General features: G+C 40.2%; 8 protein-coding genes, 2 long non-coding RNA genes and 1 pseudogene across 17 annotated transcripts in view; 2 read left to right on the top strand and 9 right to left on the bottom strand.

Moving 5' to 3' along the window:
- suclg1 (succinate-CoA ligase GDP/ADP-forming subunit alph) overlaps nt 1-1,066 on the bottom strand; it is a 19,710-nt gene extending 18,644 nt beyond the window's left edge. The window contains exon 1 of the mRNA XM_068322486.1: nt 923-1,066. Coding sequence (XP_068178587.1) covers nt 923-956 — 34 coding nt within the window. The 5' untranslated portion in view covers nt 957-1,066. The remainder of the gene's footprint in view (nt 1-922) is intronic.
- A 1,196-nt stretch (nt 1,067-2,262) lies between these two features.
- On the top strand, nt 2,263-6,943 carry cisd2 (CDGSH iron sulfur domain 2). The gene is made up of 3 exons (XM_068321012.1): nt 2,263-2,452; nt 5,526-5,740; nt 5,924-6,943. Exons 1-3 carry the CDS (start codon nt 2,350-2,352, stop codon nt 6,011-6,013), a joined length of 408 nt encoding a protein of 135 aa, XP_068177113.1. The 5' UTR covers nt 2,263-2,349; the 3' UTR covers nt 6,014-6,943.
- Nucleotides 6,944-7,288: 345 nt separating this feature from the next.
- si:dkey-162b23.4 (sodium/hydrogen exchanger 9B2) lies at nt 7,289-18,480 on the bottom strand. 3 transcript variants are annotated; one of them, XM_068321004.1, is made up of 13 exons: nt 18,341-18,480; nt 16,995-17,256; nt 16,129-16,330; nt 15,250-15,420; nt 13,060-13,202; nt 12,148-12,275; nt 11,294-11,469; nt 10,913-11,019; nt 10,249-10,398; nt 9,889-9,997; nt 8,913-9,049; nt 8,611-8,833; nt 7,289-8,323 (listed from the first exon to the last, which is right to left on the bottom strand). In XM_068321004.1, exons 2-13 carry the CDS (start codon nt 17,127-17,129, stop codon nt 8,262-8,264), a joined length of 1,743 nt encoding a protein of 580 aa, XP_068177105.1. In that variant the 5' UTR covers nt 17,130-17,256; nt 18,341-18,480; the 3' UTR covers nt 7,289-8,261. The 3 variants fall into 3 exon arrangements, with proteins under 3 accessions (XP_068177105.1, XP_068177107.1, XP_068177106.1); XM_068321006.1 differs by having other exon boundaries at nt 8,650-8,833; XM_068321005.1 differs by having other exon boundaries at nt 16,995-17,273; nt 18,341-18,477.
- LOC137599830 (uncharacterized) lies at nt 17,452-23,555 on the top strand. Its single transcript, XR_011036882.1, has 3 exons — nt 17,452-17,727; nt 18,373-18,506; nt 23,322-23,555. It is a non-coding gene; the product is annotated as an uncharacterized lncRNA (long non-coding RNA).
- On the bottom strand, nt 18,516-24,129 carry bdh2 (3-hydroxybutyrate dehydrogenase, type 2). 5 transcript variants are annotated; one of them, XM_068321010.1, is made up of 11 exons: nt 24,062-24,093; nt 23,873-23,982; nt 22,834-22,921; nt 21,896-21,974; nt 21,276-21,372; nt 20,669-20,777; nt 20,249-20,309; nt 19,993-20,106; nt 19,591-19,649; nt 19,361-19,453; nt 18,516-19,277 (listed from the first exon to the last, which is right to left on the bottom strand). In XM_068321010.1, exons 3-11 carry the CDS (start codon nt 22,903-22,905, stop codon nt 19,224-19,226), a joined length of 738 nt encoding a protein of 245 aa, XP_068177111.1. In that variant the 5' UTR covers nt 22,906-22,921; nt 23,873-23,982; nt 24,062-24,093; the 3' UTR covers nt 18,516-19,223. The 5 variants fall into 5 exon arrangements, with proteins under 5 accessions (XP_068177111.1, XP_068177112.1, XP_068177108.1 ...); XM_068321011.1 differs by having other exon boundaries at nt 22,834-22,924; nt 24,062-24,091; XM_068321007.1 differs by lacking the exon at nt 23,873-23,982 and having other exon boundaries at nt 24,062-24,129.
- Nucleotides 24,130-26,189: 2,060 nt separating this feature from the next.
- LOC137599909 (dehydrogenase/reductase SDR family member 6-like) lies at nt 26,190-30,536 on the bottom strand (annotated as a pseudogene).
- Nucleotides 30,537-74,075: 43,539 nt separating this feature from the next.
- Nucleotides 74,076-102,724, bottom strand: LOC137600741 (neuromedin-K receptor-like). Its single transcript, XM_068322514.1, has 5 exons — nt 102,107-102,724; nt 98,478-98,666; nt 97,472-97,622; nt 77,484-77,680; nt 74,076-76,781 (listed from the first exon to the last, which is right to left on the bottom strand). The coding sequence occupies exons 1-5, from the start codon at nt 102,472-102,474 to the stop codon at nt 76,448-76,450; spliced, it is 1,239 nt and encodes a 412-aa protein (XP_068178615.1). The 5' UTR covers nt 102,475-102,724; the 3' UTR covers nt 74,076-76,447.
- A 9,172-nt stretch (nt 102,725-111,896) lies between these two features.
- cnga1a (cyclic nucleotide gated channel subunit alpha 1a) lies at nt 111,897-119,875 on the bottom strand. Of its 2 annotated transcripts, XM_068321866.1 has the most exons (8): nt 119,753-119,875; nt 119,357-119,470; nt 118,813-118,875; nt 118,534-118,665; nt 118,336-118,440; nt 117,950-118,056; nt 116,330-116,940; nt 111,897-116,237 (listed from the first exon to the last, which is right to left on the bottom strand). In XM_068321866.1, exons 2-8 carry the CDS (start codon nt 119,443-119,445, stop codon nt 115,224-115,226), a joined length of 2,121 nt encoding a protein of 706 aa, XP_068177967.1. In that variant the 5' UTR covers nt 119,446-119,470; nt 119,753-119,875; the 3' UTR covers nt 111,897-115,223. The 2 variants fall into 2 exon arrangements, with proteins under 2 accessions (XP_068177967.1, XP_068177968.1); XM_068321867.1 differs by lacking the exon at nt 119,357-119,470 and having other exon boundaries at nt 119,753-119,854.
- Nucleotides 119,876-120,877: 1,002 nt separating this feature from the next.
- Nucleotides 120,878-123,032, bottom strand: enam (enamelin). Its single transcript, XM_068322504.1, has 7 exons — nt 122,992-123,032; nt 122,738-122,802; nt 122,600-122,623; nt 122,369-122,431; nt 122,215-122,256; nt 121,950-122,033; nt 120,878-121,403 (listed from the first exon to the last, which is right to left on the bottom strand). The coding sequence occupies exons 2-7, from the start codon at nt 122,792-122,794 to the stop codon at nt 121,044-121,046; spliced, it is 630 nt and encodes a 209-aa protein (XP_068178605.1). The 5' UTR covers nt 122,795-122,802; nt 122,992-123,032; the 3' UTR covers nt 120,878-121,043.
- A 6,637-nt stretch (nt 123,033-129,669) lies between these two features.
- Nucleotides 129,670-132,879, bottom strand: scpp5 (secretory calcium-binding phosphoprotein 5). The gene is made up of 11 exons (XM_068322441.1): nt 132,823-132,879; nt 131,413-131,481; nt 131,236-131,295; nt 131,068-131,139; nt 130,910-130,951; nt 130,739-130,807; nt 130,582-130,611; nt 130,419-130,466; nt 130,284-130,334; nt 130,126-130,209; nt 129,670-130,034 (listed from the first exon to the last, which is right to left on the bottom strand). The coding sequence occupies exons 2-11, from the start codon at nt 131,464-131,466 to the stop codon at nt 130,017-130,019; spliced, it is 528 nt and encodes a 175-aa protein (XP_068178542.1). The 5' UTR covers nt 131,467-131,481; nt 132,823-132,879; the 3' UTR covers nt 129,670-130,016.
- A 9,600-nt stretch (nt 132,880-142,479) lies between these two features.
- The window catches only part of LOC137600669 (uncharacterized), a 1,702-nt gene continuing 2 nt past the window's right edge, over nt 142,480-144,179 (bottom strand). The window contains exons 1-3 of the long non-coding RNA XR_011036966.1: nt 143,970-144,179; nt 143,770-143,853; nt 142,480-143,655 (exon numbers count right to left, since the gene is read on the bottom strand). The exon at nt 143,970-144,179 is cut by the window's right edge and continues 2 nt beyond it. This is a non-coding gene — a long non-coding RNA (uncharacterized lncRNA). The remainder of the gene's footprint in view (nt 143,656-143,769; nt 143,854-143,969) is intronic.

Below are 144,179 nucleotides of genomic sequence, written 5' to 3'. Positions count from 1 at the left end.
TGGCTTGAGTATAAAATTATGTAAAAACTACTTCACAATAAAAGACCCAACACTTGCAGATTAATTTTTAAAAAGACACAGTGTCTTCATTAGCAAATGAATGAAGACCCTAACCCTCATGAAGCAGAAGAACACTGAGACCTACACCTTCAACTTGAGGCAACTCTTCAGTGTATCAGTCTTCCTCAAGTTAAATACCTTCGTTTATTCAAATAGAAATTCCATCTAACAAATGAGAACTGGTTCAATTCTGCAATAGAAAGATATAAACAAAGGCTAACTTCAGACTTGCCAAGCAGTAGTGTTTTGACCAAATAGCATGTTGTAAGGCTACTGACTGCTTTCTCACTTCTTTGAACTTTGGTCTTTTTATAAATTACTCAAGTCTAAGGCAGAATAGCAGTGGCAATGGTACAAAGTTCAGTTGCTTGAGACCGATGTTTTGACAAACCGACAACTTCTGAACTATTAGATCGCAACTTTGACCATGCCAATCACAGTCTGGTCGAATCGAACTGTGACTTCAGATTTCTATCATGCCCCGGACTGCAGGATACTGACTGAACACTTGGCCAGAATAAAACATGAGCTTTTCCATTATAACAACTTTAAGCGAGCTAAAAAGGCGCTAGAAAGGAATGTGGTACATTAATATTTGATGGGTAACCGGTAGAGGATGAAGCTGACACAGTACTTCTGTTGAACGTGACGCACAACGCTGACTAGCTGTCATTGAGTTACAATAAAACAAACTGGTGCAAAGCTAAAGAAGCTAACGAGTTCAAAAGCTAACTGTCAGTTTAAAAAAGCTGATTTGCCAACCAGGCTACTGTTGAGTTACTACACCACATAGAGAAAAAGGCCATGCCTCGTTTCAGAGACTATACTGTCACATTAGATAAGTATTTACTAAAATACTTACAAAGCAGCCTAGCAAACAATCTGCTATGAGACATCGTCGGTCATTCGCCAATGACACTAAAACCAGAGGACGTGCCTCACGTATTATAGTTGACTACAAATATCCTCATGAAATATACAGCCTAAATCAAAATGAGCTTCAAAAACTTAATAGATTCGTATTGAAAATTCTTATATCTGAATTTGTCTGTAGCAGATTAAGTATTTTTCCCGCGATAGTATAATATAAAGGAAAGATACAGAACTGGAATTATTTCAGGCGAAATAGTTGAACGCTTCTACTCGCATTGACCTCTGGGTAGTGTAGTTTTATATAGAATGCAAGCCAAGTCTTTTCGACACTGGAGGGCGCATCAACAACAAGGACAGGCATTTCAGCAATTATCACTTCGATGGTGCTTAACTAATAATAGACTTACAAAGTGAAAATGAACCTTTGACACAGCATATAGCTACAAAAAAACACACAAGTAGATAAACAAATAAGGTAAATAATAACGAAAAGTCCGATGAATTGTTTCATGAAATGTGCAGTACTGTAAACGACACCCCATACTTTTTAAAATCTATTAGCAAGAATAACGATGTAAGACTATTCATAAAGTCATGGTGATTGCATCAAAAATAATTTATTGATAGCATATAGGAACATAAACTAAAATATATTTGACTTCCTTGATTGGAGGAGCACTTGTCCTTAAGAATTAGGTAGGTTCATTGTAATTCTTCCTGCATCTATCTACATGGTGAATTGATCACAGCGATGTGAGTTGCTATTTTTCTTTCATGGTGCCCTGCGATGGGCTGGCATCTTGTCCATGATGTATACATCAGGTAAACTCCCTACACAAAGTTTATTTATAGACATAAAAACAAAATTTAAGTAGGGAGTAAATGTATTCTAATTTACTAGTAAATAAATATTACAAAAATTAAGATTTTATTCAAATGTTTCGGTGATTGTGCGAGGAAACAAATTAAACCTCAGAATGTAATGTTCAGCCGTTCACCTGTATTTTGGTAATTTCATACATGTTTCAAAGAAGTAGTGTGCTGAATTCTGAAAACTGAATCACCAAAGACACATGGGCCCTTAACCATTGCTAATGTAATGTTTTTTAACACGTCTGTAAATTCATGAATGAACGAGGAGCACTTGAAGTATCCAGAGGTCGACGGATTCACTCTGAACATAAGTCGTCCAATAAGGAGCCACCAACTCTGCCGACGCTGATTGGTCATGCGTCCTCCAGTCACGGGTCATTGCTACGTAGATTCACAAACATATTAACGCATTTCCCTAAGTGGTTTCCCTAGTTTTACGTGGATAGTCTACGTACCGGTTTTAAGCTGCGCTCAAAAATGAACGCAGTGACATGAGAGCGCCACAGGAACTACCGCAAAACTTGCTACCCTTAATAATTCAACATGGTTTTAGAAAGTATTTCACGAATAATAAAAGTTCAGCTTCCAGCGTACCTTAAGAAGCTTCCTCTGCCTGAAACGATCGGCGGATTTGCAAGATTAACAGGTAATGAACCACAGCTGTGTTGCTATTCTGACTGTCCTGTGAAGCGGGCATCAGAAAACATCGGGGACACTTTTAGTGCGTACCTTAAGCTCTTTACATTTAGCTAGTTTGCAAACGAAGACGCATTATTGATGGCAGTGTTCGACGGGAGGGCTCAAATACAACTATCGTCTTAGTGTGTGTTACTGTTCTCGGCTTCATCAGCTCAGAAATACACTTGGGCTGTAGCCTTAGCCATGAAGTGCCCTATTAAGTACAGTGTCCTCTCCTGTGTAAGTTTTTATCATGTTCATTAGAAGTGGACGTGTGAGGCTCTGAGTGCTGCTTACACAAAATGCAAGCAGATCAATCAAGTGATGTTCATACTGTTGTCAGAATAATATTAGAGGGAATGGACAGTGTCAAATCACACGTTATTTCAAGGTCAGTGTTCCAAAACCATTTCAGGTCTAGGTTATTTTTAGATCCTGAATTGCAAAGTTTAGAAGTTGTTTTTTGTTTCCCCCCAAACAAAAAAACAAGAAATATGTTATTTTTAGATCCTGAATTGCAAAGTTTAGAAGTTGTTTTTTGTTTCCCCCCAAACAAAAAAACAAGAAATATGGAACAGTCTAGTGTGGACTTTCTTGCTTTTGCTGGCGTTTTGTGTTTGAGTATGACATATGGGCTTTGGGAAATTATAGATTTTTGTTTGTGATTTGCCAGTCTAATTGCCACATTAATGAATGATGACGGATATTTGTAGTTGATCTCCTAAATTTAAGATTTGAATAAATACAAGCAGCAGATTCCAGCCACTGACTCGGTAGAAGACACAGCAGAGCCAGACTGAGGAAGCACATGTTACAACACCTGAAACACTTGAAGGGTGTCACTCGTTCTTTTTTCATAGACACAAGTTGCTCATATACACTAATTGTCTTTTCAAGCTCATGTGAAGTCCAGCTCCAAAGCAGAATGTACCGCAACAGCAAGCAGTAAGACTCATACCTACCCCAGACTGGCAAGCCATGGCCAAAACCAAACTCGTACCCACGTGAAGATACAGTTGGTTCTGAATTTTTGTTTTGGATCTACATCAAATTGCACTCATAGATATACTGTAAACCATCTCGACATTTAAGTGGTACTGTTCAAACTATTTTTACTTTTGACTGCAAATGCTGCACAGTTTCCTGCAGGATAAATAACATTAGACTACAGTTTTAGAAAGTATCGTATGTGCCCTAAAAATAGACCCAAAAAGTAGAAAAGCTGAGCTAGTCCTGCATTGCTGAAATGTTTTTATGACAATTGACGGGCCTGAATCATCAGAAGATTTTAGTGACAGCTGATTTGTACTACTTTCTGTCAGTTATGTCACTCACTGAAGATTAGAAGATGAAAGGTTTGTTAAACACGTCTACGAGTGAAATATAATTCTATAAGGAGATTAGGAGTTACTATTGTGCCATTAGGCACCAAAGTTCTTCATTGAAATTATTTTAATTAGCATAATTATTACATCAGTGAGACTTATATTCTTGATCTTTTATAATGAATTCAGTGGCATTAAGAAACTTACTACACAGCGTATACTTAATAGCACTAGCACAATTACATAACTGTTGTTAATCTTCGTTGTCCTTCACTTGTCTCTTCTTTTCCTGTATGAAAAGCAGGATGGGTTTTTCCCAACGAGCTTTACTTGGATCTCAAAGGCATTCCCTTTCATGGTTGATCATGTGAGATCATACTTCTCAGAGATAAGGTAGAAATGTAAATGGGAGACGTCAGACTCCTCCGACTGGTACAGCAGGTTCAGTGGTCTGACCTGGAGTCAGTAAGAAATTAGAACTTAGTCAGTCAGAGTAGCAGAGTAAAAACAGCAGAAGAACTATTGAAGTACAAAATAGCAACTAACCATCCATACACTGCGTCCACAAGAAGCACTTTCATATATGTACAATAATACATCACATATTATGCACTTTGAAGTATCTGTTGATGCGATTAAGCAGTTTACTGCTTAATCAATCAACCAACTTAATAAAAGTTGGTTGATTGATGATTTATATATACCTGTATACCGGAACACATTTTAATATACCTCCATATTCCTTTATTACATTCCGCTTCAAAGTGGTGATGTATTGTAATTGTCAGTGTTGGTGGGGGCGGCAGTGGCTCAGTGGTAGAGCGGGCGGTAGAGCAGGTCGTCCAGTGTTTCAAGATCGGTGGTTCGATTCCCGCTCCCACCCAAGAAAACACCCGGAGTGTGAACTAACAGTGGGAGGTGTCAGCTCACCTCCGGAGCACTGCCAAGGCACCCTTGAGCAAGGTGTCGTCCCCCTTACAAGAAGGAAGAAGAAGGAGCTGCCTGTCACTCTGCCTCCCATTGTACATATTGCATGCCTGCAGGCCCCTTGTGTATGTGTGTGGTTGTTTCAGGGGCTTGTACACACATATATGCATGACTCAATATACTAACAAAACTAACACCATGAGTGAAAAAATAATTTCCTACGGGATCAATAAAATACATTTCTTTCTTTGTTTTTTTCTTTCTTTTTCTTTCATTCGTCCATTCGTTTGTATGTCCATCAAATCGCAACCGTTGGAGATAGAAAGATGAAACAAAAAACATATTACTCAAGCGGAAAGGGGATGAAAATGAGATGATGACCTTGTGGAAACTAAATCAAGGTCAAATTTCAACTTTTGTACACTCTAAACTATGATCTGAGATATTTCCTATTGTGAGAAATTTTTGCACATATCTCAGGAACCGGATAAGATAGAAAGACAAAAAAAAAAATAGAATTCACCAGTTACATGTTGGATCATGAGTCTTTTAACAAAATTTTGAATTTGGGCGTGTCGTGGGATGTTGCAGTCTCTGACTGCCTAGTTGAAAGTTGGAATTGCAAATTCCCAAGAGGAGCTAGTGTTAATTTTGTTTAGTATCAGTTACGTCTCCAATGTAAAATGTCACAGAGCTTCCAGCTGTAAACACAAAACCTCATTCCTTCATGGGCCAATGGTATATAAATCTTGAACATGTAAGTGTAATAACTATGTTATGTCTCTGTAGTGTCCGAGTGGCTCCGGTTGTTGCCTCTCCTGGGTATCCTGGCGTTGCTGGGCTATCTTACCATTCGGCCATTTCTACCGAAGAAGAAAAAGCAAAAAGACAGCCTGATCAACCTGAAGATCCAGAAGGAGAACCCTAAAGTAGTCAATGAGATAGACATTGAGGACCTGAACAGTGCAAATGTTTGTTACTGTCGCTGTTGGCGCTCCAAAACTGTAAGTTAATTGTTTCATTTAAGACCTTGTCTGTATGCATGGCAATATCACAGCTCACTTGGATGGGGGTTTTTTTAGTTATTAATGAAGTAAATGTAGTTATTCTATTTAATGTGTGAATGTATAGAAGTGTATGTTTCTGTGTTTCACTGAGGGCTAATATTAAGATGTTTCCTGTTTTAGTTTCCTGTTTGTGACAAGTCACACTTAAAGCACAATGAGCTAACCGGAGACAACGTGGGACCGCTCATACTCAAAAAGAAGATACTGTAATCAACCAGGGATGGGAGTTTCCTTTCCCATCACCATCTTGTAGTTTTTGTTAAGTTTGTAGTTAGTATGTTTTTGTACTTTTTATTTTCTTCACCTTATTTCATGTTATTGTTGGTCAAAAGCTTTGACTCAATTTGAAGTGGTCCTAAAACACCTAAAAACAAAAGATCCAGTCTGGTTTGTGTCAAATTTTAGGTTGTGTGGTTAAAAAGTTGATTTTTTTTTTTAATGGCCAATTCTTCATCTGTCTCTTTTAATGGTTAACGATAACAGCATTTAAAAACTGTAAATAGAATTACAGTTAATCATTGGGACCACTTTGACGGGAAAACTTGAAATGTACTTGCAGTGACTTTATAATAACTTTAATATCACCCGATAAGGGAAACAAATGGTTTTTAAAATTCAATCCTAAATCTGTGTTCACAATTGTTTAGCTCCAACATCCAGCTGCTGCTATTCTTTATCCTATTCCACGTTTTCAGTTTGCCACTTGTTGACCACAAGGACGTGAAATTTTTTCTCAAATGTTGGTGTGTGTGGATGGTACCCTTATTCTTCAGGTGTCTTTTCCTCCATAACCTTGCAACTTTTGAGATTTCCAACTTATGTCAAGTCCTGTTTTGATAAACCTTTTAGAAAAATGTCAAACGCAGTAATATATGGTTTAGACTCACACCCCTGTTGAGATTTCAAAATGTAACTTCAGTAGAATGTATTTGCTTGAATCTCTGAACCTGGATCTCTGTATCATAACACCAGCTGTGTATGACTTCCTACTGATGAGTGTCCTTTACAGTTGTTTTCTACATAAATGACCTTTTGCTGTCAGATCTGTTACTTCTGTGATTATTGAGTCTTGTTCAGAAATGTCTAGAATTTATTCAATCTGTGTGTAAAATAAAGTCATGTTCACAATGTGTGGCTTAAGTTTTGTGAATGTATGTTCTTTCACTGACTGAGGAACAGAAAACATTGCCTTCAAGTAGTCTTTTTTTTTTCCCCAAGTAAATTCTGCATTCAGAATTATATTTGAGTGCATTTAGGCGTTCTGATCAGCACATTTTCCCTTGTTCATGCAGTTTTTCATCTGATAACTCGTAAATATCTCAAATTACTCCTCTTGGACTACATTCCCATCCCTACAGCCAGTGTTTCTCTGGCTGAGACAAAAATGGTACGAAATACAAAACATAATGGGATAGTCAGTAAAAAAAATTGTTTTAACTGTCTTTGTATAACTACATGAAAGAGCCAGACCATTATTATGTTGTACAGTTTATTATTCAAAGAATGGTAGAAAACTAATGTTCAATCATAACACAACATAAATAGCGACAAAAAAACTCTAGAATCATTTAAAAGTAAAACCAATAAAATCCCAAACATCTTCAGTTATTTTGCATACCTCTGCATTTAAAAAAAACAAAACATGAAAAATGTTTTCCTCAAACTAAAGTTTGAGCTAACATTTTTATTTGGGTATGGAAACAATTATTGAAAGAGTTCGTAGTGGAACCAGTGGTTGATCAGAATTATAGCAGCACTTTGGATCATTTGGATGTTTTTCCTGAGACTTAATAACTACCAAAACCTTTGTTTTCACCAGGACAATACAGCTAACAGTTATAATGCAGAAATACACCCACTGTGGTACAATTATTTTACTTAGTGCAGCACACCTAAAGCCAAAAACTGTATCAACTGTGCAATCTAATGTGAAAAATTAGAAACAAGTTGTGTAGACCTTCAACTGACCTGCTTATCATAAAATACAGCACTCAATATGTACTTAAATATAGTTATAAAAATGGACATATAATAAATTCTGAATATGACAAGCAGCAACAATATCCAACTTCACAAAAATGTATAATACATTCATATCTTTTACTATTGCTAATTAAATATTAAACTCTAGGATCAGAAACAAACCACATCTGACAGGACAGATGCTGAGGTGAGGTCATTTGTTTGGAGCCTGAGGCCAGGAAACCCCTTGAGGTTATAAATACAGAGTGAGTCATGTGTCCCTGCAGTTCGGCTAGTAGAATGACCAAACGTCTAAGGTGTGAAGCAACATTTCTTACAATGACCTCCCTCAAATGATTAACAGAACTGAGGAGGAAGAAGCCTCTCGAATGACAGGTGAAATGTCTTAAACAAACTTTCTACAAGTCCAGTGGATTTATTTAAACTATTTTGGATAACCATGACCTTGACAAACCTTCATAGACATCAATGAGTGTCAGAGTGTGCTCTCGTAGGTGACAGGTGTTTCGTTGTCATCTTCATTTGCTGCTGCTGTTCCTACAGAAGGGAAGACAGATGAAGGAAAAAAATATTACCTGATATTCAGGTTCTCAATGAAAATATGAAAATAATGTGATTAACAATCACTATTTCACCACTGAATGTAAAAATACAGTTCATACTAAACAGAAGCTCACTGAAGCTATGAAACAAATCATTGCTGAGTCAACACATTTAACACATGGGTGAAGCAGACAGCATCTTTAAGGGAAAGGATACTCACTAGTCCAACTACTACAACAGTGGACGGGGTTGGTGAGGTCAGATTGAATGACTTTACATACCCAAGAAAAATGCTGATAAAGTGGGTTTGACTCGCTCACCGCTGGCGGAACTCTTTGGCTTTTGGAGCAGGTAAGGTCCAGTGAGGCCTATAACAAGCGCTCCTACAGGAGCTGTGAGAAGGATGGACAGCACAGCCACAGTCAGCACGTCCATGCCGTGCTTCTGCAGTGTTTTGTCATCCTTCGTCCTGGCCATATCTAGAGCTGTGGAGCCTATAGCTGCCTGATGAAGACGAGGATGTTAGTGTTCCCTCTATACTCCTCCACAGATGACATTCATGTTTGCAGATCAAAACTCATACCTGTACTGTAGCTTTGGGCATCCACGCTAACGCTATGAAGATCTTTTCCTTCATGCTGAAGCCCGCACATAACACACAGACAAATGTGAACAGGACTCGGACCAGCAGGGCAATGAGCAGAGTGGCTATACCTAGACCTTAACACAAAACATACATGAGCAACACTTTGATGGGACTTTGATTTAAAGTTACTTTATCCTAGTGTGTCCTTCAAACAACCGTGATGATGCACATAATTATATCTTTATATGTCTTCTTCCATATTCAAGAATGGGTGGTATCAAAAATACGATTTATGTGACTTTTCATTAAATTTTCACATTGTAACAAAAAAATTATGTATCCTTGAAGGTAGCTAGTCATAATTTTTATCCAATATATTTCATGGAGGACATCCAATATATTTCAGTCTGGACATTTTTCATATTCAGTGTGCTGGAAGGAAGTGCTTCATTGGGACGGTAGAACAATTTTAAATGCTGGTCATAAAAAAGCATTAATGCAGTTTTTCCTGACATTTTGTCCAGAAACACATTTAAACTAAAATAGGATGTAGCCCTCTGGAGAAAGGGATACAAGATGTATGAAGATATTATTAATTCCCATCATGAAAGCCCCTTTCTTTCAAAAACTGTTTTTTTTAATGGGCCACCAAAAACCAAAATGATGAATTTTTACATTTGACTCAGCAAAAAGAAGAAGAAGTCTCAGCAAAAACAACATCAAATGTCCTTAATTGTGTTTCATAATTAAATACCAAGGAACCCCTATGGAAGTAGAGTCAATTCACAGACTCAGGTTTATAGAATTCCTGCACACAGAGAAATAACACTCTAAAGGTGATATACTGTATATAATATTATATTTTGGCATTACCAAAATATGTACATTAACATAGTTGCATTTGAATCTGTCTTCATGATAACAGCTACCTCTGTATTGTATTATTGTGCGTGCTTGTGTATGGTTGTCGCACCAACTGTGTGTCCGTCCAACTCGGAGACTCGAATCTCTGCTCCAATTAGTCCGAAGAGCAGAGGCTGAAACACATCCCATGCCCACCCCACCACCTCCTCCACACGCGCCTGGAGACAAACACAGAAAGGTTTATCCTTCTCAGGCAGCTGTGTGGACACAATTACTAATGTAGTGATGAAGATCCTCTACATCCTTTTAGGATTAAATACAAAGTGTTTCACCTCTAAAACCACAAGGCCTGCAGAGCTCCCAGAAGCCTCTTGGAGGCCCAGAAGCAGTATATAACGCAAGTTTACCTTAACAATGATAGAGAATTTTGGATAAATGATACCCAGATATGGTATGTGTGTGATATTACCTTTTCCTTCCCCCAGCCGAGGCCAGCCAGAAATGCAAGCACCAGAGTGCAGAGGCCTCCAGAGCCAGGAAACCCCGCCACACCGCTGCCAAACACGGCAAAGACTGACAGACCCAGAACCAAGAAGGATCGCTTCATTACTATGTGTTTCTGGGTGAAACAGACAAGTTAATAGTTAAAGATAAAACATAAATAACTTGTAACATAAATACAAAGTGTTCCTTATACTGTAAGACTCACTGGATAGTTATCTGCTAATAAAGAAATAAACATCAGATAATTACTCAATTCCAGCCAAGGGTTTGGACATTTCTCTTTCAGGTGAATGGGAAGGTGTGTCTTCTGACTGATATTGTTAAATTTTGTGATTAATCACAAAACTATTTTACATACACTGATTCATAGGGAAGGATTTCTTGACAATGGACATCTTGATTCTGAATACCTACAAAGAGACCGTTATGGAGTTGGGATTGCAGCATATCTGTTACATAAATAAATTCTAGACCCTGTTGTTGTCCAAAATCTGAATCGCTAATCATTCTTAATCAGACGTGAACTTCTGCGACTTTTCTTTATCAGTATCTGTTAGCGTTTGCCAAAGTATGTTGAATACAGACTTGTGTTGGACAATATCATGAAAATTATGTAAAAGCATGCCCACCTGGTCAACACTGGGAAAGTACTGGATGAGGAAGCCAAGTAGAATCCCAGCAACCAACCCACCTGCCACCTCCATAACACCTCTCATCAGGTTGAACCAGGTGGAGCCTAGAAGGACCACCAAAGAAAATACAAAATTCATAGAATACAGTTCACCACACAGAATGTCCCATGTCAATTAATGAGAGTAAATGGGAAAATAGGGATGCAAATACCGTTAACTATAACACTACACAGACTGTATATTGCTATGCAATGAAATCATCACACATGTAAAAGCAATAACACCCTTAAACCCTCTGCTGAGTTTTTTCTTATGGTCATAATCCCCCTGGAGATTAATGTGTTAATTAATATTTTCCATAATGTGTCCACAGCTCACCTGTGGCGAAGGCCATGCCCAAGCATGTGGTGAATCCTGTGATGGCAAGAATGTCATCAAAGCTGCCTGCGGCCATCAGCAAGGTGGGGATTCCCTGCTCTGCACCGTAACCATCCTTCTGCAGAAGCAGCATGGAGGGAACCACCACTGCTGGAGATACGGCACCCAGCACAAAGCTACAATATGGACAATGGGCATCATTTCATTTCTGTATCCCAACGGGGAGGTAACACAAAAAGACATGTATCATTCTTTATATGCATTTGGAGCAATGCAAAAGCTTGACATATGTGATACAATAGCTGAATTTTTATGCAGTAATTTTGATTCTCTAATAATATTAATTTAATTTTGTTGAAAATACAACTCATTTTTTAAAAGTGATAAAATTCCAATATGTTTTATATTAACACAGTCGCTCTCCACATGTTAATCAGTAACACGTTCAACCAAGGAAGACTTCCATGTGAGGAGCCTGTGATCTCAAGCTTCTTTTCATCTACTTGAGTGCTGACAAATATAAATATATGTATATATATATTTAGAGAAATATAAAAAGCACACACTGTAGACTGTTGAACCAGCAAACTGTTGATATACTGTATGATAAATCTGCCCTACTACACGTCTTACTACACAACAGACTGCTCTTGGAAAACAATGTGTTTTCTTTTCTATGCTTTATGTGAACAGACTGGTCAACAGAAAAAAATAGATCAGAATTACAAATTTAATTTAATGAAATTTAATGAAAAAACTAAACCTATGAAAGTTGCAATCAGTCCGTGTTACATGGCCAGTTAATTATTACTCTCAGTCTCAATATAATGTATTTTATTAAATTATTTATTTACCCGAGGATGAAGCCCCAAACCCAAGGCAAGCCCATGAGGAAGTGAGAGATCAGGGCCGCAGTGCAAGCCTCTATGATGCAGGGCCCAGTTGCCACACGTATACACACTGATTTGAGTTTCTTCAAAGCCTGAAAACACAAACACAACCCAACAAATTGAAGTGATTAATTTAGAAAGAAAATTAAAAAGTCCAGGGACATTTTGTAATAAATAGAAAATGATTGAAAACTGCCTGAAAAGTGATCTTGTCATTTAGAAAGTTGGTCCCCAATCCACAGGCCGTGAAACAGTACTACACCATGGATCAATTGGTACTGGGTTACACAGATAGAATACATTATTATATAATTTCCATTTTATTTATTATCTGATTCTGAACAACGTCTTTTGGAAAAGTCTTGGCGCCATATCTGTTTATGAGTCACACTTGACACATGACTACCTTCTTAAAGGGGCTGCTTCAGCCATTAACACAGCATACATTACCACTTAAGTGAAACTCTCAAGCTGACAAAAACGAACAAAATCAAACATATTTGGAAAGCTTATTTGCGCAGGTTAAAAGGGAGGGATCATCCCCCCTCTCTGGTTTTTACATCTCTATCCTTGCTGAATGAATTTTATCCTTGTGGGTACAGAGGCTAAACCAAGCTTTAAGCCACTGAGGTTGAACTGGTCAGAATTTAGGACTTTTTGATTACTTAGTGATTGTTTATTTTTTTAATAATTACCCCACCCCACTCTGTTTTTGTCAAATTGCACCCACTTTATAAATAATACAGTCATTACTAGAAATAAATTTGAAATTATTTTCTTGACTGATGGTCCGATAACATGACCACGTATGACCAATATGATCATATTTTTCTGTACACATATAAAACAGATACAGTTGCAGAGACTGTGGCTTACCGTGGGATCCAAACCAAGACCCGCTCTGGCCAGAATGATAGCCAGAGCGATGTTCCTCAGGGATGCAGACCATCTGAAATCGATGTACACCCCATCTGTTACAACTGGAATGTTTCTCAGCAGGAAGCCCATCAGAAGCATACCTGCCACACAGCAGGAATTGAAGGAGTATAAAGATGATCTGTTGTGATTGCAGTTCACACACATACAGAAGAAAAATGAGTATCGCCTGTTGTTTTCTGAACTCAGTGGTGCTTGTGTTGAGAAACTGAGACTCCCAGTCGGACCATAACGAGCCTTGTATGTTGATAATTCTTATTTCAGTTTCCATGAGATCCTACTCACTGCCAAAATTTTGACAGAAAGAAAGTTCAAGATCCATGTCACTTGAACTTCACTCTCCCTTCTGATATTGACTGTATGTAAGGAGTGGCTCCAGCTTTATCTAGTTTGGGGTGCAGCTTAAGAGAAGTCCATTTCAAGACTGATAAAAGCAAAATATCACACTAATAGCATATATACCATGTCTATCTGAAAATATCTTTTGATCAATGTTGCAATTCATTGCAGGCTACACCATCATCATCTTCCATTGTTGACTTCCATTCTTCTATCAATGACAAAGGTGTACTGTTTCATTCACATTCCTGTCTTATGAGTTAACACGTTTAAACGCACATGTCTTGAAGATGTATAATAATCAAGCTGACAGAGAACAATATGGATGCTGAAAACACTTACAAAGTATTCCTGTCACAATATTAACATTTGGTTGTCACATGAAAGTGTTTGAAAACACCCGAGTTTAGATTTAGATGATTTTAGGTGGTTTTACTGCAAAGCTGGAAACTTTCAGTTCCAAGACTCACTGCAGTCAATCACAGACTCTCCCATCAATGTGTTTAGTATTTGTATTACATAATAATAATAATAATAATAATAATAATAATAATAATAATAATAATAATAATAATAATAATTCACACTTTATTGATCCCCAGAGGGGAAATTCTCTTTTCACTCTCAGTACATGCATATTTGTGTTAGTTTTTAGCACATCACACAGTGTTGTGAATAAGGCCCCTGAAACACAGCACACTAGGGGCCTGTAATCATGCAGTTAGTCCAGGGGAGGAAGAGTGACGGGTCGCGCACGGAGGTCGCGCACCCAATGAGCAGCTTGTGGTGGGGATGGTGCCTTGCTCAAGGGCGCCTCGGCAGTGGCTGGGAGGTGAGCTGACACCTCCCACTGTCAGCTCACACTCCAAGGGATGTCATGGCGGGAGCGGGAATTGATCCACCAATGGCCGGGCGATCCATCTTCAAGACATCTGCTCTACCGCTGAGCCACTGCCGCCCCATAATAATACTAATAATACTATACTATTACATGCCATGTAATAGTATTACATGCCATGTGTGAACAAAGTTAGAGAACCTTGTGATACTCATTGCAGGCCAATTATCCATTTGGCAAATATCTGTAGGTACAGTAGTTCTATATTGTCATTCTATACTGTTCCAGAATAACAGGCCATACTCAAACAGGTATAAAAACGTCAGGCAACTGAAGCAAACAGTTACCTGACATTTCAATACATGTTCATAAGCAAAGCAGGCTAGCATCAGCAGGTTAGTTGATGTTAGCCTGCTTGGCTTACACTTGAGCAGCAGATTTCAAGGAAAGTGAAAACATCCAAGACTGCCAGCTCCTGAACTCTTCAAAGCCATTAGTGATATACAGTACAATATTCTGAATCATGGAACTGACCAACCTGCTACAACTGTTGTTTTCATCAGTGTTGCCGTGCCCTAATTTTTATGACTTCTAATGTATTTTAACATAATTGTTTTGTTTCAATTTGTGTTGTAAGGTTGAGTGTCAGAAAAATTACTAACAAATAACATACATTAGTATTATTAGTAGTAGTAGTACGGTAGTAGTAGTACAGTACTAGTAGTACGGTAGTAGTAGTATAACATATTTTGGCAAGACACTATTGCAAAATGTTATGCAATTAGTGTAACTCTTCTGAACAAAGATATGATTTGTCAAATAAAGTGCTCTAATGTTGACTATGGAAGACGTTGTACCATGTTACTAAATATCCCACAAGTAGACGATTTTACTCGACTAAATAGGAAATAAAGGCAGTGCATAAAGCACAACTGTTAAATACTGAGCCTTACCAAGGAGCGGTGGAAATGGTGGTAGCCTGGGCAGACGAATGAAAGACATCAATTTTCCACCAATCAGTGCACAGAGGAAGAGGATTGTGACACCAAACAAGTTGCCCCCTGGGAGACATTCATCCTCAGTGATCGACCACACCACTCCAAATAGCACAGCTGCCAGGAGGACTGGAGAAGAAAACAAACATTTCAAACACTACATCATTAGGTCACTGACAACAACATTGTGATTGATCCTATAGTTTATAGTCATTGCAAATGAGCCGGGAGGTGAAAGTATTAGTTCCATTAATTTCTCACCAATGCAAAGGCACTTATGGTTTTTCCCCTCTATTTTGGCGCAGATGAGTGACACAATTTTATATGGTTGAATTTTATACTTTTTGTACACAGTATTACTTGTCTTACCTGACAAGATTTGTGATATTGTCAGTTTCTATATATTTATGTGCTAGAAGCACATGACCACCAGATGTGATTAGTTTCGATTTTGAGTATGCTACTACAGCTTTGACATATACACTGATGTGTATGATTTTCTGATTGGTAGGGATTCGGATGTGGTGTATGTATGATGTATAAGACGTCTAATTTTTTGTGTGTTATTATAGCTGCCAGTACTTGTTTTGTGTTCAAACTGTCAACTTCTCAAATGTGCTATAAGAAGCTCATTTTTGATTGATCGGCTATCACTGCTAATGCATTGACCATTCATATAAGTATTAGTGTGCATTTATAGACACATGCATTATTTCTGTATGACGCTGCAATTGCTAATAGGCCAAGATACACAAGTTACACGTGTCATCTCCAATTTTTCTACAGTCTTGTGTGTGAAAAAGTGACTGACAACATGCAGCACATTTCATTGCCTACCTTTGGTAATGAGAGAGGCCAGAAGTCCTCTTGGTGGACATGGGCAAAACTTGTGGAGCAAAGGGCAGCAGACAATGGGTGGGTCCGTGTTGGTGCCAGCATCTGCTACAGGGTTTCGAGGAATAAAGTAGGTGGTCTCCTCTGTGACATTTGGAGTGGAGCAGCGCCGTACCACCACCTGGATCTGGTTGACATTTAGGTGCTAGAGAAAGAGGATCACAATGTGCTTAAGGAGATGTCAGACACAGCATTTGTCCGTAACTGAAAGATGTAGCTGAGTAACCCACATAAATGACAAAATAACAACAGATCTCAGGCATCACACTCAAAAAGATTGAATACACTGCCCACATAGTGATTAGAAAGTAGATGTTCCAGTCGTCTCTTCAACTAGCAAATCTCGGAGAGACAGAAGTGCTTGTGCCCTATCAGTGGTGTTGACACAGGTACGTCATACCAGCAGATAACAGGGAGTTATGAATTTGCCCTGTACGCTAAGAATTATGACTCTGAGAACACAAATGTCACATTGCTTTGGTGGGTATAGTGGCAAGCGTTTGATTTACTTTAAATATTAATCTCAAATTACAAAGGTGAAGAGTATATTTCATAAGGTTGGAAAATGACATATATAAACAATAATAAAGACAAAGCCATAAGTTAAGGCACAGGGAAAGGAGCAGAAACACATAACAGGAACCACCTCATTAATAGGTAAGTCTGACTTATTGAACATGAAGAAAATACAGTGGTTGTATTATTTCAAAATTTGCTACGATTTTAGAGATTTTTCACTTTCGTCAAGACAGTAAAATCTCAATACTACAAGGACAGACCGAGGGATTCTGATTGGTAAGATACCATACCTCCACGTGGTTTGGTGCAGGTAAAGTAATTCTGTCCAGTAACGGGCTGGGTACTGGACTGGGTACTGGACTGGGTGCTGGACTAGGCGCAGGACTGGGCTCCGGGGTAACGACTTTGGGCTGAGAGTCCTCCATGGCTACAGGGTTTCTGGTCCAATCACTTCTCTATCACAGCACATGAAGCTGGGGGGCGGGGCCACCCATGGAGGGCTGTTCCTCCCTTCACTTCTCCTTCTGAACGCTCAGCTCTGACCACAGGCCACTATCCACACAACGACACTTTATCAGAAGGACAGTAAACATATTTACTTAATGACATGTGTGGACATTGGCGTGAAATTGAATATTTAATCTAACAGAAAAGTGTTTTGTGTAGCATATACTCTACTGGGCTCGGCCAAGAGGTATAAGACAAGTTACCGGTATTCGAACCACGTGACTTATGTCCACAAGCTCTGACGACAGATGCTAGTTGCAGCGTGCTGCCAGCTCAGTACATGATGTCCTAGTGGCGGACTGCTTCGAATTAATTGAGTTGTAACTTACTGCAACGGATAAGTAACACACATTGTGACTCATATTTGATAGTGTTAGTCTAAGGCACAGTAGCGCTGGCTGGTAATTCACCTTCTGCTAACGCGACTACAATGTTTTGAAACTTGAAGGGAACAGACGCTGGTTAATCCAAACCCGGACAGACCTCACTAATCAATGCTTACAGCTCCACCATATGGTACATGTTGCTCGAGTTAGCTCAATTAGCCAATGCTATTGTGGATGCTTGTGTAAGTAGGTTATAGTTAACTAGCAAATGCAAACAGCAACCATGTCCAATTGGTATTAGCTTGTCGGCAAAGCAAATATTTGAGGCTGGGTGACTTCCGATTTTGTTCGATTTCAGTTCTTATAAGACTACTGCTACTCGGAACCACAGCTAAAGCTAGCAAAGAACTGGATTCACGTCTTAAAGTACAGTTATAACAATTGACATATCTCATGTTAACCAAATTCGTAACCTATCGTTGAATTATGAACTGCTTTCAATTAGTAGTAGGCTGATAATCGTGTTAAAAGATGAATTACTCCAACCTAACTGAATACAACCAGTGAATTAAAAACTGCAATAACTAGGTTGACACTAGAGCATCAGGTCTAAATGATCCGTCATTTACGGATTCAATCAATGACAGAATATATAAAACGCAATTTGGAGTCTTTTTTTATTGAAATACTTGAGTCAGTATGTTTACCTGACTTCTCCCTCTTGAAACTTGTCGGTGTACTCTGCTCGGTAACACATGTCTTTGTCAATATTGATTAATAGCGCAATATATAGAACATCTTACCTCGTATCTGACACATTGTCGTCGCTCGGAAGGAACGGGCAGTCCTGTGGCAGAGCGACCAGCTTGGAAATGGGAATCAGGCGGATTAGTGATGGCAAAAAGGACTACAAAACGTACCGCGGATACAAGTGGCTAATGGTGGGAAGTTGGATGAGTATTCTCAAAGGTACAATGCTTAAGATTTCTCAGTAGATCTTTATTTTTTACGTCCAGAATTTGATAAAATGTATTTTAATCGCATTAATGATGACATTTAAGGCATTTTTTATTTATTACATACTGTATTATATGACCAATCTAGCACCACAGATCTATACAGCCCATTCATTAAAATGATAATACAATAAACATATTGATACATTGGCATTACATACATTGTTTCAGAGATTTGTGGAAGCTGGAAAATAGTAGGAAAGAAAAAAACTTCAACCCCACTGCTGATTTTATTTGACAAAATGTGCCATTTAAAAGCAGTTTGCAATAATCAAATTGCATATGTTAAAATTGTTAAGTTTTACACATTCAACACAAATTTCTACTTTTTAGATTACTACGGTCACAGATTTGTTCAACATACTCTAGAAGTACAAAGCCAAAAACTACAAAAAGGAAAAACCTATTCCAGCACACAATAAAGCATCAAAGCCGTGATATGCAGTGTGGCATCACATTTGCAGCAGGTCACTGTATGAGAGCCTTTCTCCAATATGTGCAGGAGATGATTTTCATTGAGGGGTTAGACCTTTTAAGATTGCAGTACACTGTATATATGGGGGGGGGGCACATGTAGACATATCTCATATAGAGCAACTCCAGGGCTTTGACTTTCTGTTGCTTTGTTTGAGACAGTCATTGCAAACAGCTTTAGATCGCTGTAGTTTTCTTAGAGACGCCATCCTCCATCGATGATTTGCTCTGTACCGGTCACATAGGCCGACTGCGTAGTGAGCAAGAATCAGATCACTATTTCCTAAATATAGAATATTTGAAGTTTACTGTGGGGTACCTGCAAGCACTCACCTCATCTGAGGCCAGGTATACGCAGAGAAGTGCCACCTCCTCAGCTGAGCACATCCTGCCAGTTTTCTGTCTCGCCATGAAATCCTTAAAAGCCTTGGGGAAAAAAAAAAAGTTATAATTGTTGCAACTTTTTCTTTGAAATGAAGATTAGATGTACTAATGTAATAATGTATACGAGCAAGTTTGTCACACTATGAATGAAGAAAATTTCAGAGCAGAAGCAACCATACCTGTTCCGGGTCAGGTTGGGCCGCAATCCTGTCCCTAAGTGACGGGGTATCAACAGTTCCTGTTAAAGATATATAGAACCTTAAAATTCTTCAGCAACATTTCAAAACAGAAAAGTACATTGCCTTTGAGTGAATGAATTTTGACTGAATAGGTGTGATTGTATTCGTGTACTCTGTACAAATAAAACTGCTGAGTTTGCAGAGTAGTTGTTTAGAGTGGATTAGGATGGATAAATTCAGCACTTGTTCATGACCTCAAACATGAAAAGCCCTTCAGTCCTTCTAAATATTAGATTTTTTTTTCAAAGGATGTCCAATATTTTGTAGACTGCTGAAATGCTACCAACTCTGAGGAGCAGTTTAAGAATAAGAGGGACACAGTTTTATTTTGCAGGGTCTTACCAGGACAGACACAATTACAGCGAATGCCTTTCTCAATGAAATCAGCCGCTATAGATTTTGTGAGTCCAATCACTGCAGCCTTGGATGTACTGTAGACACATCGGTTTACCACACCTTTGGGCACACATTGTACACACAAAGCAGTTAGATAAGAAGATTACAATGAACATACTTGAGGAACTTCACATCCTTTAATTAAGTATAATATTGGTTTGACAGTTGTGTACATATCACAGATCTGTGAAATAACATTTACCTTTTATATTTGATGCAACAGACGCCATGTTAATGATGTTTCCTGACTTTTTTGCCAACATCTAGAATGAAATGATCAATTAAGATAACATATAAATTGAACATCATTAGTAAAAAGGTTAAGAGTAACATTGTACGTTGTACTGAAGTTTGTAAAACAAATAAAAGGCAAATGTGATGGACTCGAGTCAGATTCCTAGTTGATACAGTTTGGCTAGTTTAGGGCTAAAGCTGGATTAGTCATTGGGCAGTCACCTCCCCATCATGTCAGAGGCTCAGAGTAATACAGATAATCCCAGTGGACAAAGGATGAGAGGAAAATAAAGGCATATGTTTCTCAATTTACTGCAGCACCTTTGTACTGTAATTCCCTTGACAACATGAGGAGTGTTAAGGATTTGGTTCAGTGGACGAAGGTCACCTTAGGTAGGAAGGCCTTGCACATCAGGTACATACTTCGGACATTCAAGGTCATAGTGAAATCCCAGTCCGCCTCTTCGCAGTCTAAAATGGAACCATGATGTACAAATCTGCCAAAAGTAGTTTGAATATAAACTTTGTAAGTGACAGAAGAAATCCGATGCTGTTAGTTGGAATTTATAGCTTAAAGGTTTAGTATGGCAATCACAATCAAAACAGTGTCAGACCAAGTCAATACAACAGCTAGTTGGAAGTCTCCCCTAAACTTGTGAGGCTTTTTTTTAATGTTGTATCAATTTAGAGAAATTGACTATAAGGAGATGTCTCTACATTTTGGAAACGTAGCTAGAAGATGTATAAACATGCTTAATGTGAAACAGTATTTACTACCAAAAAGAACTGCTATACATATATATTAATATATATTAACATACAGTTGTTCCATAGCAGTTGAAGAATTATTTGTTTTATGCATATTTACTGTCCAACAATGACCCATGAAACACAGACTGAAAGAAACCAGTGTTCATTATGAAGTCAAAAATGAACATGTAAATAATGATGTGTAGCTCAGGGAATGCAGCAAAGCAAAGAAGAAAAAAAGATACCCAGCAACATTGAACAGCACATCCACATGCTCGTGTTCTTTGGCCAGGCTTTCGACTTGGTCCTTGTCAGTCACATCCACGACCTTAGTCCTGATCCCTGTTGATGAAGAGAGCAGAACAGGGTTTGTTTTGTAAGAAAATTCACAAACATTTGTAGCGACATAGCTCAAATCTATAAAACAATTTCAAAAACTCATTATAATTGAACATGACATTGCAGTTCTTATGACGTACACATTACATGTTCTGTAATTAGATATAAGTGGAGGACTACTAATAGTCTCCTTTATTATTTTAATCTAGACCAGATGGTGAAATTTTCTTAACTAAACATGCTTTTAAAATTGTTTTTAAATATTTTTTTTTCTAATATATAAGCTACCCTGTACACATTTTAAAACAGCCAATACAAAGCTTAGAAATCAGCTAAAAACAACTACAATTAAAACGCAGTGGAGGAATGAATGAATGAATCAATGAAAATAAACAAAAGACCGTGTCGTTGGATTTAGTAGTGACTAAATTGAAAGACTTCTATGTGAAAGATTCTGAGTCTGTCACCTGCGTCTCATTGGTTCCCCAGCAGATGGCAGCCTTTGACCAGTAAAATTTAATCTTACCATCAATGCCGTCCAGCTCTTTCAGCTTCTCTCCATTTATGTCTGTTGCTGTGACTTTAGCTCCCTCCTTCGCAAATGCCTATGTGTGAAATACACATGAGTCAGTTCGAGGCAGCTTTAAATTGATTACAGGTGCTATGGTAAAATACCAGCAGATATCAACTTCCTTGAACGGACAGCATTTCATCTTTGTTACATATGGTGTGGATTATGGAAACTCTGTTCAACACTGAGACAGTTACAACCAATATTGCATGTTTCACTGCCAACACCAAGATCTCATTAACAGACATCTGTAGACCCAGAATGTCATTTTGAAACCCTAATCCCTCAACCCTGAGCTTTAATTTCTTCGACCTTTCATCAGATCATAGCTAATGGAGCAACTGCATCATTAGAACATCGCCAGAGGATTGGCCCGAACCTCATTTTTCAGCACTTCAATATTCACTATTACAATCAGAAGTTACTTATCAACATGGATACAGAGAAACAGTGTGCGTAAAGTGAAAAAAGGCTGTTCCTATAACGCAATGAATTGTTTGTATTTTATTACATCTTCCGTAGTATTGAGCTGATTCTGTGTGTGTGTGTGTGTGTGTGTGTGTGTGTGTGTGTGTGTGTGTGTGTGTGTGTGTGTGTGTGTGTGTTTATATGTATGTGTGTGTGTCTGTCTATGTAAAAGTGGGATAAGTAAACCGTATTCATGCAGGCAATGAGTGTTTCTGTAGCACAGACACTGTTTTTGGAGAATTGGAGAATATGAATCATGGAATGACTGACAAATTAAAGTCGTAGGTGTGGACTTTCAAAAACTGGTTGAAATTGTCACGCAGTGAAAATACACGATGCCATGAGTATGAACTCCACAGACTGCTAAATAAACAATGTTCCTTTGTGATTTAATAGCAAATGAATCAGTTAGAAATTTTCATTACTAGTGCTGCAGCCCGTCCAATCCCCTGTGCGGCGGCTGACAACACAATCACTTTCCCGTTGAGGCGGCCCATAATGCACCTTTCACTGCTGCTGTGATCAAAACAAACACATAAAAAAGACACAAGATTACAAAAAATTGCATTTTTGGGTAATTGTTTGTAAAAATAAAAATGAAGGCAACAAAGAAAATACTAAAGGATAAAGTCAGTGATTGCAAAGTTGGTAAACTCTTTTTATTCAGTTTGATTTTAAAGCTTCTAACAACTCTACAAATATTTTTGTTTTCTAATACAGAAACTTGAACAAATATAGCCATGTTTATAGTTGTTACTTCTGCTGTTTTGAATGTTACTTAGGATGGTTTCAATGGAAACATGTCAAAGTACTCTGAAGACCAGTCATTTTGTCCAAAGCCTACTGAACAAACAGTTCCTTCTAAATTTGTTTTTAACTAATATTATTAAATTAAATAATATTAACTTGACAGGAGCCTATCCCAGTTGGCTATGGGCAGGGTAAACCCCAGACGTGTCGCCAGTGCATCAAGGGGCCACACATTGACAAAAAAGTTTTGGCAGAATGGAGAACTACAGTACTTTTTGCAATATAATATATAATGCACAAATTTTTATATTGTATTTCCTTTTGTTTATTGGTGTTTAGTGTTTTTGAGTGTTTAGTGTTTTTGAAGTTTCATCTAATGAAAAATTGTAAAATGTTCTGAATGTGATTGAAGTTTTTTTTTTGCAAAAAATCTTCTTTTGAAGCACTTTAGTGCTTTCATCTATGTAAAAATGTAAAATGTTTGAATGTGATTAAAGTGTTTTTGCAAAAATAAAAATAAAAAATCTCGTATACTCTTGTACACAAGAAGTTAAGACTAAGCAGATCGATGTAGTCCTAACAGTCTGTCGTCAAAATGGAATTCATTATCTCGAAAACAATTAGAACCGATTCATTTAAAAAATGCATTACACTAAGCGGCAACAGTTGTCTTCCGAATTTATTGCTGTCCTGCACGAGTTTGTATCAACTTGCCTGTCTGAAACCGAAAATGTCCACGGCTGTCCTTCTTCACACTGCTATACGCTTCGTGAGCCACTACTTGTACACTTAAACTTTCTTCAGGCGACAAATTAAGACGAGTTCTGCAGGAAAAGTTGCTTCTGTGGTATTTACACGTTGGAATTTTTCATGAAATTTGCAAATATAACTTTAGAAACTCACCGTTCCGAGGCTAAAAGAAACGTACTTTGTCACGTATGCGTATCCCGAAGACTATTGGCTCCCAACCAGGAAGTTAGCGTGACATAACTTCGTCATGTGACACATTTGGCCGCACTGTTGCATGCAGTGCAGAGTTCACTTTGCAAAATATCCGGCGCGTGTGGTGAACTAAATGCAGTACTGTATACATACATGTATATATATATAAAATTTATTTATTTATTTTTTATACTGTTTTTATATTTTAATTCAATTTTATACTGTTTAGATTTTATTTTATACTGTTTATATTTTAATACTGTAATATTTTTAAATTTTATACTGTTTATATTTTTAGTTATAGTTTAGTATATAAGTCCTGTTAGTGCTGCATGTGCCTGTCTGTTAGTGTAATGTATGTCTTGTGGTATGTCCTGTGATGTCAGTGTTTCCTTTTCTCCTGGTGTTTATCCAGTATTATTTGTTAAGTAATGCCTGAGCAGTGGATATATGCAATTTCCTCCGGGATTAATAAAGTATCTATCTATCTATCTATCTATCTATCTATCTATCTATCTATCTATACATTATGGTGTACTATAATGATATTTTTCCCAGCATAAGACAATGGTTTAAGTCACGTGTTATTTTCCAATCGTTTCCTCATCTCTTATGTCTCATTCTGCAAACAACTATTTTCCCATTGCGGTTACACTGATCCTTATGACCTGGATGAAGTTATTGTGTTACCACGAAGGGTTAAAGGTTGGTAGAATATTTATAGAGTCAAGGCTCAAAAAGAACAGCTGGCTTGAGCTGCAAATTATTCTCCCTTTATGACAGGATTTTTAACTCTTAGGGGGGCTATTGCTCTAACTGAGAACAGAGTACGAGTGGTAAGATATTTGAAGTTATACATTCATTTCCCAATTTTACAGAAAACAGAAACTCAAATTGCAATAGAACAAACAAGACTTCTGAATTCCATGCTCCAAGGCAAAATGATCCTTTCTCTGGTTCTTAAAGTTCGACTGAGATACACAATCAAAAATGTACTTTTATATCTGTATACCGTTTGCCTTTAAAAAACGATGCCAATAAGTTTTCACAGATGTTAATTGGAAGTGTGAAAATGATAAATATTACAAAATATGGATTCTGTTCAGAGATACCATCATTAATTTTGTCTATAGAGTATGATTTTTCCATAGGCTTAGCCTGAGCAGCTATTCTGGAATGAGGTAAAAGGGGAGCAAAGGCCTATTATTTTCTTTATCACTGGTAAACTGTCGAGGAGCTTGTACACATTGACTCTGCAATTGGTTTCCCTTGAATATTTCTCCTGCATACTTTCATCTGTTGGAGGTCCATCTTCATTTTTTCCAGTCTAGGCGCTTCATTAACTGCATTTTGACTTTGGACTGGTTTTCCAGAGACCTGTTTTCTGACTAATATATCCAAACACATGTCGCAGGTCTCTCAAAAATCTCATGCATTTCTTCAAAGTAAATTATAGTGACTGGTCTCAAATTACCACCTCCACAGTTATACAAACATCCGACTGAGCCAACTAGAAGGTGAAGTGGGCCCCTGATAAAAACTTGTTGATGCCGGTCTAATTTGAGAGCAATCATCAAGTGCAAACTTCCACCGACACTATTGTTGCTAAAATCTGAACAATAGGAAAACAGCCCTCAGGCCACATCAAAACAAAATGGAATAATTTTTATCAGCAGACAGCTGATAGGAGACATGAACACTGAAAAATGTGCACAATACATGCACTTCATTTTGCATCATCAAGAAATTGTCGATTGCTGCATCGTACCATTGCACTCGGGGTATAGTAAACGATGTGGTATATGTCGCACTGACAGGGTTGTTTACTTGGATCTGCCTCATGTGAAATTACACAGCCCCACATCGTCCCCTTACCATGAGAATGTATTCTTAGCCTTTTGGAATTGTGTGCCATTGTCAGTGGTAATTTGATATTGGCAAAATTAAAAGGCCTTTTAAGATTGCAGTAGTCTGTACATGTGAGGGAAAAAAACGCATGTAGACATGTCTCATAAAGCACTCCTCCAGGCGTTTGACTTTAACTGTTTGACACAGTCATTGTAAACAGATGTGGCTCACTGTAGTTTTTTCAGAGACACCATCGTCCATCGATGATTTGCTTTATCCCAGTCACAAAGGCTGACTGTTAAGTGAGCAAGAAAAATCAGATCACTATTTTGTAAGTATTTAATATTAGCAGTTTACACTGGGGTACTTGCAAGCACTTATCTAAAGCCAGGCATACGCAGAGAGCCGCCACCTCCTCAGCTGTGCACATCTTTCCAGTGTTCTGTCTCACCATGAAATCCTTAAAAGCCTTAGGAAAAAAAAGAACAATTATAATTGTTGCAACTTTTTATTTGAAAGAAAAAAAAAAGATGCACTGATGTAATAATTATATCCCGCTTCAAAGCTGTGATGTATTGTAATTGTCAGTGTCCGTGTGTATGTCCGTCCGTTTGTCTGTTCATTAGTATGTCCACTATACTAATGAAATTTTACCTTGACCTAGTTTTCTCAAGGTCATCATCTCATGTTCATCCCCTTTGCTGCCCGAGTAATGTGCTTTTTGTTTCATCTTTCTATCTGCAACTGTTGCAAAGATATTTGGTGGACTAACGGACGGACAAATGGACAAACACACGAACGCTGATAATCACAATACATCACTGCTTCGAAGCGGGATGTAATAAGAGGGACACAGTTTTGTGTTGCAGGGTCTTACCAGGACAGACACAATTACAGCGAATGCCTTTCTCAATGAAATCAGCCGCTTTAGATTTTGTGAGTCCAATCACGGCAGCCTTGGATGTACTGTGCTGTAGACACGCAGGTCTACCATACCTTTGGACACACGTCGCACACACAAAGCAGTTATCTCAGATAAGAGGATTACAATGAACATGAACATACTTCAGAAAATTCACATCCCTTTAATTACATATAATATTGGTTTGAAAATTGTGTATATTCAAAGATCTATGAAATAGTATTTACCTTTTATATGTGATGCAACTGATGCCATGTTAATGTTTCCTGACTCTTCCTGCCAACATCTAGAATGAAATGATCAATTAAGATAGCATATAAATAGAACATAAATAGTAAAAATGTGAAGAGTAACAGGCAGCACGGTGGGGCATTGGGTATGGCTGTTGTGGCATGGCAAGACGGTTCCGGGTTCGCGTCCCACTCTGTGCAGAGTTTGCATGTTCTCCCTGTGTCTGCATGGGTTCTCTCCGGGTTCCTTGGCTTCCTCCCACCTCCAAAAACATGTGCTTCAGGTTATTTGGCCAGCTTCAAAGTGTCCATAGGTATGAGTGTGTGCATGCGTGTTTGTCTGTCTCTGTGTGGCTCCCCAGTGCACTGGCATTTCCCCCACAACGTGCCAAAGCCAGCTGGGATACACTCCAGCTCCCCTTGACCTACGGCAGACAAAGCGGAAGAAGATGAATGAATGAATAGTAACATTTTACTGCATTCTTAAGGTTTACCTTTTTTACAACAAATAAAAGGAAAATGTGATGGACTCGAGTCAGATTCCTAGTTGATACAATTTGGTTAGTTTAGGGCTAAAGCTGGATTAGTCATTGGGCAGTCACCTCCCCATCATGTCAGAGGCTCAGAGTAATACAGATAATCCCAGTGGACAAAGGATGAGAGCATAAGAGAGCACAAAAGCATATGTTGCTCAATTTACTGTAGCACCTTTGTAAATCTCTTGACAACAGGAGAATTGTTAAGGATTTGGTTCAGTTGACAAAGGTCACCTTAGGCAGGAAGGCCTTGCACATCAGGTTCTGTACATAGTCCGGACATTCAAGTTCATATTGAAAGAATAAAAAAAGATACCCGGCGACATTGAACATCACATCCACATGTTCTTTGGCCAGGCTTTCAACTTGGTCCTTCTTAGTCACATCCATGACTTTAGTCCTGAGCCCCGTTGATGAAAACAAAAAAAACAGGGTTCGTTTTGTAGGAAAATTCACAATTATTTGGAAGGATATAGCAAAGATCTATAAAACAATTTCAGAAAACTGTCATTGTTGTTTAACATGAAATTGCATTAAATACATGTTTTGCAGTTAGAGGTAAGTGGAGAACAGCTAATAGTCTCCTTTTAATTTCAGTCTAAACCAGATGGTGAATTTTTTTTTACTCAACCTGCTTTTTTAAATTTATTACTATGTTTCTGTAATACATAGGTTACATGGTACACATTTTAAAACTACCAAAGCAAAGCTTAGAAAAGCAATAGAGGAATGAATGAATGGAGTACACTAAAATAAACAAAAGAACGTGTCATTGTGGCGCAGTGGGTAGCGCTGTCACCACACAGCAAGGCGGTTCCGGGTTTGTGTCTCGCTCTCTGTGCAGTTTGCATGCTCTCCCCGTGTCTGTGTGGGTTTCCTCGGGTTCTCCAGTTTCCCCCCACCTCCAAAAAAATGTGCTTCAGGTTATTGGCCGTCCCAAATTGCCTATAGGTATGATTGTGTGCGTGGACGTTGGCTCCGTGGCAGACTGGCATCGCGCCCGGAGTTTCCTCTGCCTCACGCCCTAAGCCAGCTGGGATAGGCTCCAGCTCCCCACCACCCGCGACAGCGGATGAAGCGGTTGTGACAATGAATGAATGATGAATGAATGAAAGACTTCTTATGTGAAAGGTTCTGATAGATGTCACCTGTTTCTTATTGGTTTCCCAGCAGATGGCAGCCTTTGACCAATAAAAGTTAATCTTACCATCAATCCCGTCAGCTTGTCCCTATTTATGTCTGTAGCTGTATTTTAGCTCCCTTCTTCACAAATGCCTATGTGTGAAAAACGTGAGTCAGTTCCAAGCCACTTTACATTGCTTTCAGGTGTTATGGTAAAATACCTGCAGCAATCAATCTCCTTGAACAGAGAGTATTTCATCATTGTTACATATGGTATGGATTATGGACTCTTTGAAACACTGAGACAGTTACAACCAATATTGTTTCCCTGCCAACACCAAGATCTCATTAACAGACATCTGTAGACCCAGAATGTCATTTTGAAACCCTAATCCCTCAACCCTGAGCTTAAAATCTTTTCCACCTTTCATCAGATCATAGCTAATGGAGCGACTACATCATTAACTGCAGAGAAGACGATATTAGCAATATACACCATTTAAATTATAAATGGAAAATGCAATTCTTTTTACAAAATGTGATCTGAATTTAATGATCTGAGAAGCTAGTTTCTGTTGTTGAATTCCTTCACTCTACACTAGCACCCTGTCACACAAGACACGGTTACACACTTAGAGGCACCACTTGAAGGGAATAGATATGACAATGACTCCATCTACAGAAGGAGCTGTGTGAGATTTTCAAGGGTTTTTGCTATCTGTTTGGCAAGAACATCACCAGAGGATTGGCCCGAACCTCTTTTTGCAGCACCTCAATATTCAGTATTACAGCCAGCAGTTACTTATCCACATGAATGCAGAGAGAGAGAGAAATCTTGCATGCAAAGTGAAATGCAATGAATTGTTTGTTTTTTATGTGTGTTTGTGTGTGTGTGTGTGTGTGTGTGTGTGTGTGTGTGTGCGTGCGTGTGTGCGTGCGTGTGTGCGTGCGTGTGTGTGTGTCTATGTAAAATTGGAATAAGTAAACCGTATTCATGCAGGCAGTGTGTATTTCTGTAGCACAGACACTGGCCAGTAATTTTCAAAGAGAGAAAGAGAGACGACTGACCAAAGGCGCTGTCACAAAATACAACAGTGTGTGGAAGCTTTTAAGAGTCACACAGAAAAAGAAGTCAAACCATCTAGAATTTTATCTATGAGACAGATTTAACAAAATATTTTAGTTGTCAAAGCTCGGAAGATGACGTGTTTACAATAGCATGTTAACTGACAAATACTGTAAGACCAATGGGGACGCATCGACGCAACATTCTGCATAGACAGAAAGAGAGTTCCTCATTTGTCAAAACTTTGTATGACAGAGGTCAGCCATCATTATAAGGCTTTAGGTAAGATAAAAATGCAGTCTAGAATACAATGAAGAGGCAAAGCAGCTGTTACTCTAGAGCAGGAGTGTCAAACTCCTTTTCACCGATGGCCACGTCAGCATAATTGCTGTCCTCAAAGGGCCAGATGTAACTCATAAATGTAACTAAATGTAACTCAATGTAATGTAAAATAAATGTAACTACTCCTTAATATGTGTAACTTCCATCCATCTATCCATCTTCTTCCGCTTATCCGGGGGTCAGGTCGCGGGGGCAGCAGCTTAAGCAGGGAAGCCCAGACTTTCCTCTCCAGCTCCTCCGGGAGAATCCCAAGGCGTTCCCAGGCCAGCCAGGAGACATAGTCTCTCCAACGTGTCCTGCGTCGTCCCCGGGGCCTCCTCCCGGTAGGACGTGCCCGGAACACCTCACCAGGGAGGCGTCCAGTAGGCATCCTAACCAGATGCCCGAGCCACCTCATCTGGCTCCACTCGATGCGGAGGAGCAGCGGCTCGACTATGAGTAACTTGAATAACTTAATCAAGTTACAAACAGTACAGTTGCACAGACAAAATATGTTTGCTTGTTGCTCTGTTTGAACAGGTTATGAAACCAACAGTACTCCATCAATCAAGGATCAAACTATCCAAGTGAATAAATAAAAATAACTATAAGTTAGGACATTAACTTTGTTTAAAATGTTTAAGTCATTGTTAAAATGGATTAATTACCACATTGTGGGAAATGTAGTTTTTGGTCAAAGCACACTTTTGACCTATTTATTTTTAGACACTCTGGTCTTTTATGCTCTCGCAGGCCACATAAAATGATGTGGCGGCCCACATTTGGACCCCGGGCCTTGTGTTTGACACACGGGCTCTATAGTGAGATTCCTGTGTTGAAGCATTTTGTTTTCTTTGTTTATTTAAATTTCAGACTGTAAATTCCAATCAGCCTGTCATTTTTGTCTGGAACATATCTTGTAAACTTGCTCAAATATTGGGTATCGTTGTGGGGCAGAGCAGTTTGTATTTCCTGAGGAGGCTGGCCTCCTTCAACATCTACCCTGAGCTCCTTCTCATGTTCTATCAGTCCGTTGTTTCCAGCGTGCTGTTGTACAGCATTGTGTATTGGGATGGTGGGGTCAGGAAAAGAGACATGATCCGTTGGTTATGGGCAGGGTAAACCCGAGACGTGTCGCCAGTGCATAGAGGGGCCACACATAGACAACGTAAAGTTGCGGCAGAAAGGAGAACTACGGTACTTGACATTTTGTGTACTCTTGTAATAGTCTGCACCTAAACTAGTTGGACCTCTTCTGGGTCATAGAAGTTACAGACTAACCAGATCGATGTAGTCCCAACAGTCTGTCGTCAAAATCGAATCCATTATCTTGAAAATAATTAGCACCAATGCATTGCACTTAGCTGCTACAGTTGATTTCCGTATTCATTGCTGTCCTGCACAACTTTGTATCTACCTGCCTGTCTGAAACTGAAAATATCCATGACTTGTATTCTTCACGTTACTATACGCTTCGTGAGTCACTCCTGTACATTTAAACTTTCTTCAGGCTACTAACGAAGACGAGTTCAACAACAAAATTTGCTATTGTGGTAGTTACTGTCACGGTTCGGCGTGACAGTGCTGGTGTGTGGCAGGGAGATGGGTCAGGCTTGTGGGTGGAGCCACCGGCTCCACACCTGATACTTATCCACACACCAGTAACTGAGTTTCACACCTGAATTGGTGTAATCATCATGAGGCTTTTTAAGCCAGGTTGGAAGAGAACTCGGTGTTGGTTTGTTTTTCAAGTTTGGTTTGTCCTGATGTTCTGATTCTTGCCTGTCTGGAGAATTTTTGAGTTTTGGATTAAATCATGGATAAAACCTCTGCCTATGGTGTTCTGCATTTGGGTCCACACCCTGACCCTCTTGACAGTTACACGTTGGAATTTTTTATAAAATTTGCAAATACAGTAAAACTGTAGAAACTCACCACTCCGGACTTACAAACACAAACATATCACTTATGTGTAGTGCAATGACTATTGGTTCTCAACAAGGAAGTGGTCAATTTTTCAAAGTGCATCCCACTTTGCAAAATATGGGGTGCGTGTGGGGAATTAAATACAGTATATACTACATTGGTATTTGTTCCCAGTGTAAGACAATGTATTCAGTCATGTGTTAATTTCCAGCCGCATCATCTCATCTCTTATGTCTCTTTTTCTGCAACAAGCTATTTCCCATTGCGGTTACACTGATCTTTATGATCTGGGTTATTGTGTTACCTTGTACGGTTAATGGTTGATAGAATATTTTAGAGTCAATGTTGAAAGGGTCCTATGATAAAAAAAAAATTTTTTTCAGGTCTCTCCGTATACATAGTGGTCTCCCCTAACTCTACCAAATCCTCAAATCTGGAAAACAAACACTTCCTAAATTGGATTGATAAAATAAAAAATGCAAAATATACTGCCAAAAAGGTTCATGTCATAACAGCCTCGAACCTGACATCATCTCCGCCATGATTGAGTAATTGACCTATTATGAGTCACCTCGAGGTGGAGTTTGTTCAGGCTACAGTTTCGGTGTGTGGTAATGACCTGGCGCAGAACTACACTGAAAGTTCCTCACAAGCTGTTGAAGTCAGCTAGCATTTGGCTAACTAGTTAGCTCCGATTCAGTCATTGAAAATGGAAGAAATAAATTAAATGGTTATTTGTTGTTAAATGGTTATGGGGCGGCAGTGGCTCAGCGGTAGAGCGGACATCTTGGGACCAGACAGCACCCAGCCATCGGCGGTTCGATTCCCACTCCAGCCAGACATCTTCGGAGTGTGAGCTGACAGTGGGAGGCGTCAGCTCCCCCCTCCCCCACAAGCTGCTCATTGGGGTGCACCCAGGAGTCGCGACCCGTCCTTCCACCTCTCTTGTACTGAGTGTCATTAACTGCATGCTTACAGGCCCCTAGTGTGTGTTGTGTTCAGGGGCCTGTATACGATGTTTGCATGTGTACTCTGACTAACACACACACACATATATATATATATATATATATATATATATATATATATATATATATATATATATATATATATATATATATATATATATACTGTATACACAAGTACAAAAAAAACTGGAGTGGAAAACATAATTTCCCCATTGTGTGGACGAATAAAGTGGATTTAATCTTTAATCTTAATCTTCTCCAGTGATGTGTATTGTAAAGTTATTTTCCATTTAATGTCACCAATTTTAGATTATTTTCCTTCAAAATTGCCGAATTTTCACATTTACCACTGAAATACTGAGAAGAGACCTGTGGTGAACCAGCAGTCAACTGAGCCAGACCATGGATTACTCAATGAATCGCCTAACTGTGCTGGCACGCTAAACGGTGAGACCATAATGCTATCTCTCTATACGTTACTATTAAAATGTTAAAACACATTTGCTATATGAACTAAATTTCAATAGTTTAGCTAATGTATATTATGTACAGTGTTTTTTGTCAACTACTGTATGTGCGTGATCCTGAAACCGCTGGGAAAAGTTACGAAGTGAGGCACGCAGTTCTTCTGCCTCATGGTAGAGTTTGTTGGTAATCCCAAGGATTTTTCTTGGGATTCCTCGGCCGCAGAATAAGTGACAGCAAGCTACAGTCTATAGTCAGCAAGTCAAAGGCAGCCATTCATTTTTTCCGCTCGCCGTGCCTTACTATGAAAATGGAGGATTACTTATTCATTCATTTTCTTCCACCGCTTTATCCACTGTCACGGGGAGCTGGAGCCTATCTCAGCTGTCTTAGGGCGTGAGGCAGGGCAAGCTCTGTGCGCTATGCCAGTGCACCGCAAAGCCACACACAAAGATAAACAACCATGCATGTTCACACTCAAACACTACAGGCAATTGGAAATGGCCAATTAACCTGAAGCACATGTTTTGTAGGTCGAAGGAAGCTGGAGAACCCGGAAAGAACCCACGCAGACACGGGGAGAACATGCAAACTCCACACCAAGCAGGACTCGAACCCGGAACCGCCATGCTGTACGGCAACAGCCAAACCCACTGCGCCACCGTTTCGCCCTAGCATGACATATCTCAACTCAAAATGCAATGCTTTTGTTCAGAAGGAGCTGCGCATGGACTTCATTTATAAGTAAACATCTCCCCACCAACATATTTGAATAAGCTCACTTGAAAAACTCTCGTGCTGTCACACTGTCACCAACTCCACCCACTACCTGTCAATCAAGCGCCCAACCAATCACGGCGCCCAACCAATCACAGCACATCTGCCAGAAGGAACCATGTGAACATTATTTTACTTACTTACACCTACTACCCCTTCTGGGACATAGGCCGCCAACAAGCGATCTCCAGGCATCTCTGTCTTATGCTGTTCTCTCCAGCTGATTCCAGGTCATCTTCATGGTCTTAATGTCTGCCTCTAGGTCTCTGCGCCAGGTGTTTCTTGGGCGGCCCCTTTTGCGCTTCCCCTGTGGGTTCCATCTTAATGCTTGTCTTATGATGCTGTTTTCTGGTTTCCTTAGGCCTATCCATCGCCATCTTCGTTGTATTATCTCTTCTTCCACGGGCAGCTGGTTTGTTCTGTGCCAGAGTTCTACATTAGTGATGGTATCTGGCCATCGGACATGGAGGATCCTCCGCAGGCAGCTGTTAATGAAGACTTGCACTTTCTTGATGGTGGCCACTGTAGTTCTCCAGGTCACTGCTCTGTATAAGAGGACCGCCTTCACGTTGCTGTTGAAGAACCTGACTTTGGTTTTAGGAGTCAGGTCTTTGGAATTCCAGATGTTGCGTAACTGAATGAATGCTGCACGGGCTTTCTGAATACGTGCTGTAGCATCAGCATCTGTGCCGCCCTGCGTGTCGATCACACTGCCTAGGTAAGTAAAGGCCTCGACTTCCTCCAGTGCGTCGCCATCCAGTGTGATTGTGTTGGTGTTGGCTATGTTGGTCTTGACGATCTTTGTCTTGTCTTTGTGGATGTTGAGTCCTACTTGTGCCGATATGGCTGCCACGCTGTTGGTCTTGTCCTGCATCTCTTGTTGGGTGTGCAACAGTAGTGCCAGATTGTCTGCATAATGCAGGTCGTCCAGTTGGGTCCAAGGTGTCCACTGAATTCAGAACCTTCTCTGTGCCGTGGAGGTCTTCATTATCCAGTCAATGTCTAGGAGGAAGAGAAAGGGAGAGAGCAGGCAACCTTGCCTGACCCCGGTCCTCATTTGGAAGGCTTCTGTGAGCTGTCCTCCATGGACCACCTTGCATGTCAGTCCCTCATATGAGTTCCTGATGATGGAAACAATCTTGGCCGGCACCCCATTATGTCGGAGAAGCTTCCAGAGGGACTCTCAGTCTAGGCCATCGAAGACTTTCTCATAGTCCACAAAATTAATGTATAGGGGTGAGTTCCACTCTGTTGACTTCTCCACGATGATGCACAGTGTTGCGATTTGGTCTATGCAGGAGCGGTCCCTGTGGAACCCAGCTTGCTCATCGCGGAGTTGTGCATTCGTGAGGTCCTTCATTCGGTTTAAGATAACTCTATTAAAAACCTTCCCTGTCACTGATAGTAGTGTAATCCCTCTATAATTTGCGCAGTTGCTGAGGTTGACTTTCTTTGGCATCTTTATTAGATAGCCCTCTTTCCAATCTCCTGGTACTTGTTGTTCTTCCCATATCTTCTTGAAGGGGGGATGTAACATCAGCACTGTTTCTGACTTCAGTGCCTCCACAGGGATGTTGTCTGGTCCTGCGGACTTTCCGTTTCTCAGCTGCTTGATGGCCTTCTTAATTTCTTCCATGGTTGGTGCATTGCAGGCTATGGGTAGGTCTGTGTCTGCTTGTACGATGTCTGGTGGGTTCTGTGGGACTGGCCGGTTGAGGAGTTCTTCAAAATACTCCCTCCATCTGCGCTTCTGTTGGTCGTCTCCTGTTATCTGTGTTCCCTCTTTGTCCTTCACCGGTCTTTCTGGTTTGCTGTACTTCCCTGCTAGCTTTTTAGTAATGCTGTACAATTCTCTCATATTTCCCTCTGTTGCTGCTTGTTCTGCCTCCATTGCTAGTTCATCCATATACTTTCATTTGTCTGCTCTGATGCTCTTCTTTACTAACGTGTTTACTTCTACATACCATTCTTGTGCCTTGGCTTTCTCTGTTCTTGTTCAGCTGTTGTTCACCGCTGCCTTCTTCTCCTTCCTCTCCTGAATCTTTTGCAGACTGTCCACTGAGATCCATTCCTTGTGCTGCTGTTTCTTGGGGACAAGCACTTCCTTGCATGTTGATGTTATTGCCACTTTTATCTCCTTCCATGTGCTCTCCAGGGTGCCCTCATCTTCTTCCAGCATCTCCTGTAGAACGTGGAACTTGTTCTGGAGTGTTAGTTTGAATTCTTCCAGCTTACTGGGGTCTCTCAGGGACGCTGTGTTGTACCCTTGTTGTGTTATGTGTGCTGGCATCCAGTTCTTCCTCAGCATCAGCTTCAAGCTTGCTAAACAAGGTGGTGGTCTGATGCCACATCTGCTCCTCTCTTAACTCTTACATCCTGCATGGATCTCCTGAATTTCTTGTTAATACAGATGTGGTCAATCTGGTTCTCAGTGATGTGGTCTGGTGATATCCAAGTGGCCTTGTGGATGTTCTTATGGGGGAAGACACTACCACCAATGACCAAGTTGTTCATAGTGCACAGGTCTGCCAGCCTCTCTCCATTTTCATTCATGGCCCTTATCCCATGACTTCCCATGATACCCTCATATCCTTTCATATCTTGGCATTGAGGTCTCCCATTAGGACCATCAGGTCTCTCTCTGGTTGTTTTTCTATAATGTATTGCAGCCTGTTGTAGAACTGGTCTTTATCTGCTTCCTCGCTGTCATTGGTAGGGGAGTAGCACTGTATAATGTTCATATTAACCCTCTTGTTCTTGGTGCGGAAGGATGCTGTGATTATCCTGGGTCCATAGGCCTCCCATCCTATGCGTGCTTTCTGTGCTGCTTTAGATAGATTCAATGCTACCCCTTGAGTGTGGGGGGTGTTGTCCTCTTCATGACCGGAGTACAAGAGCATCTCTCCTGTGGACAGTCGTTTCTCTCCAGCCTGCGTCCACCTTGTCTCGCTTATTCCGAGCAGCATGAGGTTGTTGCTTCTCATCGCTGCTGCTGCTTGGAAGGTCTTCCCTGTCTCATACATAGTCCTCACATTCCATGTACCGATGTGAGCGGCCCTGGTTGAAAGAAGGGTGGTCGGCCTTGTCGCTCCCAGAAGCATCTGGCTTTCACCACATGGCGTCATAGATCTTCTTATTGAAGACCCCTCTCTTCCCTGGGCCATGGTGTTGATGATGTCTTTTTGATCTCTCATTGGCGTTTCTGTAACAGGAAATGTTTTACGGGGTGGGGTTGTTAGCCCCACGCCCAACCCCCAACCTGGAGAGCCAGGTGCTACTTTTCGTCCGGCCTCTACTCAAGAAACCTGCCCGGCATGGTTAAACCTGATGAGGGTATGAGCTCCCTCCGGTATAGCCTTCTGAGTCATTGAGGCACTCAAGCTTCTCCACCACGCCAAGGTAGCAGCACTCGGAGAAGAGTATGGCGTAAGGTATCTGCTATGTTAGGAGGAGAAATAACTACACATGGACTTCCCAGTTAACATAATTTTAGTGTCATATCTGTTTTTCATGTTTTTGAGCAGAGTCCAAACAGCAGGAACGACACAGAAAACGGCAACAAATTCTGATTGAAACTCTGACTGAAAGACAGGAAAGGATCGCGTCACAAAAAGAGAAGTACTATTTAGCCCGAGCCAATGAATGCCAAGCACAAAATTAAAATTACCAAGAACAAGAAAGGTAGGGTATACAAAAGTATGCTACACATTCACCTTTGGTTGATAAAGTCTATCATCCAAAGGTGTCTGTCATTAGTTATCCCATTCCCAGTCATTATTTACCAAATATCTTGTCCATAGAATGTTTGGTTTGAAGTCTGATATTATCGTTTTATCATGGAATTTCCACGGGTTCCCGCTAGTAACATATAAACAAAAATGTAGGTAACAACTTTTTTTTTATATACTTATCATGATCCCCGAAGGGAAATTAAGACAGCACACTCAGTATCTTTGTTAGTCAAAAACGCATGCATATATATATATATATCAAAATCATCAACACATCAAAAATCCAAGAGTACATCAGGAAGATGGCCCCAACAGATGAACTGCTCAGTGAATGCCTTAGACAGCAGAAACCTGGGGAGGAAGAGGAGGAGGAGGAGACGACATGGTGGGACAAGCCCCAACACGGCATGTACCACCGTCAGATAGAGGAAGTGGCTGATATCAAGAAGACCTACCAATGGCTGAATAAAGCTGGACTGACAGACAGCACAGAGGCACTGATCATGGCAGCACAAGAACAGGCCCTAAGTACAAGGGCAATAGAGGCCAATTTCTACCACAGTAGATCTGACCCAAGGTGCAGGCTATGTAAAGAAGCCCCAAAGTCAGTCCAGCATGTGGTAGCTGGGTGTAAAATGCCCGCCAGCTCAGCATACATGGAAAGGCACAACCAAGTAGCTGTGATAGTGTACAGGAACATCTGTACCCAGTATGGACTAGAAGTACCCAAATCCCAATGGGACATACCACCAAAGGTGGTTGAGAATGACAAGGCTAAGATCCTGTGGGACTTCAGCTTCCAGACCGACAAACAGCTGCTGGCTAACAAACCGGACATAGTGGTGGTGGACAAAGAACAGAAGAGAGCAGTGGTGATAGATGTGGAGATTCCAGCTGACGCCAACATCAGGAAGAAGGAACATGAAAAGATTGAGAAATATCAAGGGTTGAAAGAACAGCTGGAACAGATGTGGAAGGTCAAGGTTAATGTGGTCCCCGTGGTAGTAGGAGCACTTGGGGCAATGACCCCCAAACTGGAAGAGTGGCTCCAGCAGATTCCTGGAACAACATCTGAAGCCTCAGTCCAGAAGAGCTAGTCCTAGGAACAGCTAAGATACTGCGCAGAACCCTCAGACTCCCAGGCCTCTGGTAGAGGACCCGAGCTTGAGGATGACACACAGATACCACCCCACAAGGGTGAGAGGGACATTTTTTTACATATATATGTGTGAGTGTGTGTTAGTGTGTACAGGCCCCTGGAATGCACCAAACACACACATGCCTGTAAGCATGCAACTGGAGGTAGAGTGGTGGGCAGCTCCTTCTTGGTGCGCCCCAAATGAGCAACTTGTGAGGAGGACGGAGCCTTGCTCAAAGGCGCCTTGGCAGTGCTCCAGACTTGTACTGACACCTCCATCTTTCAGCTCACACTTCGGGTGTTTTTTGGGCGGAAGCAGGAATCGAACCGCCGATCTTAGTACATTGGACAGCCCGCTCTACCGCCCGCTCTACCACTGAGCCACAGCCGACCTAACATCACTTTTTTTTTAATCAAATGTGTTTATTTGTGTGTTACAGCTTGTATATGTAGCCCCCTTTTGCTGTCCCTAGCAAATACTATGGGTGACTAACCTGAGTTTGTTGTTTCCGATCCTGCTGTTGACGAGCTTCAGGTGGTAACTTGTATTTCTATTTATTGTACCATTCCCTATTGGCTCTGAGAAAGTACTATTCACTATTCCTTTCAGTAAATGACACGCAATCACATTTAACGATGTACGTGTATTCGTCAACACACAGAACACAGGGCATTATCCCAATACTCAACAAGTAATATATAACAAAAACAATCCAACAAGTACTGAAATAAAACTTACTCTAAGCCGGCAATAATAACTAAATGTCCAAATACCCAGTCCACGTGCGTTGCAGGCCTGGTGCTTGTAGTTTTTCCGTATATGGATCCCGTCCGGCGGCTGCTCCTGGGCTCGTAGCACTGCACGAGCGAACTCCCAGTCCATCAGAATGGATGCTCCTCGGCGGAGAATTGGTCCACACCTGCTCCTTCTGCGGCAACGAAAACTGGCGACCCCACACGCTGTCACTCCCTTGCCAACCTGCTCCAAACTTAGGACCAGGCTCGTGGAAACGTGCGCTAAACACCACCACACTCCGTTATTAATCCGTCCGGTTCTCTCTTAATCTTCGCCGTCTCTCCTCGCTTCTCTCCTCCACTTCTCCCCATGTGCTTGCAATCTTCCGGGCACCTGACTCTTTTCCCGTGCCCCATTGGTTCATGAAACCCACAGCACCTTTGCAGGTTAGTCCCTCTCTGTGTGTCCTTTTTCATAGGTCTGTGAGTAAACAAATTCCCTCCCAGTATCCCCAGCAATACAAAGAATACACCACACATTTCATCAAACAAGTCAACATAATAATTCAACATAATAGTGAGTTTTCCTCCAACAAGAACATTTTAATAATGCTTTACCCAGTGAATTTTATCTGTGAAATGATATTAATACTTAATTTTATAAATATTTATTAACTATTTATTAACAATGTATTTATTAACGATTTGCTAATAATAATCTTAGCCCTACTAAACGCAGGGCTACATATATGTAAATAATTCTGCTATGACACTTAAACATAGCCCACTCACGTTTGCTAATTAAATGATGAATAAGCTACACTGTAGGTACATATGTTTGTAAATCTGATTATGATGAAGTCAGTGCCTCACCAGCCATGACCCTCACCACACATCACTAGTCTAGTCAACTCTGTAGTTTGGTTTTGGTTTTGGTTAGTGCAGAAAATCCCGCTTCAAAAAGATAGGAGGTTGGAGATGGAAGCAATGTTTTCTCACATCATTCTGCTTTGACTTCAATCCAGAACACTGGCACGGTTGTGTAATTTAGGGCTAACGGCTGGTAACCTGTCACATGGCCGAGACCTGTCAAGAGCCACAGATGCATGCTTTCGTCTGTGCGTCATTCCGCTCAGAAGTCACTTTTCAAAATAAAACATGTTTAGACTGATAATCAATTTAAAAAAAGAATGTTCTTTGTGGTACCTAATGGCCTGAGGCCCAGGTCGTGAAACGGTACCTAATGGCCTACGACCAAGTGGTTGGGGACCGCTGGCTTAATGCTCAACTGAGATGCACAATCAAAACTGTACTTTTATATCTGAATATCTTTATGTCGATAATTTTTCACTGATGTTAATTAGAAGTTTGAAAACGCTACTCTTCCTTTTTTAAGCAATTCCTAATTCCTCTGTAGAAACTCAATAGATATGACCCTATTTGACACATTAGTTTCAGTCCACCATAATATTAAACATTAGAAAATATGCATTCTGTTCAAATTTTTTTATAGAGTATGATTTTCCATAGGCTTGCCTTGAGCAGCTCTTCTGGAATGAGATCAAAGGGGAGCAAAGGCCCATTATTTTCTTTATCACTGATAACCTGTCGAGGAGCTTGTACACATTTACTCTGCAATCGGTTTCTCCTGAATATTTCTCCTGCATATTTTCATCTGAAGCAGATCCATCTTCATTTTTTCATTCTAGGCACTCCATTCACTTCATTTTGACTTTGGACAGGTTTTTCCAGAGACCTGTTTTCTGATATATATATCCATCTCCCAGGTCTTTCAAAAATCTCATGAATTTCTTCAAAGTAAATTATAGTGATTATAATAGTGAGATTACCACTGCCACAGTTATACAAACATCCAACTGAGCCAACTAGAAGGTGAAGTGGGCCCCTGATAAAAACTTATGATGCTGGTCTAACTTGAGAGTATTCATAAAGTGCAAACTTCCGCCGACACTATTGCTGCTAAAATCTGAACAATAGGAAAACAGCCCTCAGGCCACATCAAAACAAAATGGAATATTTTTTTATCAGCAGACTGCTGATAGAAGAAATGAACACTGAAAAATGTGCAGAATACATGCACTTAATTTTGCATCATCGTCATCGATTGCTGTATTGTACCATTATACTGAAGGAAATTTTAATTTCATTGTTCAGGTCTTTTCAAGGGAATAGCATTTAAATCCTTTCATCATCTTCTCACCCTTAGGTTTGTTCTCCAGGGTTGTTGTTCTGGTTTATTGCTTAGGTTTACTGCATAGGAAATACTGATAACATTCCAAGACCTTTGGCCTTTATGGGTAGATGAACATTTGGTGAACCCCTTCCACAGGATTTACCCACACACACACACACACTCACACTCACTCTGTTCTTTTCTTTAACTGTAAATGAGGTCTGCTCACAGGATAAAGTCAACACTTGCTAAATAACCTCAGTTTCCCAGCCTTTGCAGATGTAGTTTATGGACCTTGAGGTTATCATGCATTCACCATTTGTCTCTTTCACTGTCCCTTCACCATTTCTTTCTCAGACTGTCCCTTTTGAATTTAATTGCATCCCTGTAAAAGACTCATGTGACATCATGCCTGTCTTCAACAGAATAAATACCTCTGTTTTGAGATAAGAATTTGTCCTTCTCGTACCGCATTCACCATCGTTCTGTAGTATTGGAGAATGACCCAGAGCTCTGTAAGTAAAGTACCATGAACTTCACAACCATCGTCTCAAGAGTCATCTGTATACCCTGATCATCTAATGAACGCGCTGCGGAGCTAGTAGGTCGGACTCCGCTTCAATACCCAGGGTATACCGGTAGTACACAATGTGGTGTATCAATGATGCAGTTGTTCACTGTTGTTCAAAATTAAGTAGCCCTACATTGTCCCCTGACCATGAGAATGTACTCCTAGCATTTTGGAATTGTGTGTCATTGTCAGTGGTAATTTGATATTGGCAAAATTAAAAATTGAAATGGCCCATTCCAAGATCCACCACAACATATTACGGTAACTCTTTCTTGATGTTGGACCCAACCCCCAAAAAATCCCATCAAAATCTCATCCCAAGGTCAAAGGTAACAAGGATATCATTTGAAAGGTGTGAGGTCTCAGCTGACTTACAATGACAGGTATGAAATGCTTATTTAAAGTGTTCAGTTATGTGAATTTTGCTTGAGAAGAGTTGCAAATTATGTTTATATTTTATATTAATACTGTCACTGTCAAATATTTTAAATTTTGTGGCTCTAAACAAATGTAACTTTGAAATACAAAAGCTGTAGAACCTTTAACTTCTGGAACTGTACCATATGATAGGGACTATAAGAAGGGATGGTTTGGTGTCTGGAGTGATTTTGAATGTTTTACGCATTTCCCATAGAATGCAAAACTTAATGAATCGAGTTCCTTGCAAGAATCAATGTGTTTTTGTAAGAAGTAACTTGCGATGAACCTTTAATGGATTGATTGCATTGAAGGGCAGGAGAATTCTATAGTCTACATAAAAACAACTACCCAGATGTTTTACAAGTTTTACATTCATTTGAGTATGTTCTATAATGGCTCTTGTACATTGACTAAGGTGGCTGACTAGAGTCTTTGAACTAGAGTTTCTGCCTCAAGAGTGATCTTTGTGCATCAAGTTGCTGTGCCAACTACCCAAGCTGCGAAAATCAAAATGTCTGCAATCCAGGATTTTCTTTTTCAAAAAGGTGAAAGAGTGGAACATTTCTGACCAAATACCCTCAATTTAGAAAGTCTGATAGTGGCTTAAACAGTAGTAAATTATTCAAAATGACAAGTCCACAACAAAGCGTTGTGTGTATCAAGTCCCCAGCACCACATACAAGCTCAGGTGTCTCCAAACGTTTTTTCTGTAATTGCCATATAACTTTTCCTTTCTCTCATGGGGGGCCAGGGTCAGTTTGTAACAGAAAAACTGTGATGATCACAGGGGTGCCTAAATGTGAAGATTTATTGTCTTCCAGAAAGCCACACATAACCAAATATAAATAACCCTTCCCAGGATCTTAACAGAAAAAATTCATGAAATAACACTATTTATGAAATAGATAAAAACCAGGGTGCTTTTTCGGGTACTGTTCAGGGGGCCGTGCCAAATGTGAAGACGGGCACATCCAGCCCGTGGGCTGTAGTTTGGGGACCACTATACAAGATGATCAGTTTGGGAAGGGCTACATGACTCCCCAGTAATGTTAACACTCAATAATGATTTAAACCTGATGCAATTCATTCATACATCTTCAATACCCGCTTCTTCTACTGTCGTGTGTCAAGGAGTTGCTGGAGCCTATCCCTGCGGACTTAGGGCATAAGGCAGGATAAACTCGAGGCATGACGCCAGTGCACTACAGCCTGGTAGAATTATATCTTTGAACTAAACCCCAGCGCCATTGGTCAGATATCTAGTCAAGACAGTTTTGTCTGATGGTATGTAGTCCAATAATAAAAATTTAAAAGTGATGAATTTTTGATCTAATTTTTTTTTAAAAAGTTTCTCTGGAAATACAAAAATTGATCAAGATCAATGATAATGTTAGAACCAGATCCATGGTGTGATTAAAGCTATGGGTGGGTTCTTTTACTTTCTGGTAGAAGTCAAATAATGAGATGAATGCAATACTAATACAGTCATCATTGACAGCTACATGAATGTTATGTTAAATGTCATCAGTAATGCATAAATAGATCATGAGATTTAGAGAATCTGGAGGGGAAAACTCTGCACAAGGTAAGGTGTAAATATTTAATACCTTTGACCTTCAAACTGTCACACACAGCTGAAGATAATTCGTGCTTCGGAAAACTATTACTGGTGAAAAGAATATGTACATGCAGTTGCAAATGCAGCAGTCTATATTATGTAAATGCATGTTCGAAGGCCAAACAACAATATCCAGACACAATGTTTTTGGGCATAGAAAGTGTTCAATGGTCTGAAGAATTCATATTTCAGAAGGAAATATGTTTTTGTTTTTTTTCAGTTATTAAGTTATTTTAGTTGTAAAAACTCAGTTCATACTCTGACTAGTATTTTTTTCAGTCCAGAGTTTTTAATAGGAATGCAGACAGTTTCCTTGCAGTGGAATAAAAACAAAAGAATCGTAATTTAAAAAGAAAGAATTGATGATTACAAAGTCCTACAGAGATCAGCCTGACTTTACTTTTTTCAGTTAGGTGTAATTCGTCCCTTGGTGATATGGCAAAGCTTTAAATTTTTAACAGCCTTTATCTTGTTAAAAAATGATTTTAGGCTTCATCATTCAGAGGATTGATTTATGAACAATATAGAAAGAGGAAAAACAAAGAGCAGAATCATGTCAAGCCATCAGGCTACAACTGAGGCTTAGTCCAAGAGTCACATAAGGATCTATAATATCTGTTTAAATTCCCTTCATCTGGCTTCACTTTAAATGTGGCAGTAGAATTTTTATGAACCTGTGATGTATTATCTGATGGCAGGCAGCGGAATGAAAAAGTCACTGGTGCTTCTGAAATTGAATCTGTTTGTTATTCAGAAAAGTTTCATGCATAGATGAACACAAGCATTGTGAGACTTACCTTGACTACATACATTTCAACTTTATAAACAGACTGGCCTCTGTCTATAAATTCTTGTCTCTCTCCCTTCTCTCTCTCTCTCTCTCTCTCTCTCTCTCTCTCTCTCTCTCTCTCTCTCTCTCTCTCTCTCTCTCTCTGTCTCTCTCTCTCTCTCTCTCTCTGTCTCTCTCTCTCTCTCTCTGTCTCTCTCTGTCTCTCTCTCTCTCTCTCTGTCTCTCTCTCTCTCTCTCTGTGTGTGTGTGTGTGTGTGTGTGTGTGTGTGTGTGTGTGTGTGTGTGTGTGTGTGTGTGTGTGTGTGTGTGTGTGTGTGTGTGTGTGTGCGTGTGTGTTTATGTAATTATGTCTTATCAATGATTTGCCAAATTCTTGGGAAGTAATTCACAATTCCTATGCTAAGTGATATACAGAGTAGGAATCCGCTTGCAAACATAGGGGGCAGTGAAAGCAGAAGTTTTTTTATTTAATAATAAGAGTCGAAGATACAAGTGAAGGTGGAGCAGTTTCTATAGGTAAATAGAGAAATCAAACAAAATCACACACTGAGTTGGTACAAAACGGTTTCAAACAGCCCAAAACAAATGTAATCCAAGAATGAATGCAAAGAAAAAAAGAAGTACAACTGCGGGATGCAAAGATCCACTACATACTTGCTAGTAACAGGAGGAATCACACAACAAAATATACTGGAAACAGAATAGGAGAATAATGAAGACAGGACGCAGGTGAAACCAATCAGGCAATCATACTGGAGGAAAAATCGAGAGGAAATCTTGAAAGGGAAGACAGGGGAGACACAAAGAACAGCAAATATGAAAGAAATGTGAAAATGCAGGAGACGGAATGGAGACAAGGGAATCAACAGAGTAAAATTTGAAAGAAAGAAGAAAGGCTATAAGAAAAACAATATGTACAGAGAAAAGGCAAACCATGACTGAAGGGTATTTCAAAATAAAGCAAAAATGTAAACTAGAATGTTGCACTACATTTCCTGGAGAAAATATGTGAATGCTATCCACTCAACTGCTTTGTAGATATAGCAGAAAGGAAAAAGGAAAGTATGAAATTCACTGGCAACTGACTACTGAAAATCCTAAATGCAAAAAATGTAAAGCTAATAACTCAGTGAAGACTGCACTGAACGACAATTCCATCCATCCATCCATCCATCCATCCATCCATCCATCCATCCATCCATCCATCCATCCACCTCCAACCGCTTATCCGGGGCCGGGTCGCGGGGACCACAGTCTCAGCAGGGATGCCCATACTTCCCTCTCCCCAGACACCTCTTCCACCTCCTCCTGGGGTAACTCAAGGCGTTCCCAAGCCAGCCGAGAGACACAGTCCCTCCAGCGGGTCTTCCCTGAGGTCTCCTCTCGGTAGGACATGCCCAGAACACCTCCCCAGGGAGGCATTCAGGAGGCATCCGAAACAGATGCCCGGCCCACCTCAGGTGGCTCCGCTCGACACGGAAGTGCTGAGGCTCTACTCCAAGCTCCTCCCTGGTGACTGAGCTCCTCACCCCATCTCTGAGGGTGCACCCAGCCACTCCAAGGAGGAAACTCATTTCAGTTGCTTGTATCCAGGATCCTGTCCTTTTGGTCATGACCCAGAGCTCATGACCATAGGTGACAGTAGGAACATAGATTGACTGGTAAATCGAGAGCTTTGTCTTGTGACACAGCTCCTTCTTCACCACGACAGACCTATACAGCAACCGCATCACTGTTGAAACTGCACCAATATGTCTGTCAATCTCACGCTCCATCCTTCCCTCACTCGTGAACAAGACCCCAAGATCCTTAAACTCCACTTGGGGCAAATACTCTCCACCGACCTGAAGAGGGCACACCACCCTTTTCCGGTCGAGAATCATGGCCTCGTATTTAGAGGTGCTGATCCTCATTCCACTTGCGTCACACTCAGCTCCAAACCGCCCTAGTGCATGCTCAAGGTTCAGCTTTGATGAGGCCAACAGGACAACATCGTCCGCAAAACAGCAGAGATGAAATCCTTTGGTCCACAAACCAGACTCTCTTCGGATCCTGGCTGCTCCTAGAAATTCTGTCCATAAAGATTTTGAACAGAACCGGTGATAGAGAGCATCCCTGCCGAAGTCCAACATGCACACGTAGAAAGACAACTCCATTGGTAGTAATATAATAAGTATTATTAGTAACATATAGCATAATATTCTGGTATGGCAGCACAAAAATAGCGCAGTTGCCTCAAAGCAAGGTTTTGTCCGTTCTGTGCAGAGCATGTATGTTCTCCCTGTGTCTGCATGAGTTATTGAGTTATCCCACACTCCCACCTCCCACCTTTTGGTGCCCTACAGGCAACCTGTGTGTGTGTGTACCCATACGATATATACAGTACACCCTCGTTCTTTGCGGTTAATGCGTTTCAGGAACCACACACCATTAATGATAGAGCTACAAACTATTTATATTCTTATTTACTTTAATTTAAACAGTTATGACCCTCCCCTTACTGATATTAAACCACCTTCTATCTGTATTATCTTTTCTTCTTAATCCGCAGGTCACGGGGGAGCTGGCAGGTCGCGAGGGAGCTGGCAGGTCGCTGGGGAGCCGGCAGTCTCAGGGCGTGAAACACTCCGGGCGTGAAACACTCCGGGCACGACGCCAGTGTACCGTGGAGCCACATAGAGACAAAGACTCACACACAATCTCACTCCTACGGTCAATTTGGGATCGGCCAAGGAAGCCGGAGAACCCGGACAGAACCCATGCAGACACGGGGAGAGCCTGCGAACTCCGCACAGAGCGGGACTCGAACCTGGGTCGTATTGTGAGGCGGCAGCGCTACCCACTGCGCCACCGTGTTGCCTGTATTATCTTTTCCTATACTCTTAATGAATGTTTAAAGCACTTTGGTATCTCATCCAGGGTGTACCCTGTCCCTCACCCATAGCAAACTGAGAGGCTCCAGCAGACCCATGATCCACAGTGGGGATATTATTTATAGAAACAGTAGTAGTGGCAGAAATAGAGGAAAAACCACTAGTGTTATTGCTGCTAATACTAGGCATCAATACTAATGGTAAAAGTTGTAGTTCTGCAACATTTGTTAAGACTATAAGTATTTTCCTCAACATTAAAGGGACAGTAAAGTTAATTTTAAGTGACATATATGTTATTCATCAATATGAAAAATAGAAGAAAAAATAAATTTTATATGTGTAGCATCATCCGTTTGGTCAAAAAAGCTTAAAATCTGCACTGCAGCAGCTTCCTTATTCAGTGGTCAGGTGGGCGTCATACATCACTGGAGCCAAACGTAGCTTAGCAGCCATAAGAAACAAAACAATTCTCGACGCGATTAACACCAAAAGTATCATGGTTACCTGCGCGGTGAACGATTGTGTCAACAGAACAGCAAAAAGACGCAAAGACAAGGACCTATCCTTCTTTAGAATACAGTACCTTCTGGGAAGCTAGGAAGTGTTTGAGGAAATCGCGACTTCCTCCGCGTGTTCTTTTGATTTCGGGTAGTGAGAATGTTGGAGGTCTGAATAAAGGCTGGAAACAATGAACAGTCCTTTGAAGGTTTATTACAGAATATTGTGGGCACAGGGAACTTACAGAAAGAGCTGCAGCAGTGCACATGTGCAAAGATAAGAGAGGATCACACATCATTTATACTCTAAATGCAGAATTGTGGGCGGTGAATCTATGGTTTAACCCTGAAATATCTGCTCTAAACTGGTTTCAGTTGGTACATCATGATCTCTAGGTGTTAACACAAAATGTCAAGTCGACAGTTTCACAAAATTATCTGAGAATACAGCATTTTTAATCAAGCGGACTCCGTGAGAACATATCTATTGCAAAATAATCTAAGGATACTGACAGTCATACAAGCATTTCCAAATAGATTCTTTTCCATACAGATCCTTCATGACCTCAGACAGCCTGGTGCCATCCTCAGGAGCGCTGAATGATTTGAGACACACACACAGACAGAGCATTCAATCCCCCTTTTGGACTCGAAAGAGTCCGACACAAAGAAAAAACCACCACAAAAAATACCTGCAGGGTCATCATCAGGGATGGGACTATGAAAAAGGGAGGACAGGAGCATCTGTTTATCAGCTGCTGGGGGAGCAATTGCACGTAGAAGAGGAACCACACAGCACAAACAGCCTGAGATAAGAAGTAAAATGATGCCAATAGGGACACACTGACCATAAGGGACCAGTGGAAAGCCAATCAAATGGAGAAAAAGAGTCAGGTTTATCCTTTGCCATCACTGCCTGCAAATTATGTAGTGCAGCCAACTGTGGATTAATGGAATGGTGAATTTCATCTGGAATATACTGTAAGTACAACATGTTTGGTTAAGAAGTACACATACACCCCCTGATGAAGCAGTCAAGAGATCAAGCACCAGTAGATGTTGTAAAAGCATGGTTCTCATAGCATCAATTTCATTGTTATAACCCTGATAAATATTGAGGGACATATTCATGAAACATTTAAAGCGATAATCAAGAGTTTTAATACGTAAAGCTAATTAACCAACGCCAATTAGGTGAATATCAAACATTAGACAATATTGATAGAGGTAAGAAATAGACAGCAGTGATTAAAATGGACTCTTTTTTTTTTTTTACGGACTACAGTATACACAAAGGACTAATTGAATATCAAACATTAAAAGTAAAACTGATGAGTCGTGGGAGGCTTCACATTCTTGTGGTGGGGTAGTTCCCTTAAGGAGAGCACTTGTCAGCAGAGGGAGGTCTTGCACCTTTTCCTCTGGGATGAGTTGTCAGGACTTTTTCCCCTGGGATGAGTTGAGAAGAGTCGAGTGGAGTTGAGCTGGGCGATGTCAGCTTCTTCAGGACCTTAGGGTGGACTACCTGGTCTCAGGGTAATTCCCGGGATTATTCTGCCCAAAAAAGTGAATTAACCTCCGTTGATTGATGTCATCAGCAAGCGGTTGCCTGCGTTGGTTTATCAAGTGAGGAACTTTCTTTGGCTGAGTAGTTCTCAGCAATCTCGTCCAGACCGATGTCCGGAGCTCGTCCTTTACCAGCCGGTGGAGGAATGGCCAGATCTGTTGGAGATCTGGCAGGTCGGGTCGAAGAGATGTGGAACCGCGCCTCCCCCTTTCCCAGCAAACAGACTGCAGTTCCCGTTCGCTCAGTCATTTGGAAGGGACCTGTCCACCTAGGTTCAGACCATTTTCATTTTGTTACTTTCAACCACACACTTTCACACAAATTCATTTCTCTGGGGACATCCGCCTGTCTCTCTGTGAGGTGGGAGAAAGTAATGGTTAGTTGTTGCAAGCCTGGGGGGCCTGAAGTGTCTGTAGAAGTCAATGGAGCTGTAGGGGCTGGAAAAGGTCTGTTAGTGTGACATTCGAATGGTGTCCAGCCTGTGGAAGAATTCAGTGATGTGCGAACGTTCATTAGTGCCAACGGAAGAGCCTGTAACCAATTCAAGGATGAGGCCGCCAGACGTTTCTCAATTTTGTCTTTGATTGTTCTGTTCATTCGTTCAGCTTTACCCTGTGACTGGGGATGATACACAGAGCCAAAATGACGCTTCAAACCCAACATTTCTTCCACATGCTGGAGATGTTTGTTTTTTAAATGGGACCTGTTATCTGATCGAATCTTCCTAGGAAACCAATGAGTTGGAATATAGTGGTTCACCAGATGTTTGACCACTACACTAGCTGTCTCTGTCTTACAAGGGTAGGCTTCAGGCCAGCCCGAGAAAGAATCTACGATGACTAGCAAATACCTGTATCCTGACACTGGTTTAATCATGTCAGTAAAATCCATTGAAATCACCTGACCAGGAGCGTTCAAGTCCGGATCATGAACTCCCTGTGGTGGTTTCGTCGTAGGCATACTGTTATACCTACAGCAAACACTGCAGTCCTGCAGTTCACTTTTCAAAAACCGGCTCATGAAAGGATGCCACCAGGATTGGAGTCATCTAAATGTATCATCCAATCCAACATGGCATGTTCCATGGGCCTCAAGGATTAATTGTTTCAAATTATTTTGTTGCGGGATTGGTTTACCTTCTTTTCTTCACACACCCTCTCCATCTCTAACACCCCCTTTCGATTTCCAGATACTCCTTTCTTCTGGACTTGCCTGTCTCTGCCCCTCTCGTACTGCATTGGCTGTTACCTGTTGTTCATTACCTTCAAGCTCACTAACCGAAAGTTGGAATGTCGGCCGATAGCCCGTCACACGTTTTGCTGCACGATCGGCAGCTTCATTTCCTGCTGAGATAAAATCATTCAATCATGAATGTCCTTTACATTTGATGATTGCTACTGCTTTTGGTAACATCAACGCTTCTCTTAGATTCATGATGTCTTTATAATGTTTGATTGGACCTCCGGCCGCTGTCTGGAAGTTGTTCCGCTGCGTTTTGCTGTGAAAATAATTTGTGGTTGCGTTAATGCCGCTTTGATTTTTCTTTGTCTCCTCCGGTCATTGTGAACATTTGGCTTGAGACATATTGGACCACACTATCTGATGTTCGTACGGTCAAAGGATGATGTAGAACAATATGTGTAGTTTTCTGTATCAATCTGGCTAGTGCTGATGCAAAAGAAGCAGAAAGTGGGTGTTGTTTTTCATAGTTCTCAAGTGGAGTTGACGCATACAAGCAAATTTGTCTTTTGCCTCCTTCCCCCTACTGATAAAGTACAGCAGAAACACTGCTGGACCTTTCAGACACGTCAAGATAGAACACGGAGGTATAGTCAGGAATAACAAGAGAGCTGCTGTAGAGAGTTGTTGTTTCAAGGAGATAAAGGCGTCTTCAGCCTCAGTAGTCCAAAGAAGGGTATTGGACAGGTTCCTCATGGCTTGGTCGTTCACCATGTCACGCAAGGGACAGGTGAATTCAGCAAAGTCCAGAACGTGGTGTCGAGAGTAGTTGCAAAGTCCAAGAAATTCAAGCATTTGCTTAAAAATTGGTAGGTCTGGGATGGTGAAGGATGTCATCTTTGAGAGGGGGACATTCCTGTGCCATGCCGAGAGATCAGGCGGCCAAGGAAAGAGACTAGAGTTCTGGCAATTTGAAGTTTGGACTTAGAGCATTTCAATCCAACCTTGGCCAAATGGAGCAGGAGAGCATGTGTGGCATGAAAACAGGATAATTCAAAGGGTGCGGCCAGCAGGAGATCATCTACATATTGCACCAAAAGGACACCAGGTGGCAACTGTAAAGTTGACAAGAGTCGTTTCAAGGCATTGAACAATTCAGGTGAAAGAACAAAGCCTTGAGGGAGACGAGTGTAGGAATAACATTTGTCGTTCCAGGTAAAGGCAAAGAATTGTTACATGGAAGGATCAAGTGGAATGCAGAAAAAGGCATGGGCCAGATCAATGCAGGTAAAGTAGAGGTGAGAGAAGGTTATTTGGGACAGTGCAGAATGTGGATTCGGGACCAGAAGAGTTGTTGTTTGGACAGCCGCATTAATCGCTCACAAATCATGAACCATCCTAAATTTGCCTGTACCTTTCTTTTCGACTGGAAGGATAGGAGTAATAAACTCCGATCTGGGAATTTCAGTTAGGACTCCTGCTTTCAGGAGGCCATCAATTGTTTCAGAGACACCAAGCGCCCCAACCTCTTCTAACGGAGTACTGGGGAACATAGATCGCACCAGGTTTCATTTGAAGAGTAACCGGTGGGACATCACATCGTCCAACATCCGTAGGATCAACAGTCCACAAGGACACGGGAAGGGAATCAATCAGTTTGGAAGCATGAACCTGCAATACCCTGATCACGTCAGGGCCACCAATTGTTAGAGGAAATCGCGACTTCTTCCTCCGCGTGTTCGTTTGATTTCAGGTAGTGAGACTGTTGGAGGTCCAAATAAAGGCTGGAAACGATGAACAGGTTTATTAATATTGTGGGCACAGGGAACTTACAGAAAGAGCTGCAGCGGTACATATGTGCAAAGATAAGAGAGGATCACACATTATTAATACTCTAAAAGGCAGAATTGTGGGCGGTGAATCTATGGTTTAACCTCAAAATATCTGCTCTGAACCGGTTTCAGTTGGTACATCATGATCTCTAGGTGTTAACACAAAATATCAAGTCGACAGTTTCACAAAATTATCTGAGAATACAGCATTTTTAATCACACGGACTCCGTGAGAACATATCTATTGCAAACAAAATAATCTAAGGATACTGACAGTCATACAAGCATTTCCAAATATGGTCAAACAGTAGATTCTTTTCCATACAGAACCTTCATGACCTCAGACAGCCTGGTCCCATCCTCAGGAGTGATAAATGATTTGAGACACACTCACACAGACAGAGCCTTCAGAAGGAGATGGAGAGCATGGATAAACATGGATGAGCACTCGGGTCAAAAGAAAATAAGGAGGGCTGGGGCTCCGGGCTTACCAAGCGGCAGGGACAACCAAAATCAAACGAATCACCCAGTGACACTGCACACACTCAAACCAAAAAAAAGGGATCGTGAAGAACGCGCCACCACCAGGTAATAAACTGCCGCTGTCAGCCCGCAGCACCTAACAGAAAAGGAGAAACAATTACTACAACAGAACAGCACAAACTGGTGTGGACTAAATAATGATTTACATGATTTAAATAAACTAATTCAATAAACTAATGGTAGATAACAAAAATGTAACAGTGTAGAAAATGTCAAAATACAATCAAAGTATAATAAACTGAATGTTGAATGGTCACAGAGATAAAGAAACGGACTTAAAATGTAAAGTGGTGTTCACTAGGCGTGGGCGACCATGCAGGCCCTAAAGTCGCCTGTGAACCAACCACACCTTTAAATCAGGGCGATAAGCGCTGACTAGGACTCAGTCCGCTCTCTGCTCACTGACTGAAATGAAACAAAATTAGCAGAACATGGCAACAAAATATGAAATAACAATTAAACTAAGAATGAATTAACCAAATAAGAACAGAAACAAAATAAAGAACCAAATGGAGAAAAACAACAAAAGGAAACTCAAAGAGCCAAATAATCAAAAATTAAATGTACCATACTTCAAACAATGTGATTAAGAGGGCCAGTATGAGAGAAAACCAGTATAAAAGGTCCAAGACTAAGAGCCAGTATAAAAGGGCCAGGACTAAGGAAAAGAGCCAGGATAGCAGCGTGGCCCAAGGAGTAGTGGTCTGTGGTTTCCATAATGGTCAGAGCGCCACAAGCACAGCACACCCCAGGCCACCAGAGGATGTGTGTCTCAAACACGCCTGGAGTACACAGCCAGAGCGGGCAGGTAGACAGACGCACTCAGCAGAGCTCTAAACAGGTCAGCCCCTCTCCCCCGGCCCCCGACAGCCAGCCACACCGGGCGAGAAGATTGTGTACATAGATGGCGGCCACACGACGGGTTCACGCCACGCCAAATGGGAAGCTGTCCGGGGAAATGGAGCTGCCGATGCCACGCCAAACAAATTGTGGCCACGCCGAGCCACAGCCACCACGGGAGTGCACAAGGAGCGGGAGAGAGCGGGCGCGACCACACGCACCTGAATACTGTATAACGGTGCGCGTAGCACCGCCCCCCCATCAGTGCGCCACAGCTGTGCGTAAAAGCTAAGGGAAATAGCCTCTGGCTACATCTAGTTTAACTTTTACAGTGAATTTATTTGAAAGTCGCATCTCTTTGCTGTTCTGTTGACACAACCGTTCACCACGCAGGTAACCATTATATTTTTGGAGTTAATCGCGTCTAGAAGTGCACTGTTTCTTATGGCTGCTAAACTATGTTTGGCCGCAGTGACGTAAGACGCCCACGTGACCACTGAATGCGGAAGCTGCTGCGGCGCAGATTTTAAGCTTTTTTTTGACTAAATGGATGATACTACACATATAAAATTTATTTTTTCTTCTATTTTCCCTAATGATGAATAACATATATGTCACTTAAAATTAACTTTACTGTCCCTTTAAAGATGTTGACAGATGAACCGAACAGCTAAACAATACAACAAGTAGTAGTAGATGTATCATTTGTAACAACTGTCAAGTCTGAGGTGAAGTAAATGAACACTGCACAGGGAAATCAGAGCAGATCAGAGGACTAGAGAGATGCAGGAAGGATAATGTTCAGGGCAAAGGAGGAAAAAGTAATAAAGTAAAGCCCATTAACTATAGTATTTAGTGGGAGAGTAATATTTATTTTTAACTACAATCATCAATTAGAGAAGAGCAACAAATGCAATGGAGCTAATAAGCTAATGAAAATCATCTACTGAACTGCCTTCTCACTTATACACAGAAAGACCCAGCAGGGTTTAAGTCTCACTAACAGTGATTTGAACTGACAAAACATCATTCATTCATTCATTCGTGCATTCATTCATTTATTCATTTTCCGTACCGCTTCCTCCACTTTCAATCCACCAATCAGGAAAGAGCAATAACCTTATCATCATTGATCGTGCACCTATCTTAATTAGCATGAACTGTGTAAAACAGCTGAGTTAGAGAGAAGTGGAATGTAACCTCAAAATAACTGTCTGTTTGTAATATCTCCAAGATTTAGGGATAGCTGAGTTTGAGCGCATGGTAATCCTACCTTAAATGCTATAAATTAAGAAGTGTAATTAAACAAATACCATTTGTCACTATTGAGCGTCAGTATTAGTAATAATGCTGACACTCACTAATTGTGTTTACCCTTGTCATAAGTGTGCTTGACACTCTAGGTGGTACATTTATTACTAAAGTGCACGTTTATCTTATTAATTTAACTTATGATGGTATTTCTGTTAGTGCAGCCCACAAGCCGGTGCCAACTGTAGGCCAATCTCAACCCCAGATACTTGCAGTCCATTATGGCAGGAAGGGCATCAGGTTTAAAGGGACAGTAAAGTCAAAATGAACCAGGTCAGTATCTGAAGTACATAAGTTAAAAAAAAAAGGCTTGCTGGCATTTTTATTTTTTTATGATCAATGGGGACTTAGAAAAATGAAATTTATCGTAAGTTACAGAGCGCGCCATAACAGCGGAAGTGACACAATCGTAGACATCGGGATGAAACCATATCAATGACAATGAAGCAAGCGAATCCTAACGAGCATCCTAACGAGTAGCTCCAGACATGAATTACTTATCAACTAAACCTTGGGAATTTTGAATAAATACTATGGGTTGTCCGAAAATGATCTCACCTTCAAATCTCTTTGGAAGTCATCCAGGTGCTCATGACAGATCCTCGGATCTTTGGTCATTTTTACCCTGTTTATTCTTGGTCCCAATTTCCTTCCTAGCTCCCCAGAAGGTATTCTAAAGAAGGATAGGTCCTTGTCTTTGTGCTTGTGTCCTGTTGTGTTGACACAACCATTCACCTCACTGGTAACCATGTTTTTTTATTGAGTCTATTGCTTCAGTGATCACACTGTGTTCTAACGGCTGCCCTGACTGATGTGTCGCCAATGACATATGACCTTCAAGTGACCACTGGATGCGGAAAGCTCCTGCAGTGCAGATTTTAAGGTTTTCTGACCAAAAGGATGATGCTAGACATCTAAAAAAAATTACTCTATTTTAGATAATTATGAACATTTAAAAATGAGTTTACTGTCCCTTTAATGTCAGACAGTTGTCACGGACCGGCCTTTAAGGTGTGACGGATAAATACAACAAAATAAAATGGTACGACCAGCATGAAAACTGGCATATTGCAGTTTTTTTTAGCTTTCTTTGTATTTGAAATCATTGTTTCTTTTACCCTATGCAAAGAAACTTTCCAAACACAGTTGTTTTTTGTTTGTTTTTGCTAGCTTGGCAGGTTCAAATTCATGGTAACGTATTCTGTGTTACTGGCCAGAAACATCTTTTTAAGAAGGTAGCCAAGTGACCGAAGCAAGCATCTTGGCATGGGTCAAGAGTGACTCATAGACGGATGTGATGAAGAGTGGTAATTTTCCAAAGAAAGCATCACTCAGGATCATGCGTGAAATAAAATGGAAATTATGTAAGTGTGGCTGTGTGGCTTGGTACCAATTGACTGACAGACCGGTACCCAGGGATTGGGGAACACAGCACACAAGGTGGCCTGTAAGCATGCAGTTAGTACAATCACATCAAACTACACACATCAGGGAAGCAGAGTGACGGGCAGCAGCTTCGGAATGCACCCCAATTTGAGCAGCTTGTAGGAGGGGCGGCGCCTTGCTCAAGGGTGCCTCGACAGTGGCTGGGAGGTGAGCTGAAACCTCCCACCGTCAGCTCACACTCCTGGTGACATCATGGCGGGAGCGGGACTCGATCCGCCGATGGCTGGGGCGATGCGTCTACGAGACATCTGCTCTACTGCTTATAAAAAATCAAACAGTACATTACTATCTGAATCCAATGAACAGATAGCAACCCATCATTCTTCTATCTGTATAAATGCTTTAAGTGTATTTTAAATGAAAGAATTGAAATTTTAGGAAATCCAAGTTTTCACTTTCATGAAAAAAAGAAGGATGTTGGCAAAAGTAATGTGATCAATAATTAACAGTTTACAGCTTATGTTGTGTGGCACCTCATGCTTATACACTGAGAATATTCACATCCACTTTACCTGTTCTCATGGAAATGTAAATTTTCATTTCCGTCTGCCGCATGAAACTGTCAGACCGGCAACCAAAACCAACAGTGCATGTAATTGCTGAACAGTGAAGTTACAACTTACACACTTTGGTGTGGCAGTGGCTCAGCGGTAGAGCAGATGTCTTAAAGACAGATCGCCCAGCCATCGGTGGATCGATTCCCGCCAGAACATCTCCGGAGTGTGAGCTGACAGTGGGAGGCGTCAGCTCACCTCCCAGCCACTGCCGAGGCACCCTTGAGCAAGGCACCGTCCCCCCTACGAGCTGCTCTATTGGGGCGCACTCCAAGAAGCTGCTGCCCATCACTCTGCCTCCCGATGTACAGCTTGATGTTGTAGTGTATTAACTGCATGCTTACAGGCCCCCTTATGTGCTGTGGTTGTTTCAGGGGCCTGTACATACATAATGTGAAAAACTAACACAAAAATGTAACAAATGTACACCTGAGTGACAAATGTAATTTCCCCGAGGGGATCAATGAAGTATATCTTCTTCTTCTTCTAAATTCTAGTCAGAACAGTGGCGAAAACTTAATTCAAAACAACACTAGCATTTGTGATAACACAAAAAGGACAATGATCCAGCTGTGAGGCATAGCCCCATCACTCTTTTGTATTATTTTTCACTCTACATGTCTGGATGAAGGGCGGCACGGTGGCGCAGTGGTTAGCGCTGCCGCCTCACAATACGACCCAGGTTCAAGTCCCGCTCTGTGCGGAGTTCGCATGCTCTCCCCGTGGGTTCTCTCCGGGTTCTCCGGCTTCCTCCCACCTCCAAAAGCATGCACTTCAGGTTGATTGGCTGGTCCCAAATTGACCGTATGAATGAGTGTGTGTGTGAGTGATTGTTTGTTTCTATGTGGCTCCGCGGTACACTGGCGTCATGCCCGGAGTGTCCCCCGCCTCACGCCCTGAGACTGCCGGGATAGGCACCGGCTCCCCCACGACCTGCGTTAGCGGATTAAGCGGGTTGGAAGATGAATGAATGAATGACTGTCTGGATGAGGATGGTGATATAAGAGTAGTGACAATTGTAGTCAAGTGTTCATGTGTTTGGAATCCAAATGGTGCAGATTTTTCAGACTGCTGTAGTTACCGATAGGAAGTCATATGAGAAGACACTATAAGCAGGTATAAAGAGAAAACAAAACTCTAGTCATATTTCTAGGTGTCTGTGTTGAAGAATCACTTTCCATTATCTTAATTTTCCTTAACAAATGAATCATTGTCCTTAAGCGGAGAGCGCCAACCTGGTGTCAGTGCAGAAAAGTTTAATTTCCCCAGGTAGAGTGTCGACTTGAGTTTAAATTGGCCAAGAGAATGAGAACATTAGATACGGCTGCAGTCTGGCTGCCTCAAACAGCTCTGAATGATGTATGCCAGACTGAAATGAAGGGATGGAATACTAAAGCAAAATATTAACGTATCATTACAATATAAATGTAGTGTTATATAATATAAATTATTATTTTTGCAGGCCCACAATGCGGTGGTGACGCGTCCTGGGGATACCTCACCTTTTGCCTGTTGTCGGCTCGGATAAGTTCCAGCAACACCTGTGACCTGAAAGACGGAAGAAGAGGCTAGATACAAAATGATTGCAGTCGTCTCGTCAACAAGAAACTCCATGCATAGATAAATATTATTTTTGTAATTCTTAGAATGGTTATTCTTGTGATTATTTGACAGTTAATGGAACAGAAAATTACAGACCCAAATTTCTTGGGCAAATACAATTTTTCGAGTCACACAATAGTGCAAGTGTTATAATAATACAGTACCGGTATTTATAATTCCTTACATATATGAGTACATAATTATACTGCATACATATGTAAGGGAATATGTTTCAACCTTCCTTAAATGTCATATGTCTACCTTAAGAAACTGAATCTTAAGTGAAGTACATTAAATTAGAAAGAAATGGAAATGCTTTATTTTATTTGAAGAATGAAATTTATCTTAATATCATTTGTAAATGATACAATTTCCTGTTCAGGATTTCCTAGGTATCCAACAATTAAATAATTTAATCAGTAATTAAAATGCATCTTCCTTCAACTGAAAACTAATATACTTGTTAACCAGAGGATAAAGTGACTTCATGGTTGATGTCACAATCACATTTGTACACGGTGTATAATGTGGACATGGCACAACAGGCTTTACTGCAGTGATTATTAATGAGATAGATAGATAGATAGATAGATAGATAGATAGATAGATAGATAGATAGATAGATAGATAGATAGATAGATAGATAGATAGATAGATAGATAGATAGATAGATAGATAGATAGATAGATAGATAGATAGATAGATAGATACGTAGTTTATTAATCCCGGAGGAAATCCTACATATCCACCGCTCAGGCATTAAAACAAACACTGACACCACAGGACATACCACAAGACATACACTACACTAACAGACACATGCAGCACGTGTTTGATGTTTGCAGATGGCATTGTGATCTGCAGTGAGAGCAGGGAAGAGGTGGAGGAGAAGCTAAAGAGGTGGAGGTTTGTCCTGGAAAGGAGAGGAATGAAGGTTAGCCGCAGTAAGACAGAGTACATGTCTGTGAATGAGAGGGACCCAAGTGGAAAAATGAGGCTACAGGGAGAAGAGATCAAGAAGGTGGAGGATTTTCTTAGGGTCAACAGTCCAGAGCAATAGAGAGTCTGGAAAAGAGGTGAAGAAGCGTGTACAGGCAGGATGGAACGGGTGGATGAAAGTGTCACGTGTGATGTGTGATAGAAAGGTTTCACCTAAAGTGAAAGGAAAGGTGTACAAAACTTTGGTGAGACCAGCGATGTTGTTTGTTCTAGAGACAGTGTCACTGAGGAAAAGAAAGGAGGCAGAGCTGGAGGTAGAAGAGATGAAGATGCTGATGTTCTCTTTGGGAGTGACCAGGAAGGATAGGATCAGGAATGAGTACATCAGAGGGACAGCACATAGAGGTTTAGAGGTTTTGGAGATAAAGTCAGAGAGGCCAGACTGAGATGGTTTGGACATGTCCAGAGGAGAGATAGTGAATATATTGGTAGAAGGATGCTGAGTTTTGAACTGCCAGGCAGGAGGCCTCGAGGAAGACCAAAGAGGAGGTTTATGGATGTAGTGAAAGAGGACATGAAGGTAGTTGGTGTGAGAGAAGAGGATTCAGAAGACAGGGTTAGATGGAGGCAACCGATTCTCTGTGGCGACCCCTGAAGGGAAAAGCCGAAAGGAAAAGAAGACTGTCATGTAAAGATGAGCGCAACAATCCATGTGTTAGACTTTCTTTGTTACAATTGGTTTAAATTCATCACGTGATCTGATCACGGTGGTGTGATCATAGTATAATAAGGGTTGAGGCTTTAGTATAGGTGTTGAGTGTGTTCTGCATGATTGATCAGGAACTTATTTGATTGCACAAAGTTTACATATGTGCAAAACTCTATACTGTGGAGGTTCGCAGGACAAGGCAAGGGTACGGGTGAGTTCAGTGTATTTATTCACAAGTGTAACACAACAACCAACACAGTTCCTTTAAATACCCACTTCCTCTATCACACCCCTTAACCCTGTGACGTCACACCTCCCTTGTGCCTACCTGGTGTGAGACAGCTTTCCAAATGTTCACTACACAGCACCCCCACCCGAACATCCAGAACACGCCAACCACCGAAAAAGTCTCAGCCCCGCACGGGCGGCCTGATAATTCGGTTAAACGGTTACGCCTAACAGCGGGCAGGGGCTGTGCAGGTGTCGGGGGCAGCTCCTCTGGCCGGCGGGCTGTCTTAGAGGCATGACCTGAAACAAGAGCAGAACTTTTACGAGATGAAACAATGGGCGTCCGGCCGTGGCGCGGGGGCTGAGCCACCGTGACCGGTTCCTCTGATAGTAGATGCGCAGCCTTAAGGCGGTCCACAGAAACCCGCTCTGAACGTCCCCCCACTTCTACTTTGAAGGACTTTGGCCGTGCCTCAATCACCCTGAAGGGCCCGTCGTAAGGAGGCCAGAGTGGAGAACGGTGAGTATCGTGCCGGATGAAAACATATTCCGCAGCGAGAAGGTCCTTCGGGATGTATGATCTGGGGAGACAGTGGTGAACAGGTACAGGGACACAAACGCGGTCAGCATTAGGGGGCATGGGCCGGGAAACCACTGCTGGCCCGGGGGCCGAACCCTCCAGCAGAAACTCCCCAGGGACCCTCAGCGGCTGGCTGTAGACTAACTCTGCTGATGAAGACCGCAGATCCTCCTTTGGAGCGGAACGCAGGCCGAGCAAGACCCATGGCAGTCGATCAATCCAGTTGGCGTCTGTGAGTGCGGCTCGGAGCGCTGCCTTCAGGGACGAGTGAAAATGCTCACACAGCCCATTGGCCTGTGGGTTGTACGCCGTGGTGCGATGGAGCTTCACGCCCAAGCTCCCCGCTACTGCCGTCCAGAGATCAGAGGTAAACTGCGGCCCCCGGTCGGACGTCAGGTCAGAGGGTGTACCAAACCTGGTCACCCAGGCAAAAATGAACGCCCAGGCAACCTCCACTGTTGCGGTGGAACACAGGGGCACCACCTCCGGCCACCTAGTGGTCCTGTCTACCATGGTGAGGAGGTGAGTAAAACCCCCAGAGAGGGGAAGCGGACCCATCAGGTCCACTTTGACATGGTCATACCGTTTCTGTGGACCGGCGGTGGAAGCTGGCGGAGGAACAGCTGGATAAAGAGGAAGGAAGTATCACAGGATCCCATCAGCCCCAGCGTGTTCTCCATCAGCTCCGTGGGCTTCACATGTTGCCTGCAGCAACATGGCCTTCAGTGCGCCGTACTTCCCGGTCCGCAGCAGGTCCCTCAGCAGCCCCATGACGCGGCAGGTGGTGGAGGAGTCGAGAGCTGAGACCACATGGAAATACCTGGTCTCATTGGCTGTGATTCCACGGAGGTGAAACTGGGCCTCAATATGTTGGAACCAGGGATCCGAGTCGTGCTGCCAAAACTCCGGCAGCTTAACTGTAGCCGCAAAAATCGCTGGAGAAGTGGCAGGAACCTGCGCCGAACTACCCGTCTGGGTTTCGTGACTGGCATCCATGATCACGTCGGGGTCACCAGTGTGGAGGTTCGCAGGACGAGGCAAGGGTTCGGGTGAGTTCAGTGTATTTATTCACAAGTGTAACACAACAACCAACACAGTTCCTTTAAATACCCACTTCCTCTATCACACCCCTTAACCCCGTGACATCACACCTCCCTTGTGCCTGCCTGGTGTGAGACAGCTCTCCAAGAGTCCACTACAATACATTTAAAAATGAAAAATAAAACTACGTTGCCACAGGTGCTTACTGTAGATGAAATGATTGACTGTAAATATAGATTAGGTAGAACTGCATATACAAATAGTTCCAAAAAATACATACCCAATACATGTGACATATTCCTGTGTGATTTTATCATGATTGTAAAGTTCTAAAAGAAGATCTTTACCATTTACATCAGCAGACGGAGAATATTTATACTTTTCTGCAGATTCCCACTGCTAAGCCTGAGTTTACAAAGGTATCATGCTGATAAGTACTGGGCTCTCTGGAAGGATGCACACAAGAGATACAGTTCCTTTTATTCTTTATTTTGGATGTGCTTTAGTGAGGGCTCAACACAGACACATTTGTAAAATATTTTACAGTAAGTTATCCTCCAAAGGCCTCGGGCTTTTTATTTCTGGATTGCTAATCAAATGCTTGATTCAGCAATTATGACTGGTTGCTTCTTTGATTTGGAAACTGTCAGCAGAGACTCAGACAAAAGTTGGTCTGGTAAATCAGAAATCAATGATGGACTTGTTGTATTATAACAGAGTATCTTATTAGCCATTTACATGAGAGAATCATCCTCAGTCAATTCTCTTTTTAATAAACAGTAACTAAGTGTAATTGGTTTTTCCTCACAGACACTGCAGTTTGCTCCTTTTCTCTCACGTTATCTCCCTTTTCTGATGTACTTGTCTCCCCTGGTTGTGTGTGTGTGTGTGTGTGTGTGTGTGTGTGTGTGTGTGTGTGTGTGTGTGTGTGTGTGTGTGTCTGTGTGTGTGTGTGTGTGTGTGTGTGTGTGTGTGTGTGTGTGTGTGTGTGTGTGTGTGTGTGTGTGTGTGTGTGTGTGTGTGTGTGTGTGTGTAGGCCATAGCTGACTGCTTCCCTCTCCAGTTTGTTTCCGCCTTCTCTCTCTCCTGCTCTCCTGAAGTCAATCATCTCATCAGATTCTGACATATGAGGGGACTTATGTTATTATTTTCCACTCAGAATTAATTGTTGACTGCTTTTGACATTCAGGTATTTTTTAGAGTTATTTTTACACACTTGTTTTTGACTGTTCTCCTCTGCTACAGACCCTCTTGTCTGCCTGCTATCTATTCTCTATGTTCTCTATCAGGTGGACTTGTCTGCTACATTGGCTTGATGAATTATTTTTGTATGATCCTCGTTTTGCTAAAATGTTAAACCTTTGTTCACAATTTTTATGCTGTGTCTGCAGGTTCAGCATTGTGGGTCCACCTTTGGACTTGTGGCAATTAAAAATAAAATAATTTGAAATCAGCATCAATAAAGAACTGAATGTGTGGTGACTGCAATCCCAATTTTCTATTCATTATGTCCTTGTATAAATATAAATAATGGAAATACAAAAAAAATAGGATAGAACAGTTTGATTATATGGGCTTGGCAATATGTTTGGAGTTTGTTAATGGGATTTTCTGACTGAGCAATTTAAATTAATTCAACCATGGATAATAAAGTTTTAAAGTTTTTACCAAAATGAAAAAAGATGTACTGTATGCCCATTTTGGACACGTTATTGTATTATATTCACCTCAATGAGTTCACAAAAAATCTCAATCTCCTTTCTGTATACACAAGTAATAAGTCATTTAAATGAAAATGAGGAAGTTATTGCCGTTGAAGTCGCTGTTTTGGAGATTATTCTGTTGTTACATAATTAAATATAAGGTTTTTTCAACCACAGTGCACCTGAGTCAAGCCCAGTGTCCCCTACTTGCCGCCCATCAGTCAGCTGGTATAAGCTCCGGCAGCCCCCGTGACCCGCAAATGAAGGAAAATGGGATAAGAATAGGAATGGATGAATGATTGAATGAATGAACGAATGGATGAATTGATGGATGAAATGGATGGACGGATGGATGGATGGATTGATGGATGGATAAAAAGTGGAAGCATTCATTATATTTCCTTGAATATCATTTGTATCTACAGTAAATAAAGTCATAATTAAACAATCTCCTACGTATTGTCCACCTCCAGAATTATGAAAGAAGGTAGTGTTTTTAAGGTCAATCCTGCACTGTGGATGAATGTGATATTAGTTTTCTCTATGTTGTTGACAGGTGTCCTTTTTCTTTAGTTTACAAGTACTTTAGGAAAAATGTAAGATTGTAAGGTACACATGTGTTGTCTATTAAATGTTTGTAAAGAAGGAAACCAGAAGCGTGTTTCAAGTGCAGGTGGATGAAGAAGCTGTGATAATTAATATTCATAGTTAATTACGATAAATCTTTCATGAATATTATTTAAATCTCATTACAATTTGTGCTAGAATTGACATGGAACCTTTACTTGTGATGCCTATGGTGTGTTTTAGAGGACAAAAAAGGTTAAATTCTATTTTGCGGTAAATTGGGAAGTTAACTGTAAGTGTACACTCATGATTATGCTATTAAATATATTATTTGCAACTTAAAAGACAACACCAATCTTGGTGCTTAATAGTCCGACCTATTATCTATTCTGACAATTATAAATCAACAATTGACTTGTCTTAGTTGATGAAAGAAATAGCAGTAATAGATGCTGTTGACATGTTAATCCCACATTAGTCACTATGAGGAATTAAAACAGACAGACAGACGGACGGACGGACGGACGGACGGACGGACGGACGGACGGACGGACGGACGGACGGACGGACGGACGGACTGACTGACGGACTGACTGACTGACTGACTGACTGACTGACTGACTGACTGACTGACTGACTGACTGACTGACTGACTGACTGACTGACTGACTGACTGACTGACTGACTGACTGACTGACTGACTGACTGACTGACTGACTGACTGACTGACTGACTGACTGACTGACTGACTGACTGACTGACTGACTGACTGACTGACTGACTGACTGACTGACTGACTGACTGACTGACTTTATATATCCCAAACTGGGATATTTAAAGGACGAGATGTGTGATGAAACTCAATTTGTTTGGATTTAAAAGTCCTACGGTGTGATCACAGTAAATGGTGTGTGATCAAAGGTGTTTAATTTAAATCCCTGACACTGAGATGGCATCATTTAAAGCAATACAATCTACAAATCACTCACTTAAAGATATTCTTCCAGCTTTTCTCTACAACACTCCCAAATGTAGTTTCAAGCCAATGTCACAGAAATAGATATGACCACCCAGAAAGTGTGCAGCACTGTGTATCAAGGGTCGAGCACATGTATGTCACTGTCGAATGCCTGCAGAGCAGAGAAGCTGCCTGAAAATGATTTTCTTCTTGTATCTCTTATCATGTGTACAAAGTTGTTTTTCATATGTGGGAAACTTGAGAGCAATTTAATGCATCGGGGAACAAATAGAGCATGTCAGAGGAAGGTGTGAAGCCAGTAAGTTACTGTGGATGGAGTCAGTAAAAAAGACAAATGTCATTCTGCCAAGAAGGTGTGAAGGGTGTAAGAAAATAAACAGTTTGGCCCTTGTTATTTCTCTGCAATGTGAGGTTTAAAAGAGACGCAAACAATACAAGAATGCACCAGATGCTTTAACTGGTTTAATATCATACTGAGCCCGTTGTAAGGACCGAGACAGGAGTGGAGACCAGGTGCGTCTAAACTACAGTCTTTATTCCAGCAAAGGCACACGAGGGAAGCATGGGAAAGACCGGTGCACAAGTCCAGGAAACAGAGCGGGACGGGCGGCGTGCAAACACAGGAGGATACAGACAGGACTTACGGGGAAACAGGCAGGCAGGCAGAGGCACAAGTCCGATAGGCAGAGTTTGTGGTCGGGGACAAAGCAGAGTTCTAATACGGGTCCAGGCAGGCAGGTCAGGGTGCAAAAACAATCCGGGGTCAAGGTAGGAGTCAGGAAGAACTGGTGACAAACAAGGCATCTACACAGAGGATCTGACGCTGGGTCCGTGTTCAAGCCGTGAACCTGGAGCGGGAGGTCCCTGGTGGAGAGCCAGACCTTTTGGCCCTCTCAGTAGGCAGGTGCGGGGGTTCTCCGGCGGTTGGCTCCCGGCATAGCTGGCTGATGACCTCAGCAGGGTGGAGCAGGCACGGACCCAGGTGCGGTGACATCGTCGGGCGTAGGCGAACGCTGACGGTCAGGTAACCTCACCCTCCTGGCTGGAGAACACTGGTCTTTGGTACCCATACACACACTGGAATGGGGAGAGTCCGGTGGCAGAGCTGGTGAGAGAGTTGTGGGCGTACTCCACCCACAGGAGTTGGTCATGCCAGAAGTGTTGGCTCAGCAAAGCCATGCACCGCAGCGCCTTCTCCAGTTCCTGGTTAGGCCTCTCTGACTGGCCATTGGACTGGGGATGGAAACCAAAGAAGAGACTAACTGTGGCCCCCATCTGCTGACAAAACTGCTTCCAGAAAGTGGAGACGAATTGCGGCCCACGGTCTGACACTACATCTCTTGGAAGTCCATGTAGTCGGAAGATGTGCAGGAGGACCAGTTGGGCAGTCTCTTTTGCTGATGGCAATATGGGCAGGGGAATAAAATGTGCCATCTTACTGAACCGGTCAACCACCGTGAGGATGGTGGTCATGCCGTCAGAGGGTGGAAGTCCCGTAACAAAGTCCAGGGCAATATGGGACCATGGGCGACTGGGCACCGGCAGGGGTTGTAAAAGTCACGCTGGGGGGCGACACACGGATTTATTCCAGGCACAGATATAGGGCAGGCTCGAACATAGTCCAGGACATCCTTCTTCAGGCTGGGCCACCAGAATCTTTGGCTGACAAGAGAGGCAGTACGAATGGAACTTGGGTGGCAGGCCAGACGGGATTCATGACCCCACTGGATGACTGGAGTCCTCAGGTCCCCTGGCACGAACAAGCGGTCCGCAGGGCAGGCGCTGGGTCCGGGCTGGTCATGAATGGCCTCTCTCACCCTCTCCTCAACATTCCAGGTCAGAGCAGCAAGCACGCAGGGGACGGGAAGAATGGGTGCGCCGTCTTGAGGCGAGGCGTCATCCACCGCAAACTGGTGAGAAAGTGCGTCAGGCTTAATGTTGCGAGAACCAGGACGGTATGACAAGGAGAAGTTGATTCTGGTGAAAAATAAGGCCCAAAAATAAAAAAAAATAAGGCCTGTCTGGGATTGAGTCTCTTTGCTGATTGAATGTATTCCAGATTCTTATGATCTGTCCATATCAGGAATGGAACGGAAGCGCCCTCCAGCCAGTGATGCCATTCCTCCAGAGCCAGTTTTACCGCCAGCAGTTCTCGGTTCCCGATGTCGTAGGTGCGCTCAGCTGGCGACAATCGACGGGAGAAAAACGCACAGGGGTGAAGCTTCTCATCCTCTGCCGACCTCTGGGACAACACCGCTCCCACCCCCACATCAGAAGCGTCCGCGTCCACCTCCACGACGAACTGGCATTCAGGGTCTGGCATCGGAGGATGGGCGCAGAGGAGAAACGGGTCCGGAGAGCGTTAAACGCCCTATCAGCCGCAGGGGTCCAGGAAAACGGCTGTCTGGTACTGGTGAGGGCGGTGAGACGAGCTGCGACGGAGCTATAATCCCGGATGAAGCGTCTATAGAAGTTCGCAAACCCCAGGAACCGCTGGAGTTTTTCTGGTATCTGGAACTGGCCAAGAGGTCACTGCAAAGACCTTGGCTGAGTCCATTTGTATATTCCCTTCTGCAATGACGTAGCCCAGGAAGGAAGTGGATTTGACATGAAACTCACATTTCTCTGCCTTAACAAACGTTCTGGGGGCGGACCCCAAGCCGAGTCGTGACACCCGTCAAGTGTAAAATGCCGAGTCAGTCAAGACTATAATGCAAGAGACCGTTTTAATAACCCTCAACGCATGAGACATAAAATCATCAATAATGTCTTTTGGCTGAAAGGAACCCAAATGATATATAGTTTACAATATCACCAAAAAACTCTGCACAGTATTTGGTTGTAGGACCATGAGCAATGGTATGTTTAATAGTAACAAGGATGACTCATCCACACCTTTTTTTTATTTCCAGTTTTATGTGTGAAATGAAAAATCTCATTCATGAAATTCAAGTACAGTTAGTCAGTTGCTTCACTACACCTATTTTTGCTCTGTCAGTTTAAGAACAAGCTTATCAGCCCCTTGTCTAGAAGGGAGCTGGGCAGAGGCGAACATTTAGTGACCTTGTTGACCCTACATTTTTCATCTGGCCTTGCAAAATAGAGCTGTACTCCTTTGCTGTCATCTTCATAATTAGCAACGCTCATGGTGAAGACTTTTCTTGCAAAGGTTGGGAAAAGTGTTGTCAGTGTAGTGGATGGAGAGGGGTAGGATGAGGGGGGTGAAACAAGCTTAGAGAGGTGCGTGAGTCAGATGAAATGTTGGACTGGGTTACTATTTATAATGATTTGTAGGTTTTGCTTTGAGTGTTCCAGTCAAAAATAATTAATCCAAAGTGAGATCAATAAAGTACAGTGCGCCCTCACGCATTCACGCATCAATGCTCGCTACTTCACCTCATCGCTGATTTTTGGTAGGCAGTCACGTGATACCGTATGCGCATTCTATTGGCTGACAGAATCCGGAAGTGCACTTGGTTCTGTGAGTCTTGGACTTACGTGAGACACAAAAGTGTTTTAAACAGTCTATAAGAGTGTGGGGAACTGGTAATACAGACAGGATGTGGTTTAATATAAGTATAAGTATGGGGAGCGTCATTAAATGCTTAAAGTACCATAAATAATAAGATAAATAGTTTGTCGCTCTATCACAAAATTCTTTCTTTGTTTCTTAATCTTTCTCTCATTCAATCTTGTTTTTGACAAACAGATATACATTACAGGTTTGAAAAGCAGGAAGAATCAAAAAAAGGATTGGCAGATTCTAAATTTTCTTCTGGGCCAAGCAAAGATGGCGATTTATCTAAGCAGGAAGGAAAAAGTTGAAGCTTCGTCTGACTGCAGTGCAGAAACCATTTTAAGAAGAATGTGTCAAACAAGAATCAAAATTGATTTTAATTATTTCAGAGCTGTAATTGATTTAGACACTTTTACAATGGTGGGTCAAAGGTGTCTTATGTTTCGTGTTAAATGACAAACTCGTGTTCAGTCAGTGATTTGTTTAATTCAAGTATATTTTGCCAACATTTCATATTATAGTTTGTTTTTAAGTGTGTGTTCAGGTTTGAGTGAATCTTTCTTGGATGTTGTTAATGTAACTATCTTGTAATATTGATTTCATGAATAAATGTCATTTTAAAAATCAAATCAATCTTTCTTCCTTCCTGCCTTCCTTCCTTCCTTCCTTCCTTCCTTCCTTCCTTCCTTCCTCCCTCCCTCCCTCCCTCCCTCCCTCCCTCCCTCCCTCCCTCCTTCCTTCCTTCCTTCCTTCCTTCCTTCCTTCCTTCCTTCCTTCCTTCCTTCCTTCCTTCCTTCCTTCCTTCCTTCCTTCCTTTCTCATGATAAGGCATAAGAACATATGGAATAGTATCCCTGAACTGGTTGTTAATACGATGAGGACTAAGGACCTGTCTCCAATAAATATGTGCTATTTAATGTCTAGGTTATGAAAAATGGTGGTCAAGAAATGACATAGGCAGACATGATGTAGTGATTAAGTTTTGCCAATGTGGGCAAACTTTCAGAAGTTTGTGGTCTACAAAAAATTCAGATATAAACAAACAGCCAATATGCAAGCAAACCCCAGGAGACTTTTTCCACCAGTGCAAGACAAATAAATCATATTAACTCCTTGGACTTCATTAGAAGTAAAAAAACTAACATTAATCACAACTCAGTTCTTGTGCATCACAGTGGATTAAGCCTGTATTTGTGTAAATATTAATAACAATTGTGTTTGACAAGTCAGAATATCTCGTGAGATGAAAGTCTATTATAATCAGGCACCCAAACAACAATCTGTCAATATATGCCCTTATCTGATCAACATATAGTGTTACTGTCACACTATGACGACAGTGTGACAGTACACTACCAGGACCTGAAATTAACATGCTTCTCCATGTGTGTTTTCTCACTCTTATGATTATCTGCCCTGCCCAAAATTTAATTAGTGTACCTGCAGTGTAAAACCTTTTTTTTCCCGTAAATTATTGCCTTAAATCACGAAAGTTTATGAGCGATGATTAAATGGTTACATTCACCATGGTGTTAAAAATCCAGCTATATCATTATGGAAAAATAACTGAATCATGGTAATATATAGATAAACATCTTACACAGATATTAGTGTTTACATTTTTTGAATGAAAAAACAAAAATTATTGAAGGTACATTAGTCAGTTTACAGTCACTGAACACATCAAGTGTCAGAGGTGTAATTTCTTGTAAATAGATTATAACAGGAAATTTTATAGTATTTCAATTTCAGTTAGCATAACTCATTCATTCAGTCATTACATGAACATATGGAGATCACAAGAAAAGTCAACCTTTTTCTTTATCAGATAACTGAAAGGCTTTTTTTTCTCATGAAAACGATAGTACTGTATTACATACATATTGTCGATGAATACTTTCAAATGGTGAGCATAAGGAAATGTATTTGAATTGATGGATGGATAATGTGTTGGGGGTGAAATTAACTTCTGTGAAAGAATAATTCCATGAGAGGCAGACATAAAAATATGTAAATTGTTACAAGTAGCTTTGAGCAGAGCTGATAAAATAGAACTGCAGTTTTAGCACATTCACTGTTATTAGTTTAGATGAGAAGGACGAAGAACTCTCAAAGTTTATGTTTAATTACTGTAATGGAACCACCCGATGTTAACATAAATAATTAGAGATAATAACAACTGTTGACTTTTAAGGAATAGTATTATACACTGGACATAAAGTAAATACTTTGGTCACCACAGTGCAAGTGTTGTGTTACTATCCCTCTCCAACACTGTGTTGGGTGACACACTCGCGTAAATATGCCTGACTTGCCAAGTGGTTTGACACAGACCAGAAGTAACAATGACCTTATTTAGTGGTGCAGATCTAAACTCCATGATAGAGTAAAATAGGATATCTTATTTAGAAAATCATCATCAGGTAGATGCTGGACCAGATGCTAATTTCCAGGACCAGGAACAAGAAAATAATCAAAAGAGAGAAAACCCCCCGTCGACATATTCTTTCAGTAGCAGCCACTAACATGTCACTATGTTACTTAAGACATATGCTACACATTCCAAATGCATTGTCACAGAAGTGTTCCACAGGGCAATCAGAGACACACTGTTGCATATCTATTGCCTTATTTAGTCTTTAATCTTCACTGTAGAGTAAATTAATGGCTTAATCCAACCGTCATGAATAATTGAACAATAATTTTTATATGTGCCTAAGAAATTCATAAGTTTCACAAGTATGATTTGAAAGGTTGAACTTTTCAGCAGCTTCTATCACTCCACAGTAATAAATTAAATGTGTGGATGGCATTTGATGTGTATGAAGGAGTGTTAAAGATGAGTAGCACTTCCATGACTCCTACCAACTGGTATCTTTGAGAACCAAAACAAATTAGACCTCATATTTATTTTCTATTACCATCGGCTGCATGCGGTAAATGTATTCCATTGAGTGACCTTTTCTAATTTATCTTTTGATCTTTTGCGGTAACCGCTGTATGTCTAAACACTTATTATCCACTTCAGCTTCAGCTGATGACTTGCTCGTATACTTCTCAGCAAGCCTATGACACTAGCAACCTCCAGTAAATACCCATGATCTTCCGATAACAAGACAAGAAAAATGTCTAGCATTTACAAGACTAATGTCACTGGTAATGGAGTTTCACACAGGAAGAAAGTCATTCAAGCTTCCAGCTGAATTTTCCATCATTAGCACATTTTCAAGGTTAAACAGGTATGGGTTTTTTCCAACAGATTGATGGGAATGAGATCATTGCAATTATTGTGATTTAATAATACTCATGGGGGGAAATGGAAGGAAGGTCAATTACTGTTGCCTGGTTACATAAGAAACTCTCAGAAAGTATTTAAGGCAAATCTTAGATTTAGAATAACAGCAAATCTTTCATTGTAAAACATGATATACTCCCTGAAATAGCACATCTGGACTTGTACCGAAAGTCAAGGAACTGTTTCCTTTTGGTCATGTTCACATGCTCTTCAGCAGTCCACACAACAGATAAGGTTATGGTGCTGGACACATTCTACTCCAATGCTCACACTCAGTGTCACAGTATGAAGTTTATTAATCGATTTTGTACAGCAAGACAGAGACAACAGAACACTATGAACACTTGGTAAAAATCCACTTAATCTTTAAAAGCACAACATGTAGGACTTCTGTGGCTTGTTTTACTACTTCTGTTTTGTCTTTCCCACAGCTTGTTGCTTATTAAATAGAAAAAAACTGCAGTGCTGATATGAAATTACTAATGTCGCTACTAAAGCATGCCCCATATTAAAGGTTTACTTTTCACTGGTGTTCACAAAAGCACATGTAAAATGTTTAACAAGCTGGATAGAGGTCGATATGGAAGTCCAATACTTCTTAGTAACAAGACATGAAATCTGAAATACATATCTCATTCCTACGAAGTCCAACTTCAGATTCAATTAATCACGTCTTCATTCAATGCAGTGTGCTATCAAAGGGTGTTGTATAAATCAAAAACAAAAATGTTGAGAAACCTATAAGTTGTGAATCAATGCAATGAACACACAGCTAGCAAAGCTAAACACAAGTGCTTAATTTCTGAAGCCACATTTAATTTCTTGTAAACACATGACATGGTAAGATCAGTCTTTCTATCCATTGATTGATCAATCAATTGATGTATGCAAAGATAGATAGATAGATAGATAGATAGATAGATAGATAGATAGATAGATAGATAGATAGATAGATAGATAGATAGATAGATAGATAGATAGATAGATAGATAGATAGATAGATAGATAGGGAGGTAGGTAGGTAGCTAGGTAGGTAGATGGATAATCAATTGACAGAGGCACACAATGCATGGTACATTCATACAAGGTATTAACATTTATAGAGAAAAAAAATTCTGATACTGCTACAAACAAATATTTCACCAATTTCAAGCAACAACAGCTTAAAAATACATTACACTGAAATACAGAACTTGTTTTTTCATCGCATTCTTCATTAGGTACTTTCATGAAGTCTGCACATTCTGAACTGTTGGGGAAATATTTACAATGTAGCTAAAACTCACCACCAGTGTAGAAGTATAAATCTGGATCTTTAAAGAAGACAAAAGCAAAAACAATCTAATCACTCTTATTAATCTGTTTTGTTCCCAGCTGGGACACCCATGAGCACATGGTTTAACAGTTTTTACACCTTTTGTTTATGCTCTTTTCTGTGTCTCGCTGTAAACTGAGGCAGCTTCCAGAACCCTACTTGCAACTCTATGGTTCATTTTATCATATTCTAGACCCATTATGGCATACAGGCTGAGATATTCAGTCACATTTGATATACACACAAGCAAGGAATTGAATCAAAAAGGAATTAACTAGAACAGTAAAATGGTTGTCTCCACATCACTGTGCAACTTTATTTTTTTCCTGCAAAATATAGAAAGCAGGGACAGTGATGCATTAACTTGGTTGGTTAGGTCAGGTGTTCGTTCTCTAGCTGCTTGTTTATTTACACTCTGCTAATATGTACTGGATTTCACCTCTGGCTTGTTCCCATTTACCAGGAAACAGATCACCACTTGTTATGTAACTGAAGTCCCAGACACTTTCAGTACTTTCAGAGCCCAACTTAGAGCCACATTTGAACTAAACAGAGTTCAATCAATGCTATTTTTTTCCATTGGTGACTCTGTAGTTGTTCATTAATGACTTAAGGGTAGACAGACACAGAGTGTAGCCTCGAGGAACTTTTCAGTCAAAACATAGTTAGTGCTAACACTAAGAGGTGGAAATGAAAACTAATTACAATCATCATCATTTATCTTCATATTGTTCTCACTGTGAGATGGTCTCACCTTCCCAGGATATATGTGAACAGCAAACGTCAAAGTAGAATAAATGAATTTCATTACAAATCATTTTTAATTTTAGTGGTGAGACCTTAATGAATCAGAAGTATTTTTTTACATACTAATCTCTGTGAGAGCTTGATGGAGGGAAGGAGGGAAGGAACATCAACTTAAAAATCTGATTAATTCAGAGGGACTCTGACTGAGTATAACGCTAAAAGGCAAAGTGCCAAGAATTTAAATTAGAATACTGAGCAAGGTAGCATTGTTCACTTTATATATTGTCAAGGCAGCTCTGGGCATACGACTAGCCCTGTTATGTTATTGTTTCAGAGCTGCTTTGAGAGTGATGGTTCATTGTGCCACATTTGCAGCATGCAAACTGCGGTTTACGAAATAAGATTATTCTGTCTCCCATGATATTTAGACATTTCACTAATGACACACACAAAGAGTACAAGGCCCCATAAATGTACCTGCAATTTAGTAGTAATTTGTGAATGGTAATGTTTCCAATTTGGGGATCTCCATCCAAGCAAAGCTCATCCAATTACTTTTGAGAAACAGGCCACTGAATCCACAATGACATGCCTCTCCAGAAATAAAGTACTTATGGATAAAGCTCCAAACTTGTAGGAAAGCAGCAGGGAAATAAGTGACTTGTGATATATTTCTTAAAAGCAGAGCAATTTTGGTGTGAGTGGCTGAGTGACTGATTAGCCATACCAAAAAAAAAAAGAGAAGAAATATATAATAGGTCACCCCTCCCTTTTATTGAGCTGTGCAACATTTTAATGAGAACTGCTAATAACATTCACTTCAAACTGAAGCTTTGGGCCCTGAGGCCTGCGCCCAGTAACCGCTCTGACTAATTCATCCGTGCTCCAGAGCATCTAAAAAGATCAATGCTATCCATCAGGGTAAAATATTACATAATCTCTACATCCACATGGTTATTCTCTGCAAGTTAACCACATCCACATTCAATATTTACACATTTAAATTAAGTAAACAACAGACTACTACTTGTGTGTACAATGTATCTGCATGTTAGTACACTTGCTACATGCATATGTCTTGTGTGCTAGTTTGCCAGAATGCCCTTCAAGGAAACTCTTCTGTATGAGTATTTGGAGCCCCTTCAATTTGCGATTTCCCACTACCATCCTTGCATCCAGTGATCTCCACATGGCGAGGTGTAATGTAACTCCTCTTCCTAGTAGACAAGGGATGCTTCTGTCCAGGACCACCATCAGCATCACCGTTGCTCTCAGCAGGATCATATACCACCAACAAGGAGGTATCCATTCGAGATAGAGTGTACATACTGCTCTGCCGTGTCGGATGCATCCTCGTTGAACGTAGTTCCAACTCATCATAGCTGGACACCTTGATGAACGGGCACCAACGAAATGCGCGCTTGAAGCCAGCACGGAACCTGGTACCACATGCAGAAGAAAAGGGGAAGGGATTGGAAACAAAGGGCAGGTGCTTGTTTGAGGAGTAAAGAAGTAAATAAATGAAAATAATATAATCTGTTTGGATTACTAATTAATTGTATATTTGATAAGTGTTGCATAGGGAGGTCAGCTCTTTAAAATAAGAAATATAATATTCACATGTCCCTGAAACTTTCAGAAAGGTATTTAGTTTTGTGCAGCGATGAAAAAAGGTATGGAATTGGTGCTGTAGCACAGCCTTCTTGATGACTTTGTTGTCCGAATGCAATGAGGTTATATTGATTCACACAGCAGAGGGCTTCACGATGTTTGAGAAAAGGAAAATACTTTTAAATTAATTCAATAAGTCAACCAACCAATATCTAGACATGAGTTACTGTATGTCCTAAAAAGTGGATATGGATGGATATTTCCGGCAAGGGAAAATCAGATTAAAACTCAAATTAAATGTTCCCTGGACGATGTCACCACATATAATGAGCCAATTTCTATTTGTGTTCTTACCAAGAGGAGATAATGCTAACGTTTCCTAACTCAATCTGATCTTCCATTAAAACACGTGCTGTAATCCACTTAATTAAACTCATGGATGTGAAGAAATTACACCAGTTTTAAAACACAGACATTTATTTTTAGCATTTTCTTTGCTAGTATATTAGCATAGTCCTATTGTAACCCACCTGCTGTTGAGGCAGCAGTAGATGATGGGGTTGTACATTGTGGAGCTCATTGCCAGCCACAGCACTGAGAGGTAAACCTGCTGGATGTACTTCCACTTGCTTAGTTGCTTGTTGAGACCCGTCACTATGAAGTAAATATGATAGGGTAGCCAGCAAAGGGCAAAAGTTACCACGACGATGATCATCATCTTCACCACCTGTGAATGAGCAAACAGCAATGAGAAACATTTGAATCATGTAAGCATTGTGAGAGACACAATAAAAGATAGTAGTCTACATAAAGTGGAGGAAATCTTAAAAAAGAAATCAGCATAAATCAGTTCCTTTTTCAGAAGATTATTTGGTCCATGTAATTTCAGACCATTTGACCACTGAATCACAGCATTTGGGTAGCACCTAGAAAACAGTTATTGATATGGTTCAGCAATATCTGGATCAATTTATGTAAGAAAATGTTTCAATATTTTAATATGTTAAATAATGTCATCTTTAGCCAACCACTAATTTTTGGTGAAATGGAAAAATACTGTCTGCAGTATTTTTCTCATACTAGAATAGCCACACAAAAATAAGAAGCGTATTTTTGTATTTTAGTGTCGAATGCACCAAAATACAGGAAATAAGTGGTGCCATAAACGTTTTGAATGTTTCCTGCACTAATCTCCTGTATGAAGGAAGAATTCAGTGTAGTGTTACCTTTATTTAACAGCTATTACTTGTGTTCCTCTAACTGCTGGAAAATGTGTTAAGACTTCTACATAAATGTTGACCTTGTTACCTACCGCACTGTGTGTTTTCTTAGGGTCTTGGTCTCAGTGAACTCTTTTCCATTGAGTACTTTTGCAGTATACTGTAAAGCAGGGGTGTCAAACTCATTTTCACTGAGGGCCACATCAGCATAATGGCTGTCCTCAAAGGGCCAGATGTAACTTAAAAATGTAACTAAATGTAACTCAGTGTAATGTAAAATAAATGTAACTACACCGGAATGTTAAATAACTCTTGAGTTTTTTACTTATTCAAGATACAAACATTACAGTTGCACAAAAAATATGTTTGCTTGTTGCTCTGTTATAACATAAATTTATTTAATTTGTCAGGTTATGAAGCCCACTGAACTCCATGAATCAAGGATCAAACTATCCAGGTGAAAAAAGAAAAATAACATCAAACACAAGTCAAGACATTAACTTTGTTCAAAACAATTTTGTCAGAGTTAATATCGGCTTGATTACTGCATTGTGGGAAATGTACTTTTGGTCAAAGCACACCTTTGACCTATTTATTTTAAGACATGCTTTCCTTTTATGCTCTCGCAGGCCACATAAAATGATATGAAATGCCACATTTGATCCCCGGGCCTTGAGTGACACATGCTGTATAGAACCTTATTGGGGTGTTTTTCTTGGGAAAATCTAAATAGTTTGTATGTACTGCAAGAGACATATGCGATGAAACAAAATTAACATCTCGATTCAAACTGCAGAGCCTTTTGTTATATTGTTACCATCCTGTGTAGAGGTTATGCTATGACATTTATATGAACAATGTAATGGCGACTTTGGTCTACTGTGAATGAGAAAACCACCATGTTCAAGCACATTCCATCACCTTTCATCCCTCATGTGATGCAGTTTCATTTATAGATAGATAGATAGATAGATAGATAGATAGATAGATAGATAGATAGATAGATAGATAGATAGATAGATAGATAGATAGATAGATAGATAGATAGATAGATAGATAGATAGATAGATAGATAGATAGATAGATAGATAGATAGATAGATAGATAGATAGATAGATAGACAGACAGATAGATAGACTTTATTTATTCCAAACTGGGAAATTTAGGTGTCACAGTAGCAGAGCACATTTATTACAGAAAATATACAGAAAATGTGCATTGAGGAAAAATAAGAGTTAAAGATAATAATAATAATAATAATAATAATAATAATAATAATAATAATAATAATAATAATAATAATAACAACAGAAAAAATATTAACAATATTAAAACTAATACTACTACTAATAAAAATAATAATAACAATACTAACAGCAGTACCCAAGCATGGTAGGCCTTTAGTCATTGATAAATAAGTGTGGCACTCTGTGGCCATACACAGGACCTAGTGAAGCCATACCAAGACATCAGACTGGTGGTGGGACTCTGTCTGATATTTCAGAGCTGTTGTACAGTGCGATGGCTTGTGGCAGGAATGACTTCCTGTACCTTTCTGTTCGACAGCGGAGCTGTAGTAGTCTCTTGGAGAACGAGCTGCGCTGTCTGTCCAGTGAGTGATGGAGAGGGTGAGCGTGGTTATCCATGATGGATAAAAGTTTGTTAAGAGTCCTCCTCTCCACCACGGCCTCCACAGTGTCCAGACTACAGCCAATCACAGAGCCAGCCTTCTTTATTAGCTTATTAAGTCTGTTGGTATCGCTGGATCTAATGCTGCTCCCCCAGCAGACCACAGCAAAGAAAAGTACGCTGGCCATAACAGACTGGTAGAAGATCTCCAACATCTTGCTGCATACGTTGAAAGATCTCAGCTTCCTCAAGAAGTAGAGTCTGCTCATCCCCTTCTTGTAGACAGCATCAACAATAGATTTTTCTATCCTCATCTTCATTCAGTGGCTAATCCAATAATGCACAAAGCACACTGCCATGGCAGTGTGTTGTTATGCTGTCTATGTAATAGGCATTTTGCTTGGATTGATATGTCTATTATTATCATTATTAGAGTCTATTTTTTCTATTAATACAGCACAGGCTTTCCAAAGGGGTTTGATGAGTGGCAATGGGAGTTTTCTTCTAATGATTTTATTGAAAATCATACTTGCTCTTGATGATTGAAGGTGATTTGAAATGGAAGAGCACTTGAACAGCATATGAGGCTGATGATCTGCTCTAATGATATGCAAAATCTACATATGTAATTTTCATGCACTGCATGTGTAATGTAAAATGTATCATGTCCTTTAATCAGTTAAATCTGCTCGCCCTTCGAAGCCACGTGCCATTGGGGGGTGCAATGACTCTCTCAGGAGGGGGGGGGGGGGGGGCAGGTCAGCCAGCGGTTGAATGGAGGGGAGGAGATGGGATGTTAGCCTGTGCTACAGAGTAGTGGAGCCAAGGTGTTGTGGTGGGTACAGTGACATTGGGATAATGACGTGTCGTACAGTGTCAGTAAGTGATCTGCATGGTGGAGGTAAAAGTACTGTAACCTCCTTGGTACGTGAAGCCTGTTTTGTAGCCTGTACAGCAGCCTTTATACCATTGTATCACATTTCCCCAATGGAAGACCGCGCTTTGTTGTATGAATTTAAAGAGCAGAACCTATTTTATTTTATCACGCTTAGTCTGCTGTGAAGGCACCCTAATGGGCGTTTCATCACGATCTTTCAAGAGGAAAGGCCCCTGAAGGGAACAATATGTTGTTTTGTCCACTGAAGAAGCACCCTAGAGAGCCTAAGAGGAATTTTGGTATTTTTTCTTTTTAAATAGTGGGGATGTTGCTTGTTACACACTTCTACCTTCAACATTGCAGATTATAAGCTACACAGCCACCAGTACATTTTCAGAATTGTTTAAAATTTGCATATTCATTAGAAGACTGATCTAAATTTTAAGCGCAAAAAGAAAGAAACAATTTATGGCATTTAATTAATCATCTGCCAGTCATATTTAAGATTTTTATAAAACTCTTTTTTCTAACTTTAAGTGGCTTTCAGCACCTTCTTGTACATTGAAATAAACCTAATCAACCGGTGTGGACTACCTCTGGGTTGTTAGAACCGGGACCAAACTTTATTACACCATCTTGTTTCTCTGAGGCAGGCTGGGGAGACAAGTTACCAGGCCCAAGACAAATGTCACAGAGCCCTTCCTTAATTAAATGCAAACACATGTCCTGGCACTGCTTGTTTTTTAAGCAAATTTCAAATATGTTTACGGGACAATGTGGAACCCGTCAAGGTGGTTACTGAATGGCAGTCTGTTCATGTATTTGCTTTTATTAAGATCATGCTGAAAGGAGGCTCTGATTTTCTCAAGTAGGCACATATAAGATCTGAAAGTGACACTGAAGATTAATTGAAAGGCATAAAGATCAAAATGTTGACACTGCTATGTAAATGTTTCCACAACGTGTTGCCAAAGAATCTTCCAGCAAAGACAGGGGAGAACAAGAGGAGGACAGTCTCATGTTGTGTTTACTTTAAAGTTTCTGCATTGTGTCAACCAAATCTGTCGGCAGGTTTCGAACTGTGATGCTTCCATGTTTATCACTCAGGTTTCAAAACACGTTTGAGTATAAATGTATGTTATTGGGTAACAAAATCAGCACCTTGTATTACCAGTTGGTAAGAAGGTTTTGATCATGTTTTCCTTAAAGGCTCAGCCCTTATAATTAGGGTATATAAAATTTTAATAGGTTTGAAATGTACGAAGGAGAGAAGAAAGGACACATACGCTAACTGCTCCTTACTCCAGCGTAAATACTGAAGTTCCAATTTGCAAAGAATTGTATTAAAAATAAGTCAACTATCATGTGTGCGCACAAGTTTATTTTAGGGCCAAAATATAAAAACCAACCATTCATACCTGGATAATTTGGATTTCATTAACTTGCATGTTTTTGAACTGTTAATGGATATTGGTAGAACCAACAAAGAAGTTGTAACAAAATGTGATACAAAAAACAAAAACAAATGCTTGCAATTAAGTGACACTCAACCAAGTTTACCTCCAAATTTATTCATAGTTCAAAACCCAAAAAATAAAATAAACATCTCTTCATGGCAGAGTCGAAAAAATGCCATCTTTGAAGTTTTTATTTTATTCCATTTTATTTATTCTATTCAGTTTCCCTGCAACCTGTTTTCTAAAGACATCTACACCATGTAGAGGCCTGTGCAGTCTGCCGAAACCTTCTTTACCAATCTGTGACCTGTCCTGCTTGCTGATATTTGATAACTACCTGCTGATAACTACTGACAATTGTGGACATTGGCATTTCTTATATTTTTATTTTGTCTTTTGAGTGTGTGCAAATGGAGTTGAAGTAATCGTTCTCTGGTGAGCACATCTCCCAATGTGTTTGGCCCATGGGACATTGCTTGAACTATGGCTAATGTTCATTCTGTAACGCCACCAATCCATTTGACCATGTACATGAATCATCTTCTTCTTTTTTTTCAGGCCTTCCTTGAGACTTACCATCAGACCTTCCTAGAGACTTACCCTGGGTTCAAGGCCTTTTAGCACTTTACCCTTATCTACCTCTTCCATGAAAAAGCCTGCTTGGCTTCAAGAAACCGAATCTCTGTTTCAATAATGTTACGAGGCAGGGATTGTTGATTTATCAGGTAATGTGCAACCAAGCCCTGTCACTGAGTTCCCCAGACACAAATCCTTGTCTGTTGTTTGTTACCTAAGATGTAAATGGATCTGAGTCAAATCAACAGATGAAGACAGTCTTGTAATTTCTAAAACTTGGCTGACAAATTTATTGCTGATGAACAAATGAACACAGTTGGAATGAATTTTCTATTGTACCAAGAGGCCAACAGTGGTGGTGTTGCTATTTTTGTTAAATCAAAACGTGGTATGATATGAACCTGGATGGTTCTGTCTGACCATGTGACTCAATCTGTTCCATATGCCTGTACTGAGCTGGGCTTTTGTCCATTCTGCACCTTTTGCATGAACCTTGTAGAATGACTATGAACTCACAGAGTTACTTCATTGATTGCATGTAAATAAATTTTAAAAAATGACTGTACAAAACTTGAAGCTAACTCCATAAGATGTACTGTATGTGTTTTTCATAATCTGCTTGTGAATCTAATTTTTTTTTCTTTTGTCTTTGTCTTTTCATCTTAATAGGACCCTCCTGATTTAAAATAATTAGGTGAAATCAAATAATAATAAATAATTACATCAGCTATCAGTGCTGCTAACAGATCATCTATTGTATTTGTTTGTTAAAATCTCACCTCAAGTTATTTCTGAATTACTCTACAACTTGTAGACCAAAAACTTTTATCATTCCAACAGCTGTTTTTCCATCACATCATGTAAGCTCCTGTTATGTATATTTTCATATTAGGAAAGCAAACAAGTAGGACTGTGCATCTTTTGTATCATCTGTGCGAACAACTAGCTCACACTCATTCTATTGGTTCACAACAAAATTGTCCCAAATGAGGAATGAAAAAAGTGTGAGAGTCAGCAGCTGCTCTCTAAGGTGAAGTAAACATAAAAAAGCTTGTGAGTGAACTACTAGGTAGTTCAATCAATTTTAACAATATTACTTTTCACCCCAATGGCAATGTTTGCCATGAGCAATGCCTTGAATGTAAAATAGATATATCATTCCATCTACGTCTCATAAATAGTTATGGCAAAACTTCACGTAATTATTAGACAAACATAACAAAGTGACACAACACTATTTTCATATAAACTGTCAAGGTGCAAACGGGCTTACAGGGATTCTTGTGGCCCTCTTGGTGGAGGAAGTAGTAGGGTGAGAGGCACAAAACAATTCATTAACACACAAGTCAGTCATTATACAGAATGTCGCACCTGAAGGGCACATAGTAGGAATCAGATGAAGGATCAAGGATATCATTACTATCCGTGGGAGCCAGTTGAGTTTACAGACAGCAGTAGAAGAAGTCATATAAATAGACAACAGAAGAAGTATAAAGATGCCTGCATCCACATGCTTTGATCTTTCTCATTTATTCAATGGTTTGCTTTGAATTAAAATAATAAATTTACATTTGTATATTTTTATACTCCTCTGTTTTATAAATGCAATTACATTAATCAAATTACATTTTAAGTGCTCTATGTACTTCCTGATATGAAGTATCGACTTCAATACTCAGACTGTTTTTGTTCAGCTAAAACGTAACTTTTACTGTCAGACTGTGTGTGAGTATTGCGCTCAATTGGTAAGCATGGAGGTCAACACTGGTAAACTTAGACTGACCGAGTCAAAACCTCAGCCAGTAGCAATGTTGTGTAAAGGAATTGACCCCTGAAACAGACTACAAACAAGGCAAATTGATTTCCTTGTGTATCATATTCTGTACTGCCTACACTCAGCGACACTAGGCGATGGTGACGGACTTGCCTTCATTCGAGTGACTGAGCACTTCAGCTAGGACATTTTTTAAGCATTAACCATAAATGGCTACCACCGTCAATAGCTGTAAACAACAGGATCTATGGTCAAATTATATCACATATAGACCACATTAGACTTTATAGGAAACACATTATATGTTATTTATTAGATGATATGTTTTTACTAATATCAGTGTGAACATTCTCTGACATTGCAGGTTTGCTTATATTCAGGGAGCATTTTATTGCCCTCTAAATACGTTTGCTGTTGCAAATTCATGTATATTATATACTGATAAATGAACATTAGTCATTATTCAATTATTTCATATAATTTTTTCTTTTTGGTCCTGGTGTTTTCCCGAGGATTGCATCGCTGCTTTTTGCAGATGATGTGGTCCTGTTTGCGTCACCAGCCTATGACCTGCAGCGCTCATTGGTCCGGTTTGCAGCAGAGTATGAAGGGATGAGGATCAGCACCTCCAAATCTGAGGCCATGGTCCTCAGCAGGAAGCCGGTGGACTGCCTTCTCCGAGTGGGGGATGAGGTCCTTCCACAAGTGAAGGAGTTTAAGTATCTTGGGGTCCTGTTCACGAGTGAGGGAACAATGGAGCATGAGATTGGACAGAGAATGGGAGCAGCAGGAGCGGGATTGCAGTCAGTTTACCGCATTTCTTTTTATTTCTTTTTTTTTTCCATGATGGCGGCGCACAGGGTTGCAGCGGCTTCTGGAGCTCCCGCTGTAATGCCCATTTCTAGCGCTTTAAGAAATAATCTGAACAGCAGCTTAAAAACAAATGTGAAGTACAGCCCAGCCGAACTGCACTTCATCAGAAACAACCAAACGGCATCAATTTCACCAACAGTGAAAGCTACTCGCGGTAGACTTGGGATACTCAGAACACAGGAGGAGAAGCGCGGGGGGGCCCGAGGACGGACCGGCAAGAGGAAGCGATGTGCCCTGAGGCAGAAAAGAGGAAAGAGGGCTGGCTGGCTAACCCAGCTAAAATCCAGCAGACCACCAATCCCCTCACTCTTCTTTGCCAATGTCCGTTCTCTGGACAATAAAATGGACATGCTATGCCTCTGGCTGCGGGTCTGGGAGGAGATGAGGAGCTGCTGTGTGGTTGGCCTGACGGAGACCTGGCTCAACAACAGCATGCTGGACTCCGCTTTCCAGATCGATGGATTACAGCTGTTCCGAGCGGACCGGGACGATCGATCCGGGAAAACACGTGGGGGAGGACTGTGTGCATATGTGAACAGGGGTTGGTGCACAAATAGTGAACTGGTCAAGAGCTACTGCTCCGAGGCGATAGAACACGTGACTGTTAAATGCCGGCCGCACTATCTTCCTCGTGAGTTCAGGGCGGTGTTCGTCAACATTGTTAAATCCCGCCGGGTGCTAATGCTAACGCTAACAGTAACAAAGCGTTACGTGAGCTGCACGACACCATCAGCTCACTGCAGACCAGGCACCCGGAGGCGTTTTACGTGGTAGCAGGAGACTTCAACCACGTTAAACTGACGGACACACTGCCCAGTTTTTATCAGCACGTCACCATCCCCACACGTGGGGACAACACGCTGGACTGTGTATACACCAACCTACGCGGCGTATACAGGTCCCTCCCCCGACAACACCTCGGCCTATCAGACCACATCTCCATCCTGATGGCCCCAGCATATCGTCCCCGGGTGAAATCCCTCAAACCCACAAGGAAAACTGTCATTGTGTGGCCCCAGGACACGGCCCCGGTGCTCCAGGACTGCTTCCAACACACAGACTGGCAGATGTTCAGGGAGGCAGCCACACAGGGGGGAGAGGTGAACCTGTAGGAATACACTTCCTCTGTCCTCGGGTTCATCTCCAAGTGTGCGGACTATGTCACTAACACCAGAACGATCATCGTCTACCCGAACCAGAAGTCCTGGCTGAATGCAGAGGTGAGAGCACTGCTGAAGGCCAGGGATGCTGCTTTCAGGGTGGGGGAGACAGGGGCACTAAGGGCAGCGAGGAGGGCTCTAGATAAGGGCATAAAGGAGGCCAAATCCACTTATGCTCAAAAGGTCCATGGTTACCTGACGTCAGGGGACCCACGGAGCATGCGGAAGGGCATCAAGTGCATCACTAACTTTAACACCACGAATGCACAGGGCCCGACAGACCCCTCCCTAGCAGATGCCCTCAATAAATTTTATGCCCGCTTTGAGGACCACAACACCCCCCCAAGCACCAAACTAACACCCATTCCCGATGACACGCCCCTCAGTGTGACCACAGAGGATGTGAGGAGGACCTTGCAAAAGATCAATCCTCGCAAGGCTGCAGGCCCTGACGGCGTCCCAGGGAGAGTACTGAAGGACTATTCCCACCAGTTAGCAGAGGTGTTAACAGACATCTTTAACACCTCACTGCAGCTAGCAACAGTCCCCAGCTGCCTGAAGTCCGCCACCATCGTCCCGGTCCCCAAAAGCCACTCAGTGAAGGAGCTGAATGACTATCGGCCGGTGGCCCTCACCCCGGTAGTCATGAAGTGCTTTGAGAAGCTGGTCACGGCACACATAAAGGACTCCGTAGACGTTACGGTGGACCCCCACCAATATGCCTACAGGAGGAACCGCTCCACCAACGACGCCATCTCCTCTGTGGTCCACACATCCCTCACCCACCTGGAGAGCAAGGACTCCTACATCCGCCTGCTCTTCCTGGATTTCACCTCTGCATTTAACACCATCATCCCCCAGACCTTGGTGCAGAAACTGTTAGAGCTGGGACTGTCTGCCACCACAGGGAACTGGGTCCTGGGCTTCCTGGCAGACAGATCACAGACTGTCAGGATTAACAACACAGTCTCCACCCCTATCACCCTCAGCACCGGCTCCCCACAGGGTTGCGTGCTCAGCCCCCTCCTGTTCACCCTACTGACGTATGACTGCTCAGCAAAACACCTGAGCTGTCATATTGTAAAGTTTGCAGACGACACAGTAGTGGTGGGACGCATCCACAACAATGATGAGTCCAGATACAGAGAGGTGGAGCACCTGGTGCACTGGTGCAGACACAACAACCTCTTCATCAAAGTGGGGAAGACCAAGGAGATGGTGGTGGACTTCAGGAGGAAAAGTCACTCCCCTCCCCCCCTGCACATCGGAGGAGCAGCTGTGGAGGTGGTCTCCAGCTACAGGTACTTGGGGGTTCAACTCACTGAGGACCTCACCTGGAGCTGTAACACCTCCTACCTGCTCAGGAAGGCCCACCAGCGGCTCTACTTCCTCAGGAAGCTGAGGCGTGCTGGACTGGGGAGTGCCGTCCTGAAGGCCTTCTACAGGGGAGCGGTGGAGAGCATCCTCACCACCAGCATCACTGTGTGGCACGGCAGCTGCTCTCCAGAAGACAGGAAAGCTCTGCAGAGGGTTGTCAAGGCCGCACAGAGGACAGAAATCTACACAAGTAGGTGGAGAAGGAGGGCCACCCACATCATGAGAGACCCCACCCACCCAGCACACTGTCTCTTCCAACCCCTCCCCTCACCCAGGAGACTACGGAGCATCCGGAGCAGGACCACCAGGCTGAGGAACAGCTTCTTCCCAGAGGCTGTTAGACAGCTAAACTCCTGCGGTGCTCGGTAGTCACCCTCACAACGCCCCATATGTCACCACAGACACACGGGGATCTGGTGCAATATGGTGCTTCATCAGGAGCAATAGATGGAGCACCCACATACTTAAGCTGCTACACTGTAAATAGATTTTGCTGTTCAGACACTTTTCAATTTACACTTTACACTTTATTTAGCTAGCATTCTTAACTTTTCTCTTTTCTCTGTTCTCTTATTTATCTTACATTTTTAACCTTTCTTTACTTAACTTATCTTATTTATCTTATTTTATCTTATTTATCTTATTTATCGACCGGGCTTACTGGGACCTTCAGAGACATACTGTATTTTGTACTGTCATATGTAAAAGTGTGTCAACATGACAAATAAAGACTCCGATTCTCTGATTCTGATTCTCTCTGATTCTGTTGTCACAAAGAGGGAGCTAAGCCAAGAGGCAAACCTCTCCATCTACCGTTCCATCTTTGTTCCTACCCTCACCTGTGGTCATGAGCGATGGGTCTTGACCGAAAGAACGAGATTGCGGGATTCAAGCAGCTGAAATGGGCTTTCTCAGGCAGATAGCTGGTGTCTCCCTTAGAGATAAGGTGAGAAACACTGCTGTTCGCGAGGGGCTCAGAGTAGAGCCGCTGCTCCTTCGTGTGGAAAGGAGTCAGTTGAGGTGGTTTGGGCATCTGGTGCGGATGCCTCCAGGACACCTCCCTAGGAAGGTGTTTTTGGCACGTCCAGCTGGGAGGATATCTCGGGGCAGACCCAGGACCAGGTGGAGGGATTATATCTCGGCACTGGCCTGGGAACGCCTTGGGATCCCCCAGTCAGAGCTGGTGGATGTGGCCGGGGAAAGGGAAGTTTGGGGTTCCCTGTTGAAGCTGCTGCCCCTGCAACCCGATTCCGGATAAGCGGTGGAAGATGGTTGGATGGATGGTCTTGTACAGCAGGTGGTAAATTTAGATATTCAAAATTTAGTTCTTCCCTAATTTCTTTTGGGAAATCAGAAATCAATGAGTTGGAGAATGGCTAGGTCATCCTATCATAAAGTAATGTTAATTTTCCTTGGGCGGTGAAAGAATGAGCTGCCTAAATTGAAATTTACCAAACAAAACTTGAAGGAATGATAGGTTTTGAATAGTGGTGAGTGAGAATGAGAATGAGGATCAGTAAAAACCAACACAGCACATACAATAGATGTAGTCTGTCGTAAAAAAGTTTACAAATATTAAGGGAAAAACTGAAAGGACGATGCAATAACAGCACTGTAACAGTAAAAGCACAATAACAGTGGCATGAGGAAAACCCATTAATTTCAAGTTTGCTTTCTGAAAATAAAGTAATTAAATTCATATTAATGGCCTTTTTAATTCATCAAATAGAAAATAAGTCTGATTGTAAATGAATAAAATAGTCTTGGGGCTACACACTAGATTTATGTTTCCTCATTTATTCAGTAAATGATGAGCAATGAGTTAAATACAGCAGAAACAAACTATAAAATGTGACATAATAAGGACAAAGCTCTGTAAATTGCATTCCAGAATGTCAAAGATTTTTAAAAATCTCTTGGCATCACACTTCTACTGATACCTGGCATGTTTTACATGACTCAACTCTAAATAACCTAGAGAATAGCATTCTCATCCATATTGAATAATATGCTAACACTTTCAGTCTATTAAATATATTTACAATAAAAAATGTCCAGATACTTTTACATGCCCATAATGAAAAAAATGTGCTTTATTGTGACATTTGTGATTGTGTTTACTTCAAGTATGCTGTTGAATACACCAAATCATATCTACAATGTACAGACATCTTGTGTGCATTATCTCACACTTACGGGAATTCATATGTGTGTGATTACTGTTGAATGACCGCCAAAAGCTTTGAGTAGCAAAGTAAAAATACTAGAAAGACTTTTTGTACCTTTTAAGGCCAATTGCAGAAGATAAATCAATACTATTATTTGTTTCAACACTGCAACCTCCTTTTTAGAGAAGATGTGGTTTGTTGATGCACAGAAATGCTTTATGGAGTCAGTAATTACATGCCATTTCAACAAAGAATGGGTGGGTGAATGCAGGGGTCTACATAAAGCAGAAAGCCTTTATAAAAGCTTAGTTTATACCTCAATTTTTTGACAAGAAAATTTGCCATTACATCAAAAAAATATTTTTGTGCTCAAAAATCACTGTGAGGAAAGAGCACAGTACAAGAACTGACTATATCTGTATTAATAAATCACATGTCAGCACTCTGAACAAGTCAACCATCTCCTATTTGTTATATGGTCACCTGTGAACATTACTAAACTGTTTCGATGGTGTTCTGTAAATTACAGTCCAGGACACACCTCAGGATGCATTAACACCATTAACACTGCTTGAAAAAAAACATCTTGGTAGACATAATCCATTTGAATCTTCACCACCACTCACACACAGAATCTCACTTTATGGGAGACTTGTAAAAGCTTGGACATTTTGTTCAGTCATTTCAGACTGATCAAATAATTCCGTAAAAAAAAGAATGCCTGGACAGTGGTGGCTGACACAAAATAGATTATCTCAAAACAAAGTCAACAAAGCTAAATGCAACACTTTTCTGTGTAACAGCACACACAGGCCTATCTGTAACCCGAGAAAAGTTCATCTGCTTTCAGCTCTAATAAATGCACATTTAGAAAGCATTTTATCAGAATTTTACACGTGCAGCATTTGGTTTAATTTGCATATTGATATGTCACACCTGTTATGTGGATGGATTATAATTGAGGAAATGGATACGTGCCCTCCAACACTGATTTAAATAATTGTTCTTAGTTGAAAGAGGAAAAATTGGAGCTGAAACAGAAGGTTTGTTGGTTTCTTTCAGTGTAAATAATGAGATATCATGGAAAGATGAAGCTTTTTATTTCTATGTAATACCTCTAATACCTGTGTGACCTGGACAGGTTAATAAGATGATAAAGTGAGACATGAAAAAAATGCTTGCCATACCCATAATGCTTAAGAAATAGTGACATTTTTCTTTTCTGTGTTCAGTTCATCGATTCATTTCAGTATTGTGACCTCTGCCGCTATTTTCATCAGCTTAGAAGATGTAACTGTCACTGCTCAATGCTGATAATAAAATACTCTGGTCAAGGCTGACAACATAAACAGGTCACTCAAGGACCGTACTTAGTGATGTCATGGACAAACAAATGGTAATCACTGCACATGAAGAAATATAATAGAGTAACTCATTTTATTAACAAAACATAAAATGAAAGAGCTACTTAAACCTAAATAATGTGAATAACATTCTAGGGAATTCGGTGATCCCGTGAAGTTTGGTGATCTTGCATTATTAAGTTGAAATTTCAGTTTTCATTAGTGATGAAACACCTGCAAAACCTGGAGACACTCCGATTAGCGTCCTCGTTTTTCCTGAGAAAGTGACAGTTCATCACAGGGGGTTTATCTTCCTTAAAAATACATAAAGCTATGTTTAAAGGGCAGCACAATGGCTGGTGGTGGTTAGGGTTAGGTTAGGGTTAAGTGTTAGAATCAGGGTACAGGGTTTGAGTTGGGTAAGGGTTAAGCTGGACTTTGGGTTAGAGTAAGGGTTAATGGTTAGGATTAGGGATTAGGTTTAGAGTTAGAGCGGGGTTAGTGTTATTTATTTATTTATTCAGTTCATTTTTCTTCTTTCCAGACATGTTATTACAACATATTTCTCTTTCATCAGTGTTGAAACATCATGAACAACAGCCGAAAAGAAAAAAAAAAGGGTTAACGGGTAGAAGCCATTGGCTTGTAAGATTCCCATCCCCTAAATTATCAACAAAACATCTCTCTCATTAGAATATGTAATCAACAAACTCAAGACATTAAAAGTCTTCAACCAGCTCATACACTGAATTCTGACAGATGTTCACACACGTATCCACTTCCAGATATTAGCCTTTTACCCTAGAGTATAACCATGTTTACATTCTTCCTAGGAACACAAGGTTTGTTAACATCATAGACAGTCAAAACAAGAAGTTGACCTTGCCAGTGTTCTCCATAAGAATATAATGATCTTATTAACCTCTTTCTTAGGGTGAGAGGTTAGGGGTTACAGGAAGGTCAGGGTTAGGTTGGGGTTATGTTAGGGTTAGGGGTTTGGGTTGGCGTTAGAGTTAGGTTCGGGGGTATGGTAGGGTTAAGATTAGGAGTTAGGGTTAGGATGGGGTTTGGGTTAGGGCCAGAGTTAGGGTTAGGGATAGGACTACGGTGTTGGAGCTTATCCCAGCCAACTCGGAGCGTGAGGCAGGGGACACTCCAGTCGCAATGCCAATGCACCGCAGAGCTACTGTACATGCAGACACACAGACAAACATGTATGCACACCCTCACACCAACAGACAATTTGGAAAGTTCAATCCACCTGAAGTGCATGTTTGCTGGATGTGGGAGGAAGCCAGAGAACCCAGAGAACCCACGCAGACACAGAGAAACATACAAGCATGTAAACTCCGCACAGAGAAGGCCTCAAACCGGAAACCGCCACCTTCCCCCCTATTGTTATCATTATTATTGTTATATTATTATTATTATTATTATTATTAATAATAATAATAATAATAATAAATAATATTTGTATTATTATTATTATTAATAATAATAATAATAATAATAATGTTTTTAAGTTGTTTATGTTATTTTTCTTGATGTTGCAGAAATTAAAAGTTTTTTGTGTTGGACAAACACATTATTGTGGAACAGGAATGAAAATCATGAAGGGGCACATACTATGACTGACAAGAATAATCTTCATGAGGATAGGTGAACAAGTTGGGTGGGGTTTTTTTTATTTGAAGCAGTGTGATACCCACTTTTGTTACAGACAGTATCCATCCTCACAGCAGATCTTTTTATGTTTTTCAGATATCCAAAGTACCGCAATCTTTTGGGGATAGAGTTCTGATATTTGCCCTTGTTTCTCTCATTTCCTTTGCTGCTTGTGCATTAGGGTAGCCCGTGTTCTGCCTGGCAGGAAGAGCAGAGATTCTTCCTTTGTCTTTTTTTATTAACATGTTACAAGCAAACATTCATGGTATGTTACCCATCAAATTTTGCAGTGTTGCAATGGAACAACCAGTAACCCTTGCAATCCCACAAGAGACTCTTGTTCAATTCTTATTGTTACCTAGATCACAAATTTGATATTCATGGTTCACATTCATAATCTACATTTATCCCAAATTGCATGCGTAGTGATGGATTTGCATGACCATAACATCAACATGACCATAAATGTGAGACATTGTTCTGGAAAATGGCAAACATTCAATAGATCAAGACAAGTTTCTAATCTACATTGTTATTATCATCTACTTCTCATTTTGTTTAGCCATGATACTGGTACTGACCGACAATGTGAGTGCATGAATCCACACATATTTTGATATGCTGTTCTCCATCAATTTGCATAGTTAAAAAGAGGATATGTATCTTATTGGCGTCACAGTAAGGCAGGATGTGACTCCTAATGGAAGTTGTCTTTTTTTCAACCTGTTGTCCAGCTGATGTCATCACGTCATAGCAGGACGCTTGGAAATTTTATTAGTGGTTGCTGCATTCCATTTCAATGACATCCTATTGTTGTGCATACTGGTTTACTATCTTTTACATTGAATAGCACTTCTGCTCCCATTCATGTTGTGATAACATCTTCTATTGACTCCTGAGACTCTCTGCTCCTCCTCACAAACTCCTCCATGAATCACAATTGCTTCAGAATTAAGCTGCTCGTATGATTATTAGAATTCCGTCCATTAAAAAAAATGTTACTTCAGTCCTTCAACAACATCACTGGCAACCTTTTAAACATCATATTAACTTCAAGATTCTGCTTCTTACTCTCAAGACTCTTCACAATCAAGCAACTACCTATTTCTGGTCTCTTCAACATCTGCTCATCCTCCCTCACCCTGAGATTATTCATTTGAATTCCGTGTCACGTCCGAAATATTAAGTCTCTTTAAAGACACCTTAAAATTCACTTCTTCATACTTGTCTGTACAGTTACATGATCATTAACAACAACATATATATATATATATATATATATATATATATATATATACACACACAAATATATATATGTATATATATACTGTATATATTAGTTACCGTGTTTGTTTGTTTTGTTTGGTTTTGCTTTTTACAGAATGCAGATGTTATGTCTCACAGATCAATGGATAATCTTAAATATGGGCTGCTAATCAGGTCATCCCATAGAGTATATATGTCAAAGTCAAGGCCAGATCTGGCCAGATCTGCCAGATCTGGCCCACAAATTAATTATCTATGGCCCCCTGGATGATATTTAATTACTATTAGAACTACAATGGAACAACTACAACCACAATGGAACAGTAGCCCAGAAGTCACTGCAAGGCCGCTAATGGGTGTTGGCTTCATTATAAATCAGCAGTCAGAGCAGGGTTGAACTTTCAGCTATCCCCCTCCTCAAAAATGGGTAACCGGAATGTGGAAGTTTGGAACAGGGGGTCTCAAGCCAGGTGGGAGGCAGAATACATGTTCATGGAGGTAAAAGGCAAACCTGTGTGTCTTCTGTGCGGAGAAAGTTTGGCTGTAATGAAAGAATATAACCTAGAAAGGCACCATTAAACGTCTCAGAAACACACAGACAAGAACATGAACACGGAACAAACGCTGCAGATGATGGAGGAATTAAAACAACGTCTTACGTCCCGACAGGTTCCGCTCACAAAAGCCAAATCACAAAGCAAGGCTGCTGTCCAGGCCAGTTTTATTGTGGCAGAACAGGTCACACAAGCAGCCCAACCATTTACAGAAGGAGAGTTTATCAAAACCTGTATGTTTCAAGTTTGTGACACAGAGTGTCCAGACAAAAGACAACAGTTTTCAAACATGAGCTTGAGCACAAACACCATTGCCGAATGTGTAGACCCACTTTCCACCAATCTACAAGAACAGCTGGTAGGAACGGGAAGAAATTTCATCGCATATTCTCTTGCTGTGGATGAGAGCACAGACACATCTGGCATTGCTTCAATAAACACTGAACCAGACCGGCCTTCGCCTTGTAGGAGATTTGGTTTTTTAGTCCTCTGTACTTGACATTGACATCCCTGCCGTAGAGGATATAATGGCAATGAAAAACCACTGAAGACAAGAAATTTGAAGAGAATGTTACCAGAAAACATTTACACTGGCTGTCAAATGAATCATTCCAGTGGAGACAATGTGGCATGTATACTTCTCTAAATACTTAAATAAATTAGCATCTAAACGGTTGAATGGTTACAATTCCCCGTGTGGTATTACTAGAGGTGAAATTGTTATACTTTTTAAGTCACATAATAAAACCAATATTATCCAGGAATTAGATCTGTTATACCATAAATAAATCAAGACTTGTCCTTACACCAAATGCAGTTGAATTAGTAACACCCGCTGGAGTTCATCCAATAAGACTTAATATCCTGGGATCCTTCAATAGATGATTTATTTGTTTTTATCACCATCTCATGACGTAATAGTCTACTGCATGAGTTATTTTCTCTTATTTGGAGACTCTTTTTTTGTAGCAGTAAACAGCCTTATAAGCCTGTCTTAAATGGGCGATGGACTCCTCGGACACAAGCCTTGGTCTTAGACACATCTTAGACACAACACAGCCTAATCCGTATTGCATTGAGACAATGTTGTTCTGAGTTTGTGCCTGTCTGGATGCATGGACAAAGAGTTGATTGAGGATATGTGACAAATGCAAAGGTCGTGTTCCTTGAAAAGATTATAGTGTAAGGAATCTACCTACTTCACAAATACTGTATACAGCAGGAAAAAGCCACTAATATACCCCGACTTATGTCATTTCGACGTCATTCTTATTTACATGTCGGTTTTTAAACAAAAAATACACGGAAAAATAAAAATCAAATTAAAGTCATTTTACTTGACTTTATGTCTTTCTGCCACAGGTATTGGAATGGTGGAATCATTACTAAACCATTAAAAGCACACAATATCATGTTACTGTACAATGAATAAAAATAAAAACATAATAAATTATTAGCCTCTGTTGTCCACAATGCTGATCAAGCAGTTGAAAAGCAGATGGTGATATACGAGGTGGCAACGTATTTTTCTGTACTATGTTAAAAAGTCTGCAGTGCACTGACATTGCGTCCAGAGCTTTCCCTGCCTCACGCCCTCAGTCAGCTAGGATAGGCTCCAGCTCCCCGCGACCCGTCTAAGCGGATGAAGTGTTAGACAATGAATGAATGAATGCTAAAAAAGTAACATTAATGAGCTTAAAGTGTATTTGCTTTAACCAAAATTATTGAAAATAATTTAATAAATAAACTATAGTACAAAACTATGCTTATTTTCAGGTTAGCCCGGAGACAATTTAATTCGATTTAAGTCATTTTTCAATTTACATTACATCTCTTCCAACCAATTAACAACGTTAGCCAAGCTATACCTAAATTTTTGATCACTGTAGCTTACATTCTCACTTATGAGTGTGATTTTGGTAGCATGTGCTTTCTTTGGACATAAGTGCTGTAGGCAAATAAAAACATCTTCATTAATTGTTGAGCTTACATACATTATTTTTGTAATCCAGTGAGTTTAATTAATAATTAGATTATCCACCTCTTGTTTAAATTGTCCTTAGCTCTTCTTTTAGAGTAGGCACATAATTATTGGTTTTGTACCTGCTGTTACTGCTTATCTAATGCTAATTTTTTTTAAAAACCATCAAATTAATTTGCAGAAACTTTAGTTCCAGTTATTAAACACACATCTGAAAGCCCTCAGGGATATATTAGGGTTCCTTTAAATGCACTGTCAAATACCCAGATATTCCATAATTTAAGTTTAAAATTGTATAGATGTATTAACAAGAAGTTCACATCTAGAATTCCTAAACTTCTTTTCTTAAAAAAATTCCTTGTGGTAATGTCACATTGTCTCAGGTCAGTCTATTTCCATTCCACTCAGTATATTAAGCATTAGTGATATAATATTTACCTCTGGCCACAGACTGCTCAGCAATAGTCAATCACAAACTACTCCTACCTCTCTGGTTTTTTTCACATTCAAACATCATCATGTTCACAGTTACTAATTAGGCTGCCTTGAGTCCTGAATGTTGAATGAATGTTTACTATTTTTCATGAAATGCCCTTACCTTCCTTTTAGCCCTGAGCTGTCCATGATAATTATCTGATGAGTCTCCTGGGATCTCTCCTCCCCACAGAGTCACACCCACAATGGTGTAAGTGACACCCATCACTGCTAAAGGCAGTATGTAGACCAACACTGTCACTATAATATGATACCTGTAGAGAAAAAGGAGGAAAGGATATAAAAGAAATGGCAACATTTCATTTTTGTAGAACCTCCACAATATAGTGCTTTTAAACAGTGAATTAAATAGCATGCATAAAGCATTGTCTTTGCATTCAAAAACATAATGGTTCATTATGCACTACATCAACAGTCATGAAGTATAAACTATGCATGTTTCTTCTAATGAATTATAATCTATATCTACAGCACGTATAACTGGGGTCAACTTTCACTAATCGGGTGAACATTTACTGTGAACCTACTGGAGTAACAATATTTTTCTGTACTTCTTATAAAACTATAAAAACAAAATATGAAATTCAATAGTATAAGTCAAAACTGGAAGAAAAAAAAACAAGGTTGAGACCAGAACATATCTAAACATGTGTAAAACACATAAAAAACATATTTACAATTACGTTTGTAAAAATTCAAGTGCATCTAGCTAATTATATACTATACTGTACATACAGTATATTGTGTTAGCACCTCCTGCCATCATCGATTTCAAATAGTAACTCAATAGCAGAATACTGAATTTGGATGTTGCAATAGAAGTGAATAGATGAAATAAATCACAGGTAATGTGCTCCGAGGGTAAATAAATACCAATGAAATGTCTTAGAACACTGGTTGGTACCATTTCTCTCATTGCTCTATTGTGAAAACATTTAGAAAGAAACCATATAATGGCTACACAGGTGGGTAAATTATAGCCTTATTATATTTGTTACAGTACAATAAAACTTGCACGGTGCAATTTCTTACAGTGAAATAAATTTCATATGAACTGCACACCTAAGCAAATGAGTGAAACTAAAAAAACAACAACAAATATTTCTCACATGAATGGGTCCTTGGCCATGCGAGGCCAGGCCACATAGCAGAGCGTCCTGCGAGGCAAAGTCCGGGTGATGGAGAAGTAGCAGAGGGGGAAGGCCAGAACCACAGCCAGACTCCAGATACAGACGATGACGGCTATGGTGACCTTTGACGACAGGCGGGGCTTCAGGGGATGAATGATGGCCATGTACCTGCAAGGCAGAGGTCACATGGTCAAAAACATTTAATTGTCTTAAAAGCTGAATCGCATATTGTATTATTGTCATCCCGATTTAATCACCTGGTGAGAAGAAATACATGCCACTGTGTTTTACGAGATAAACCTGGCTCTACGAGCTTTTGTTTATTTGTACAGACTTAAAGACAGTTTTTCCTCAAATATTTTAGATATTTTGACCCAACATTTACTTGTGCAGATTAAAGCATTAGGGTGAATGTGGCTTTGATGTCGTTATTTTTATCACATTGACTAAATGATTTTAGGTATCTCTGAGAAGCAAAAGTCATCAGTATTTTACAAAATTCAAACACCGTTTAGAACACTTCAAAAATGAAATGGGTAATTGCAATTTTTATTTTGAAATAAAATGATTTCTCTTAAAAATAATTTGATTATTCAGATGTTTGAAATATTCAATATTTCTATTATACATAATTTTCTGCAATCCATCTTGTTAGAATCCAACTGTGCTGGGTTGTTTGACTTTCATGGAAACTGATAGATGCTTCATTAAAGTACGAAAAACATCGGGAAATTGGATTTTGTTTGGAACACTCCACAGCGAAACACAAATGGAAGATTATCAACTGAAGATGAACAAAACTCAGGATGAAACATGATCTGTCAAGGCACTGTAAAAATATGATGTCATTTATTTGCTGTGAAAAATGAGCTATCTTGCTGCATTGATATCATGCAGTGATATGATGTGGGACGGACAAACGAACAGATAAACAGATAGAGATAGATAGGTGCAGTAAAAAACATAAAAATACGGTACATTCCAGATGAACCTGATGTCAGTTAAATGCCACGACAGTGTTTATAATTAATTATGTGATTTTCATGTTCAATCTTGGTGAGACATAAGACAAGTCCAGTCACTTTATTGAGTGGAATGCTGAGGGACAAAAACATAATGCCCCATGCATCCCCCAGTAATTGCTTGGCATTTTATGCGTGTCTCTCTGGACCTTTTATATGGCAGGGTGGGAAATGAGTGCTAGATGTTCAATCTAGAACACGCAACAGTAGTCTATAGATATTTGAGATCTAACACACTGGCACAATGGTGGCTGATCTAATAAACTTGTAGTCACTAAACAATAGCCACAATGCTGGTGACAGAAAGCCTGAATAAAAGGCTTCTATCACAGACACATTACAGATGCAAAATAATAAATCATCTCAAGCTTTTTTTTCATCCAAGGAGTCATGGCTCAAGCTGGAAAAGCTTTAACACAACCATATTGTGTAGCCATCTCATCATGATGCAGCAATGCAAAATAAACACTCAGTGCGTGGTGTTTAACTAGCCAATTACCGTGAATGAGGCTTCCATTGCAAAGAGCCAAACATTTTGCACACTGACAAATGTTGAATCAAAGCTCCTCAGAGGAGAGCTGTGTGTAATCTAGCAATGGGCCCCTCCTGCTACTTCCTTCAGAGAAAAAAAACACAACACATTTAAATGGATTTTTTTTGTGGGTATCCATTTGGAATGTACACAATTCAAAATCACCTCATTCCAGTATAGAAGTAATCATCACACCAGATTTTCCACAGACCTAGAATTACCCATAGTAACAGGAATGTTGTTCATAAAAAAGACATTTTGTTTTTCTATTTAAAAAAATTTCACATTTTTTGAAAGCTATTAATAAAAAATAAAGCCCATTAACCATCATTGTGTTGTGGTTGAGGCATAAACCTCAGAGATAGATACTTCACAAACTAGAAACCCATATTTGCCCGAGTGTGTAATGAACTGAGCCTTCATATAAAACACTTTAAATAAAGGTGTTTGAAATGGAAAACATCCCAAGCCATGGTATCATAAAAAGCTTCAGGGCTTTGCTGGATGTATTTCACAAAGCAACCTGCGTTCAATTTGACGCAATACCCGAGGAGACATGCTCGGCAGCACGGAGAGTAAGCCGGACAAACAAATTCACAGATGATCATGAACTATGGCCTCATGCCATTTAAAGACATCAGAGCAAATACAGCACCATACTAAGGTTAGAGAAAGCATGACCGCAGGTTATATCTCCATCATGCAGGTCATGCTGTTGTTCTGTTGCTCGGTACATGCATGACAGAATTGAATGGACATCACAGACCAAAAATACAAAGGTATAGAAGTTGCTGTGGAGGAGACAAAATAAGCATTGCCTCAGGAATCAGATTGTTCCCGTTGTGTGTCAAGGAGAAATGCTGGAGGTGAAAAACACCTCACATAATATCAAAACACACTGGCATTCTGGATGTAGACACACTGTTCTAGCCCCTGCATGGTTTTTGTTTCCATTATGTTCCATCTGTAACTGTTTCCTTCATCAGTCTAATTCCTTTATTCGAGCATTATGACATACTGTATGTCGGTTCACTGATCAGTATCAAACTCCTGCTGATTGCTGTGACCGCATCACCACATCACAGAAAGAAAGAAAGAAAGAAGGAAAGAAAGAAAGTTGTTTTTTTGATTTTTGCAAAAACACTTTAATCACATTCAAACATTTTACAATTTTACATGAAAGCACTAAAGTGCTTCAGAAAGAAGAAGATTTTTTTGCAAAAACACTTCAATCACATTCAAATGAAAGAAAGAAAGAAAGAAAGAAAGAAAGAAAGATGAATGTGTGGCTGTCAGAGTACAAGAGTCAGAGAGCATAAATTCTGAGCGAGAGGGTGATCTCTCTCATTTGCTGCAGACCAAATGAACATCTTCAGTCTATTAAATCCTGACAGTGCAATATACTGTGTAATAGTGCAATATAACATTTAAATGTGTGAAACAGGCCCACAGTGTGCAGCAATGACATTGTGTGAATAGGAAATCAGCGGGGTGCATAAACTCAAATGAAATAATGAAATATTCTAGGGATGAAGCCGAAGAGATCCATCAGTGGAACTACTGAGAACACGATGTAATTAAGCTCTCCTGTGCATTAGAGAACAGGGCAGTGCATCAAATGACTTTAATTACATGATATTTTATCAAATTGAGGAAATTTTTTTTTAATAGCAATTATTTGTTATTGTTTTTTGTATTTCAATTTTACACCATTGCTGTTGGCAGCAGCATAGCTAAATGGAATAATCTGAGATGAAATGTGCTGCAATTCCTGCCTGAAGCACATCTGTGGTATGGATGTTTGAAATTTTACATGCTGCATCGCTTGGAAATTTTAGTGTAATGAGCACATGCTTGGGATATTTCATTGCTTATTTTTAAATTATAGTCTGTCCAGGGTCCAATTAAAGCTGTTTTTTCTACACGAGAATTTAAATGACACATCTTTTAAAAGCACAATACACTTACAAACATGGAATTGATAATCGATAGAAACTGGGTGGAATGACGTGGCACCATCAGTTATTTATTATTTCATCATTTCATAAGCCCACCTGTCCACAGCTATTGCAGTCATGGAGTAGATGCTGGCAAACACGGACGTGACGGGGAAGAAGTTGTGGAATTTGCAGTACGCGTCTCCGAAGTACCACTCCCCGTGGGAAGCGTAAATAAAGTTGATCAAAGTGTTAAATGCTGCCATTGACGCGTCTGAAAACGCCAGATTTAGCAGAAAGTAGTTCGTCACCGTCCTCATACGTTTGTGGGCAAGAATGATCCATATCACGATGAGGTTTCCAAACACCGCCACAGCCAGCACGAAGCTGTAGGCGACCGACCAGAGGGCGACGCGCCACGGCGGCTGCACGAACTGGTTGGTGTAGTTCCCGGTCAGGTTCGATCCGTTGTGTGGAGCTGCCATCCTCTTCTCCTCTTCCTCGACTTTAGACTGAACGCTTAGGTTCTTTCACAAGTCCGGTGTACCTACTAAATGGAAAACTCGAGTGGTGGGACAAGCTTTTAGTGCTCCAAAGAGTGCAACATAAACACATCACCATCCCCAACAGACGCACATCACCGTCCGAGATCTCTGCAGACGTGTCTCCAAACGTTCCGCGCTTCCCAGTACGCATAAATAGTGATGACCACGCAACAGTCCATTTAACAACTACTGTGCCTGTTGAACGTGGGTGTGAGCTGCCTTTAGAGAAGTGCAGCTAGAAGCAGCGCGTTACGCACATCCAGTGACGCGCTCACGGTCCAAATGGTGCCAATCTGATCAATTGACATTCGAGCGGTTTTGAATTACATGAATAATGTTTTTTTTGTTTGTTTGTTTGTGGGGGGGGGGGGGTTGTTGCAAGATTAGATGTCAGATCATGAAACTTGATGGGTAGGTTTCAGAAATATCTGTCCAGACTTCGTGTTCATTCAGATGTTTTTGCATACATTCATTTATTCATTCATTTATTTATTCACTTTCTAGAACCGCTTCTCGGGATAAACTGGAGCCTATCCCAGTTTATCCCGACTGTGGGCACGAGGCAGGAGATACTCCGGGAGCGACGCCAAGCACTCACGCACACATTCACACCTACGTGCAATTTGGGACTGACCAATTCGCGTGAAGTGCATGTTTTTGAGGGTGTGGGAAACAGGAGAGAACGTGCAAATTCCGCACAGAGCTGGATTCGAACCAGGAACCACCTTGCTGTGTGGAGACAAAGCTTCCCACTGCGCCCATTGTGCGTACAGTTTGTTTGTTTTTATGACTGCGCAATGCAGATTAGAAACGTACATGATAAAGAATTGTATGAACCACATTTTGGCATATAAAACTCGTTAATTGTGTCGCGCTGTAGACATTACAGACAGCTGGGGCCCATCTCTAGGCTCCTGTGAATGACCATAATTAAATAGATGAGGCAAAGATCACAGACAAATGGGTGGAAATGAAGTGCCAGCATGACAACATAACTACGTTGGAAGCAGACCCAGACAAAACACAAGATGACATAAACGTAGACACAACAACATTATTCATGCGTTCATCCATTTTCTTGAAAACAAGATCATCGTAATTGTAGCCGTCTCATCTTCAACCGATTATCCACCTCATGGTTCATGGGTCACACTGGAGCCTATCCCAGCTGGTGTGGGATAGGGTACATCCATGCCATGCCAGTGCATCCTTGAGCCACACAATATTAATAATAATATAATATAGTCTTTGTCACCGATTCTGTTCATAACTTTTATGGACAGAATTTCTAGGCGCAGCCAAGGTGTTGAGGGTGTCCGGTTTGGTGGTCTCAGTATTGCGTCTCTGCTTTTTGCAGATGACGTGGTGCTGTTGGCTTCATCAGGCCGTGATCTACCACTATCACTAGAGCGGTCGCAGCCGAGTGTGAAGCGGTTGGGACGAGAATCAGCACCTCCAAATCTGAGACCATGGTCCTCAGTCGGAAAAGGGTGGAGTGCCCTCTCCAGGTTGGGCATGAGATCCTGCCCCAAGTGGAGGACTTCAAGTATCTCGGGGTCTCGTTCACGAGTGAGGGTAAAATGGAACGGGAGATCGACAGGCGGATCGGTGCAGCGTCTGCAGTGATGCGGACTCTGTATCGGTCCGTCGTGGTGAAGGAGGAGCTGAATCGAAAGGCAAAGCTCTCGATTTACCGGTCGATCTACGTTCCTGCCCTCACCTATGGTCACGAGCTATGGGTCGTGACCGAAAGAACGAGATCCTGGATACAAGCGGCCGAAATGAGTTTCCTCCGCAGGGTGTCTGGGCTCTCCCTTAGAGATAGAGTGAGATGTTTGGTCATCCGGGAGGGAGTCAGAGTCCAGCCGCTGCTCCTCCGCATCGAGAGGAGCCAGATGAGGTGGCTCGGGCATCTGGTCAGGATGCCTCCTGGACGCCTCCCTGGTGAGGTGTTCCGGGCACATCCTACCAGGAGGAGGCCCCGGGGACGACCCAAGACACACTGGAGAGACTATGTCTTCTGGCTGGCCTGGGAGCGCCTTGGGATTCTCCCGGAGGAGCTGGATGAAGTGGCTAGGGAGAGGGAAGTCTGGGTATCCCTGCTTAAGCTGCTGCCCCCGCGACCCGACCCCGGATAAGCAGAAGAAGATGGATGGATGGTTGGATAATATAGTCTATTGATCCTGTGTTTGGCTCAATCCTGTTTAATTCTATTTGTATTTCAAAGCTATATTCTATTTTAAGGATCCGCAATTTCTTTGTAAAGTTACATTTGACTAACTGACTAATGTTCAAAGTCTTTTTTATGAGGCCTAAGTTTATATCTACTCTCTCTTTTAGTTTGAAGGACTTACACTGCTACTGCAGTGATGCATCATCAACATCTGTCCTTTTGTTAAACATTCTTTATTCCTACCAAGACCCAAGTTCTTCTGTCTTGCATGAAACATGATGTGTGCTGTTTTCCAGTTCTTGACATCAACATTCACAAATTCCTTCTGTCTGAGAATTGTACCAAAAACTCTGCAAGTAAAACAGCAAACAGCATTTCCTATGGTTGAGTACTATAACCACCTACCAGTCAAGCTCTAGCTTTAACTTTTCCTTAAATCAAAAGAAACATCTTCACATGCTGCTACTCTGGTTTATCTCTCTCTGTCTGTTCTTCATATGCCTCACTGGTCTTACCCCTCTCTTCTTGTATCATGGAAACAAACAAATTTATAAATGAAATTCATTTTTTAAATTCTTGCTTAACAATTATAGTAGACGGTGCTTTACATTCAGGAAGGAAAACTGCCCATGATAACAATGCACACCAGGAGACTCAGTCTCAGGCTACATTACTAACAAAATGCATCACTGTTGCAGCCACACAAACCTAGAAACCCACATGCCACACTTACAACATTATCACAACATCACTAAAACGTTAAACGCTAAAGGCTTTTCACCTGTCATCCTATTTTCTTCTTCATTTCTGTTGGGGAATTTCAAATACTTGAATTAGACAGTAAATCTGTCAGAAACTGATGCTAATAATGCTAATGACTCACATAATGACCCATTGATTCCTCAACAACTCAGCGTCAATGGCCCATAGTTGTGCTTTTGAGTCAACTGTAAAGGTACAACCTTTTTTAATGGCCTCACAAAAGTTTAAATCTCTGTACTTCTCAGTGAGGCAGACCTGAAGGACCCTCTTGGATGTAACATTAAATGTCTTCAATCCTAAACATGCATCCAGCTTCTTCAGATTCCACCTGAGAGCATCACCATAAATTTGTATGAAATTCTTGAAAACTGAGACGAAGCAAATTAGACACACTGACCGCTGAGAAATTAATCCAAGATTAATGAATGTCTACTTTTTTGTCTATCCCAGAAAATTCAGTGAGTACTGTTAAAATGTCATGTTATTAACCCTTGTATCTCTGTCTCTCTGTCTCTGTCTCTGTCTCTGTCTCTGTCTCTGTCTCTCTCTCTCTCTCTCTCTCTCTCTCTCTCTCTCTCTCTCTCTCTCTCTCTCTCTCTCTCTCTCTCTCTCTCTCTCTCTCTCTCTCTCTCTCTCTCTCTCTCTCTCTCTCTCTCTCTCTCTCTCTCTCTCTCTCTCTCTCTCATATATATATCCCTTAGCTTCTATTCTCCTTTATCATCTGTGACCTTGGACTTGAACTTTGCTCAACAGAATTTCAGAAGAACGACAGACAGGATATTGAAATGTCATGGCTTCTGTGTGTGTGTGTGTGTGTGTGTGTGTGTGTGTGTGTGTGTGTGTGTGTGTGTGTGTGTGTGTGTGTGTGTGTGTGTGTGTGTGTGTGTGTTTGTGTATGTTTGTGTTTGTGTGTGTATGGGTGTCTGTGTGTGTGTGTGTGTGTATGTTTGTGTTTGTGTGTGTATGGGTGTCTGTGTGTGTGTGTGTGTGTGTGTGTGTGTGTGTGTGTGTGTGTGTGTGTGTGTGTGTGTGTGTGTGTGTGTGTGTGTGTGTGTGTGTGTGTGTGTGTGTGTGTTCAACATGCACATTTTTGGCCCTTTGTTCTGGTGCAAGTGTTCATCAAGGTTATCTTTTTCAGCAGAATTATCAACAATTGTTGAAATGTATGTGGCTCATAAATTAAAGATGGATCCACCACTCTCCAAATGTCTTTTTATTGTTGACCCGAGTGATGTTTACAGCTAAATATATCACTATGCTGGCAGAAAGCTACAAATATTCCATTTTCCGTCATATCAATATTCGAAAGCAATAAGCCAGAGGCCCTATTAGACATCCCACTGCACATAGTAGCCCATGTCATCGCCCACCAGAACCAAAGGAGTCTCTGCTAATTCTTTGAAACCACTCCCTGCCATAGTAGCCACCTTTTAGTTCATACAATAACTAGGAAAAAAATGTTTTTAAAAAATGTTTTAGACATTATTGGTTTTAGAAGATAGGGCACAAATGAACATTTGTGAGCAGCATTATGGTTTCATGACAAAAAAGAGTACTACAGATGCAGTATTTAGTTTGAGGTTGTTGATAGAGAAGTACAGAGAAGGCCAGACAGATCTGCATTGTGTTTTTGTAGAACTGGAGAAAGATTGTGACAGGGTGCTCAGAGAGGAACTGTGGTATTGTATGGAGAAGTCTGGAGTGACAAAGAAGTATGTTAGAGCGGTGCAGGACATGTATGAGGACTGTAAGACAGTGGTGAGGTGTGCTGTAGGTGTGACAGAGGAGTTCAAGGTGGAGGTGGGACTGCATCAGGGATCAGCTCTGAGCCCCTTCTTGTTCACTATGGTGATGGACAGGCTGACAGATGATGTTAGACAGGAATCTCCATGGACTATGATGATTGCAGATGACATTGTGATCTGTAGTGAGAGCAGGGGACAGGTGGAGGAGAAGCTAGAGAGGTGGAGGTTTGTCCTGGAAAGGAGAGGAATGAAGGTTAGCCGCAGTAAGACAGAGTTCATGTGTGTGAATGAGAGGGACCCAAGTGGAAGAGTGAGGTTACAGGGAGAAGAGATCAAGAAGGTGGAGGATTTTAAGTACTTAGGGTCAACAGTCCAGAGCAATGGAGAGTGTGGAAAAGAGGTGAAGAAGCGTATACAGGCAGGATGGAAAAGGTGGAGAAAAGTGTCAGGTGTGATGTGTGATAGAAGAGTTTCAGCTAAAATGAAAGGAAAGGTGTACAAAACTGTGGTGAGACCAGCGATGTTGTTTGGTCTAGAGACTGTGTCACTGAGGAAAAGACAGGAGACAGAGCTGGAGGTAGCAGAGATGAAGATGCTGAGGTTCTCTCTGGGAGTGACCAGGAAGGATAGGATCAGGAATGAGTACATCAGAGGGACAGCACATGTTAGAAGTTTTGGAGATAAAGTCAGAGAGGCCAGACTGAGATGGTTTGGACATGTCCAGAGGAGAGATAGTGAATATATTGGTAGAAGGATGCTGAGTTTTGAACTGCCAGGCAGGAGGCCTAGAGGAAGACCAAAGAGGAGGTTTATGGATGTAGTGAAAGAGGACATGAAGGTAGTTGGTGTGAGAGAAGAGGATGCAGAAGACAGGGTTGGATGGAGGAAACGGATTCGCTGTGGCGACCCCTGATCGACCCCTGATGGGAAAAGCGGAAAGGAGAAGAAGAAGACATTATTGGTTTTAGTGGACAAGGCTTTGTTTCAGAGCAGGGATTTATCTTGGTCTTGTGTTAACCCACACTGTAGCTCAGCATAGCATGTGATAAAATGTAATGCTGCAGTAAGTATAGGTTATTTCAGTACTGACTGGCAGTCCTATGGACAGAATAATATCTACTACTGGAATTGTAGCTATATATTCATAAATACTGTGCAAAAACAAGGAAAGATAAATATTTTAGTGAATACTTGATATTTTTCATCTCGATCACTTGCTCTTTATTTGAATCCATCTAAAATTAATTTTGAAAATCTTCCTGAAATTGCTCAATTAGTATGTACCTGCGGATGATAAAATATCTTACTCAATAATGTAGATACATGAAATTAAATGAATTGTGACACACTTTATGTTTTACACAGTTTGCATTTGTAGCCTTTATGAAGAGATAGAAAAGACTGGAAACACAAGACACAGAAGGGTGATGTTCAACAAAAGACCCAAACTCAAGCAGAGTAATTCTAGATTTTTTGTGGATCTTAGCACACAAGGCTGAAAAAAAACCTAACTGAAAAAAGTGTCTTCCATCTTTTCTCTGTTAAAGACTTATCCTGTTCAGGGTCTTTGGAGTCAAGGGCTGCAGGGCAGACACAACAAACTAGGGCAGACACAAGTAATTATCAAACATTGCAGTCACACTATGGGTAACTCAGAGACCCCGTTTTGTTCATATTGCATGTCTTTGCACAGTGGAAAAAGGGAGGACTACTTGAGGGGAAGTCATGCCAGTATGGGATGAACACAAAATGTCCACATTCAGAAAGCTCAATGTTTTTATACCAAAAAAACATCTTGCTGTGAGGAAAAAAAGGATTTTAATTAAGGTTTCAGGACGCAATTATAGATTCAACATTGTTGTACTTGTTGTTATGATGTTGTTAAGGCAACATATGACTAACAGTAATACCAGTGGGAGTGTTGTGACAAAGAATAGAAAAATATCTCCTCTGATTATTTCAGTAGGTGCTTGCTTGTTATTACCTGCATTCGGCTTAGCGAAGTGCCTGATTGTCATTAATACGATTCTGCCTTAAAACATATGTTTGAACACTTTCATTGTATTTTTGTTATTTAAATAGATATCAAGACTCCTCTTGTGTGGCTTCAGTTGCAGCATTGTCCTCAGCTGTTTTCACAGCTGCTTTAGATGTGTGTCAATCTCACGTCAGTACCCTGGGATAATGACTTCGATTAGTGAAAAATGCAATTGCTACTGGCATTTGCTCCACAGTTGTTTTCCTCTCTAGTCTTTACCCTCGATACTAACAGGCATTGACTTGTTGCACTGCAATTATCTGTGATTAGGCTCCTATACATCTTATGTACTGGTGGTTTATATGGAGAAAATACTGTGTGTCCTTGTAACGAAAGGGTTATGTCAGTTTATTTTGCTTCCATACAGATATCAACCAATTGGTATGCAAGATGCATAGTTTATTGCCTGTTAGACTTGGAAGAGTGGGCTTAGCAGAACTTTGGCAAGATTTTGATAATATATCCATCTAACCCAAATACTAAGGCAGCTGGCCTAGAGGGCTTTGGTGCAGTCTTCTTTATCAGTTGCCTCCATCTAACCATGTCCTCTGCATCCTCTTCTCTCACACTACTACCTTCATATCCTCTTTCACTATCAATCTCCTCTTTGGTCTTCCTCTAGGCCTCCTGTCTGGTAGTTCAAAACTCAGCATCCTTCTATCAATATATTCACTATCTCTCCTCTGGCAATGTTCAAACCGACTCAATCTGGCCTCTCTTTGGTGCAGTATTCTTTTAAATATTTAGTCCTAAACTTGCACCACTTCTTTTATAGATGCTAAGTCCCTCTTGCAGTATGTCAGTGATCCCAGGTCATGACCATTAGGTAGACTTCTCACATTGTCTAATGCCATTACTGCCAAGGAAAACCAAAATTCTTGGAAAAAAAAAATTGCAAATTGATTAAATATGCTCTATTATTCATCCAGACAAAACCAGCTCACTGCCAAATACTGGAGATAAATGTATTATAATCTGCCCTGTCTTTTTAATACCTCGTACTCCGAGCATGCAGATTAAATAGTATACCCCTTTATATGTATCCTTTATATTTATGTCGTTCAGGATTTCCTATTGATAGGGACAAGAGTGACTTAATGCCATGATCCCCTTTTAAAAAGCTTATAGCAGCTCTTAATGTCAGTGTGATAGTACCTAAACATCTTTAGCAATATAAAACTGAACTAGTCAGGCGCGACATTGTATTTTGGAGAAGTTTCCTCGCTTGTGAGGATGAATGCGGTCAAAATGATTATATTGCCAAGGCTCCTTCATCTCTGTCCATCCATTCCATTTTTTATCCCGAAATCATATTTCAAAGAACTGGACTCTATTAAATTTCATTTATTTAGAATTATAAATCTAATTTGTGTCAAGAGAAGCATCAGACAGAGGTTTTGCAATGATGATGGAAGAGAGCTGTGTTGCGGTGTCTGCACTACTTTTTTTCCCGGAGTAAGGACTGACATTGCTATATCCAAAGTACAGTACTGTACCAACCTTTGCTGTGAAACCTTTTCAATGCTGCTCTTTATTTTATTTAAAATAGAAATGATTGCAGATATTTTTTACAATTCCCATACTTTTTTAAATTTTTGCCTCTATTGTTTTCTTGATATAAATATATATTTATATATTTTGTGTTGTGTATTTATATATAAATGTAACAGCTCCAATGTCACATCTTCAGTAGTACATTTGCATATGTATATATTCTGTTGGTAAATTATGCATCTGCCTTTATCAGTAGCATTTTTATGTTGCAGCTCTTCGAAACGGAGATAACAATTTGATCACACCGTTTGGTCATTTTATCTGCAAAAATGCATAGATTAAAACAATATGATTAGCTTAATGTCCAAGGTTAACAGGACTGTTACTGAATCATATTTTTGCTACATGATTAAAGCAAAATCATGTTACTGTATTTTTCTTGTCTGTAATACAAACCAGAAATGTACATTTAAATTTGTAATGTTTTATCATATTGCTTGTCAATTAAAAGAAAAGGAAATATATTTTTCATAACAACTAAAATAACCAGACTTTTAAAGTTTTTTCCTCATGGCTGTTATGATCCTGAGAGTGATCATTAAAGCAAAATGGAAGGTGTTCAGTGCTGTTGTTTACCAATAAGGTCTATATGTAACATCTTATTCATACACTCTACTCCTGTCCTCATTATGTATGAATCGTCCGCAAAGCTAGGTGGATATACACTCCTAGAGCCCTGAACTGAAGAAGTGTTACTGCAGCAGTCGTTTCCATCTAACCACATACCCATAGCAGTGAGCAATAACCCCCAGGCCAGTTAGGCTTTCAGACTGAAGTACATGTGTGGTTGGCTATTTCACTTGTGTTTTAATAATTATGGATTTGAAGACTTTTGTCTTATAAGAGAATTCCTGATGAATATTCTGATAATTGAATGGTTCAAGGAAAAGCATGATAAAAATCAAGCATTTATCGATTTTTTTAGTAAAGCACATGAAAAACAAACATGTAATTTCCGTATTTAAAACCTGATATTATCACTATCTGGTCATTTACTGTTGCTCAAAATATCATTTAAAAGATGTGAAAGAGGCACATTGAGACAGAAATGTCTTTATTGTGACAGACATACAATGTCAATTTAGCCTTTTACAACCAACTCTGTATTATTCCAGTTGAAAATAGTTCATGACAAAGGTATCTCTGAATTACATTTGCTCAAAACTAGAGCACCAACTTCTTTCTGATATGTATTTATGCTCTATTAATAAAGGAACTAGGGTCATATTCACAATTGTCACACAGTTGCATATTTTAAATGATTCATATGTTAAGTTTAACTGCACGTCAAGTCAATAACACTGTGAATCAAATCAGTGAAGGAAGCAATGACCAATAAACTAGTATACTGCTCCGCTACAATTCTTGGCCATTGCTAATGTAACATCTAACCATTTTACTTTAATGGCTGTTTATGTTAATGCCGTTCAATGCGGAGAAGGGCCACCGGCCATGAATCCCTCTGAGAAATAACTCCCCTGGGAAATCAGTCTAATAGCCTGTTTTTTCGTTAGAAAAAATAACATGCATTCCATCACTTCCCTATGCTCAGTCAGCTGAAAACATTTTCATTTGCTATTGCAGTTTAGATCATGACATCACAAAGAATGTGGCAATATTTATACAACATGGAATGCGCAAGACATTCATTCATTCATTCATTCATTCATTCATTCATTCATTCATTCATCCATCCATCCATTCATTCATTCATTCATTCATTCATTCATTCATTCACTTTCCAAAGCCCTTCTTCCACATTTGTGGGTCATGGAGGTTGCTGGAGCCTATCCCAGCGGACTGACGGGCAGGAGATGGGGAGATGCTCAGGTAGTCTAAGGTAATAATATACAGTATCATTTGAACAACCTGATCCAGTTAAAGACAAAATGTCCATATTGTTTAGGGCTAGGTCTTTGTGACCTTCATGTCCTTCAATTTGAGTTGGTTCTTGTTGTTCTCAGAACATTGCTTCTTTTATTTTATAGTTTGTTATTGTAGGCCAACATTTCTTTTTTCATTTTTAATTGTAAGAAAGATTTTATTTTGGCAGTTTACAGAATTTTCTTTCACACACACACACACACACACACACACACACACACACACACACACACACACACACACACACACACACACACACACACACGCACACACACACTAAAAATGTGTGCATCAGCCTAATCTTGAAGTCAATAGGTGAAGATCCAGATGCTAAAAAAAAAAAGCAATTAAAGTATAAATATCTAATTCTTGAGTCTATACCAGCTGACTTTGGACTAGTTAATCACAGGGCAAACACATGACAACAAGACAAATGACCAATTCAAACTCACATTCATGTTTATTTGCAATTGTGAGTCAGTGTTTAAGATATATTGGTTGTTGTTGGACTTGATTAATGCATTTGGGTTTGTGAACGGGACTCTGCAGGTGCTGTGTGGTCATCAGTGGCGAGAGGCAAGTAAAAAGGAAAATTGAAAGCCATACGCTCAGCTGCTCTCACACACTTACTTAGAGAACAGAGTAAGTGCAGGGCTATTTATTTATTGGTTAGGGTTTTTTGTTTTTTTTGCTTTTTGCTTTGTTTCCACAGGTGACTGGGTTTCAGAACATTAAGTTCATAAGTGAAATGCGCCTGTGCGTTGTTACATATAGGCAACAGACAATGAGTGAGAGATCCGTGTATGTTCTGAGCGAAATCAAATCAAATGTGCTCGGTGATGTAGAAACAACTTACACATCTATACATTTCAATGGTGAACTGCAACATTTCTCGTATGTGATTACAATATCTCTTGCTGAGTGAAAATCTCTATCTGAAAGAAGAAATGCTTTCAATAGCAAAGGTTCTGTTAAAAAGAGAAGACAAGACACTGTAATTGACTCATCTCACTCTAAGTAATTTTTACTGCAACAGTAATGTTTTTCTTTCTGGTGAACCTAGATTAAAATGTTGACTGTAAAGAATTGCCCTTTGTGTTATAACAGGCTACCCCACTGTGATGCAGCATCTCAGACTGAATGTGTTTCAACATAACACATTATTGCTATACTTGAAACAAGATTGGCACTCAGTAGAGCTCACACCTCTGCCAAGGATGACTGATTGACATGCATCTGTTTAGGATTCCTGGCACATTCTCCGACCTTCCATAAGGATTAGTTGGAATCTTTACAGTCATCTTTGTACAATAATGCTCCCAATTAAAGTTGAGGAAAGCTAAAAAATATTCCAGGCTGAGTCCATTTCACTGGATGTGAACCTCCCTGGTTCCTGGAAATCTGGTAATTTCTGTGCCGACAAGTAAAACAACCAACCCACCAGCATCACATCATTAGAAGAGGAAGTAAAGCGAAAGAGCAACTTTTGGATTATAGCTGACATTTGCTGATTGATCTGCCCCACAAGGTTCACTGTCGATTTCACGTTCCATTTTTTGTCTCTTGTTTCATTTTGGAAGCTGTTTTCTCTTTGTTGTATTTTGTATTTCCTTATTTCTCTTTGCCTTTTTTCTTTTCTTCCTGCTGTTTCCCTCTCCCCCTGTGTCGATGTTTTTCCAGTTACATGTTGGGTATCATTTTGTCTCTCTTGTCTTTCTCTTGAAGTTTTCCCTCTCCATTTTCCCCTTATCCTCATTGTCAAATTGCATTGACCTGTTTTCCATTGTCTCATCTCCCAGTTTATTTAGTCTACATCGTTCCTTCTGTTTGTTGATGGAACAAAATGGGGATCAATCACTGATACCTGGAACACCATGAAAAAATAAAACTTCATTTTGCCACCAAGCTACACATACTAGACACAACAAGCTCCTAATGACCTCAGGTGCTTTTAGCTCTGACTACCCTCTTAAATGTAATTGTATCTAAACCTGAAATAGCTACTATTATCTGTTAAATGTTTTATTACTTTTTGTTTTATAGTCTTTCTTTTATTACATAAGGAATTTGTATGGCACACTGAACTACCACCGCTGCAGCAGTGGACCAATGTTCTGAAAATAAAATCAGCATTATCTCTTGTGGGTGTTGGGAACCTTTGAAAGCGCTTCAGGCTCATTGCATTGATTATCCTTGCTATCTGCTACCCTTGTGTGGACAAAAGTGTGTATTGCAGTGTTCTGAAAAACAGTCAGGTGCTGTTATGTATGTATGTACCATCAATACTCAACCATGAGCCAACAATATCACAATAAGCAAGATGATTAAAGCAAATCTCTTGAATTTAGTTCCAGTGTTGACATCGGCAGTATTTATTCATTGTATGTCTCTCTTTAGGCTTATGCCATCTGAACAGCTTGTCCAGTAAGTCTCTCAGTCATTGTCTAGTGTCTTTTGCTTTTTACTCTTATCTGTCATTCAAGAAGGGATTTTTTAATGTCTAAATTATTAACTACTTATAATTTTACACAATCTATGGGCTTATTTTTTTCTTCTCCTCTGTGGCCTCCTCATGCGTTGTCTCTTCTTCTGCTTCTTTGCCTTTTCCTTCTTCCTCTTTTGTTTCCTGAACCTCTTTTTCCACTTCTATTTTCTCTTCCTCTTTTCCTTCTTCACCCTTTGTCTCCTCACCCTTTTTACCTTCTACTTTTTGTTCATCTCCGTCCCCCTCATCCTCCTTTTTCTCCCCTTCCACCTCCTTCTCTTCCCTTTTCACATCTTCTTCATCCTCATCGGTATCTTCTACCTTCTCTCCCGTTTGGTGTTCCAGATCTTTAATGCGATATTTGAGTGCCTTGTCAGCATTTTTGTACTTTTCCAGAATTTTCCTCAGTTTCATCTGCATCAGGTCCATTGAGCTGTACAATTTGCTGACCTTTTCTTCTAGCTCCTTGGCCTCAGGCAAGATGTTAGCTGGGTCTAAATCTATTAGACCATCTTTCATCAAGATCTCTCGGCCTTTCTCCTCTAGCATCATTTTGGCATCTGGATACTCTAAAAGTGACTCCATGAGGTCATCCTTGGACAGGCAAAAAAGGTCTGAGTAGCCAATGCTACGAATATTAGCTGTTCGCCGGTTGCCAGCTTTGCTGCCTTTGATATTAAGGATACTGATCTCACCAAAATAGCTTCCACTTCCCAGCACAACAAATTGTGTGACACCATCGTCAGCAACAACTGCAAGCTTCCCATCTTTGATGATGTACATCTCACGACCGATGTCGCCCTTTTTACAGATGTAGTCTCCAGGGCTGAACACTTGTGGTCTTAACTTGAGCACCAGCTCAATCAGCAAGCCGGCCTCACAGTCTGCAAAAATACGAACTTTTTTCAGTGTATCCATGTGTACCTGGATGGCAATCTCAGCCTTTAGCTTGTCTGGGAGATACCTCAGCACTTCTCTTTCATCCTGGGCTTTGCCATTATTCCATAGATAGTCAAACCATTTGATTACCCGCTCCTCAAGCTCCTTGCTGACCTTTCGAACCTATGAATTAAAGAAGAAACCTTCAAAATTAAATTTAAGCACACATGATTATTCTCATTCTTGTTGTAATTGGAAATAAGCAATCAATCTACCTGCATGTACTGCTTGATGTTGTCAATCCGAGACTGAAACTTAGCTTGAGCAGCATTCATATTGGAGATCATGGTTGCGATGTTTCCAACAATAGTGGCAAAGATCAAGACTCCAACTAAAAAGTCAATCACATGAAAGAGAAATTCTGAGTCCAGGGCTGGTGGTGGAGTTTCCCCAATTGTAGTTAGGGTCAATGTGGACCAGTAGAGACTGAATGAATACTTCCGCATTGGCTCTGCAAATGCTGGCTCTTCCGGATCATCCAGAGATGGGTAAACCCATTCATCAGAACCAAACCCAATGGATTTAGAGAAGGAGAAGTAGAAGCAAGCATTCCAGTGGATGATAATGAGGATGTACATAATCAAGTTTGCTATTCGGAAGATGTTGGGGTAATTGGTTTTAGTTTCTGTCCTTGTGAAGAACTCCATCATTCGACCAATTCGCAGCAGCTTATTGAGACGAATCTCTGGGTATTCAAGACCAAAGTACAAATAGAAAACGTCGGTGGGAAGCATGGAGATGAGATCCAGACGGAACTGGAAGCTGGTGATGTAGCGATCCCTGAGCAGTTTCTTGTCTTTCACCATTAGGCCTTGCTCAAGGTAACCTGCAAGCAAACAGTTGGTATTGGTTGAGTTTGCTGATCCCAAAAATGATTATAGTCTTCACATCAATTATCATTCAGATTTTTGAATGCAGATATTGTCCTAATCAAATTTGGCTTTGATTTTATTAACTGTGTCAAAATGTTTGAGGTTTACATTATTTTATAACTAATTTAATATGGTCTTGATTAAATGTATACTCAAATTGATCTCTTGATGACTGTGATTAGTCATCCTGCCCAAATCTGTTTCAATATCAGCTAAAATTAATGCATTATGTATAAATAATGAGTAGTGTGAGGAAATTAAAGTCGCAACCTTCCTTCCTCCACAACCAAATCTTTTAGAGATGAAGAGCACACCGTTTTTATTACAGAGCAATTCCGATACCATTACCATTGGCACAAACGCTAACAAAGCATTGCATTAGTTTTACAGCGTCTTCAGTGAGCAAAAAATGGTCCACCTCATGGTCATCTTATGATTAGGCACGTTGATGTTTAATAAGAACCCACAAACCCTTGAGAAGGGTCTCGACCAAGCTGATATGGCGAGGAGGAAACTATCCACTGTCAACCCAGTTGCTAAGCCAGGCACATACCAATGTTTGCAAAGGGACAATGCTAATCAGCTGGCAGATGTCATAGATATTTTCAATATAAGTCAGGCTGTCGTTCCCACAGGGTTGAGAAATACCACCATCATCCCAGTGCTGCACTGACTCTGAGTAGACTCATAACATATAAAATCAAGTGTGCACAGTGCACCTACCAGTTTGGTGATAGAACAATTTCTTTCAACCTGTACTTAGTTCTAGCCTTAGAGGCAGGAAACCTGTCTCAGAATCTTGGTCTGTCAGTGGATTGTGTGAACAAATGAAACACATTCACCACAATCTCTTTTGATTGATTGCTCATAAATCTATGAAAATATGTTTAATAAATGTAATGATTTTATGTGCAACAGAACCGAATGCAAAATAACTGAGAGAGTCAGGCTGGCCTTTTTCACCTGTTCTAGTCCTGAAAAACATATCAGCCAGGTACATTAGGTCTGCAGTGTAATCCAGAAAAACCCAGTAAAGGAGGAAGTTTTGCTGTAGCTCCTCAAAGCAAGCCCTGTTGGAAAGAGCAGATGGCACCAGCAATGAGTTTACTTCATGAATAAATCATGTTTTTTTGATACCCCTGTGGCCTGTCATGCTACCGGAAGTCAAATCTCAACTCAAATAAAGTCACAACTAACAAAACATCTCCCTGCTGTTGGAACCATAATAATGTGTACCATCTTTAATGTGTAGGATTGGATGTTAATATCACTTGATGGAGCTACGTGGAATAATAATAAGATCTTTGCTGCACATATATTATTGCAAGAGAATAATTTCTAGTAGTTACCTGGCAATGATCATGGTCCAGTTGTACATGACTGGTATTGTAATTATGAAAAGCCAGTTGTAATACAAATTCCCAGCGGGATTTATGACGAATATTTCTTTGGGCCTTTGGAAACAGATAATGAAACTAATGTAAGCATACTTTACAAGGGAATTTGAAAATGTAGCTTGATGAGGGAACTATGAGAGATATACTTACTTTTCTTTTTCTTTTTCTTGTTTTTCCTTTTCCTGTTTCTCTTTTTCTTGCTTTTCTTTTTCTTGCTTTTCCTTTTCCTGTTTTTCCTTTTCCTTCTCATTTTCCTTTGCTTCATTTTCCTTCTTCTGCTCTCTATAAATTAGAGACATATTGTATACAGAAAATTGTGAAGATGAAACACTGTTAAGCAACATTTACAAAAAGGTTCAACCTAATTACACTTTTAATTATTTGAAACATTTAATGCTGCACAAAACATCAAATAGAAATTCTACTTACTCTTCATTGTTATTGCTGTTATTCATGTTAAGCTGATGATAAAGATTTGCTTGAGGGACACTTCTGTTAAAACACAGCACAATGCATACAACGCATTTAATAACCACATTATACACTGTATCCCTCTCTCTCTCTCTCTCTCTCTCTCTCTCTCTCTCTCTCTCTCTCTCTCTCTCTCTCTCTCTCTCTCTTAAAAAACTAAGGAAAAAAGTAAAAGACATGGATTGTAGAAGAGATTATTGAGGAGAACGGATAGTTGTTGTTTTTTCTAATGAATGAATGAATTTTGTCAGTTTTTTTAGTTTGATAAGTGTTAAAAGGTTAGATGTTTCTTTGTTCAGAAAACACACAGTACTATTGAAAATCCTTGTTACACGAACGTCTTTTGGACTTTGTGTCAATGTGATTATTTTTTAATGTGATTATTATTTTTTAATCAATCTCTCTCTCTCTCTCTCTCTCTCTCTCTCTCTCTCTCTCTCTCTCTCTCTCTCTCTCTCTCTCTCTCTCTCTCTCTCTCTCCCTCCCTCTCTCTTTTACTTACAGGCCATTTTTATTGTCCGAGACAAACTGTGGTGCAGGGTGTGGTAGCACATTGAGTTGGGTAGGGTTAGGGTTGTTTGAAGAGGTCATGGCAACAGATTTGAAGGTTACCCTGCTAAAAAAAAAAGATTTTTCATGTGAAGTTACATGCTACACAAACATAATAATAGAAGAAAACCATTGCGGAGGAACCTCACTCCATTAAGCAGAGAAAATCAACATAAATTTTTTATCACAAAAACTTGGTACACAGGAAATCCATAAGGCTGCATAAAGAGAAGGCAATGCATTTAGCCTGCAATCTCAACTACATTTGTAGTTCAGCAACACACTCCAGATTTTCACTAAACAAATGGAGAAAAACTGAGTTTCATGATGCACGAGCGGTTCAGTTTACCTCGTCCAGCTGTTATTGTAATGTGAAGCCCATTCCTCTATGATCTTCTAGTAGCTCACATAACATCTGGATGATGGCTGTAGCAGCAGAAAAATTAACCAAACATCATATTTTAATTAAAATAATGTTAAAATGAAGCCAGACAAGTGGCACCTGTAAGCATTGAGTCACACTAACTGTGACACAGAGTCTCAGTGACCCTGATAAGGATTTGAGGATTAGAGCTGGCTGAGGAGAGTAGAGGTAAAAGAGTTAGATGGGATACACTAGAGTAAAGTGTGGACCATGTACTCGATTGTGGGGACAATAACACCTGTTTACCTTCACCACTCTTGTTTCTGTTATTAGTGACAGACCATAATTTTGATCATTTGTAAAGTGGTGGAGAATATAGTCGGCTTGACATGCGTATACACACCCACACACACGCACACACATGCGCACATGCACGGACATACACAGGCAGCCCCTGCTCATTCAGCACTCTCAAATATATCCAGCTCTGATCCTATTATAGTGTGCCGTGACTTACATACATGCTCCAGATCAGTGGGATTGGGTAACTATTAAACGTATAACAATCACAGGAATGACATTAGATCCAAACACCAATGAGCTGAGTGCTGCAGTCTCATGGCAGAGGATCCTCCAGCTTGTGTCTACAATACACACTGCGTGTGTCGGTGTCAGTTCCTGTTGGCTCATGTTGTGTTTTTAGTTTCACGACTGTTTTCAACATTGTTCTTAGTACTCATGTCATCCTCAGGCAATCAATCTAATTAATCTGCCTGTACTCACTCAATTTGTTTTGATACCACATATGATGTATTTTTGTTCTAGTCAACTTGACAATTCCAAACTATGAAAAAGTTAAAAGCACATCATCTGTCACTGTCTTGTTGCTCTTCATGCAAACACAGAATTTTTATTAAAGATACTAGTGATACTTTTTTCTGCTGTGAAAAATATGAATCTACATAGGAGTCCCCCCAGACCTGTCATCTTTGTGTTTCATTTGCTATCTCATAATTAACCTATAATAATTATAAAGAAACACAAAAAGAAGTCAAAGAAACAGTTTGATTGTACAGTTTTAAACCCCAAAACACTGTTTAATTAGTTTGCTTTAAAAAGAGTCTTACAGATTGTTTTCACACTTGTATTTTGTTCTTCTGATCTCTATTAACCTTCCAAACTTACGTGTTGCATATACAGTATATCACGCCTAACGGCTAGAAGCTGAGCACACTGGCTAGCCACAAAGAACTTAAGTCCAGCAGAATCTGTCGATCTAAGCTGGCAGCTGGGCAGCACCAGCATCAACAGCAACAGGGGCATCAGCAATGGCAGGGTCAGCTGCATCATTGGCCACCTCAGTGACTGCTGGGAAAATATCAATAGGAACCACATCAACAGGGGGCACAGCCACATCACCAGCATCAGCTGCAGCAGGGTCTCCTGCTGGCTCTGCTGCAGGTGCTGCTGGTTCTGCTGCAGGTTCTACTGCTGGATCTGCTGGTGCTGCTTCAGTCACAGGTGGTTCGGGTTCTGCTGCCTCCACTTCCTCGGTTTCTGCCTCCTCCTCTTCATCAGAGTTTAAGGGGCCAGCAGGACCTACGGGTGCTGCAGCTTTTGGAGCAGGGTCTCCTTCCTGTTCCATATAGAAAGAAAATTGCTTGGAATTACAGGCCATTTGGTGGACTTACATGATAGCATATCTTGGGCTCACTCGATTTCAAATTTCCCCACTGTGGGACGGATAAAGGTATACCTTAACTTATTAACTTTTCATTTTGCCTATTCCAGCTTTATGGAAATAAAATACTTATTTATGAAAATATCTTTGTGATATTTTTATTGACATTCAAATTTTATAGCTGTTTTTAAGGCACACCATACAATCAACAAGAAATTAATTTGTCTTCTAATTTGCTTCCACTTAGTTTCTGGTCCTGTTATTATGCATAATGGCTCACTGTCACCCTGCCAAGGCCTAGTATTAGTCAGAACTGACCAATACCTGCACTAAATCAAAATATCTGCTTTTTTTTTCTTCTAAAAAATCTGATTGCTTTGGGAAAACAAACAATGAGATTTTCTGATTATGCAAGTGCAAACATTGAAAGTATAACCAGAAAGTAGAATACTCTCATGGATGAACAGAGACAGATTTATGAAAATTGTGTTTTCAGCTCACTTCTGTCTCCTCCTCTGATGCATCACTTGCAATAACGGGAGCAGGAGGGGGGACATCGAAGGACTGGACCGGTGCAGCAACCACCTGCATAAATGGAGCATCTGTAACTTAAACTGCTATTTGAATTCTGACGAGAAGGATGTTGAGATGTTGTGTGTTTTACCACTGCTAAGGTAGGTAAAGCAAAATTTTGCAGGTGAAATATAGTATTTTAAATATTTTCATACAAAACCATTAAAGGTCATCCTACAAGTTATAGACTTACAGGAGCATCAGCAGCAGGAAGGAAAGGGTTTCCAACTACACCCTGAAAAATACAATTTGTGATTAGTGAAAGCTTCTGCATATTTTATGCATTGATTTAAGTCATTGCTATATTGATGGATTGACTTTTTAAAATGACAGTGAACCCCCACAACCTGCTGCTGATACATCCTGTACATCTCCATCCACTTTAGGGCCAAATTAGCATGTGCCGCAACCTGCGAAAGAAATACCAGACATTTCCAGACGGGCATTGCAATTATGTCAATTACCCTGTTTCTGTCTGACATTTATCATCCTCCACATTTGATGACATGACAAAAACATGGTAAAACATGTCCCCGCAGACAGAAGCAAATTCTCTCAGAAAGAGGAAAGTCTTTTACCTCGTTGCTTTCACTCTCCTGAGCCTGCAGACCAAACAAGATAAATTAGGACATTTTCACACAGAAAATAATATTTGACATTTTTAAAGGGAATCAGACGGCAGGATAGATGATCCGTCACGGAGAGGTCAAACTTACGGGTGCAGCCAAGGTAGTAACCATCAGACACATCATGCATACCAAGAGCTTCATCATGGCTGTTTCTAGATGGAAAAGTGTAATTATAAAAATATATATGTACAAAATTAAGATATTGTTTGTTTAATTTACTTTGCTAAAGAACATAAAACAGATTTCAAATTAAGATTAAAGTGGACTAACTATAAGACAATCTGGATGAATATGTTTCTGATAAAACACAATTTACTTTCCATTTGAAAGATGTGTCTCACCTTTTTGATAATGCAGAGACAAATTGAAGATGTTTCTCCTACGTGATGGAGCATGATCTACTTCATCTCTAACATGAATTCTATTTATATACTGGGGCATCCTGTAGCAGCCAATCACATCTTGTAAAACACATGGACCTATTTGTTTGAAGGTATCGTCTTAGTCTGACAGCTGAAGACAGAGACAAGTTAAAGGAAAGCCCCTCTTACAGATAATTACGTGTTGTGGACTTTTTTGCTTACTACATATACTACTCTCTTTACTGCCCTAACATTAAATTGAAGAAGAAGAAAAAAAAACCAAGACAGCATGAAGCCTACATAAGAATGTAATTATTATGACTAGTAGTCACTTTAATTTAGAACAGTTCAACATATTCAACACTGGTTTCATTAACAAAAACACAGTGTCTACCATGTTCAGAGAAAGCACTTCTTTAACAGTGTCTGGGTTTTCACTGGTTGCTACATTTGTTTTAGCTGGTGTGGTTGTAAACCGCAGCAGGTTTCTTGTTTTGTGTGTTTCCAAACCAGATAATGGAGTATTTGCTCCGTAGTCTGCAAAACAGTGTTCTGGACACTCTCGCCTCCAAACTGCTGAGCAAATGAGTTCAAACTCATTCAATATAGGACTATTTTTTGATTTGTATTTCAAGATTGAAATAGTTGGAACACTTCATCAGTCAGTTTTTATATGAAGCTATATTGATATGGGTTGAATGATCATTAGGATGCCTTTGGTTGTCTTCTCTGATCTTCTTCATGGTGAAAATAAATTGTACGTATACAGTGCCTCTCTAGTAAAGCTTTTTATAAGGTATGCAAGAATTCAGAGATTCATGCAGTCATCTCAATGAAGTGATTATTGTTTTGATTTGGATTCAGAAGCATTGCGAAATAGAACTACATTATATTAAGCTGAAGCGTCCAAACTAAAAGGTGTAATCAAATGAGGACTGATTTGCCTTGAGCGTGAAGCACGAAGTGGATACTCTGCTGTTTAGAAATGTTACCTGGATCTACAGATTATATAACAAGGTGCTTTGTGTCCATATCGAACTTAAGTCTGTGGGTATTGGTCTTTTCAGTAAGGTTTGTGCTTTGTAGATCACTCCATTGTTGGCTTGTCTTGTATCGATTTCTATGAAGCATGATAATGTTTTAATTTGTTGGTACCCTGACCCTGATCTCTCGTGCCACCAGAACAGTTTTTTTTGTTTTTTATTATGTCATTAAATGTCCCACCATCCGATTCGCCAACTGAACCTCAACTACTGTAAGGCTGACATTTATGTTTTATTGAAACATCTCTATCACTACTGAAAAAAATGAAAAGAATAAAAGAATTTAGTAGAATGTACAGACATTTCTGTCCCCTTCAAGGTTATTGCAAGCAATTTAAAAAAGCTATAGAACTATGAATCAATAGATTTACACTTACTATAACGCAAATAATCTCTGTATTTGTGAATGCATGGAATTTGTTTTGATAATAAATCTTGGCACGTACATTACTGGGAACTGGCCGAGAGCAATGTCAACTTTGGTGCCGTTAATGAATAGGCGAATAGTACTCTCTATAGAAGTAGCTGCTGAGACCTGGCGTAAAAAAAGTCATTAAAACAGTGCTGCCTTGCCAAGGCGGTTTCACCCAGTTCTAAGCAGTTCATCCATGGATTCAAAACTAATTCCTCCAGAGAACAAGATTCAGCCAAAAGTTCTCTGTAACTTAAAGTGTAGAGACCCTCTGCAAGCTCTTCAAATTGGACATGTCTGGACAGTTGTACAGTAGCTCTGTGTGAGCATTGGAGGTACCGTACTTTGCCAAGATTGCAGAAAAACCACAAAGCACAATAAGTCCTGCTTGCGTTTTTAGTAGGCCGAGCATGTTTCTGATAATGGCAGTCTTTTATTAACTCAGGCAATGAAATGTTCCTGTCAGCGTATTCCACTAACATGACATGTAGACGCTTGCATTGCAAATACTGCAACTCCATAAAAGCAGCTGTATTGCTGAAGCCCAAAGGTGGCACAACAATTTCATTGAGTTTTTTTAAAGAAACTTTAGCCAACAATATCACAGACCGAGCACACAGCCCATTATGATTTGGAGTGTTAAGAAGGGAAACTGTATTAGCTTCAGGTTGCTCTTGGGATGCATCATGTAGAAGAAAATGGCTGAAACATGAATTTTGAATGCTTGAATAATTATAATAACATTGTGCCAGAGTTCTGGGTATATGTATTTGTACATAACTTTAAAACTTCACAGAAGTACTGTAAAATGTTAAAGCATCATACTAGAGTTCTCTGAAATCTGACGTTAGTTCATCCTCTGATGTTGTTCATGGTACCTGAATTTATTGTCTCAGGTTTAAATAAAGAGTACTTGTAGAGAATAGAGAGCAGTAGCATGAGAGGATGGCGCCTGTGATGTAAGTGTCTCTTAAGGAGAGAAGTGTACCTTCTCATGTTAACGTCATGTTAAGACAAGCTTGTGTCCCCAGGGAAGCAGAATTGAGACAGACTGTTCCACTTCTCTTCATGGTGTTTATTATTCTAGGACTGTTAAATTTTGATGCTGGAAATTTTACACCTGAACAATTATGTTCCCTGTGTGTTATAATTTTGATTTAAAATTGCGACATAAAATTGCTCAGTAAAACATTAAGAAGTAATGCATTGTGCTATGCACAAAAAACTGTACAGTACATCCAAAGTTGAAATCTAAACACATATGTATAAGTATATATGCATACATGTATACAAATATTTGATAGCAAAAACTAATACCTTTTATTGACACATACCGTAGTTCTTCAGGAAAAAAATGTGATATGGTTGTGAGGTATACTACACTAACATCTGCATTTAATGAAAGTTCATGTTAATTGAGACAATATGCTTTTCCTCACTCGTAACACTTCTATACATAAAGAAATTTTGTGGTGACAATCCTCTTCTTTGAGGTGAAGTCTTGTCTTTTCCAAAATAAATGTTGTCCCAATGATTTTTACTCTTATATTTGTTTTAATAAATTTTCTGTATGTAAGGGAATTAAAACATACACCCTCTTCCACATTCACATCACACTATTTACCCCATTTAAATGCCTAGCTGTATCAAAAGTTGCAAACATGGAAATATTTCTGACTACAGTGCACCCTTGTTCCTAGTGGGTAATGCATTCCAGGTGAGGCACGGCCTCACTTGCTATTATGAAAGAAAAGAAATGAAAAATGGAAGAAATAAATTAAATGGTTATATTTATCCTGTGATGTGTATTATAAAGTTATTTTCCATTTAACATCAGCAATTTCAAATTATTTTTACTAAAAATCAATGAACTTTCCCATTTACCTCTGAAATACTGAGAAGAGACCTGTGGTGAGGCACCAGCCAGCCGAGCCTCACTATGGATTACACAATGACTCAACTAGCTGTGCTGGCATGCTATACAGTGAGACCGTAATGCTATCTCTCTGTATGTCGCTATTAAAATGTTCAGACAGGTTTGCTAAATGTACTAAATTTCCATAGTTTAACTAATTTATATAATGTAGTGTTTTCTGTCAACAACTGTGTGTAACGTCTCCCTTGAGTTGAGCGATCCTGAAATAGCTGGACGAGGCACGAAGTGAGGCACGCAGTTCTCCTGCCTCATTGTAGGGGGCGCTGATGATCCCAGGGATTTGGCCCAGGATTCTTCTTCCTTGGCTGCAGAAGAAGTGACAACAAGCTACAATCTATAGTCAATGAGTCAAGTACAGCCATTCATTTGTTTTCCACATGCCTTGCCTTACAATAAAAATGGAGGATTACATATCTCAACTCAAATTTTTTTTGATGCTTTTGTTCAGAAGGAGCTGCGCATGGACTTAATTTACAAGTAAACATAACATATAAGCAAACATGTAGGTAAGAACATTTCTTTTAATCAAATGTGCTTATTTGTTTTTGCTCCCGTTTTCCATGAGATGGACTCAAAGATCTATAATTCATTCCAGATACACAATATTATTTATTTATTCAGTTTATTTTCTTCTTTCCAGACATGTTATTACAAAAGATTTTACTTTCATCAGTATTGAGACATTAGCAACAACATCCGAAAAGAAAAAAAAGGGTTGACGGGTAGAAGCCATTGGCTTGTAAGGTTCCCGTCCCCTAAATCAACAACATCTCTCTCATTGCAGCACATTGTCAACCAATTAATACTTTGCATGTCACAAATCAATTTCACCTATTACCATTTCTCTCAAACATTGTTCACAAATCTGTCTAAATGTGTGATAATGAGCACTTCTGCTTTTGCTGAGATAATCCATCCCACCTCACAGGTGTGCCACATCAAGATGCTGATCTGACATCATGATTAGTGCACAGGTGTACCTTATACTGCCCACAATAAAAGGCCATCCTGAAATGTGCAGTTTTGTCTCACAGCAAAATGCCACAGATGCCACAAGCATTGAGGGAGCGTGCAATTGGCATGCTGAGAGCAGGAATGTCAACCAGATCTGTTGCTCGTGCATTGAATGTTCATTTTCTACCATAAACCGTCTCCAAAGGCGTTTCAGAGAATATGGCAGTACATCCAACCAGCCTCACAACTGCAGACCACGTGTAACCACACCAGCCCAGGACCTCCACATCCAGCAGGTTCACCTCCCAGATCGTCTGACACCAGCCACTCAGACAGCTGCTGAAACAATTGGTTTGCATAACCAAACAATTTCTGCACAAACTGTCAGAAACCGTCTCAGGGAAGCTCAACTGCATGCTCGTCGTCCTCATCGGGGTCTTAACCTGACTCCAGATCGTCGCCATAACAGACTTGAGTGGGCAAATGCTCACATTCAACGGTGTCTGGCACGTTAGAGAGGTGTTCTCTTCACGGATGAATCTCGGTTTACATTGTTCTGGGCAGATGGCAGACAGCGTGTGTGGCGTCGTGTGGGTGAGCGCTTTGCTGATGTCAATGTTGTGGATCAGGTGGCCCATGGTGGTGGTGGGGTTATGGTATGGGCAGGCATCTGTTATGGACGAAGAACACAGGTGCATTTTATTGATGGCATTTTGAATGCACAGAGATACCGTGATGAGATCCTGAGGCCCATTGTTGTGCCATACATCCATGAACATCACCTCATGTTTCAACAAGATAATGCACGGCCCCATGTTGCAAGGACCTGCACACAATTCTTGGAAGCTGAAAATGTCCCAGTTCTTGCATGGCCAGCATACTCACCGGACATGTCACCCATTGAGCATCTTTGGGATTTGCTTGACCGGCGTATACGACAGCGTGTACCAGTTCCCACTAATATCCAGGAACTTCGCACAGCCATTGAAGAGGAGTGGACCAACATTCCACAGGCCACAATTGACAATCTGATAAACTATGTGAGGAAGATGTGTTGCACTGCATGAGTCAAATGGTGGTCACACCAGATACTGAATGGTTGAGTCCCCAGACCCCCAATAAAGAGAAAAAAACTGCACATTTCAGGGTGGCCTTTTATTGTGGGCAGTATAAGGTACACCTGTGTACTAATCATGATGTCAGATCAGCATCTTGATATTTTTGTTGAGTATGTGTAAATAATTCAGCTATGAGACTTTAAACATAACCCGCTCACTGTTTCTTATTAAATGGTGAATAAGCCACACTGTAGGTTCATATGTTTGTAAATCTGATGATGATAAAATCAGTGCCTCACCAGCCATGAACCTCGCTGTACGTCACTGATGTGGGCCAAAAGGAAAAAAGGAAGGAAGGAAGTGTTGTTTCCCCTTGGTTTGTGTTTGTGTTCACCAGATCCGTCCCTTCTCAATAGGTGTGATCATTCTAAGGCCTGCACAGCTGAAAGTTGGTCTCCAATGAAGAATTCACCAGTCATCTCTCCCCTGGTTCTCTATATAAGTTCAGTTGTTTGCTATGTGTGGAGAGGTGGCAGCTCTTAGACGGGGCCAGAGCCAAGAGGTAGGGAACTTGGTTACACACCTGCAGGTATACATTGTGTTCCCACTATGGTACCTGTTTTGTTAGGGTTAGTTTGGGGTTATTTTTGAAAGAAGGGTTTAGTTTCTTTTGGGACTTTTCTTTAGTGACCAGTGCAAAGACACAAACAAACAAACAAACAAATACGCTAAAAGTTGAAATCCAGCTAACAATAGAAGATTCCAGAAAATTTCTCATCCTGCTTTCTGTTTCTGAAGTTTACTGAATAACAAGTGCTATTACTAGTCCGTTTGGCAGCAGTTCCTACACCCCAAATTTTTGCTAGTTATTGCCACATGATGAGGTTATAATGAATTAATTATTTCTATTTAGTTTCTTCAATGCCTCTTATCAAAAGCTGACAGAGTATCCAGCTGTTAACTAAATCATTTCTCGGCGACCCAACAGAAAATTAATCATCAATCATTAAGTTTACCTTTCAAGCAAAATAAGCTGAGTACTTTAATCAAAGAAAGGCTCTGAACTGTGATGGACATTTTTCATTGTTTTCTGAAGATTAACTGACCAATTCATTATTATTTGTTGAGTGAAGTTCCATTGTTTGATATGGTATTCATACCGTGGCTTTATAAAAGGTTACTGTGTTAAATATTGAAAATACTGATCAAATTCTTAAATTAATTGAAGCCAACACAAAACAAATATTGCTTGAAAACAGACTTTAATTCTTAATGAAGGAAAAGTTAAAATGAGTTAATGAACATATGCAGTACATCTGTTATATACTGTGGAAAGGCAATTTTAAAAAGTGCTTCATTAACACAATAATATTGACAATCTACAGAGACTATAAAATGAAGCGTAAAAGTCCTTAATTCTATGCTTTTGACATGTTTCAGTTTACTATTGCAACAGTATTCTTAGTATCTTAGTAGCTTACATTTTGTAAGCACATCCACATGTTACAGAAACAGATTCATTTCAGATTAGTTAACCAGTTGCAGACGTCAGAACAGAAGGAAGACATTTTTGTGTCTCCTTTTCATGCTTCTCATCCACTTCATGCATTTGTTGGTGTCTGCAAATACAAATAAGCAAATGATGATTTTCATATCATTGATAATTTCTAATATAGTTCATGATAATTTGTATAATAGCTTGAAAAGTACCTGGCTTGTTGGTGTGGGCTGGTCCTGTTGAAGAGGCTGCAGGGGATCCTGAGATGGAAGAGGGTTTGCATCAAATGCAGGAATCTGAAAAAGCAAAGTAAAAACTTCATTATAGAATTGAGAGTAAAGTAGTAATACAGATATATTTGGCATCTTACATTTGGCATTGGCTGAGGAATATTTTGAGGGGGAAATTCAAATGGGAGCACCTATGGAAAGACAAAGGGACGAATAAAACGTGATATGAAGAACAAGGTACAAAAGAATTATATTTAAGATTAAAAATGTGTTACATTTGGGATCTGAGGGGTGTTCCTCATTGGATGCATGTTGGTCAGTATCTGGAACAAAAGCAAAGATACTCTCTTCAAACCATCTCTCGTTAGGTAAAATAAAAGCTATTTTATTTTATTGTATGATATATTAGGTATTCATGCAAACATCTGAAATATTTACCCTTTGCTGGGAGAAGTCATATGGGTAGTACTAGAAATGTAAAATTAAGGGTACAAATTATTCAAATTATATGTGTTTTGTATCAAATACACTTCCATAAAGAATACTTGAAGTGTTTTCTGGTTCTCTAAAGTACTGTTGAGAACAACAAACTTACAAGTTCCACGCTTTGTCTGCCTGGTGGCTGAGGAATGGAGACTTTGAGGAGACCATGAGAGGGAAATGTCTGTAGAAGAAAAATCAGTGAGAAGTAGTGGGGTAATAAAAGATGCTCGCATCAAACTTTCATTAAAAATATCAGAGTTCTCTAAAATGTGCAGACACTGACCTGCCCAGGGTTTCCTGTACCACCAAATCTATGGGGATAAATCTTTGAAAACAAATAAAAATGTTTTACTTGCATTACACCCACCATCACCATCATATCCCTTGCATGAATACAAGTGAAAGGAATGCATGTATGAAAAAATAGAGAGCTTGACATACAAATTCCATACTGTAGGCACCAGGTATTCCAAGCTGCGGTAGAGGCTGACCAGCTGAAAAGGGACTTTTCACCTGAAACAGATGTGAAATCATCAAAATGATCAGTAGATAGTGATGTCAATAATTGTTTATGGTACTTCATTCTTGTCTTGTCATATTGCAATATACCTGTGAGGGCGGCACCTGTTGTCTGGAACCTGCATAATGTGGCAGGTAATGAAAGAAGGACTGGATATGAGGCAAAAAAACAAAAATTGATTAAAACAAAACATCACACTGTGGTTTTAATTCAAAGGACGATGGCGTGTGATTCATCCTTCTTATTTTGTTTTGTTTTTTACTTACCGGGGCTGCCAAGGTTGTGGTAGCCAGAGACAGACAGAGAATAGCCAGTTTCATTTTTGCAGATCAGTCCTAGAGTAAGAAATTTCTTTTACATTAAATGCAATCAAAGACATACCAGATGCTTATCTACATATAGTGTTATCATGTCTGTACATAAACACAATTGACACAGCATTGTGGGCAGGCCTGCAGTCACAGAAAGACAAACCCTGAGACCATTCCTTTACCCTAAACAGGTAGTTTTAGTGTCTTGTGTAGAATTCATGTGTTGTAACTTCAAACAGTCCACACATGGCCAAAAGAATACCCATTTGAAAATGTAAAGAGGCCCTCAGAATCGTGTTTACAGCGTGTGGAATGTTTATGTCTGTGGATTCAATGTAGATGAAAGCTATTTTATTTCATGATATTTTCCATTTTCTAGTCTATTAATTAAGTAGCAGAGAAAACAACGTAGCAGAATTGCGCCAGAAACTCTTGTCTCATTTCGTATCATCTTAACAAATTTTACTTGCATTTGTGATTATATCAGTGTGCAAATCTTTCGCGTCTTAGCATTCAATCCAGCTCAATTAATAATTTGTCACTCTCTCCCTCAACTTTCAATTCACAAAATTGTGAAATTATTCATCTTCTCAAAGACGAGTCACTCATAATTGTCTTATCTACAGCCACTTATCCAACATTTGGGTCACACCTTATAATGTACCATATCCAGGTTGCCTACAGGCAAGAGGTGAGGTGTACCCAAAATTAGACGCCAGCTCATCACAGGGCCACACACTAAGACACTCATGTAAACACTCATTCACAAGTTACACGTTTCTGGAGGTTTCAGGATGCTGGAGAACCTGGAAGGAACTCATGCAGACAGAGAGAACGCGCAAAACTGCGCACAGAAAAGAATCAAACCTGGAACCTTCTTGATGTGAGGCAAACGGCACTATGCACTGTGCCACATGCTGCTCTAAATACGATTTTTAAAAATCTTTTTTCAAAATGTATAGATTCCTTAGAACAGTAAACAATCCAGTATAAAAAATAAATATGCAAAGGGTATTTTGCATTATATTTTGCAATTTGAGTCACATAAAACTGTGTACGTCTTGTAATAAATCCAAGTTGTTGCTAGCAATAAGTAAAAAAGATGTCTCAGCTAACAAATCATTTTAGAATAATATTTCAAAGTGTCAATATACAACTGTTGTTTTTTGCCTATCCCAGAGTACCATTACTAGCCTAGACCACTAGCCAGTTCATCTTTAGTGAGAATAGTCGTAAACTGTCAAAGAAAGACAAACAGAATCAATTTTCAATTGACAGGTACTCCCAAAATTATTTGACCTCCAAGAGTAAAATAATCACATCACCTTCCATGTAGCAACTCAAGATGAAGTCTTCAGAACTTACCTTATGTGATAAAATACGGATGGAGAGGATGGAGACTACTCAAATGTTGAAGATGATGTTGGTTGTATTTTCCACAGAGTGACTCTGATTCTTATAGAGCGCCAACTCACCTGATAGCCAATCACAGTGGATGGGAGTGATGCTCCACAATGAGTAGGTATAGCGCAGGTGTCTAGTCCTCAGCTTTACTAAATTATCAGTGGTCAAGTCCACTTTCTGTGTAATAGCAGACTTGGTTTGATTACACTGTCTAGAGCAGTGTGCACCATCGCTCTGCTCACTCCTCATTCTGCAAGTTTGACAGATGCAGCATTTGTGGCATAAATTCCTGAATCTGCAATATTTTATCTATTAATTAAAAGACAACAAAAATATCATTGCTTGCATCTTAATAAGGCGTACAACTCAGCATGCTTTCTATTCACTTGGAATTAAAAGAAAAATATAAAATCTAACTTCTTGCAGTAAATTCACTTAAACTGCACATTCTTGAATAGCACCACATTTATTTTCACAAAGCTTTTTCCACAGTCTTTCACTGAAAAGCAGATAATCATGAGGAGTGAATTATTATCTCTTAAAATACATTGAACAGTTTTCTTTGCCAAGCCTTTTTTTTCATATTTTAGGAAACAGCAGTATTAGACAGTCTTTTCTCTCTTATTCTCTCAAAAAAACTGGTATAAATCATTATTGTACTTTTGGGAAATTTTCACTCAAAGAGATGATCATTTTTTTCTTTAAATGAGATCTTTACATGAATTTCTTCTTCTTTAGTCATCGTCGTCATCGTCATCATCATCACCTTTTCGAGTTTTTGCAGCCTGAAAAAAAGAAACTTCTGTTGAGCCAGTCAGATGAGTATGATCTCAGAGCCTGATAATGAATCAGTGATTCTTCAAAACAATAATGCAAAACAATCAATTCCCACTTTGGCACCAGTAGTGACATCAGTTTTAACATGGGGGGCTGGAGCAGGAGGAGCACCAGGGGCAACAGGAGCAGCTGGAGCTGCAGGAGCAGCAGGAGCACCTGGATTGGCTCGAGCATCACGGTCATCAACAGCAGGATACGACATGACAAAACTGAAGGGGTACAGCTGAAGGGGGTGACAATGTGAAAATTCATTAGTTCACACATTGTTTTTATTTGTTATCTCACGTTTTACAAGACTAACATAACATGTTCTAAGGGTACAGACCTGCAACTAGGATCCGTCGATTGCTAAAAGTTTGCTGATTCATTCAATTGCAAATTTTTTTTCTTGAAAAGTACATTTTGGACATACTGAGCTGGATCAATGAAGCTTTATACTCTGGTTTTAGTTAATTCTTTGTTTTCATAATAAAAACAAATAATTAAAGAAAAATAGATTACATGAAATTTTTTTTTCCCATTATCTTTCTTATTTACATATTATTATTATTTGATGATTTTGATGATAATAGAACTGATATGTCACTGAAAACCTTGATGACTTAATCAGGCTACGTAGAGTCAGTAGTTCCTCATTTTAAATGGTGATGAAACAGACTGATTCATAGACTCAATACAATAATACACACAACAATACAATACACTGACAAACAAATAAGTCTGGAGAAAGGATAACTGACAACTATAAGAAGATCTATGACAAATTTCAGCAGTGGTGGAGAAACCACACTTATCATATGGGTGATGCATCACCGGAGAATATCCATTGAAACTAAAACGTTTTTGACTGCAGGTTGTCCTCAATATACTACCTGTCATAGATACGAACAACCACGGGCCACCATATTCGACTACTGTACTACTGTTCCCCTTTGTGACACATCTCAAGCAGAACAGCATTACATTACAATACATAACATTAACACCTTATAGATTAAGATTTCACATGTCATGTCAATATAACGCCGTAAATGTAAGACTAAGTGAACAGTTAGCTCAAATTTCAGACTTTATGTAGCCTTTTTAGCTTTTCTTTTTTTTTAGCTCATGTAGCTTCTTTTATCCACATCTCTGTGAACTTCTGCGCAGGGAACAAACATACAATTATTTATTTGCATGAAAGATAGTGCCACTACCTGTAAGACAAGCCTGTCACAACATTCTTGTTATTTCTCTTTTTTTAAATTATTGACGGGGTTGTCCCCCTGTAGGAACTAAATGATGTAGGAACTGTGTTAGCCGGGTTAGTTTTCTGGCCGGAAGCATTAAACGACGCTAATGCTGAATGCTGTACTCTGAATGTTTTGCTATGTGATGGTCAAGTTAACTGAGAAATTTAATGGAAATAAAATAAAATAAGTAATCAAGCATAAAGTGGAGTGTTGGACTTTTGCTTACCAGGAAGTGCATTTCTATATATTTATTATTGTACTGTATGTTTTTCAGATTTTTTTTTCTAGGTTTCCTAGAAATACAACCCTAAAGTGTGAAGTAGTATATTTTTTTAATATTTAGATGAAGCAAAAGCAATGTACTAATCAAGCATGATGATGTCTCTTACATGTCTTCCATGTAGTTTCTGGGCATCAGCTGGGAGAAGCTGGGAGTGAGAACCATGATAGTATCATGAGAAAGTATTTTGTAGATAAAATAAATAGTCAGGAGTGTAAACAACATAAATAAGCTCTTACAACTCTAAGAGCTTTGACCGGGGCTTCAGCAGGAATAGCTGGGACTGCCTGTGAAGATCAGATCAATAACTTTAACTTTCAGTAACAAGATCAGATAGAGAAAAGAAAGAAAGCACACGAGCCAAGCTCACCAGGCTCAGTGGTGAACACATAATAGCAGCCCTCTGTGTAGAGCTTATTCCTTTTGAAAATGTGACATTTACTGTGGTTTTGTGTGTTCTATTGTACACCTGAGCTGTGACTTACTGTACCTGAGCTGGAACATGATGAATATCCAACTCCATGAACATTTGGTGCTGTTGCGTTGGAAAAAGCTGCAGAATCAGAATCACAATTAAGAATTTTCTCATGAAGATTATGTGATTATTATAAGTTGGAAACTTCAAATATATTGCAATGGATCTCAAGGTAGGTTTTCCTTTGTTAAATATCAAGAGCTAAATATCAGTGAGAAGCAAATCCGGTAAAATGTCCCTTACAGGTGCACAGACAGCCACAGCAATGATGCAGGCAGCAAGCAGGATAGATTTCATTTTGAATAAAACTGTAAGAGAGATTTTGTTTTTGAAAGATCAGACTTTAAAATATTCAATGTGTCACTAAAAAATCAATTAAAAAATGAAGAACCCTACATTACTTGATTGGCCTACATTACCTTTTCTTTCTGGAAGCACTTGAGTCCTGAAGGCTTGATGAGGAGGGCTGTAAGTACTGGAGAGCGATTTGCGCCTCTTTATTTGCTGACAGGATGAGCGAACCTATGACAGCTTCAGTGGTATGCCAAAGATGTCCTTTTTTGAGTCCAAAATTGGCTGCCATAGAACTGTAGCTATAAACACACACACACACACACACACGCATCAGATTTGATTTCTCACTGATGTTATTGCATTCTTAGAAACAACTCAAGGACTCATTCTATGAATAAGTCCACAAGTGTTGTATCTGCAAGAAATCAATTGTAAAACATTTTTGATTGAGCTGGTTGTTAGAAAGTGTCACATCCTTCCTTTTAAACTTGCTACACATACAGTTTTAAACATTATGGTTGTTATGTTTTACTAGTATCATTTCAATGTCATCTCATAAAAATTAGAACATGTTTCAGACCTGTTAGGACTCTCTCTTTTCCACTTGATCTCATTCACCTTTTTCTGAATATAAACTGATTGGCTTTTGTGGAATGTGTAAATTTCATAGCAGACTAATAATACAGCCCTCCTACATCGGCTTGTATGAACACTTGTGGCAACCCCTAATTGTTGTTCTGAGTTAAAAATGCATGAACTGTGAAGAAACAGTATTGCCATGATGACAACCTCTTCTTTTGTGTATATGGTCTTTGAAATAAGGTAAATTGTAATTCTTATTGCAAGTTCACAAATTTTGTATTTATTTATGTTTAAATCATGCTAACATTGGCTATTCCTTCGAGGAAACAATTCACAATTTATGCAATTGTACGCAGACTGTATGCAGTTTTATTCTTAAGTTTTATTCTTCATGGGTTGTCTCTGCTGGTGGCTGCAGGTTCGCAATTTGGGTTCAAGAGCTGTCTGGATGGTTGCTGTATCTTGCAAGGGTTCTGTTCAAACCTGCAGCGACCACATCAGCATTTGGGTGGGGTCCAGAGGTGTTCGGCCCCTGTAAGACTCCAGCTGAGCCCCCACAGTTGTAGCCACTGAGGTTTTGAGCAGTGATGGGAGATACACAACCAGTTGTCCCATTTTGTCCAATTATGAAGTTGGCAGAGCCAGAGTGCAGAGGCCCACGGACCCAATCTGATGGACCAGATGGGAGCACGCCATGGACCAGAAAGTCACCTTGACGGACCTGTGGCAGGCTGACCCACATTGTGTCAGCTTGCTAATCTGGGCAGTGTAGGACGTCCTACCTAGCCCAGCAAACCTCTTCACCTAGGGGAAGGCAGAGATCCCAAACTGAAACCTGTGCGTAGCAAGACGAACGCTGGAACATGTCCTTCGCTCCTGCCCAATAGCACCAGGGCCGGTACACCTGCCGTCACAACCTCGTGCTGAAGTAATTTGCTGAAGCCATCAGCAGGGGTACCAGGCACTGCAGCCAGGTGAGCATTGTCACCAACACCATCACTTTTGTCAAGGCAGGAGTTCAGCCAAAGGCAGGTGGCAAAAAGTTACCAGTAGGGATCCTGGCAACTGCCCAATATTGGCAGCTCTAGGTTGATCTAGAAAAGCACATAAGGTTCCACCGGCACGTCTTCAGCACCACTCTGAGGCCAGACATCCTTCTGGTCTCAGAGAGTACTAAGGACATCACAATAATGGAGCTGACAGTGCCATGGGAGGACCGCTTGGGGGAGGCCCAGAAAAGGAAGAGGACCAAGTATGAACATCTGGTCATAGGATGTCATCAACAGGTCTGGAAGGCATGATGTATGCCCATCGAAGTTGGCAGCAGGGGATTTGTGGGGTGGTCGCTCCACAAGGCCCTGAGCTTATTGGGCATTACAGGAATAGCAAGGACCAGAGCCATCAAGAACATGTCCAAGGCAGCTGAGAAAGTCTCGAGATGGCTCTGGATCAAGCCGCGGCTTGATCAACCGTGGCTGGGTCACCTGGACGAGGCTGTATAATGTTGCAAGATCCGAAACACCCGATGAACCCATGATGTGTTCAGGTTTCATCAGAAGATGTATTTAAGAAATCTGTGACAGAGAAGAGAGGAGGGGATACTGAAAGGTAAATGTTTATATCATCGATAGGATTACATTAAAAGAGTTCTTGTTTGCATGCGTCCTGGCGTCTTTGACGCACAATTTTTGACGGGGAAACATGATCGTCAGAAAGCGTGCGTCCCAGGGACTCAAGCTTTAAATGCTTACAATTTTAAAAATCAATGCTACTTTTTTCCGTAACATAATATTGGGGAAAAAAATCCATTCCATTCAACAAAAAATATTCACAATTTATCCATTTCTACACTTAAATTTCAAACCCGGAAATCGCCGTTATGTCTCACGCAAGACTCACCTGCAGGATTCAGCCCCGTTAAAATTGACTTGCATTGAGAGAAACGGCAACACGACGTCTGCTCATTTTGCACGCAGCAGTGATAGAGCGACAAATTGATCTTATATTATCACCATGCCTCAGAAAAAAACAAATGACAATCAGTGCTTTTTCGGATAAAAATCAATCAAAAATCTATCAAGACAAAGAGACAGATATTTCTGTGGACAGTAAGAATGAAGAGGCAGAAGAAGACAAGCAAAAACCAGCAAAATCCATTTGTACACCAGTGGATGCAATTAGTCAGGCACATTGATAGCTATGGTGAAAACTACATGTATTGCAAGGTATGCACACAGCACAATGGTATGCACAAATCTGCAAAAAAATCTAAATTTCATGAGGTCCACCTTTACTTGCCATGCTGAACTGAATTCACACATGTTGGCCATGGATATTCTCTCACTGCAAGAAGGCTGAATGAGATTCATTGCAAAACCCAATGCCAAGAAGGATAAAGCAATCTTAGTTCTTTTAAAAGTTGTGAAATGGGTGGCTGCTGAAGATATATCCTTCAACAAGCTTAAAACTATCATTGAACTGATGCATGACATTGGTGTACCTGATGTAGATCTCCTTAAACAACAAAACATAAATTATGACTCATACGTCACAGAAAGCCAACTTTTGGATAGTTTGGCCAAATTCGCAGAGAAAGAGTTAATAGAAAAAAATTAGGCATCTCCAATATTAAGCATCCTTGCACATGTTACTGTAAAAGGTTAGTTCTCTGCTCAAATAATTTACTCTGATACAATATTTCTGAAACTGTTTTTTTTAAAGAATAACTACCAGGCTTTAACATTTTGATAAAAAAATATGTAATTTATTCCTTTTTTCTTTTTACTTTTTGAATGGTTATGACATTATTAATAATATCATTAAAATTAACAGTTTGTTTAGTTTTTATATTGTACTATTGGCTAAACTCAATCCTTGCGTACCGCTTTACATTATATTATAGTATTACTTTTGGGATGCATAAATGTAATGCTGGGATGCACAAATTTTTGTTGCAGCGCATCCCAGGGATGCACTACTTTCTTGAGGTAAAATGAACTCTGCATTAATCATTACCACTATACTAATTCCTCGTTAGTATAGTGGTAAGCATCCCCGCCTGTCACGCGGGAGACCAGGGTGCGACGAGGAGAACATGTTTTTGGGGGCTGCAGTGGCTCAGCAGTAGAGCGGGCGGTAGAGTTGGTCATCCAGTGTTCCCAAGATCGGCTGTTCGATTGCCGCTCCCGCCCAGCCACCTCGGACCATGAGCTGACAGTGGTAAGTGTCTGCTCACCTCCCGAGCACTGCCAAGGCACCCTTGAGCAAGGTCCCCCTTTATAAGTTGATCATTAGGGCGTACCACGCAGGAGCTGCCCGCCACTCTACCTCCCCCACACTGCATGCCTACAGGCCTCCTAAGTGTGTTTGTTACGGGCCTGTACACACTATATATACATGCATGATTAAATACTAAGAAGTAACAGTAGAAGTAGATTGTCCTGGAATAGATTCCCTGGAGTTTGAGGAGGAGACGATGGAAGATTCATGGGGAGTCTATATAGGGACATCTAAAATGATTTCTGTTCTGAAATTAGACAGAACTCTAATTCTAATTATTGTAGTTGTAATGTAATGGTTCTCTTAACATCATGCAATTGGATTAATTCTTCAAAGCGGATTGTGTTTTGAAAATACTTTTATATATACAGTACAAAACAATATTATCCCCATTGTATGCAAAGATCAGTTTCTTAGCATCAGTTTATTCTTATAAGGTGATAAGATGAGAGGAAATATCTTTATGAGAAGGAGAAAAAAAAATCTGAAAAAATATAGTATTTCAGCAAACTTGAAATTTATTCTTTTATATTACTTTTGTAAAACCACAAGTTTCATTAAAAGTAAATATACATTGTTTTGCTTCGTGTATATTTTTCTCAAAATGTCTTTGCTCATCTTGTCCTACCAGATGCTGCTGTGACAATGTTGTCCTGGTAGCAGGTTGGGATCCATGGGCACTGCAGAGGGATGACCAGTGGACTTCTTTGGAGAGGAAACCAGGTGTTGTCTGGTGTGGACGACAGGAACTGGGAGGTTCCATGAGTATCTGGCTTCTGTGGGACCCTCAGAACATGGTTGCTCCACCTCAAGGGAAAAAGGCCATCAGAGCGTCAGGTCTCGTGTCTGTCTCTTGATTAGCTCTTTCTTGTGACAGATTGGATGACCGAGCCTGTGCACAAATCAGAAAATGTGAAAAAAAGATTTGAAAATCATTATTGTCAAACTATGTTGAACATAGGCACTGACTTATGCTCAGCTCATATCAACAAAACAGCCAATATGAAAACAGACAAGACAGCCTTGAATGAGACTATGACATCAAAACCAAAGAAAATCCAGGGAATTCTCTAAACTGCCTGTTTTCTTCAGTTGATATTCAGTCATGTCTAGGTACATGAATAAACAAACACAGAAAAAACTAACTTTCTGTTGCGTAAGAGCACCTGAGGGAGGGGCTGATTTGTTATTGTCTTCTTCTTCTTTTCCTTTCGGCTTTTCCCTTCAGGGGTCGCCACAGCGAATCAATTTCCTCCATCTAGCCCTGTCCTTTGCATCCTCTTCTCTCACACCAACTACCTTCATGTCTTCCCTCATTACATCCATAAACCTCCTCTTTGGTCTTCCTCTAGGCCTCCTGCCTGGCAGTTCAAAACTCAGCATCCTTCTACCAATATATTCCCTATCTCTCCTCTGGACATGTCCAAACCATCTCAGTCTGGCCTCTCTGACTTTAGGCTGATTTGTTATTGTATCATGCTGTAATTGTGGTCAAACCAAATACTGTGTGGCAAAACAGAAAAGAAAGAATTACAAAGGAAATGTGAGGAAATTGTGCATTAAAGGATTTAGTTAAAGATCTTCCTTCCATCACAATCTCCTGATGGCATTAAAAAAGAATCTAAATCCTTCCAAGTATTATCATGGAAGAAGTTTAAGCTGATGCAGCACATCTCTAGATTTGTAATGAAACTAGAACCCAGACACTCAGGTGAAACCTATGGCCTTGACACTGAGAGGTGTGTTTTAAAATGCATGGGTGCACAATGGTGGAATAATAAATCTGGGTGCAAAAAGAGCATGGTTTATTCTCCTTCATCCATCTAAATTCCATCCAAGAATATCTATGGAGGTTTCTGTGCTGTGGGATGAGCCCATAACCAAGAAGGTGTAGCCCTAGTCATCATTTATTATGTAGCATCACTAATGGTTTTGGTTGTGAAATAGTTTTCTGTGAGAAGTTATGTCTTGGACTGGTGACTGGAAGTCACCAGTTCAAGGCTAAGTGTGGACAAAAATAATTTTGGAGTGTGAGCTGGCAGTGAGAGGTGTCAGTTCACCTCGAGAGCACTGCTGAGGTACCCTTTAGCAAGACACTGCCCCCCTACAAGCTGCTCATTAGGGGCACACCATGAAGGAGCTGCATGTCACTCTACCTCCCACTGTATTCAATTGCATGCTTACAGACCCCCCCCGTGTGTGTGTGTGTGTGTGTGTGTGTGTGTGTGTGTGTGTGTGTGTGTGTGTGTGTGTGTGTGTGTGTGTTTGTGTGTGTGTGTGTGTGTGTGTGTGTGTGTGCGTGGGTGCGTGGGTGCGTGGGTGCGTGTGTGCGTGTGTGTGCGTGGGTGCGTGTCTTGTTTTAGGGCCCACATATGTACTCATTTTTGGGATATACGTATAGTTAAGAGTGAAAAGAAAACTTCCCCTAGGGGATTATCAAAGTGTATTCCTTCCTCTTTCTTCTTCAAGAAAGTTTGAAGTTTGACTTGGGAGGTAATTTACTAAATGTCCACATTTCATTACGTTACCAAAATTTAGCATTTTTGTGATCTTAAACTTACCTTTTTTTTTGTACACCACAGCATGAAACAATCTTGCTCGTTTATATACAGTATAATATATAAACATAACTTCCTGGAACAACATAAAGTTTATTGTGTACAGCTGCTTTGTTAATGTGTTGCAAGAAGTAACAACAACAACAAAAAAATTGGCTCATGCACTTTTCATTGTAATTTAAGATTGTAAAAGTATAATATATACAATTTGTGACTCAGTGCATTAATCAAAAGTATTGATTTTTTCAAATTGTTGCATGTTTGTTACATTAATCTACAGTTTTCTACTTTAACTGCAATTGTACATTAGGAATAAGATTACATTCATTGGGAGTAGCTGCTAAAATTCGCTGCTTTTGTACACTTATAAGAGATGGATTCAGTGCGATTGATTTTATGTCAGGAATAGATGTATTTATGAAAATATTCATGGGGTTGAGAATAAAATGCTGCGAGGACCTGAGGCAGCAGAGAGGTTAGATGGATGGGAACATTATTTAAGGCTCAGGCATGATTAAAGTACAGTGTGACAGACTTCACTGATGAAGCAAAGAGTCAGGTATTAAAGGCTCCAGGGGTGGTGATGTGTGCCCGCTGGGTGGGTATTAAACCACTATGTCATCATCATCCTCCCACAGGTGTCTCCAGCAACGTCCTTAATCAACCTCTGACAAAACACATAATTACACCCTGCCTCAATTGTAGCTTTTCCAACTCACAATAAATCAACACCTTCTTTAGGTTTCATACAGGCTGTGAAGGAGAGTGCATTAATGTTGATCGTGACATGATCAAAAATCAAAAGAGACACAGAAAAACATGTAAATGTTGCTGCACAAATACTGAAACATGAAAAATACAAACAACTGCATTTGTATAATTCATATACAAATGAACACAGTATTTAAGAATAATAGCATTCATAAATATTTTTAAAAATGCATTTCCATATTGCTGTGGGAATTTTCTGTTTTGAGGGAATGTCAAGATATTTTATCCACTATCTCCTCGACCTTCAGTGGTCGTTGTTGGTGTGGTTGTGGTTGGGGTTGTAGTTGTAGTTGGTACAGTGGTTGTTGTTGTAGTTGTAGTTGTAGTTGGGACTGTGGTTGTAGTTGGAACTGTAGTTGTAGTTGGATTTGGCTTTGGTGGTGGAGGTGGTGGGGGGACAGTCGCAGGTTTGGGAGGCAACAGAGCTTGCAGGAGAACCCAGAAAGGAACCGAAGACTGGGGTGGAATTGGGTTTTGATTGCCTCTCTGCAGAGAATAAAAAGAACAAAATAAAGCCAGAGGTCTCTTTTAAAATAACATTTAAATTTAATGTAGTGGTGTATTTAATATATAATTGTAAATGGTTAAAATAATTCTTACCTCATCACTGTCAGACTCACTGCTAGAGCGATGACGATATCTTCGTACCTCAGTACTTTCTGAACTGCTACTGCTATGACATGTCTGTAAAAGCACGGTACATTTATTAAAATTGCAGTTGTTTTCCACATTAGGTCATTATCATTTATTGTTCATTGGACAACAACAAGAAAAGAGAATGTTTTATTATTCTTACTTACAACCACGGGAGAATTGATCACGCAGAAAATCAGCAGCAGGAAAATCCTCATCTTGCAGCTGGAGTTTTATATGAAATCAGTTGATAATCAGAGCTTCCTGCTGCAACATCCAAGATCAAGATTTAATAATGAATAAAATAGTAACCTTGTGTTCTCCACCTTCAAGATGCTCCCTTCAGGAAACTCCATTAGCTTTTAAGTGGTCTCAGC

Source organism: Antennarius striatus, chromosome 8 (genome assembly GCF_040054535.1).
Source record: "Antennarius striatus isolate MH-2024 chromosome 8, ASM4005453v1, whole genome shotgun sequence".
In the NCBI taxonomy this organism is placed as follows: domain Eukaryota; kingdom Metazoa; phylum Chordata; class Actinopteri; order Lophiiformes; family Antennariidae; genus Antennarius; species Antennarius striatus.
Note: the sequence above shows the minus strand (reverse complement) of the source record. Positions and strands in the feature narration are given on the sequence as shown.

Bases quoted from the DNA above. Each gene is read 5' to 3' on its own strand.
- bdh2 (XM_068321007.1), bottom strand. From the start codon at position 22,905: ATGGGCCGCCTCAACGGGAAAGTGATTGTGTTGTCAGCCGCCGCACAG. The intron at 21,373-21,895 runs GTAAGATTAAAT...CTTCATCAACAG, and splicing joins AGAGCTGGACGGCATTGATG to GGATCAGGACTAAGGTCGTG. The intron at 20,107-20,248 runs GTAAATGTTATT...GTGTGCCCAAAG, and splicing joins TGTTGCATCAAATATAAAAG to GTGTGGTAAACCGATGTGTC.
- LOC137600741 (XM_068322514.1), bottom strand. From the start codon at position 102,474: ATGGCAGCTCCACACAACGGATCGAACCTGACCGGGAACTACACCAAC. The intron at 97,623-98,477 runs GTGAGAAATATT...TTTTCTCTACAG, and splicing joins ATGGCCAAGGACCCATTCAT to GTATCATATTATAGTGACAG. The intron at 77,681-97,471 runs GTAAGGGCATTT...GCTCATTCACAG, and splicing joins AGCTCAGGGCTAAAAGGAAG to GTGGTGAAGATGATGATCAT.
- cisd2 (XM_068321012.1), top strand. From the start codon at position 2,350: ATGGTTTTAGAAAGTATTTCACGAATAATAAAAGTTCAGCTTCCAGCG. The intron at 2,453-5,525 runs GTAATGAACCAC...ATGTCTCTGTAG, and splicing joins CGGATTTGCAAGATTAACAG to TGTCCGAGTGGCTCCGGTTG. The intron at 5,741-5,923 runs GTAAGTTAATTG...TTCCTGTTTTAG, and splicing joins GCTGTTGGCGCTCCAAAACT to TTTCCTGTTTGTGACAAGTC.
- scpp5 (XM_068322441.1), bottom strand. From the start codon at position 131,466: ATGAAACTGGCTATTCTCTGTCTGTCTCTGGCTACCACAACCTTGGCA. The intron at 131,296-131,412 runs GTAAGTAAAAAA...CCTCATATCCAG, and splicing joins CCACAACCTTGGCAGCCCCG to TCCTTCTTTCATTACCTGCC. The intron at 130,808-130,909 runs GTCAGTGTCTGC...TTTCTTCTACAG, and splicing joins GTACAGGAAACCCTGGGCAG to ACATTTCCCTCTCATGGTCT.
- cnga1a (XM_068321866.1), bottom strand. From the start codon at position 119,445: ATGACCTCTTCAAACAACCCTAACCCTACCCAACTCAATGTGCTACCA. The intron at 118,441-118,533 runs GTAAGTATATCT...CTGTTTCCAAAG, and splicing joins CAAGAAAAAGAAAAAGAAAA to GCCCAAAGAAATATTCGTCA. The intron at 118,057-118,335 runs GTAACTACTAGA...TCTTTCCAACAG, and splicing joins TGGACCATGATCATTGCCAG to GGCTTGCTTTGAGGAGCTAC.
- enam (XM_068322504.1), bottom strand. From the start codon at position 122,794: ATGATGAAGCTCTTGGTATGCATGATGTGTCTGATGGTTACTACCTTG. The intron at 122,624-122,737 runs GTAAGTTTGACC...TTTGGTCTGCAG, and splicing joins TTACTACCTTGGCTGCACCC to GCTCAGGAGAGTGAAAGCAA. The intron at 122,257-122,368 runs GTTGTGGGGGTT...TGTATTTTTCAG, and splicing joins ACAGGATGTATCAGCAGCAG to GGTGTAGTTGGAAACCCTTT.
- si:dkey-162b23.4 (XM_068321004.1), bottom strand. From the start codon at position 17,129: ATGGAGGACTCTCAGCCCAAAGTCGTTACCCCGGAGCCCAGTCCTGCG. The intron at 9,998-10,248 runs GTAATATCACAC...GTTTGTCTCCAG, and splicing joins TCGGCTGGGGGAAGGAAAAG to GCGCGTGTGGAGGAGGTGGT. The intron at 8,324-8,610 runs GTATGTAAAGTC...TCCCTTCTGTAG, and splicing joins TTTATCAGCATTTTTCTTGG to GAACAGCAGCAGCAAATGAA.